Source organism: Musa acuminata, chromosome BXJ2-3 (assembly GCF_036884655.1).
Source record: "Musa acuminata AAA Group cultivar baxijiao chromosome BXJ2-3, Cavendish_Baxijiao_AAA, whole genome shotgun sequence".
Taxonomy (NCBI): Eukaryota; Viridiplantae; Streptophyta; class Magnoliopsida; order Zingiberales; family Musaceae; genus Musa; species Musa acuminata.
This window is the reverse complement of record NC_088340.1, coordinates 9,513,094-9,652,095: the sequence shown is the minus strand read 5'-3', so window position 1 is coordinate 9,652,095 and position 139,002 is coordinate 9,513,094. Positions and strand designations below refer to the sequence as shown.

The following is a 139,002-nucleotide window of genomic DNA, read 5'->3' as shown; positions in this document are numbered from 1 at the left end:
ATGTAGTGATATTTCTTTCCTTTGGTGGTTCCCATATGCATTATTAGCATTTTCTTTACTGAAGTGTACCTATTTCAAGACGATTTAACATTTTGGGAGACTGACCGATGATACTCAGAAGGATTTCCAGTCATCAATGTCTCTCAGAATATTGGATCGCATTATTATGCTGGGTGCAATCTAATTAATACCTTGCTTTACCAATTGAAACACTTAACTGGAATACTGAGCAAAGGTACTATAGACCAGAAATCCAGAATTATTCATCGACAATTCAGCCCGTGCTATTTGTCATTATAGAATGATGAACAACCGCAGCTGCAACCGTGCACTGTTCTGTAGTTTTGATTCTCATTCATCCTAATAGAATTTTGTGATTTGTACAAAGTAAACTGACATGAAGCTCGTTACCTTGTAGGTTTCACATGGTTGCATACCTTCATCAAATATGGTGGCTTGAGGTACGTGGGGAAGTAGAATTCTGCTTTCCAGAAGGTATATACAGCCTATTTTTTCGACTTCATTTAGGTAGAGCCATTAGACGACTTGGCCGCCGCGTCTGTAGCCCCGAGCACATACATGGATGGGACAAGAAGCCAGTAAGATTTCAACTATCAACGTCGGATGGTCAACTTGCTCAATCCAAGTGTTATCTAGACGAACCAGGAAGTTGGCTCCATTACCACGTAGGAGATTTTGCTATCAGGAGCTCCAGTGCACCAATCAAAATTAAGTTCTCAATGATACAGATCGACTGCACACACACAAAAGGTGGCCTCTGCGTTGACTCTGTTTCCATTTGGCCCAAAGGCTTTAGGCCAGCAATTGCATCCTATCATCTCTTTTAGCTTATAATGATGAGCGAGTTATAAGTAGTATTTTGCTGTCACAGCCTTGTGGATGTACATATTATTTATTCCTCATGTAATGCCAAGGGTGAGGTTTTTTTTTCTTTTCCCCCTTCTAATGTATTTCTTCTTCCTTTTTTGTCTATAAAATGAACATAGAAAAAATAAAACATCCATTGGGAATGTATTTTGGTGTAATAGAGATCATTGCTTCTCGTTTTCTCTATCTCAGCTAATAACACAAGCCACAAATAGAACACATGTGAATTTTATTGTATTTTAATTCCAATCAAATTAATGACTAACAAAAAAGTATTCAAATCATCCCAATTTAAATATTAATATTTTAATATCAATTTAAGCGAGTCCTATCACTCGTGGGACCCGTTGTCCACCAACCTGGATGCAGAACCGGCAAACCATTTAAGAGCCGTCGATTCCATTTGGGAGCCATTTATTACCACTCATTTTAAACGTACCGCTATGACGATATACTCGAGGCAACATTATCGAGCGGTTGATATCGGACCCTCACGTGTCTCGTGGCACCCCCCCGCCCACCCCTCCCCCACGAGTTCTGAGAGCGCCTCAAATGGCGTCCTGTCTCTGGTCACATACCCACAGGAGTACCCAATTGCAGGCCCGGTGTACGTCGTGCAGAGACTTGTCAGAGTTAACTTTCGACGACTCGCCATTGGTGGGTAGGTTCGCAGGGATTGTTACGTCGAGTCGACGCAAGGATGTGTCAGAGCGTCGGAGCCCCCGTCCGTAAAACCAGTCGATCTCGAGCTTTTACTCACCCCTCTTGCCTCCGACCCCCACGCGAACCCATTAAAACCAGCCACTAACGGACTGCGAGGAGGGGAACTTACGAGGAGCGAACTCCGATACAACCCATGTGGGCCCCGCCCAGTTGAATCGAATCAGGCTAATCTCTGATCGTTCCCATCGGTGCAAGTTAATATAAATAGGATTTGATATCTCCGTCGTGCGGTCAAGAGGCGAAACCCTTCTTCTCCTCCTTTCTTGCGCTCGATCGCTCGCTCCCATGGCGATGGAGATGGCGTCGATGGCGGCGGCGATCGGGGTCTCCGTCCCCGTCCTCCGCTTCCTCTTCTGCTTCGTGGCCACGATTCCCGTGAGCCTCGCGTGGCGGCTGGTCCCCGGGACGCTACCGCGACACCTCTACGCCGCCCTCTCGGGGGCGGTCCTCTCCTACCTCTCTTTCGGCGCCTCCTCCAACCTCCACTTCCTGATCCCCATGTCCGTGAGCTATGCCTCCATGCTCTTCATCCGCCGCTACGCCGGCGCTATTACCTTCTTCGCTGGCTTCGGTTATCTCATCGGATGGTACGATCCTGCTCCGATTGATGCTCAATTCGAGCTTAATTTTGTTATATCACATTGGATCTGGTGGTTTATTTAGGTTCTTGTAGAAATCCTAATGGCTGGGAAGATTAGGGTGTTTTGATTTCGCGAGAGATAATTCCTTTATTTGGTCTCGGTTGTGGTGTGAAAAAATTCGTGATGTGCAGTAGTATCTTTCTACTTTTGGTGTGAGCAAACCAAGTGCCATGCTGGGTCTAACAAAGACGCTCATTTCTTCCAAATTCAGTTCTTGCTTTATTTAATGCTGAGTATCAGCATTATAGCGTTTAAAGACGGGAATAGGATAATAAATTTGAGCCTATAATTTCCATCCAATGTTATTTCAGAGCTAATATGACAACCAAGATAATTAACGCTGTCCATATTCAAGTTATGAAGAGGTATAGATTTGGAGATTGCTTGTATAACAAAATTAGGTTCATGCAAAATATAGGTTGAACAATAACTTACCATCCAAATCATCCAAAGCAAGACTGCCAAAGAACAAATGGGGCCAAGAAGTAGTCAACGAGGGTGGATGGTCATTAAAAGAGTATCAAAAGAATTATTTGCTGATGCTGAAAGAATTTATGGGATGGTTGGCAGTAAATTAGCTTAAGAACTTAGTCAAAGAAGGGTTGTTAATTATGCCATTGAAGTCGTGTTCAGAATTAGATGCACTATTTCGGAATTTTGACTCATCAGCACTTAAATTTTGACTTGATTCAGTCAAGAGAATTTTGAGTGGAGGTTTTGTAAAGACAACAGAAACTAGAAAATTTATTTTTATTTCAATAAAAAGTGGAAAACACTGTAACAGAATTCTATTCTGCTTTTGGTAGACTATCATACTATATTTGAATGTCTTTATAATCACTTGTGAGTCAAAGCAATAGTTATGGTGACACTCATTTCTCGCACTAGAACTTAACATACTTGTCAAAACCTCTTGTTCTTACAGTTCTATGGATTTTAATGTGATTTGTGTTGTATAACAATTATTAGAAAATAATCGAGTTAGGGTTGTAACTATAAGTGCTACAGATGGGCCGATGAGAGGAAAGGAAGTGATAACATGGGAGCTCCTCTAAGCGTTCCACTCGGTGGAGCTACTCTTGGATGAATTTTCAACGTTATTGGGGAGCCTGTTTATAATTTAGGTCCTAAGGAACCTTCATAGACCTGCAACTGCAACTGCCTTCGAGATTCTTCTTCGACTTTGAAGAACCTTCTTAATAATTAAATCTCTTTCTCTGTTCCCTGCATGATTAGTGTGTATGTCCTACTAGCATTATGAATACATTGATCCGAAGCAAGAATTTCTGCATTACCACTCTATTTGTAGGATCAGGCATGTCTTGTAGCTACATCATGCTGGCGTATGTGCGCTTGTTTGCTTTGATGATTCATGATAACACTCTTTTGATTTAGTTCTTACTATTAGCTTTTGAAGTTGCTAACCATGTTCTCTTCTTGGCAACCTTTTCTAATTTCCTTATTTCTATGTAGCCATGTATATTATATGAGTGGGGATGCATGGAAGGAAGGAGGGATTGATGCAACAGGTAATGAGGTTTGGCTTGTGTTAATCAAGCATTTCATTAATAATATTTAGTTTTATATGTTTTCTTTTCTTGCCTCTTAATTATAAGCTTTGACCCAAAGAGATGCATTGTGTAAATCTATTTTCAGGTCAATATTAGTGGACTTCATTTGATTTCCTAATTTGTGCTTAAGGGAAATCTGCTGAATAGAACTCATCTCATCTTCTTGTTCACATGAAGTAGGAGATTGTGCAGACAAAATGCAAATAATTTGCTTGGGCGTATTTCTTAGACCTGAAAGGAACAGCTTATCTTGAGTCTCTAACTTTTGACTTTTGGGGAAGTAACTAATTTTTCAGATGTTTACTGTTAAAATTAGCATGAAACATGCATCATAATTAACAAATATGAACCCTAAACAACTGGCATACATCAATATCAGTTAGTGATCAAAGATTCTTGTACTAATTGTTAATTTTCCTAAATTAGTTTTATGGTTTATGATGATGGGTTCATAGATTAGTTTTAGAAAAATATGAGGCAAAGTGAACTGATTCCTCTGAAACTTTTCATCAATTAGATTTGGTCCTTTCTGTCACACTAAACAAGCTTGTTGCAAATACTTTTTTGAACCGACCATCTTTTTTATCTCAGATTTTTTTTATAAAATAAAGGAAAAATGTGAAACATGAATTTTCTGAATATTTCCCCAATCTTACACCTTGTTTCTTGCATGTTGATGAAGAGAGCATACGGATACATCTTAGCATATCTAGCTATTGTCAAGAAACAATCTGAAAGCAGATGTATCAAAATATCTGTTTTTATGTTTTAGGAAAGGAAAAATGTTTAGCTATGATAAACGTTCAACAAATCTGAACTCAAAGGTAGAGCTCGATCTTTCTGAAACCTTATGTCCCCTTGAAAATGCTCAACGGTGGAGCAAAGAGCTTTTTGATTCATAACGTATGCTTTTGAGAAATCTTGGGCCAAAACAGAAAGCTTACAGCATATACAAATGGTAGGGGGCATTGTTACTCTTCTATGGGTCTTGTTGATATGGCACTTGCCACGTGGCATTCCCTTTCACGTGCAGCAACAAACTAAGATTTGTAGTATCCATGCATTAAGTGACTCATCCTGTGTTTTTTAGTTTTTGCTGAATACTGTTACGACCTCAGGAAGATATTAAGTTAATCTAAGAGAAACTTGACCGAGCCTCACCTAACATTAAGGAATTAGTTATGTAATCATGAGTATCCTAGAGAAAGCTTTTGTTAACAGTCATGGCCTTTTCAGCCAAGTCATGATGCTTGGACATGGAAGTTCCACAGGAACCCACATATATCTTTCCTTGGCAGCACAAGAGTTGCACTATTGTCACATTGATAGTATCTAGTAGCCATGAGATATAGTTCACCTCCTGAATTTGATTTGTGTTTCTGCTTTACTGATAAGCAAGGGCAAAGCTTATTTTTCCATATTAACACTGCTTGGGCTTCTAGTAACATGAACCTATGTCAAAGATCAGAGATATGAACTCCTGGTGATTGCATCTGCTAGAACAAGATATCATTTCTTTGCAGAACATGCACTACGCCGCACTGCATTAGGATGACTCTTTATTAGTTTAATTACTACCATCTGGGAATTCTGGTTTAGAAGTATCCAACTGTGAAGTTCTACATTTTGTACTCATCGAGTCAGCAACCTTTGGAAGTTCAACTCTTAAATGCCTACTCATAAGGACTTTTTTGGTAGCAGACAATCGAACATTAGTGTATGTTTTGGAGACATGGAAGTAGCATCATTCAATATGTGTAACTTGCTTTAATGGTGACTAAGATAATTTCCTTCTCCCATTGTAGGAGCTTTAATGGTGCTGACTCTCAAGGTTATATCATGTGCAATAAATTACAGTGATGGGTTACTGAAGGAAGAAAGCTTACGTGAGGCTCAGAAAAAGAATCGATTAGTTCGTTGCCCCTCTTTAGTTGAATATATTGGTTACTGCCTCTGCTGTGGAAGTCACTTTGCGGGTCCTGTATATGAGATGAAGGATTATCTTGAATGGACAGAACACAATGGAGTATGTGCAGCATATGTCATTTTCCTTTGCATTTGTAAAGCAGATTAACTGTTTGCCTTTCCTCCAGGTTATGTTCTCTGGCTAACAATTTTTTGACTTTGTTCAGATTTGGGCTTCTTCCACTAACAGTCCATTACCATCACCTCTTGGTGCAACATTGCGAGCTCTACTTCAAGCTGCTATATGTATGGGCTTGTACTTGCAATTAGTACCACATTTCCCACTTTATCGGTTCAACGAACCCATATACTATGAATGGGGTTTCTGGCACAGGCTGTTCTACCAGTACATGTCTGGATTTACAGCCCGTTGGAAGTACTACTTTATCTGGTCAATCTCAGAAGCTTCGATTATCATATCTGGGTTTGGTTTCAGTGGCTGGTCAGATTCCTCTCCTCCCAAGCCACAATGGGACCGTGCAAAAAATGTTGATATTCTTGGTGTGGAGTTTGCAACTAGTGCAGTTCAGTTGCCTCTTGTATGGAACATCCAAGTCAGCACTTGGTTACGCCACTGTGAGTTTCCTAACTTAGGTTTTAGAGGGATTTGGTTTTTGCATTATGTCTTCAATTGTTAGATTCAGAAGCAGAAAGGTTAGCATGTGCTTCTCTATAGGCATATATCTTGTTGGCCAATTTCTTTATTAGAGTGGTTGCTTATGTGGATTGTGCAGCACTTTGCTGCTCCTGCCTGAGAGCCTCTTGGATATAGGTTGACATGAAATTTGCATATGGACCACTTTAGCCCGTTGGTGTTTATTAATGTGTGCACATATATATTTGCTTTCTTGTGCACATGCTTTGCTAGAAGTGGATGTTACAACACAACCTAGTTGTGATAGGGAAGCTTTGACATTAGTCCTTATGACCTTCATTCATCACATGTTGAACTTGTTCACCGTTCGAATTGTATTACCCGTACCAAGTAGTATGTACCAGTCCACCAGTTGACTGGTACGCGAACCGCCTGCTACCAGGCGGTATCAATTGGCGGACAGAACGAGGAGTACGACGGTGAGGAAGACGAGGCTGCGGTGCTCTTTAGACGGAGAAGGCATGACGGAGAAGAGAGTTGGATGTGGTGGGACATGAAGAAGCACTCTATCGGGCAAAACGTGGTAGGGGGTGGGTCCTCGCTTCGTTGGGTGAAATGCAGTGGGGGCGGAGGGATTGTGACCGCTGTGGTCGGGGAGGTTGCGATCAACAGCGAAGGAAGGGATCCTAGCCCGGGTAGGACTGTTGCTTCCTCTTCTCGCTCTCGCCGTCATCTTGGTCTTCTTCCTCACAGTCGTTGAGGGCGACAGCGGCGGGGGAGCGTGAGATGAGCTCGCCTTGGGCTGGATCCCCACCGGATCCGGCTGTCATGAAAGCATTGCGGAGTGCCTCGCGGGGGATGAGTTCGAGCTGGGGATGTGGACGACGAGTTGCATTCTCGCTCGTTCCACCATCACCCCGTTTCCATCTCTTGAGATGGAAAGGGGATATTTTTATAAACAAATGTATATAAACATATATATGTTTATATATATATATATATATATGTTTATATATATGTTTATATATATAAACATATGTTTATATTTTTATAAACATATTTTTATATACATATGTATATAAAAATACATATACTTAGCGGTATGCTAGGATATATCACTTGGTATGCTGTATCGTACCATACCAAGTAAAGCTCGGTACATTGGTACGGTACAAAATTAAAAATCTTAGTTTGAACTAGGGTTCTCGATTTTGATGTGTACCGCTCGGTACAGGCGATACGTACCGGTCCGAGAGGATACCAGTACATGGACCATCCTCTACCGGATAGTACCAGTGTTTTGATCGGTACCAAGATGTACCGCCTCGGATTTCAACCGTTACCAAGGCACACCGATCAGTACGCCCTGGTGTGGTAGGTGAAGGTATTTTAACCTAGCGTACCGATGGTATATACCAGTACGTACCGTATCGAGCAGAGTTCAGTACGCCGATACGGACTGGTATTCAAATCCCTAGTTTGAACAACAATTAATGAAGTAGATGAGCTCCTAAGGACGCATAGAAGTGTAGAACAATTCGAATGCAACTATCAACTTTGAGAAGAATGGTAAAAGGAGCTCAATTATTTGGCTGAGGTTATGCTTGTTTTTTCACTTTAATTAGGTGGTCATGGTGATTACTAGTTTACTAGTAATCTATGATATGCCAATTCTTTTACTATTACATGATGCTAAAGTTTCTAAACTTTAGCTAAATGCTACTTGGTTTTGCCATGCTTCTTCTATTTCAGTAGTATGTACCGATCAATCTGCTGTGAAATGTTTTGTTAAGTAGAGCAAGTAATCTGAGAGGCCATGTTGTTTCAGATGTATACGAGAGACTCATTCAGAAAGGGAAGAAACCTGGATTCTTTCAGTTGCTGGCTACACAGACAATTAGCGCCGTTTGGCATGTGAGTTATGCATGAGCTTTTGCTGGTAAAATTATGAATGCAATAATGAGGTGTTATATACTGGGAAAAGTAAACTTCATTTTTCCAGTTTTGGACTGTTAATATATATTTGATTTTTATGCAAGTTTGCGTGCAAGTATTAGCTTAATAAGGATTAATATAGTTCTCTATGGTTCACATGGTATTTCTTTCTGGGGCTAATATCTAATCTTTGAGATGATTTCGAGTATCTTTCAACTTATCTTGAACTTTACTCCCACAATGTTGTCTCAATATAATCTAAAAATTCCATGGAAGTCCAGGAAGATGGAGATTTGTGTTTCTGCATTATAGATCCATGAAGGTTTTGCTTTAGATATCATTGAAAAGCTCGTTTTGGATGTCATAATAAACGTTTTCATTACTAGATACACTTTTAAGATAACTAGGAAAACAGATGATCTAGATTAACTTCTATTCGTAAGGGACTACCTGCAGCAGAAAATGTTTATTGCTTACAGAATTTCTCAGTAACATTAATTTCTCTCCATGTCTAAACAGGGATTGTATCCTGGATATATTATATTCTTTGTTCAATCAGCATTGATGATTGCAGGTTCACGAGGTAAGTTTCAACCAAAATTTTGTCTAGGCTAAGCTGTGTCTTGCATTGCATTTATTCATGAATTTATGAAACTGCTTGAACTCTCTTTTCCGTTTGTTTATGTCCTTCCTTTCCATTGAACAGTAATCTACAGATGGCAGCAAGCTGTTAACGTGAAGAATTTTTTGTTCAGAAAGATGCTGACGTTTACAAACTTCGCCTACACTCTGCTTGTCCTCAACTACTCCTGCATTGGCTTCATGGTTAGATATTGAAGGAGACTTTTCCTATTTTGTGCATATAGATATGCTTTGGGTTTGCAAACAGCACTCTACATATTGTTGGAGGCTCATCTTTTTTTTTATTTGGGCAGTTCTTAGTGTCCTTTTCCATCTGTTACTTATAATGGTTACTTGGGCCATTTTTCCACATTTTTTGACAGAAAGTAGTTTGTGAAGTAGGCTTTACATTTGCTCGTTTAGTATGGTGCAGGTGTAAAATTGCATCAGGAAACATGATATCAGACTCCTAAATGAAAAAATAGTTGTGTGAAATAGGGTTTTTTTTCATCTGCAGAAGAGGCATTTATTTAATTATTTCCTTTTTTTGAAGGTCCTGAGCATGAAAGAGACCCTTGCAGCTTACCAGAGTGTATACTTTGTTGGCACTGTTGTTCCAGTCATAGTTATCCTGCTCGGTTACATCATTAAACCGGCTAGGCCTGTGAGGTCTAAAACTCAGAAAACCCACTAAGAGAAAACTTGTCCATTTTATTGTGATGGGAGAAGAGGTGAATGAATATTCAAGCTTCTGGTTCCTGGGGGTTTTTTCCTGTATTTGAAGCCAGTAAAAGCCATTTGTTTGTTCCTAGCTTTCTTTATTTCTAGTTTCTGGGTGTTATGTAAACTATACACTCTTGGCTTGGGTCCTATTATTTGATTTGCTAATTTGTATTGATGGTATGTTCAACATTTTTATGCAAAGCGATCCGGAGTAAAGACATCATTTTAGAGCTGAAATGCTATCCCCTGTGGTTGATTGAGCAGAAAAGCGCATTTGTCTGTTTCTCTTCTGTAATTTAGGTTTAGCAGTCAACCCATTGCATTTCATGTTTGATCCTGTGGTATTATAGATGAAAAGATCAAAGCTTCTGGATATTATTTCTTTAGATATATCAGAGTAGATAAAAGCGACCGGAGTTTTGAGTTATGAAAATGATCTCTCTATATTTAATATAGAGATAAGATTCCATATCATTGACCTTCCTAAACTTTGCATTTGGAGAATAGACCGAAAGAACTCACAGCTAGTGTTTTCTGCCATTTTTTCTGCATCGTATCTTACATCATCTAATTAGAAGATAGCTACTGGATATACATGTGTAGAGAAACTTGGGTAGATGGAGTAAGTTCTTTATGCAGACGCCAATGCTTGTTTACTAATCATCAGCCATGTCAATTGTTGCTTGTCATTTACATGCATGACCCTTTGTTGTCTATATGTTCTTCCATGTAATACGACTCAATAATCTTTTTGTTGCTAAAAGATTCTCCTTGTTGGTTTCTGCTACTTTAAACAATTCCCAATTCATTTCATGGTCAGTGTTATTAAAGGATTTCGAGTGTTTTGGTAAAGAGTTCAACCAGATGAGCATTTTGAAGACCCTGTATGTGGTCTGATAGTCGGATTTATGGCTAATCATTGATGTAGGCGAAGTTGACCTTCTGATGGTATTTATCTACTGGCCAATTTGCCAACCCTTCTTACATTTTGTCCCCGTAAAGTGAGAGGAACTCAAAAGTCAACATTGACTAGGAGTTCACTTTGGATGTGAGAAGAAGATGAAACCATTGTTTACCATTTATTTCATTAGGTGGACTTTAGAGGGGCAGCTCTTTTGAAGGGGTCTCGTCAAGGAAAAAGCCAACCTACATACATGGTTCCCAGTCAATCTTGTTCTTGGTCTATTCCATTCCAATGAAGTGCCTCTGTTGACAGTGTGGTGTGTGCTTTTATTATTTACTTCATTATAATAGACCAAGAAAAAAGATGGCTGAAGTCCCCAGACCACCTACCATGAAGTACCTCTGCTGACAGTGGGGTGGGTGCGTTACTATATTTGTCCGTGGTAGGTCTGACTCCATCAAAGTAGTAGGAACTTGTCTGCGCCATATAATTGGATGTAAGATTCTCTGCCACTGGAATGATGATGATCACACTTGGCTTTCTGATTGGACAATGACTTTTGCCTATCAAAAACCTAAAGCTTTCGCATCCAGATTTTGCATATCTTAAAGCAACCATTAACTTGCACTGGCTTAGCCATATTATTTGTTTTATCTTCTTCGCCATCGTCCCCCTGTCAATCTATACTACTACTTGTATCCTTCTCATGCTTTGCTACCACCACGCTGTCAATTAGGAATACTTAAGCCTTCTAAACTCATACCCACCCCCATGTGCTTGCTTAATGTTGTCGATAAGCGGTCTTTTCTAATGGTGACTTAACCACGGTTGATGTCAACGCTTGACTCGTCGTTTGTTGAGTTCCTGATGGAAGTCTTCGTATGCCACAAGTCATCAAGTCGATGCCAGCAAACATTACACCTCACTGTGTTTCAGTTGGTGGGTTGACATCAATGAGACAGCATCGGGATCCGGAGATATATATATATATATGCAGGACCTCTCACCAACTTAGCTGACATTTCAAATGATCCAACTTTAGCCACCACAGTGTCATCTGCTCTCGATGAGCCAGCCTTGGGTGCATGATTCCGTGAGGCTCTTGAATAAAATATTGATCATAACCTAAAAAAAAAGAATCAGTGAGTCTGATCCATTCCTTCGTTGGTTGGGTCTCTTCTTTTTTTTATCTCTTTCCTTGGAACATGAGAAGAAGTTTTTAGCTTCTAATTAACTGCAAAATGTCTTCCCATTGATTTTAGCTGCCAAAATCGCCCGAGTTAATAGTAGCAGCTGAGTACCTGTTTTAGAGGACCTGAGATTTGGTTCCCAAACGATGCCAGGACTTGGTGGCACGCAGGAAGTGATGGCCGAGGATTGAGATATATGAACTAATTTATGTACGAAGAAGATATGCTCGTCTCTTGCTATCATTCATTCATTTTGTCTGTGTATGTACAGACCATAAACAAACACCATTGAGGTTTGATTCATACGAAGACATAAAACGATTAATTAAGCATCATTGTAGCATGGTCATGTGGTTGAGTCCTATGACAGATTTAAGAATGCTTCCTTCATAAATCAAGCATGATTTACGAAGAAATCTTGCTACTGTAGCCTGCAAAATAGGATCAAAACAGTCTTATGTGATGAGATGTCTTGTGTGATGTATTTGCTCTGAGTGTTACCCCAATGGTTAGCCCGATCTTATGACGAAACCTTCCTTTGTTAGAGTGGTTTTGAAACCCCAAATTTCTTCAAAATTTCTTTCAAGTATAAATCGAATGTTAAATTATTTTTAAAAGATTGGTCAATGATTTTTTTTTTTTTGCTTCGTTGAGTGATTTCAAGTGTGAAATACTTTTTTTTGAAATATCGTCATCATCGTAAGATCCTACGATCAATACCCATTTTTATCATTTATTTTTTTAATAAAAATATAAAATATACATGTCATGACTAAAACTAAAACAAGAATTATATTTTTAGAGGCTATCTTTTTTAGAAAATAAAAATTACAAATAGGAGTTACCATCAATCTTTTAAAGTTGTAAAAACATGATCAATACCATAAAGACATGTTAATGAACTATGAAATTTCTTGAGGTCAAATAATCCCTAGCTATACCGTACATACAGCATCATCATCATCATCATCATCATCATATATATATATATATTATTGATATGGGAGAATCACAACTTACCCGTGAGCCACGCCACACAACCTTTTTATTCTTGTCATTGGATCGCTCAAGTACCAAGATTCCTTCCCGGTATCCGCCCGTGAAGCCAACATTACTTTGCTCTTCTCAACTCATGTACTAAAGCAAGCTTAAAAGAATCACATTTAACCCTGTTTTGTCATGGAATTATTATCCTACGTTACCGATGGGCCAAGTTTCCATGTTTCCTCAAAGGAATCAGCAACGTTGGCGCGAATCTCATCGCGGATCGCTACTCATCCGACGGATACCACCCCTTCTTAATAATACGTACACTCGTCGATGACTCGGGTGGACCCACGGGAGATAAATTACGGCACTCCTTTTACGTACTAACGATGCGTCGACCCCTCACACCACGCCCGGCGGGCCCCGCGGAGTGGTGTGACACGACGCCGTAGGGTGCGCCGTCGCTTTCCCGGGACCGCGTGGCGGCCGTCGGGTTCGCGGGCTGTCGGTGGCCGCGGGCCCCGTCCCGACCCTACCTCCCGACGTCACCCTAAATTTTCACCGAGCATTTTCACCGACACGCGGGTCCCACGCCGGGTGAGAGGGCGGCCGGCCGCGCGGGCCCCGTCGCTTTCTGTTTGTGGGAGGGTTGGCGACGTGGAACAGTAGTGGTTACGCAGCGGTCGGGCTGGCGGCCGCAGCGGCTTGACTTGTGGGGGAAGCCTACAGCTGCCGCAGCAGCATTTCTTTTTTATTCTTATTCTTATTGCCTTGCTTACTTTTTCCCTTTGCCACCACCACCACCAGCCTCTCTCTCTCTCGATCACTGTGATGCTTTTGGTAAATGTTGTGGGGGAAGGAAGGAAGGTGAGAAGCTAAAAGAGGAGCCGCTTATTGTTTACTTACTTCTTGACTTCTTTACTATGTATGTGGGTATATATAGATTCGGTTTTGTCTCGGTTGTTCCCTTCCTTCCTCAACTATCCCCTCTCCTTACCCAAGCAAGCAAGAAACCTTTCGTCTCTTCCTCTAGAGTTAAGCTCACGCTTAATTGACTTCGACGGGGCATGTTCTCGATTGACTTCTTCCCTTTGCGGGTCTTGGAAGAAATCTAGCTTGGGGGGTGAAATCCAGTGGCGTGGCTTTGCTTGCTTCTCTTGTAGATCCTCTGGATTCCGAAGATCTAAGGAGGAAAATGCGGTCGAAGACAGGCGGCAGGACGGTGGCGTTCAGCCCCATAAAGGAGTCGCCGGCGGCTGAAGAGAAGGCAGCGGGGTGGGAGGTCAGGCCGTGCGGGATGCTCGTCCAGAAGCGCGGCGCCGACGCCGACGCCACGGCCGCTCCCGTGCCCACCATCCGCGTCAAGGTCAAGCACGGCTCCGTGTACCACGAGATCTACGTCAGCTCGCAGGCCACCTTCGGTAAGAACTCCGACTGATCCTTGGGCGTCGTTTTCATTTGTTCCACACCAAGATGGTCGGCGAATTGATCGAGTGGTTGTGCGGCGGCGGTGGCTCATAGGGGAGCTGAAGAAGGCGTTGTCTGCCAAGACGGGGCTGCACCCCTTGGACATGAAGCTGCTGTACAAGGACAAGGAGAGGGAGTCGACGGCGTTCCTCGACACCGCCGGCGTGAAGGACAAGTCCAAGGTGGTGTTGGAGGAAGACCCCACGGCGCAGGCGAAACGCCTGCTCGAGATGCGCAAGACCGACAAGATGGAGAAGGCCACCAAGTCCATCGCCGCCATCAGCCTCGAGGTCGATCGCCTCGCCTCCAAGGTAATCTCCCACCCACCACCACAATTGGCCAGCCTTCCCTTGTCCTGATCTCAAGAGCAATCTCTACATGATCGCTGCTCCGCGCGGGCATTGGCTGGATCAGGTGTCGGCGCTGGAGGCCATCGTGAACAGAGGTGGGAGGGTGGTGGAGCATGATGTGACCAATCTCATCGAGTCTTTGATGAACGAGCTGATCAAGTTGGACGCCGTCGTTGCCGACGGGGATGTGAAGCTGCAGAGGAGAATGCAGGTCAAATCCATCGTTCTCTTTGTTTGTTTGCTCATTTTTGATTGGTTGCTGATTGATCCTGTGCTGAGAACAGATCAAGAGAGTGCAGAAGTATGTCGAAACCTTGGACGCGGTCAAGATCAAGAACGCGATGCCAAGAGCGAAGGTCCAACCTAGCAAAGAGCAGCCGCAGCAACATCCGACTCAGCCTCAGAATCAACAGCGACATCCAATTCAGCAGCAAAAGAGGGATTCGCAGCCAACACGGAGGCCCTATCAACAACAGAACCTTGAGCAGCCACAGGTGGTGGTGACGACGAAGTGGGAAACATTCGATTCCCTCCTGTTCGTGCCATCCACCTCCACGTCCACCGCGGCCGCCTCGTCCGCTCCACATGCAAGGTTCGACTGGGAGCCATTTTGAGTGTTCGACGAATTGCCTTGCGGCCAGGAGTATGTGTGATAGTGTCCAGTTGCCGTTTCCAGCTCTGATGAGATCCCTCCTGAAGGCCACTTTTCTCGTGCTCTATTACTATTCTTTTTGTGTGTATATCCAGCCACTGTCTATCTACTCTTGCAAGGGGGTCTATCTAATTCAGCTCCATGAGAAATAAATGGGACTCATCACGAGCCCAGTTCCAAAGAAACAAGATTGAGATGGTAAATGATGTCAAGTGCGATCGAGATCTCTTTCTTCAACCATCAGTGTGTGTGTGCGCCTTTTTAGGGGGATGAGTTTGGCAACAAAGACCAATCATGGACAGTGGGACTTGGCGAGGTTGAGGACCAATTCTGCTTCGATGTTAGTGGATCTCAGTGGGAGCTTACGATTCTTTTTGTTTCTTGTGCCTCCAAAAACAAGTCGAGGCCAGTGAGACAGTGCGATCAAACACAGTTGCTGCTAACTTTGATGAACCACACGCAGGCTTCGCTGTGTTCGTGGTGGCTGCCGTGTGCTGGGCTCCGATGGGGGCCTCGCCGTGCCCACATTCGTTGAGACTTGTCGGCGTGTAGTAGCTTGTGACATAATGCGTGAGTGGTTCGACCACCAATCTCCACGGCTGGATTGATTGCGAAGGACATGTGTTGGGTCATACCGAGGGTGCCGTGCGGAGCGAGAGCAGGTAATATGTCGTCGAATGCTTCAAATTAGACCATCGCCGGAAGGAATTTGGTATGCTTGAAATGCTGCTGTCTTGAATCGGACGACAGAATTAATGGTCTGCAGAATTCTATTTGTTGTGGTGGTATTGTTGTCCGGTTGTCCTTTTAGGTTCATTCACTCCGAGGTGGATTGTGCTTAAGAAGATAGGTCAAATACCTACCTACCTGTATTTATGGCCTACCTAATACCCTTCTTCAGGTCATGGAAATGGTGGTCGGCAGCGTCAGCTGGTGGTGAGGTGAATGAATGTATTACGATGACACTATCGGTTGACCTAATTCTACCACCTAATTAAGTCACCTAAATAAACTGGGGTGGGAGACCTCATCTTTAGTTGGAGAGCAGCAACATCTGAAGCAAATCAGCAGGACCATTAATTGATGTGGTATTTTGAATTCTTGTGCCAATTGAATGGTAGATTTTGTAAAAACTATAAATAAAATTTTTAAATATTTTAAAGTTAACTAAATATATAATTTTTTTTTTACGATCTATGGTGGTAAAAATTTCTATATAATCTACTCATGATAATTAGAGCTTATGATTTTGTTATTGTTATAATGATATTATATGTCTCTCTAGTATTTATTTACCTATCACCTCTAGTCATATATAGACGATTATTGAATTTGTATCGATCCGATTTAAGAGACGAAATAAATTTAAACATTCAAAACATAAATCAGATTTATATATTGAAAACAAAAAAAAATTGATCCACTAGAGCTAATATAATTTTAGGAGTATTTTATATATTTTTTTTATTATTAGACTTTTATCTAATGATATCTCCTAATTAATTTTTATCTTAAGATAACGAAAATATCTTTTTTTTAAGGTAAAATGTAAATTTGATCTTAAATCGCCATACGGGGATTTGAACTCCATCTGTCTTTTCCACGACACTGCCAATGCTTCAGCACGCGCATATGCACGCAGTAGACGACGACGACGACGACGACGACGACGACGACACATCATCTCTCGGCCAACCAAAGCTTAGGAGTTCGTTTGCTAGCGATCGTCCTCTTTTTCAGGTGTGCGATGCACCAACAGCTGCTGCTACAGCGCCCCGTCGGCAGAAACCTCGCCTACCGTCTACACATCTCCAGATGCCGACACATCCACCGATCGCACCGTACCACCCCCGTCAGATGGGGGGGGGGAGGGGTAACGAGGCGGATTAAACCTCCCCGTTTCTTCCTTACCCCGTCGAGGTCCGGAGGTCCCAACCCATACGAGGTGACATCCCCCTGTTCCTCTTGCTCTCTCTCGCCGTCCACCTCAAAGGCAGACGTCTGCCATCGATGATTCCGGTCGGGTTAGTCTGCCGCCGGACCAACTCATTCCGGTTCGCTCCCGTGATGGCAGCGCTCTAAAGTCGACATCACCCTCGATTTAGCGGAGCAGTTTGGGAACCTTTCCGGCTTTATCGGGGCATTATCGTCATTCTATATTCGAATCGTCGCTTTCCCTGATGTCGACGTCGTCCAGGCCCACCAGGTCGAAAAGACCACATTGCCCCTCTCACTTACCTCAAAAGCAAGAACGACGCCACGCCGGCGCACGTGCGTTGGAGACAACTGCTGCGGCGAGGAATTACCGATTTCGGTGTAACTGTCGACGGCAGTGAGTGGACCGACTCGGCCCGGCCGGAAACCCGGTCCTGTGATTCATTCCTTCTCCACTTGTAGTGGTAGTAGGAGCTGCCTCTGTTGCTACCTCCTGTTGTTAGCTGATCCCCATCACCAAATCCCACTTTCTCCCCTGTTTTTAACGATAGCCGATGTCTTCGTCTTCCTTCCTCCATTTGGGAACAAAAGAAGAGGCATAGTTTCTCTCTCTCTCTCTCTCTCTGCTCTTCGCTTGGATCAGTGGGATCGGCAGCGTTTCCGAGCCATGGTGGAAGAGGCCGAGCTAGTCGCTGACTCCGGTGACAGTGGTACCGACGGATCCGCGGAGCACTGGCTCTCCCGCACCCTCCTGATCGTCCCCATCGCCATTGAGAAGGCCAGGTCCGCCAAGGGCTTCGCTGGGCGGTGGAAATCTATCGCCGACAAGCTCCAGAGCCTGCCCCCCTGCCTCTCCGACCTCTCCAGCCACCCCTGCTTCGCCCGCCACGCCCTCTGCCGCGAGCTGCTCCAGTCCATCGTCACCACTCTCTCCGAAGCCGTCGAATTGGCCGACCGATGCGGCTGCGATGGGGACGGGCGCTCCCTCGGCAAGCTCCGGATGCAGAGCGACCTCGATGCCCTGTCAGGCAAGCTCGACCTCAATCTCCGTGACTGCGGGCTTCTGGTCAAGACTGGCGTCCTAGGTGAGGCGGCGCTCCCTCCGGCCGGCGCCGCACGGCCCGGCGAGGCGGAGCTCGCCAGCTCGAATCTCGGCGAGCTGCTCGCCCGCCTTCAGTTCGGCCACTCCGAGGCGAAGCTGCGGGCCTTGGATGGGTTGTTGGAGGCCATGAGGGAGGACGAGAAGAGCGTGGTGGCGGCCTTGGGCCGAAGCAATGTCTCCGCCCTGATACTACTATTGACGACCACCTCGCCCATGGTCAGGGAGAAGGCCGCAACTGCGGTGTGCTTGCTCACTGAGTCGGGAAATTGCGAGAGTTTGCTGGTCTCCGAGGGAGTGCTGCCGTCGCTGATCCGGCTTCTGGAATCTGGGAGCTTGGTAGCCCGAGAAAAAGCGGTGATCTCGCTTCAGAGGCTGTCCATGTCCGCCAACACCGCCCGTTTGATCGCTCGCCATGGGGGAATTCGCCCTCTAATCGAAGTCTGTCTGATTGGGGACTCCATTTCTCAGTCAGCCGCTGCCGGTGCGCTGAACAACCTCTCTGCAGTGCCCGAATCCAGGCAGAGTCTCGTGGATGAGGGAGTCGTTCGTGTCATGATCAATCTGCTTGATCGTGGAATCGTGTTGGGATCGAAGGAGTATGCTGCTGAGTGTTTGCAGCACTTGACTTCCAGCAACGAGAGCCTAAGGGCATTGGTTGTGTCGGAGGGAGGAATTCGGAGCCTTCTGGCATACCTTGATGGACCATTACAACAGGAATCTGCAGTTTGTGCATTGAAAAATCTGGTAGGATCTGTTTCTATGGATAGTCTCCTCTCGCTTGGTCTGCTTCCTCGCCTGGTGCATGTGTTGAAAGATGGATCTTTGGGCGCGCAGCAGGCTGCTGCAGCTGCCATTTGTAAGATTTCCAGCTCGGCGGAGTCCAAGAGAATTGTTGGAGAGTTTGGTTGCATACCCTTGCTGGTAAGGATGCTCGAGGCCAAGAGTAGCAGTGGAAGGGAGGCTGCTGCACAGGCGATTGCTAGCTTGATGACCCATCCACATAACGGTAGCGAAGTTAAGAAGGATGGGAAGAGCGTGCCAAATCTGGTTCAGTTGCTCGATCCCAGCCCTCAGAATACAGCGAAGAAGTATGCTGTGTCTTGCCTTCTAATTCTGTCGTCGAGCAAAAAATGCAAGAAAATGATGATTTCATATGGTGCAATTGGTTATCTCAAGAAGCTGTCAGATATGAATGTTCCCGGTTCGAAGAAGTTGCTCGAGCGATTGGAACAACGGAGGTTGCGGAACTTGTTCAGCAGGAAATAGATTGAAGTTCTCCCTGCTTTTGAACTTACGAGCTCCATGTCTCGCTGACTCCTTGAAACATAAACCAGTGAGAAAGGAGGATGTATACTCTAATCTAACTCTGGCCTTTTCAGAACTATATAAACTGCAATCCAGACTCAGCTATTTCTTGTAAATGTTCAAGAAGCTCATATTTCTCTTCGGTTTCTAATTATCCTGCATTGTTGTTGTGTGAGTTGAAATTGTTCTCCTAATCTGTTTACCTGGTTTGGCTGCTCCAATAGAACATATATCCTTCTCTGTTTTCTCTGGCTAATTGACAGGTTTGTAATCAAACTGACCACCGGATCTGCATGTTATATGTGAACTCTACTCCTTCAAATTTATTTTTCTGAAGTGATAAATTGAGGTAAGAAAGGACTTCTAGTTCATCCAGTACATGTTTGTTCCTTTTTGTTGTGAAGGATTTAACTTTTAGGCTATCCATGTCGCGGCGATGGGCTGCTATTGTAGGGAAACAGAAGATATAATTTGGTAAAGGTAACAAGTCTCCGTGTTGCCTGCCAGTACCTCAATGATTATGTATATTGAGGGAATCTTGGCTTGCCCACTCATTTACATCAGGTACATCTTCTATCATTTTCAACGGGTTAAAATAGTCAGTATTCTCTAATGTCTTCTAAAGATTAATCATATCCATGGGGGTAACAATGATAGTCCTGTCATGCATTTATTCATTCATATGCTAGTTCATTGTGCAGCATGTTCCTGAAACTGGTCCCTCTTGGCTTATGTGAATCTCAATAGGTCTTCTCCTTGTGCAGCACAGTAACTCTTGCTCTTTCATTTCTGGAAATTTATATATGTGATCTTCTGATTTATTTTTGACATAGGTATGCTTCGCTCTTCAAGTTTCATTCATCTTTTGGCAGAGAGTAGCGTAAAACTAACTAGTGTCAGAATTAGGCAAATTTCAATTGTTATCTGATCTTAAAAAACACACTACAATGTCTCTTTACCATAACTTTTTTGTGTCATTTGGGATGCCTGACTTTTTTTTGTTGAGACAAAATTTAATAGGATGGCTGGCTGCAATAATTTGCCGGCCTAAAGAAATTTGCGACAACAAAACCCAAGTATCATCATAATTGTTGAAGATATATTTTTTGAGCCAGGCAGACTATTTCATTTTGACCCACTTCATTTAGTACTAGTGAATTGATGGAAATAAGGTCTTGACCTACTACCTACTTGTAATCAACCACCATCTTTATGGTTTCTTTTATTGTGTATGCCAAGTGGATCTTCATCTCTTTGTCATGACACCGGTGCTTAGTTGAGCTGTTGAATTGATCTCATTTAACTAAGTAGGAACCAGAATACACTCAAGAACTTACTGATGAACTTGTTTGGTTTTGCAGCATGTGCCTTGAGGCTGACTAATCAATGAACTTCACATGATCCTTCATTTGTAAGTTGAAGGCCAGTATCCTTCCACTTCCCTTCTCTGCTAGTTGATGAGCACTTGTATTAGTTTGCATGTGCTATCATTCTTAAATGTTTTTGACCCCCCATCTTGTCCCAATGGCTTATGACAACATTAGTGAGGACAAACAAAGGACCATCCCACCATCTCCCTTGGCTTTTGCAGAATCTACAATGCTGCCCAGCTACACAGTATTTTATTTTGTAGTAGGTGTTCTTCATGTTCATCCTTATGAGGAGGTTTACTTGTCTTGTCCTATATATATATATATATATATATATATATATATATATATATATATATATATATATTGCACCCGTAAGTAATATATGTGTTATAACTGAGGGCTTGTGAGAGAGAAGTTGGACACTGATGGTTCTTACCATTAGAATGAGGAATTTGGAAGAATGAAATGGACTGGTACTGGTGCTTATTTATGTGTAGACAGATTGCTTGCAAGGATAGAATATCCATCTTTTTCAGCTATAAAGGCAATCAAACATGGGCTTTGACAAGCTTTGCGTATTTCCGACATTACAAAGGTCCATATGGATGATGAAATCATTGTTGATATTCTCCTAAAAACCAAGGAGCCTCCATTGGATGTTATTAATAATATAACTAGATGTATTTTTGATCTGCTTACCACATTTTCTGATTTTTTTTTTATTTCTCATACTTTTGGCGAGAAAAATCGTTGCTGGTTGACAAGGTATACTTATTCAACCAGATCTATTTTTCCGTGGATGGATCTGCTGTCGTCTTTTTGGAGTGTTGATGCTATAAGCACTTATTGTATTAGGACCTTAATTTAATAAATTACCTTTATTTTGGAAAAAAAAAAAGAGAGAGAGAAAGAAATTGGGCGAACCTTGTTTGCTTCATGGATTCGAGGCTACGTCAAAAACAGTTCATGTTTGTAGAGCCAAGCGAGCAGAGCATCTAGCTTTTCCTTTTCCTTTCTTTAGGCGACTTGCTCCATCAAAGGACGTCTTTAAGCTGGAACGCTTTTGCAGATGTCCATGGTGGATGTAGATGGCTTGGTTTAGGACTGTTGATCCTGTTCTGCTACTACTCTCTCCTTCATGTTGAAGCCATTGATCTGGCCGAACATATTCTGTTCAGCGAATTCCTCGTGTCGAAGGAATCCAAACTCGAACAGCTCGGGACATGTGATGCTTGCTTGGATTGGTGGGACGTACATGGCCACCCACATGCGATTTGTACCATCAACCTTCCCCCTGCAGTCTTTGAATGTTAAAATGAGTTCGAGGCGTCGAGGGAAACAATTGTTTTTAGAGAAATCATCGATAAAGAATTAACAAAAGCGGAGAAAATTAGGAGATGATTGGGTTGGAGAAACGAAATATTACGATCCACACCTAAAATTAACATCACACTGTTATGTAATTCAACTACTTACTTGGAGGAATGCAAATTTGAACTTCTTGATGACGATCTATAGTTTACTATCTCGAATTCACCAAAAAATCGATGAACATGTAAATTAAACAAAGTAGAGACAGCTAAAAAGTTATGTTTAGTCTAAGAGATATCACAAATGCTGCATTAAAAAAACTAATCGACATGATGGGCACCTCAGAGTCTGATCTCAAAAAGAACACAAGTCAACCTCCGACCACTGATACTATCATTGCATACCAATAGTATCTCTAGAGCGGACATTGCAGTAGTCCAATAGTACTTGGCACACACTATTTTTCTAAATGTGATATTACAGCAATTGTTCAATAAGCACAAATTGTGCGGCAAACTTGCTCAGAACAAAGAATAGTCCTCATTGTTCTTCCTGCCTTGGAGATTGACTGCATAACAGATGAACAACTAATTAGCACAACATAACAGATGAGGGTCCAAGCAATACATGATGGCAATCTCAGAATGATACAAACCTGGGGTACCTCTCATACCCTGGACTTCCATCTCTTCCGTAATTAGGACTACCCCTTTGCTCGGGTTTGTTATATGGACTCGGACCACGCCCATAATCAGGACTGTCCCTCTCCCTGCCTCTGCCATATGGGCTTGGAGAACGCCGTGTGTCACGGCCTCTCCTTTCCAGGGATCTCTCCCTGCCTCTCCTGTCAGGGCTGTACCCATTTCTTTTGTCATCATCGTCACGAAGTGCATACTCCACCGAAATGACCCGATCCATTAATTTGCTACAAACTCAAGAGAAAGACAAGATGAATACAGAGCAAGGCACATTTTGAGTTATCCGTTTCGTTGTGTTGCATGAAAATAACCACATGAATACAGAGCAAGGTTACGTTGCTGTAACCTAAACATGAAGACAAGTGACACAAGTTTCCCGGTATCCTTATTGTCAGAGAAATCTGTTTGAAAAAATATACATATGCAAATTTTACATATTGTATGCCAATCTAAAGAACTCCAACCTAGACTTTCTTGTAAAGCACCTCATAAGCTATGCGCTAAAACTATTGACAGATAATTGACAGAGATCATCATCTCTTAAGAAAAAAACTAAAAAATTTGCAAGGACCACAAGCCTCTCTCAACTACTCAGTGCCCTTAGCAAATGTAAACATTTATTTAATGTATGGCCTGAAAACTAACTACTGGAAAATGTCAATACCAAAAAATTCCAGAACTCTTGATAACTATTCCCATGCGACTAATAGTGCAAGCGTTGAAAGAAAGAAAAAATAAAAAGCAAGAACTCAGTGCAGAACACTCCTACCAATGTGGGTGTGGAAAGATTACTGTAGGCGACCTTACGTATGTATATATATATATATAGAGAGAGAGAGAGAGAGGATATTTCTGTGACTTCAACCCAAAACACCTAAATCGCATAGGAGAAACATTCTGTTTCAACCTTATCATTGAAAGAAACAATAAAGAAGTTATTTCATACTTCAACTTAGAAATACCAGAGCAGGTGATCTGGGGCCAGCAAAAAATACGCTACAAAATTTCATCAACATCGTTGCTTCATTGGCAATGATGTGAAAACTAATCAAGATATAGTGAAGGATAATCAAAACCATCAAATGCCACAAGAGATACTCGTGTGGATCATTGAATCTCTGGTCTTATGAAAAGAAAACTGCTGGACAAACAACAAAGTCATGTCCATCATGATAAAGTTGATTCGCAGAAACAGCCAACCTTATTGCAGGAAATGACTTTGTATATTGCTGACAATTCATGCTACACCAAAAAGCTGAACTTGGAAAAGAAAGAAAGCACCTCATATTTGTTGCCTCCAATGCTTTAGTGGCATCCTCCTGCAACTCAAAGTGAATAAATGCAAAGTTTCTTCTGATCCTAACATTTGAGATTTTTCCATACGGTTCAAAGTGCCTCTCCAAGTCTCTCATTCTGGTATTGATTGGATCAAAGTTTATGACAAACAAAGTCTTTGTGGGCCTCATGTTAGAAGGAGACCTTCTTGAACTGGCAGATCTACCACCACGCTCTTGCTGTCATTAAGCTTAAAATAATATTAAACTAAAATAATAAGCCATAAGTAAAAAACTTATGAAGTTATGTACCTTTGTCCACTCAACACGAAGCCGTCGCCCCTGTCTGCCAAACTCAGTTCTGTCAAGGGCCCGAATTGCATCCTCTGCATCTCTTTCATCATCCATGTAAATGAAAGCAAATCCTGCACATAATTAATTGTAAAACGAACAATAGTAAGCTTGCATAAAGAACTGTCTAAAAAATAAAGCTTAGTTTCACAAGCTCCTTGACGACAGCTACGAGTCTGGTTGGTCCAGTTAAACTCCACAAGCTACTCGGAAATAAGTAGAACATCCCGTTTCTGTCAAAGCTACAAATTTATTGACAGATGCAAAAAATCAAGAACAGACCTCATGTGCAGAAGTAGGGACTAATCGATGTCATGGTAGAATAAGGCAAAAGTGGGTCTCTTGTGATTGGCCAATGAGTGCCACCTTCGCCATCTATTCTCCAGCCTGGCAGTGAGAACGGCATGGAGAACATGAGCAGATTGGGAGGATGGGCAAGGTTCATGGAAAGTGAAAGGCAATGGTCTCGTGGGGAAATGTCAGGTGGACAGTGCCACAGAGTATGGTGGATCATATCAGCTCCTGGAGCTACACAAAGAGATGAGGCACGGACTCAGGCAGGAGAGGTGATGGCACCCCATCAGCAAGGAAGAAAATGGGTGCTCCAGAATATTCCTGCGCCAAAGAAATTGTTGAGTATGGGGGCTTACCTTAAGAGTAAAATATTCTCATTTGCTAAACTTATCCTGATTTCCAATTCTTCATAGAACTCAACCAAAGAACATCCATGGTGATGTTGTACCGTCTGGAAACTTTTGCACAACACATGAATAAATGAGCTGATGCAGTTTAAACATGTCACCTTGAAAACGAGAGGACTCTTCCGCTTGAGAAGTGGCATCGACAAAGGAATGAGCCACATATGCTCACATTTTTATAACTCTGACATAATTTGGTGCACTTAACTCATCATCTATCGTAAGGCATTTATGTAGCCACCAAACTAATAATGATATTAAATTATCGCATGAACATTAGCACAAGTGAACGATAGGTTGATATTAGAACTCATCCGCTACCTTGAATTAGTTTGTGGGGATGTGACATCACTTGTATAAGTAATTTTATATAAAGAACTTGATGTTCCAGTGCTTAGAAAAGGGGACAAACACCAAGCGACAAATAACAAAGAATGAAACAAGTTATTGTCCTTTACTATCTGGGTCCAAACAGCATCAAGAGAACCAGCAAGTAGGCAGCTGCATGTCAATATAAAAGCAATACTGAAAGATGATACCATAGGAGAACAAACTTGCTTATGCAACTACATATCAATGTAAACCCCAAGGTGTTTATGCACAACTTCATGAAAAACTGTTTCCAACTTCCAAAGTCAAATCATCCAATTAAAACAAGGACCTATACCACTAGCAAGGTATAGAGAATTACTCGACAATGGGGGTAGCAGCACCACTTAGCGATAGATGGACTTGCCTGATTTCATATCTACCCTGTCAACCTTCCCATATCTGCTGAAAAGCCGTTCCAATTCAGATTGGCGAGCATCATATTCGAAGTTCCCACAGAAAATGGGCCTCATTTTGTATGAACAAGTAAAAGCTAAATCCACACGTATCTGCAAGCAAGACATCATTAAATCATTTGGAACAGACTTCCGAAAGATAACAGGCCTGAGACGACAGAATAATGTTGAAATGTAGGAGAACTAACAATAGCTAACAAGTGAGGAGTCCCCACAGTTGCACTATCACACAATACCACAGCGAAAACACTCAACAAAAATTAAAAACGAATAATACAATATGCACTACTGCTTGCACAATTGGATAAAAGACAAGCAGTGTTCGCAGTTCATGCAGTTGACACAAGTAGAGCTAAAGGAAAAAACAAGAGATGTTTCCTGTGAGGACATGCAAATAACTGGACTAACAGACAACTTATTGTCATAATTTCACTAGAAAAAGGGGACATGTCAAGACTTGAGAATGAATTAGATGCATCAAATCAAGTCTCCTCAAATGCTTTGGAAGAAAACACTGTTATATAAGTTATAATTTACACTAATGTCACACAAAAGAGAAAGTCGAAGTTGTGCATCTAATACATCATTCCTTATAGTAATGCTTCAATAATTATTCCCCGGTCACTAATACACGATCCATCGAATACTAAGTCCCAGAACCACTAACTCAGACAAATATAAACCACGAGGACAAATTGAACCTTGCCTTAGCACATGACCCAAACTTTAAGTACGGAAAAGCTAATTTGCTTGGAAAGGTAATCTGCCGAAGTCGACTATGTATTTATAACGCTAACCAAGGGAAGGCACATCTTACTGAACCCAAAAGGAAAAACCATTTCCAAGTACGCATTTGATGTTACAGGCACTATCTGCGGTACCATCAATCCGTTGTCAATCGATGCTTTAAGCGGAAGCAGAGAAAAAGGTTATGAAAAGGGAAGAAAACATAATAACCAGTTCGAATCCGTTGTTTCTACTGTTCTTCATAACAGATCTGGCCCAGATCTGCCCTCCTATATCATAATTCCTACCACAAGAACACGATGATATGAAGAAACCAGATCTGGAATTGAAAAAAATTGATACGAGTTCAGATCACGGGGCAATTTCTTCGTCCATCATATAAAAACGATAAACAGAATGACAAAAATGAAGAGCGTCGTAGAATTTGGCATCGCGAATTGGAGATCTGGAAAGAGATTGGATCGGATCAATAACCTTCTCGCTTTGTTGATCCGAGGGAGAAACCCTAAATCTCGCTGCGCCGGCGGAAGAAAAGAAACGGGCCTTTGTTCTCCCTATAGGCCAGTGGGATGCGCATTTATATGGTCTTTGCGGGCATTAGAGACACAGGAGACGGACGACCGCAGAAGATATTTACGTATGCCAATTGCTAACTCCCACGTAGATAGACCACAATGACACCGCGGGGATCTGGAACCGGTCATTGATGCCGCACTGATAGACCGACGGCGTTATAATACCACATATTTAATGATTCGTAATATTATTTATGCATAGGGGCATAATACACGTACAAATAATAATAGGACATATTTAATTATTTGTAATACTATTTATGCATAGGGGCATAATATACGTACAAATCCAATAATAAAGTAAACCTCAATTTCTCGCTTAGAAATTAGAATATTGCTGTTTACATTCGAAAGCTAATTACGTAGATAATGATGAAAGGAATTAACTGGCATGACATTGATATAGGACAAACGTTCGTGTTAGAACAGCTCCATCCAGTTTAATCCTTCTTCTCGTTCTAAACTCTGTGGTGACTCGATATCTGTGGCTTTTATTTCTTGATTTGTTTTAATAATTTTCATTGGAATTTCTCTTTCTTTGGCATGAAGCTGAGGTTTACTGGTACTCGTGATAGGCATTATTCGGAGAGTATGGATGATGATGATGATGATGATGAAGAAGAAGAAGAAGACGTGTTTTTCTGCACGAAGGACGAAGTAATTACATGCTCAGATAAATCCCGTTGTCTTTGTCTCAGCACTTCTCTTCCTTTGGAAGGATGCCAGCCTCTCCGCTCACAGCATTAGAGACTCGTACAATTTAATTGGCCATCGCCAAAAGGCTCAGATGCACTGAACGTGGGGGGAACGATGATGGAAGAAGACACCTTGACCCTTTTGCTGCCTCTCATCTCTCTTTCCTTCTCTCTCACAACCTCGTCGTGATCAAATCTCCACAGAGTTATCTCCTCCATCGGATCAGTCGTTCCTTTCCTTGAGTTGGTCGCAAGCTGCCTGGTGCCGGTGAACTGGTCGGAGCCCGATGTGAATGGCTCTTCGCTCGGTTGCGAAGGTACGATGAAGCTCGGTTGCACCACCGCTTTCTCGATGCTCCTCGCGTCGACAAGGCTCCCATGGAAGCTGTCACTGTTGCGATGGAAGACGCTTGCGAAGGTGGAGTGGTCGCTCACCCTCGTCTTGGACGACCTGCCGTCAGCCGTCCTCGCCATGATACCTTGGAGGCTCTTGCTCAACCTCTCTCTCGATGAAGCCAACGCACCGCCTCCTCCGCGGGCGGCATCAGAACTCACCAGGAAGCCGCGATCGCCGGAGGAAGAATCGCCCGGCGGGGAGTTGGGGTTCATGGTGAAGTTTGTACGTGCATTCTCTCCACGCAGAGCACGCGCAGCTTCGTCGTAAGCTCGGGCGGCCTCCTCGGGGGTGTCGAAGGTACCGAGCCACAGTCGCACGTGCTGGGACGAGTCCTTGATCTCAGCAACCCATCTTCCCGACGGCCGCTGTCGAACTCCGACGAAGCGGCGGGCGGCGGCGCTCGACTTGGTTTGCTGGTTTCGGCTGTCGTTCAAGATGCCATGTCCTGACATTCTTGTGAGTTCAGTCGAAAACTTGAGAGGTTGGATAATGGCCTCGGGACTTCCATCATCAGCTCTATATAGCAACGAGAACGCAAGTAAGGAATTAGGGAAGATGCAACTTGGTCCTTTTCCCTCTCGATCCCTTTTGTCTGGTGCTTAGTTCGTCGTGTTGCGGGGAAGCTATATATTTGCACCTCGATCGTCATGTTGCCATGGATGTAGACAATCTAGTTTATCACGTATTTACGATGGTTGTCACAATACCATTTATTCCGGTAATTTAATGTGTGTCCACTTAAAAAGTGGATTTTAGGACTATTTTCTTAGAAAAAAGAAAAGACTCCATTTTGAGTTTGAGATTTTCTTTTTCAATACAGTATCCCTTAATTTTAATATACGTAAATTGACTCTCAAAAAGTTGATTGTATTATTTTCATCCATTATAATATTTTAATCTATTATAGTATTTGATTATCACAATAATAATATTATAAAATTTAATTAAAAATATTTTAAATGATATAAATTGACTCATAACATTAACTAAGTGATATAAATTAAATTTTATAATTAGATAGGATTTTAGTTTAGAGTCATAATCATAATGGATGTCTTTATCATAGTTGAAGTCAAAATTTTGAGTTTATCGCTTTGTAAATATTTATAAAGAATTCATTTAATACTTTTATTAAGAGGAGAGATTTTAGTTTATCTCTTAGCTTATGTTCTAATTCAAGTATTCAAGCTTACTAAGAGCTTTTTAACTTTGAAAGTTTTTTTTGCTGTTCTCTTCCGATACTCACTTTAATGATTTCTTGATGTCCATCACCTTCGAAGCTCTTTGATTCTTAACAAATCAAACCAATGTCAGACTTAAAATTTTGATACTATAATGATGTTTGAGCATTGACAAAAAAAAAAACACACAATATGATGTCACTTATGGTTTATCTTAATAATTTTATAGTATTTTTAATATTTTAAAAAACATCATAACACTATTGGAAAACAATATAAGTCAGTCAAATAGAATTAAAACACACCAATAACCATTTACCATACTATGATTAAAATAAATATTTATAATAGTTCAAGAATAATATCACACCTAAATAAAAATAAAAATTAGTTTGTTACAGTGCTTTTGGCAACAACAATAAAAACACTGTAACATATACTTGACCTTACTAATGATTCAAATGGACTCTTGACCTTAATCATGTCAATTACAAGTCTAACAATATGATATCATAATAATTTTTTATCAATGACAACTAAAAACACAAAATATAATATTATTTATAATGTAACTCAATAAAAATATTATAAATGTTATTAAAAAATATAGTAATTGAGTCAAGTTCAAATAATATAACGGTTAAACTGATGAAAAAATTGATGAAAATTTTATTGAATCTCGGATTTTGATGATGAAATGAATTGATAGTGTTTATGATTTGATTTGCATTTTGAGTGACATATAAAGCTTTGATCAGGGAGAGATAATTAAAGCAGGAAGAATCATGTTGGGCAGAGAGAAACATGTTAGAAGATTGACCGTCGAGTCGGAGGATCGGTCGACGTGTCGACAGAAGGCTTCAAGCCATGGATTCGGGCATCGAGCTAAGAAGAGTAGAAATTGTGCCAACGAAATCGGAGTTGCAGAGGTCAACTGGTCGATTGGACAATAGGTCACAAGAGAGGATGATGCGTCAAAGAATCTGACAAAGCGTCGATGAACCAATGACATGCCGGACAATATTTGATTTAAGCTTTATAATAATTGTCTAGATCAAAATAGGTTTTAAGTGTGCATGATTAACTATGATAGCTATCAAGGCATAAAGCAAAATGAAGTCCTGGAGTCAAGAACGAGATTTCGTTGGGAGTTCGAGAGCTCGTCGGAAGTTCTATCGGAATTGACCGAGAAGTTCAGGAGCTTGCCAAAGAAGCTTGTCGGAACTCGCCAAGAAGATCGTTATGAAGTCCAAGAGCTTCCCGAGAGTCCATCGGAACATTGCTGAGAGATCGTCGGAAGTTCGCTAGGAGATTGTCGAAAGCTCGCCGGAAGAAACCTAGACTTACGGACTTATTTAGCTTAGTGTATACCTTAAATTTCGTAGTTAGCACACAATAGAGTTGGAATTAAGCCAACTTAATTATAGGCCAATTGGGCCTAAGTTTGGGTTATGTTGGGCCAAGTGAAAGGCCCAAATAGTAACCCAATAGGTGGAACCATCGTGGCACAGTCTCCGAGACTATGTCAGGCGGTGGTACCACCCAGTGGCAATGTGTTAGGCGATGGTACCACCCAACACAAGCGGTGGTATCGCCAGGACCCGAGAAACCCGGGATGACATACTTTTAGGCTCCAAGTTTGAATCCACTTGAAGCCTATAAATACCTCTCTCATCCCTGGTTAACACACATAAGCACAGAGAATTTAAAAGTAACAAAATGCTATAGTAATCACTTAGAGAGATCCCCTCCTCTAATTCTAAGTTTAGAATTCTGTTTACTGTTTAGAAAGGAATAAGTGCTTGTAAAAGGTTGTCTCCTAAACATATGAAAATGAGAAGAGATGTGTAAAAAGGTAGTTAGTCTTCATCTATTGAAGGAAGACCATTAGTGGATACCGGTGGCCTCGACGAAAGAGGAATCAGGAGTGGATGTAGGTCATGACGATCGAACCACTATAAATCGATTTATATTTCTATTTTACTATTTATCTTTATTGCAATCTACTTTACATTACAAACTAATTTCTTACTCTCGCTCTCATACATTTTCAAATTAACATCTTCCGAGATCGATTTTAATTGAACGAAAATTTTTTGAAATCGATGTTTTTACCACTACGCTAATTAACCCCTCTCCCCCCTCTTAGTGCCAACTTGTTCCTAACAAAATTTTGAAAATAATAAAAAATTTTGAAAAAAATAAAAAAAAAATTCTACCGAAATAGTTTACTCCCAACTTCCATGGATCGCATATATTGGAAGATAACGATACAGCGCGACATTAAAAGAGTATGAACGACCGAGGCATAAGAAACAAAAAGAAACAGTAAGTAGGAGATCAAGCGAGTGGAACAAAGTTGATAGATCAATGACTAACCTAATAATACAAAAGACATAGGACAAAGACTATACAAAATGGCAAATCACACCTCTATCATGCTCCTATAATTTAGGAAGTTATTATAATCATACACACTGTTGCTACCCTTGGGACAAGGAAACCTCATCTTTAATGGGAACACACAATGCAAATAGAAATGAGGAGCAATGGTTATCCCTTAGTCTCATGTAAATGGTTGATATGCAGAGGAAAAAAGGACAGATATATTGTCACAAATACGTTTATATTAATCTTTGCATGCAAGTGAATTTATGTCGCTTGTGGTTGTATCACCCACCACAGTAGTCGAACATGGTGTGTAAGCCAAGCAGAGGTTATCTTCAACCTAGGAAAAGGAGCAAGCTGCAAGCGGCCAGGGCCACGGCGGCCCTCGGCTTGTCGACTTGTGAGCAAAGAAGAGTACTCGAGATGGACTCCTCCTGCGTTAATTCTTTGTTATGTTTCTTACGTACTTAGGCTGTTGGATGGTACTAATGGATGAACTCATTTATCTTGATATCAAAATGGACGAAAGGTATCAGTTGTAACATATACCACCCTCTAATATCTTAATTGCTCAAGATGTTGTTGTATAGCAGACTTAACAATGAGACGAGAGTGACTTTGATGCAAACGGATGGCTTGGAGGTACTTGAGTTATAGATGCAACATTGGAATCAAAATATTCTGCCATTTGATGTCACTACCAACCTATTTAGCTGACTCTTGGCTTTCAAACAAGCATGAAACGTAACTTCTGTGGGTCCAAGTATATATAATTAGTGAAGCTTCGTTTAGTACTGCTCCCTTGGCAAATGTGGAATTTGGAGCATGCAGTTGATCTGTCGCATGCATTCTCAGTCTGCTAATCCATCTGACAAGCTCTAGAAAGGATGAAGTTTTAGCCGCTTTAAAGCAAAATATGGCCGACCCATTGAGTGAACAGGAAATGCAACAACAATCGATGAAAAGAATTCAGATGGAATAGCAAAAGGTCCCTCGAGAAAGAAGCAAATAGCCGTGGCATAAGCATAGGTCCAAAGGAACTCGGGCTATGGATATCATGGGCGATCGAGCGGCTAAATTTTATTCATTTTTCTTCAAATTTTATGTGCAGAATCACTGTAGTAAGCTCTATAATCTTAATCATATCGATATGTAGTTTATCCTCTCTAATACTTTCTTACTATACCCACTTTGTGATACATAAAATTTTCTTTTGATGTGATGTATCCATGTGATGATGATATACTGTTCTTGAGCCAAGATATGTGGTATTGATAGTATTATGATCCTCTATTATATTATTTTAGAGAAGACTTGTTGTGAATTTATTATTATTATTAGTGATAGTGAAAGTTTGAAGTAGACTACGATCTCGTGATTTTTTTCGCATTAGATTTTTCACGTTAAAATTTGGTCTCACTTTGTGATTGATTCATTATTCTGATGTTTATGTTGTTATGGTTAATATGTAATTTTGATATTAAATTGGTATTTTGATGAGGAATCCATTTTGATATACAAAGAAGGAAAAAGAATTATTTCGCTATAATAGGTTTTTCCTAACAAGTGGTATCAAAGCAACATGTTGTTTGATGGTAGCTTTTCTTGTGTGATTGAAATGAAACAGTCAGATGGTATGATTAAATTGAACTCATCAAATTATTCCACTTGGAGGCGTATGATGGAAGATTTGCTCTATTGCAAAGATTTGTATAAGCTCATCAATGTTAAAGATAAACCTTCTACTATGGATGATGAGGAATGAGAGATTCAACATAGAAAACCTATTGCTTATATTAGAAGATGAATGACTATAAATTTGCATGAGTATATTTCTGATGAAACTAGAGCTGATGGCAAAGGTTAGAAAACCTCTTTACGAAAAAGATAATGAGAAATAGAATTTCTCTCCTCATAAGACTTATAAATTTGAAGTATAGAGATGGTGGAAATATTATTGAGCACATAAGCCTATTTCAGAGTCTTGCAAACAAGCTGGTTGCTATGAAAATGAATATAGATGATGAGATGCAAGGATTATTACTTCTCAGCTCTTTACTAGAAAGTTGGGAAACAAATGTGGTGACAATTTGTAACTCCACGCTAGAGGCGACTCTAACTATAGATATGGTTAAAGACATTTTGCTAAATAAAGATACAAGAAGGAAAGAACAAGAAGAATCTTCTTCTGGTGCATTTGTTACTGAAAAACAAGAAAGACGTGGAAGAAGTCATAGTAGAAATCCACATGTTTATAGAGGAAGATCAAGTCTAAAAGAGATATCAAATATTTTCACTGTAATAGGCCAGGTCACATAAAAAAATAGTGTAGGTTTTGAAAGCGAGAATAGAATAAAAGGATGAAAAATGAGAAAGAAACTAATACAGTTGCTACTGAAAGTGATATCATTATTGTTTGTGATGACGGTTGTGTCAGTCTTGCAACCCAGGACAGTAACTGAGTAATTGACTCTGGTGCTTCATTTCATGTTACTTCTCATGGTGATTTCTTCAAATCTTACATTGTTGGTGGTAATGCTAGAATAAGAAACAATGGTACATCTAAAATTATGGATATTGGAGATATTTGCTTTGAGACCAGTATTTGGAGCAAATTGATGCTCAAATATGTCAGACATATTTCAAATATTCATCTTAACTTGATATCTACAAGTAGACTTGATGATGAGAGATTTACGCACTATTTTGATAAAAGCAAATGGAAACTCACTAAAGGTTCTCTAATTGTGGCGAGAGGAAAGAAGTTTAACTCTTTTTATGTCATGGAAGCTAAGCTACACAAAAGAGAGATTAATATAATTCAAAAGAGTGAAAGTATAGATCTTTGGCACAAGAGGCTTGGTCATATCAACGAGAAGGGACTTTAAACTTTTGCTAGAAAACAGTTCTTACTAGAGTTGTAAGATACTTCTCTTAAATCTTGTGATCATTGCTATTGCTTAGTTAGAAAAACACATAGAGTTGTCTTTCATACATATCCATCATCTAGAAGATCAGATGTTATTGATTTGATTCATAATGATGTATATACTATGCAAACTAGAACTCTTGGATGTGCTCTTTATTTTGTTGCTTTCATTGATGACCATTCTAGAAAAGTGTGGACTTTTGCTTTGAAATCTAAAGACTATGTACTCGATGTTTTCAAAAAATTTCATGTCAATGTTGAAAGAGAAACTGGCAGAAAGCTAAAGTGTGTTCGAGCAGATAATGGTGACGAGTATAAGGGTCCTTTTGAGAATTATTGCAGGATCCATGACATCAGGCTTGAGAAAATAGTTCTTAAAACTCCTCAACAGAACGGTGTGGCAGAAAGGATGAACAAAACTATTGAAGAAAGGATTATGTGTATATTTTCCCATGCCAAAGTTATCTAAGTCATTTTGGGGGAGGCTATGAGAACTATAATTGACCTGATAAATCTTTCTCCATTAGTTCCTCTGAAAGGTGATATTCCAAAGAGAATATAGAAATGAAAAGATATATCTTATAATCACTTTGAGAGTCTTTTAGTGTAAAGCATTTGTTCATATTCCCAAAGATGAGATGTCCAAACTTGATAATAAGACAAAAGCATATATCTTCTTGGGATATGGTCATGAAGAGTTTGAGTATAGATAATGAGATCCAATAAACAAGAAGATTATTAGAAGCAGAGATTTTGTGTTTCTTGAAGACCAGTTGTTTGATGATGGTGATAATGTTGAGAAGCTAAAAACCTTTGTTTATATTCCTTGGAGTTTGAGTCTAGTTCTTTCACCTATAGTTCATGATAATCATAGGGGAGATGAACAAAAGATTGTGGTGAGAATGCTAGTGATGATACTCCTACAGTTGATGATGTTGAATCAACTGAATAAGCACCTCCACCACTAATTGAGATTCTATTGAGACAACTATCTACCAGATATCCTCCATATGAGTATGTTATGCTTACTAACGGGGAGAGAGCTGAAAACTTACTAAGAAACTATTCTACATGAGAATAAGAATGAGTGGGTTAAAGCCATGTAATAAGAAATGAGATCCTTGCTTGAGAACCACACATATGACTTGGTAAAATTACCTAAAGAAAAGAAAGCTCTCAAGAATAAACGAGTTTACAAATTCAAGACTGAAAATAATAGCTCATAACAAAGATACAATACACGACTAGTTGTGAAAGAATTCAGTCAAAAGAAAGGTATTGACTTAGTCAAAAGAAAGGTATTGACTTTGAAGAGATATTTTCTCATATGGTGAAAATGACTTCTATCCAAGTTGTTCTTGGTTTGGTTGCCCGCTTGAATTTAGAAGTTGAACAACTTGATATGAAAATAATATTTTTTCATGGTGACTTAGAAGAAAAAATTTACATGGAACAACTAGAAGGTTTCAAAATCAAGGAAAAAGAAAATCTAGTTTACAAGATTAAGAAAATCTTACATGAACTCAAACAAGCACCTAGATAGTGGTATAAGAAGTTTGATTCCTTTATGATGAGCCAAGGATACAATAGAATCACATCTGATCATTGTGTGTTTATGAAAAAATTTCTAGATGATGATTTCATTATTCTCCTACTATATGTTGATGACATGCTGATTGTTGGCCATAATGCTGGTAAAATTAAAAAAACTTAAAAAAGAGTTAAAGTCTTTTGTTATGAAAGACTTGGGATCGATAAAATAAATACTTAGCATGAAGATTCTTCGTGATAGGAAGAAAATAAAGATTTGGCTATCTCAGGAGACTTACATTGAAAATGTTCTTGAAAAACACGAGTAAAACCAAAGCAGTTTATTCTCCACTTGTAGGTCATTTCAAGTTTAGTTCGAAATAATATCCTACAAATGAGAAAGAAAAGAAGAAATGTCCAGAGTGTCTTACTCATCTGCAGTAAGCAGTTTGATGTATGCTACGATTTGTACTATATCAGATATAGCTCATTCAGTTGGAGTTGTTAATCGATTTCTCTCTAATCCTAGTAAGGAACATTAGACAGCAGTGAAATGAATATTAAAATATCTAAGAGGTACTTCCAGGTTGTATTTATGTTTTGACAATGATTAACCTGTGCTAGAAGGGTACACAGATACAAACATGGCAGGTGATACTAATTCCAAGAAGCCCACTTCAGGATTCTTGATGACATTTGCAGGGGGTGCATACCAATAAGAATGGATCAAATATATTGACAAAATCTTTGCCTAAGGAAAAGCTTAAAGCATGTAAGCAAAGAGTGGGCTTAGTATATCCCACCATATGAGTTGGAGGGGGAGAATTATTGGGTCCAACCCATATGTGGGCTTGATCCGACAATTAGATCTTTGAGCCCAAATCAATAATTAAAAATAAAATTAAAAAAAAGAAAAAAAAATATAGATATACTCGATTGAGGACAGCGAAGGTTGTTTGGTGTGCGATGAAACAAATAGAGAAAGAGGAGAGAGAAAATTAGGATTTTGAGATTTTTTGACGTTCAACGGTCAAACGTTATTAGTTTTGACCCAAATTATATATGAAGAATCCTTACAACAAACTCTACAATTTTAACGATGAGATCCATTCATGCGATGATGATATGCTATTCTTAAGTCAAGATATATGGCCTTGATGTTATTATGATCTTCTTGTTTTTTTTATAGAAGACTTATTGTGAACATGTTATCATTATTAGTGATAGTGGAAGTTTGAAGTGGACTACGGTCCTATGATTTTTCACGCATTGGATTTTTTACGTTAAAATTTAGTCTCACTTTGTGATTGATTCATTGTTCTATTGTTTATATTGTTCTGGTTAATATGTGCTTTTGATATCAAGTTAGTATTTTGATGAGAAACCCATTTTGATACATAAAAAGGAAAAAATATTATTTCGTTATAATATATTTTTCCTAATATATATATATATATATATATATATATATATATATATATATATATATATATATATATATATATATATATATATATATATATATATTGTATTGATACAAAACGAGGTGTACATACGCATGCTGTGATTCCAGACTTGATATTTTTTTATCTTACTTCAAAGTATGTAGTCGGAAAAAAACAAGTGTGATGAACATCGATAGGGAGTGCCTTAAGATTCTTTAGTAGCAAAAAGGATTCTTTCGATGGTTACTTCTGATAAGAATTATTTACTTAAGTTTGTCGATGTTGATTTGTTGGCTAAAAATTATAAGCAAATCTCTATGCTTCCATGGGGTTAAGGTTTTTCTCAATTTAAGACTTATCTTGGTCCAATCAACATTGACGATTTAAAATGATACCGAAGGTAATGCAAAATGGATTTCGAAAGAAAGCCGATGATAGAAAAGGAATAAACTCACGATAAAATTTTAATAAGATCAAAAAAAGATCGAAAAAAGTTTACCACCAAGTTTAAAATCATAAAGAGATACAGAAAGATCATCACGGATAATAAACAAGAATACAAAACTAAAAACAAAAGACTCACTACTCAAGAATACATCTAAGGTATATAAAATTTAAGAAAATACTCCAAAAGAGCTTATGTCAATATCATCAGTTTCTAAAATTATGTCTAACGCCAAACTAAGTATTAGTGTATGAAACAACCCTTCAGAAAATTTTGAAATTAAATGTTTTACGACAAGTAACTAATTTCTTTAATACATATTTTAGTCATGAAAAAAAGTATCTTAAAACAACCGTAACTTTATCCAAAGAGATCCATATGAACAGATTATAACAGCAAGATCCATATGTACAGATTATAGCAAATTAAACAGATAACTTATCTACAGTAAAAAATTCTTAACGGTTGCTTCTCATGAGAATTATTGCACTGGAGTTTGTTAACGTTGATTTGCTGGCTAAAAATTATAAGCAAAGTCCCTCCCCTTTTGTGGAGTTGACGTTTCCCTCGACTTAAAACTTACCTTGGTCCAATCTCGAGGATTCAACAACGAGGAAAGGTGCTCCTCTCTGGCATTCCGCCATAATTTGTACCAAGGTTTCTTGGCAAATCACACATTACACATTTGAGCTCTTCTTTCCCCTTACTGGTGCTCCTTTCAATTAGGTTAATCTTCAAATAATCTGCCTACAAATAATCTTCAAACTGAAGGTGTAATCTCTCAGTAGTTTTAAAAGATCAAGGCTACCAAGAAGCTCACCTATCAAGTTGGTGCTACGAGAAAATGAAATTGACGAAGATAATAGAGAATGCCATATGCCAAAAACAAGAAAAATGTCCCATAGTTTTAAGCTAAGGAAAGTGATGTTGGAACCGTCTAACGCTTTCAATTTATTACTAACATGCTTCGGTGCACGATCAGTGCTCCTTCGCCCTTTCGCCGTCGATGTGTCGGCGGTTCGTCGTAACAGAGCCACGCCAATCGACAATGCCAATGCAGCGGCGGCGGCAACCCTCACCAACGGGTGCAGCCCAACCCTTTCTTCCCCGACCTCCTCCTTCGTCTCCATCGACCTCGTCGTTGTTTCATGGATTCTTCCCTTAACGTTTCTCCTTCCCCATTTCTCAGATTCCCTCGCTTGCAGGAGGGGAGGCGCTGCCCTGGGGTGGCAGGTCGCCAGCCGCATCAACGTGGGCGGCCGGCGACCGGCGACGGGCACGACTTCTTGTCATCCGCTTGTGTGGCCGCCCCCCCCATATCTCACCCTTGTCCCGCCCCTTTTTTCAAAAGGGGTGCTTTTTTATCTTTGTTGATCATGGCCTTCCCGCCCGCAACCAGCCACACCTTTGCCGCCCCCATCCCCTCCCCTAGTTGCATGCAATTTCATGCATCGGCTGACAGGCAACATCGATGGCCCTTCCACGCCCGCACCGGTCTTGTCGACGGCCCCCGATGAGTGTGTGAGGGCGAACTGTCACGGACAAACTTCTAAACAGGTTGTTTGATGTAATGCTTATATATGTCCGTGTCTTTTGGTATGTTCATGCTTTGTACAGCATGTAGAGGGACGATCGAAGGCTTAATAGTCCCATTTCAGTTTGGTTGGCGGCCGCTTTAGGCTTGTAAATAAAGGTTGTGTCATGTGGACACGTATAAGAGATTTTCGGTCTGTAATGGACCATTTTACCCCTTTGTTGTGCAACTGTTCAGAGCTTGTAAAGTCTGTTTGTAATTTGCATTGTCTATGAAGTGTTTTTCAGAGATGTTTGCTTGTGGATCCCGATTGAGGCGTTCTCTCTAACCTGTTCTCTCTTTTGTTGGTCCTAAGGGACATGAGAGGCTTCGGGGAGGCTGACCTTTATGGACGGACACGCGAGAGTGCCGCACGACTTAGGCAAAACCAGCTAAGTCCGTGACAGATGGTATCAGAGCGGGACAAGCACTCGTAGAAACATTTAGCATGCAAATGTGGGGGACCTAGCGGGGCTGCGTTGAGGGCAGTCAGTACACGCGCGATCGTTTGGGGAAACGGGCATGGAGATGTAGGGAAAAGGAGTCGCTCGGAGGAGCGGGCATCTGACATTGGCATTCAGATGAATGGCCAACCCTTCGCGTAAGAGGCACCACGAGAACAGGCAAGCTTGGAAGAATGCGGAGCGCACAAAGGTTGGGATGGTTGAGTTTGAGCTACGGCTCAACGTTAACAACTATACTTGATGGTGCTCAAGACAAGAGAGGCGCTTGGTAAAGGATGAGACCATGTAAGGTGGAATGAGTTGCTCAGTGACTGAAAGAGTTGTGCAAAGCTCACAGAGGTGAGAGGAATTGCTAACTCGAAGAATTCGGTACTCATGCATGGGCTTGTATGCGGACGATGGAATGTTCGCGGCCATCCCAAGGCAACCGAAACTCGGCGCCATGGAGCATTGAAACTTTATGTTCGGCATGTGAAGGATACGTCCGTAGGAGGCTGAAGTGTGCAACGAGTTCAGCATGTTGCTAGGCCTTGAGTGGTGCAGCGGGGGCTGTATTGACGTGGAGTCGCAATCTAACAAGTGTGTTTGTAGGAGGCAGAACAATGCACAGTTTGTTCAGCAAATCGGAGTTGTCCAAGGGGATGGTGGTTTCCGAAACGGAGAGAGATGTTGCTCCAATGGGACGATTATCTAGGAGGGATAAGTCCCAACTCTCCAGAGGGAGAGTCATGTGGGACGGACTGCATATGTTAAGGAGGAGTACCTCAACAAACAACAACTCCACGAAGCTCAATGGACCGAGCAAGCGACGAGGAGTCGTCGCATGATCTCGCTCGAGAGAATGCATTGGTGGATGCATTGCGAGATCAAGTGGGGGAGCGACCCAAAGCAACTCAAGTGAAGGCACACTTGGAGTCGATATGGAGATCGGACTCAAGGGAGGGCTGACCCGTGGAATGGTGGGCGTGAGGGCCACCATCAACTCAATGCAAAAACGAGGAGCGGAGCAACTTGGGTGTAACTTGGCGAAGTACCCAAGCCGCATGAAGGAAGCCAGCATAGAAGTTGGAACATAGAGCGGAGGCACAATGCTTTCCTTAGACAGAGGTCAAGGACATGAACTCTTGCAAAGGCGAGAGTAGAATCATGTTGTTCCATGGGTCCTTCATTCTGACATAGTGGACTCATCTTGCATGGTGCCAAAGACGAAAGGAGCTTCTGGGCACATGCACCTTATCTCGGAGAAGCATTTGATGGAGGAACTAAGGCGACTCAATTTGCGGAGGCGAAATTGGGTTCAGAAGGCCTTAGTACAGGGCAAGAGGACTCAGAGGTGGGTACTCTTGAAGAATATGTCACTGTGTTGCCATTCAAGTTGTCATGAAGGAAGCGGTGCGCAACGGAGATTGTGTTGGTAGGGGCAGAGACCTAGGATCCAAACAATGGTGCACAAATTACAGTGAAGTCGGTGGACTTCGGGAGCTACTAGGCGACGAACTGTCCTAGAGCGGTGCTTCATTTAGGTGTGATCCAAGAGTGGGTGGATGAAGGTCGATTGCCAAAGGAGCAAACAAAATCGAAGGTGGAAGAGACCCTGCGATGTATTGGCAGAGGCCACACATGAAGGGTTCACAATTCGAGTTCATCCCACAAGGATCAGAATGCAATAGAGATGTCACCAGGAGGCAACATGGTGCAGCGGATCGTGGTGGAACAGTTCGTGACAATGCGATACACACAATCTAGTCCCGTGAGGGACTAGATCATACGGAGGTATGATCGGGAGCTACTGGAAACTCCACTTCGATAAACAACATGACGGTAAGAAGGGCTATGGATTCAAGGAGTGAAGGCCATGGTACCGCAGAGGCGGGTCTTCCGTGCGTGCATCGAATTTTGCATCGGATGAAAGTCTTGGTCATCAGCATATAGGACCTGTGTTCCACCAAGGGAAAAGTTCGAATGCAAGTACCAGTGAGTCCCATTGAAGGGACTTGATCATACAGAGGTATGATTGAAGCAACTGGAGAGTTGGACTGTTCCAGAGCGCATATTCGCTTAAGGGAGCCCGACAAGTCAGAGGACAAGGTCGAGTAAGCGAACGTTGCTATCAAGAAAGCTAAGGAGAACAGAATCGGTGCAAACCCTACAACGTGATGGCAGAGGCCATACATGGGAGTTGCAGTTTGTCTTTCCATCGACCAAACGTACTGCTTGGAGAACACAGAGGTGTTGAAGCAGGGGGTCGAAAGGGGCGAGGAAGCGACGACGAGTCCAGAGGGACTTAGCTACCCAAAATCAAGCATCAGTTAGAATGGAGGTGGACTCAGAGGAGTGCCACGGAGACATATCTACTGATTGTGAAGAAAAGGGATGCAGATGCGAGGCGACGGATAGTAGGGTCATGGGCATGGCAGCGCCATGGTACCGCACAGGTGGGACTTCCATGAAAGTCATTGATCCCTTGCTCTCATGGAGGGAGAGCGCTTGGTCGTGAAAGGGGCCGAGGAGGTGGAGCATGCAGAGGCAATCTCCAAGTACCGAGACAAGGCTGAAGGGCAGAGGCCAAGGAACTTCGTAAAGCCGGTGTCAATGAGTTTCTCCTCAAGATAGCCGAAAGTGAAGGACTTTGGGTCAGGCAAGAGTGCACGACCAAGGAACGAAGCAGGTAGTACACGGTGCTATACCTTCGCTACTCAGGGGAGTAGGCTGCAGGGTTGATGGAGAAGACGGTACAATCCCAGAGGCGACCAAATCTATTAGAGAATTACTCCAAGTTGGGGTGAAAACTTCGTATATTCCAGAAGTTCGATGGCATTGAGAAGGTGAATCACAATAGCTAACTCAACGCAAGGAGTGCAAACACTTCAAGTGCTTCAGAAGTGTGAGCAAAAAGCAGGCGAATGCCAGTAACCAGCTCGATGCATGGAGTACAACCTTGAAGAGACGGGCGAAGTCAAGTAACCTTTGCCTTCTCAATTCTTGAGAGAATGGGCGAAACCGAGTACACCAATTCTCTTATCTATCTAGTAGAGGAGCTCTGCACAAGTTCAAGGACCCTTCGAAAATAATGGAAAACAATAGTTATCAAATCCTCACCAACGGTGATCAGTGTTACTGAGAGTAGATTGTCCGCTTCATTTCCCAACAAAATGTCAATCGAAAGCGGAAGTGATGTGAACCTACTTGGATGTGACAACTAAGTGAAAGAAGAGTCAATGAGCAAATTTTGTGGAGGAAGGACCCAAAACTTCAGAAGTTTACGAGACGATGCTCGTTAAAAGCTCCAACAAGCATCCACCCAATTCAAACAGCATGAGGCATTTGAGAGACTGACGTAGTAAGGATGGTCTTTTCCTTCATTTGGAGGATCCGCAGGAATCAATAAGGATCAACACAACTCAGCCAACCCCACACCAGAGTCAGAGTCATTGGTGAGTTGAAGTAGCATGGCGGACCAAACGATCGACTACTCAAAAACAGCAGCAGAGAGCAGCTAGGAGGCAAGAGGCGCATTATAGCTGGAGCAGAAGATTGAAGACTCAGCAAAGGCGAGGAGTTGCAGTGTCGACAAAGGCTTCAACAAGGACGTCGAAGGAATAAATGGGGGAGAATGTCACGGACTAACTTCTAAACAGGATGTTTGATGTAATACTTATGTATATTCGTGTCTTTTGGTATGTTCATGCTTTGTACAGTATGTAGAGGGACGACCGAAGGCTTAATAATCCTATTTCAGTTAGGTTGGTGGCCGCTTTAGGCTTGTAAATAAAGGTTATGTCATATGGACACGTGTGAGAGATTTTCAGTCTATAATGAATCATTTTACCCCTTTGTTGTGCAACTGTTCAGAGCTTGTAAAGTCTGTTTGTAATTTGCATTGTCTATGAAGTGTTTTTCAGAGATATTTGCTTATGGATCTCGATTGAGGTGTTCTCTCTAACTCATTCTCTCTTTTGTTGATCCTAAGGGACATGAGAGGCTTCAGGGAGAGTGACCTTTGTAGACGGACACGCAAGGGTGTCGTACTACTTAGGCAAAACCAGCTAAGTCCGTGACAGAACGGGCCAAGCAACAAGTATAGGTGGAAGCACGATTAGGATTACAAACTGTGACGGATATTCTTTAAAGTTATATGGGTAAAATAATTTTTTTTACTCAATTAGGGGTGCTCTATAAATAAATAAAAACCTGAAATTAAGTCGCTGCCATATGAGAACGTCACAACCCGTTTGCCGCTCTGCACGTGAAAGCCAAAGCCAAGTCGAAAGAAACGTGAAACCAATATTTTGATAACAACGCAGTTGAGTGAAGGAAAGGAAACAGCAAAATCACCCGGAGTGCTATGTTTGTTATGAATCACAGACGCGAATGTGGCATAAAGACACGCTGTGTACATATTAACAACGAAGTAGATGATGGTTGGACTTTTGCATCATACCAAGATGGTGAGAAGCCCGAACAGTTTAACGAGAGTAAGAATGAGCATACATGAGAGGAAATAACGACGATGGCCACGAGGACTAAAAGAAATGCAAAAGGATACATGCATACCTTTTCAAACTCCCGACTAAAAGAAGACCCTCCTCCGAATATAGACAATATATATATTCGAACTCATTTGCTGCAGCAACGTTTGTAGCATAAATCAAAGTCCCATGAGATAGCATGTTTGTGATACTTTCCCATCAACAACACCTGCATAGGCAATACAGTGAGTGACCGACAAAGAGCTGCAAATCAACAAGCTGAAGTGATATAACACTCGAGAAACAATCAAGTAAATTTATCATTCCACTGTTGGGAGTATTTACACACCGTAAAAAAAAAAAGAAAACAAAAAAAAGAACCCATGCACTTGATCAAAATGTTCTCTACAAATTTGTCACTGAGGAACTATTCCATTCAAATTAAACACATCACCACCATCAAGAAAAATACCTAATAAGTTTGTACGATATAAACTCTTTAACACACTACCCAGTACTAGCCTCAATGGTCAGCTATAGTTTTTGAGACTTCTCAGAATTAACAAATGCTAGTCAAACACATACACTTAAAAAAGGTTTAGTTGGCATCATCTGAACCAAATCCTATGAATAATTTTACAACTGTGAAAAGTTTGAATACTTCAAAAGAACTCTGAAAAGGGAAAACTTACTATTCTTTGAAGAAAATCATTTTGCATTTTTTTTTTTGCTTCAAAAATCATCTCAAAAGCTACCATCAAAGTAAATAATCAGCTAGATTACTACCATCAAAGTTCATGGTCTCCATCAGACAGCCAGATGACTGTATGTCATCATTAAAACTAAGGCTACAACAAATAAAATCTTTAGACCTATAAAACTAATGCAGATATGGATTCGATTGAGACTTAAAAGTGTGTTCTGCATAGAAAGGTTTCAAAAACTTGTGTGATTAATGGTGAACATGTTCTCTGGTGATTTAACTCAAAAGTAACCTGTCGGATCAACACATTAAGGAAATAATTTATTCCGAGACAAATATATTGCATGCCCAAGAAATCAATATCTAAAAGGGTGTACTTCGTTTTATTATAAAAGTGGACAAAAAACCATTTAAAAGGGATTATTGCGTTGAACCTTCCTAGGTCTTGTAGGAGCTTTGTGAACTGTGTTCACCCTTTTCTACTTAAATACACTCAGTTAAGGTTGTAAATACAAGGAATTAAAGAACTAGACAAGGTCCAGTTACTACTACCAAAGCAACACTGTTAGCTTCTTGTCCTTTTGAATATTGTATATTAATTATTATGATGTACTTTTAAAAGATTGTCCTACAATTCAAGCCATGTAACCTTGCACTACATCTGTATAAAGAAGTCAATTGATTATAATTGGTTTGTATGATGTTTACATTGATTATGCAATGGATGAGCAGTTTTGGTAATCGAAACCAAGCTTAAGCAATCCATAATTATTCGGTGAAAAATAGGATGAGAGACACCATGCAACAAGAAAAATTTATACCTGAAATTATCAGCAAAAGAAGAAATATTATAAAAGTGAAATTTCTCTAGTAAAATTTCTGGCACTTGCTGATGCCAAACATCTCTCGGAGAAGAACCATAGAAACAATATATGCAGCAGTAAATAGAAAGAGAACATGCAACAGTAAAAAGAAAGAAAAAATGGCATCCGATTGGGGATCAGGCAGAAAAGTTGTTCTTGATGAAACCACAATCGCCTCAACAAGAACAAAAGAACATTTGTGCCTGAAAATTATTACATGATTCACTACAAAAAACATAAGATTGAACAAAAATAAAGCAAAATCTTGAAGAATGAAGAGCAGAAACATTCAAATTGCACTTCTGTCAGCAGGACCGAGGTGCAAAATGGCATCAGGAAGGAAAGGAAGCAAACCAGGTATTCGCTTGCAAGGTTTGGCTTGCAAAAGTCACAAACATGAGCCATGTGAGTTCCCCCGTATAGACTCTCTAAAGAAATTGGAGAATTTGGTCCAATCAACATTGCAATAGCAGCATCACCCCCAGTTGGCCGAGCTGGCCCTTCAGCATAAACCTAGGGGAAAATTAGGTCTTGGTTAGACCAAACATCTTCATCAAAGAGAACATTCCTTTTTACAGTTGAACAACTAATTCATAAGTAAAATTTGTATCTGCAAAATCCTCCATAAACAACGAACAATAATCAGAACAGAAACCATTGATTGAACAAGGATTTTAAACCAATTCTCAATTTACCTCATTTGAGTCACCATCTATAAGAAAGTTGACAAACTTCAGCTATGCGTTACAACCGTTTGGTACATGGTGCTTTTTTTTTTGTTTGGGCAAAGAAAACAATGGTTTACATCAGAATGCACAGAATTGCAAGGCCAATGGCAAATTTCGTAACAAGAGTACCGATGCAATACTTTATAATATCATATTTTGTTGCCTCCAACTGTGCCCTCAATTCGCTACACATTTTCTCGATATCGACCCGAAACATTTCATTCTCGTTGTAACAGTGCAAAATGATGCTCCTGCAACCAATATGAAATAAGTTTCAAGAAGATAAATAAAATACTCTTATATGCAAACAGAATTTGAAAAGGGTGCCCGATAAAAATTGCCGACTAACCAGTTGATTGGCCTCACAAAGCATTGTTGTGGGACAGTTTAAAGAAACAGAAAAATTGGTTGTTAATAAACATATCATAAGAAAGACAGCAACTTAAAACCAAACTAGCTTCATACTAACTATGATAACATGTATACAACTAAAAGGCTACAGAAGACCTTTAACGAATGATTTTGGTCCAATAGATTGACACCCAAGCTTGTCATAAGAAATAGTAAAAAAACTTTTTTTTTTTTTTTTTTGCTAGTTCTAGATCAGGAATGATAATTATTTAACAATTTCTAATGTACAAGTACCTTTACATAATCTGCTGATTTCACCCCATGAACTTCAAAAAGGGTAGAGCTAAAATATTTTATTTATTTATTTATTTTTATGGGAAATGGGGGTACTATGCTAAGCCAAACACATATAACAGTTTCCCATTGCCTATTTATGATTTTGAATGGAATAAATCTATGATTTCTTACTTACACTTTGGTGCACAGAGAATTTCACACAACAATATAAATTTTCATAAGTGCTTCGATCTAAAAGCAATTGTAATATGCACCAAAAGACTACAAACACATAACATTAGCAATTATTCTTATACTACTGAAATCATTAGGAGCAATTAAGGAGACTTTTGATAGGTCCTAGTTTGACCAGTGACATTGCTTTCAGCAGACAACAATGGGGAAAATATTAATACAGTTGACCCCCAATCATAAAGATATTGTTCTGTTGCTTTTGTTGCTGTTGTAGCACTTTTCTTCCACATATATAATTAAGATTACTGAAATGGGGAAACAGTGAAAACACCTATCAAGTAGTTTTCTTTAATTCAAAATAGTTGCTAGAGAGATAAGTGAGAGGGATGAACCGTGAACCAGAAAGAAAGACCGTCTCTCAGTAGTTTTAAAAGGTCAAAGCTACTAAGAAGTGCACCTACCAAGCAGGTGCTATGAGAAAATGTGAAATTTTTTAATTGACTAAGATAATAGAGAATGCCATATGCCAAAAAGAAGAAAGATGACTGCAAATGGTCAAATTTCTAAGCCAAGTAAAATGATGTTGGAAGAATCTAACCCTTATAATTTATTACAAACATGATTCGGTGCATGATCCCTGTTGCTTCCCCCTTTCCTCGTTGATGTCGACAATTTGTCATAACAGAGCCACGCCAACCGACATCGCCAGCACAACAGTGGCGTTCGGACATCACCTCTTGACTTGTCCCACCCTCACCAATGGGTGCAGCTCAACCCTTTCTTCCCCGTCCTCCCCCTCCTTCATCTATAGATTCTTTGTTATTGCTTCCACCTTTCATTTCCCCTCTCCCATTTCTCCGATTCAGATGTCTACCGAGGCCAACGCTTGCAGGAGGAGAGGCGTTGCCCTGAGGTGGCACTGCAAGTCGCCAGCCACATCAGTAGGGGCGGTCGGTGACAGGCACAATTTCTTGTCATCCACTTGTGTGGCCGCCCTTCTGTCATGGGCTTAGCTAGAATTGCCTAAGTCGTGATGCACCCTTGCGGTCAAGACGCGAACTTAACTTGGATTGTCTAAGTCGCGAAGCGGCCTTGCGTTATGCGTCCACAAGAGTCAGCCAAGTTGCAACCTCACTCAGGTCCCGAAGGACCAGTAAAAGAGAAAGTTGATTAGTTCAAAGAACGAGCAACGAACAAGTCCCAAAGTCTCACGAAAGGGGAAGCTTTACAAGCAATTCAGTGAACACCTTGCATGCATAATAGAAAAGAGGGAGAGGAGGAAAACAAGGACTATAGAAGGTTGAACGAACAGCTGCAAGTCTACAAACAGCTGCTCACCGGGTGCCGAGCGCGACAACAAGTTCCCGTCAAGGTAACGTGCGAACTTGCGAAAGATTGTTCAACGCCCGACACTATACCGAAGCCCCATCCCCCATGGTGTCACCCAGGTGGTTCCAGGGTGCTAAGATGGCTGACATTTCGCGTGCAGCAGCGGGCTGCAGAAAATAGCCAGTGGCATACGAAAACGGAACTGTTTTGGGCTGTTTTGCTCGGTGCGCGGTCGTACTGTAGCGCTTCAACTTGTTCGAACTTACATTTTTACAAGCAAAATGACATAAAACCAAGCCAAAACATGCTGCCACGCAGCTGTACATGTAAACACAAACGATGAACGGTTCGTTGAACAGAGTTGTTGCGGGTGCTCGATGACCGTTCGTGACATTCTCCCCCACTCAAACTGTCGACGCCCTCGTCGATGCTTGTTGGTAGTTGATGATTGCTTCTTTATGTCGTAGGGCATCTTCGGGCTCCCAGCTAGCTTCAGTTTGGGGAAGCTTTTGCCACTTCACCAAGTACTCGGTCTGCTCAGATCCAATGGGTAGCTTTATTTTGCGGTCCGCTAAAATGGTTTCAACTCGCTTCTCGTAGGAGGCTCTGGTAGGGGGTAGCCAAGTTGGAACACTTCGGGAAGCAACTTGCAGATCCGAGTGGTAGGCTTTCAAGTTGCTGGAATGAAGAACATTATAAATTTTGAACCACGCCGGCAGCTGCAACTTGTCAGAGACATTACCCACCCTGCTGATAATTGGGAAGGACCCTTTATACTTGCGCACCAATCCTTTGTGTACTTTGTTCCTAAAGAATTGGAGTGATGTTGGCTGGAGCTTGACCAACACCAAATCATCGACCTTGAACTTTTGCGGTCGCATTCTCAAGTCTGCCCACTTTTTTCATTCTTTTTGTCGCCTTCTCCAAGTAAGCCCGCGCAATATCTGCATTTCAGTGCCACTCCTTTGCGAAGTGGTAGGCTGACGGACTACTCCTAGTATACCCGATTACCATGGTGTGAGGAGTTGACGGTTGTTGCCCTGTAATGATCTTGAAGGGGCTCTTGTTGGACGCAGAGCTTCGCTGCAAGTTGTAGGAGAATTGGGCAATGTCCAACAACTTCACCCAATCTCGTTGGTTGGCACTCACGTAGTGCCGAAGATATTGCTCTAAGAGCGAGTTTATCCTTTCTGTCTGGCCATCCGTCTATGGGTGGAGGGTTGTGGAGAAGTATAACTTCGACCCCAACAATTTAAATAGCTCAGTCCAGAATCGTCCCAGGAACCGAGCGTCTCGATCACTGATAATATTGTGCAGGACTCCCCAATACTTCACCACATCTTTCATCATCCGCTTGGTCGCCTCCTCTGTTGAACAGTGTAGGGGAGCAGCAATGAAAGTTGCATACTTTGAAAATCGATCGACCACCACGAGTATCGATCTGAGTCTCCCTACTGCTGGCAAGCTTGATATGAAATCTAAGGAAATGCTCTCTCACGGCCTTCTGGTACGGGCAACGGCTCCAAAAGTCCCACCGGCTTCCGCTACTCCACCTTGTCTTGTTGGCAAGTGAGGCACGTTCGAACATATTCCTCCACATCAGTCTCCATCTTCGGCCAATAGAAGACCCTCTCCACGAGAGCCAAGGTTCCGTGAATGCCTGGGTGTCCCGCCCAAAGGGAATCGTGACACTCTCTTAAGAGTTCACGCCTTAGATTGTCCACTCAAGAAACATAAACCATATTCTCTTTGGTGTAAACGAGTCCCTCCTGGACCCAAAACCGTCGTGTATTGCCTTCTTTAATGAGCTGCATCAGGGTTATTGCCTGGAGATCACTGTATAGACCATCCCTGATCCTAGAAAGGAAGTTGGAGTATAACTGACTTACTTGGCCTTTGCCCTCTAATTGTACGGCATTCACACGCTCCACTTTCCGACTCAATGCATCGGCCACGACATTTGCCTTTCCGGGTTTGTACTCCATTATCATATCAAACTCAACTAGGAAGTCCTACCATCGTGCTTGCTTTGGGGAGAGTTTCCTTTGAGTTTGGAAATAGCTCAAAGCGATGTTATCTATCCTTAGCACAAATCGCGATCCAAGAAGGTAGTGTTGCCAAACTCGTAGATAGTGGATCACCGCTGTCATCTCCTTCTCGTGCACCGGATACCGTCGCTCGGTCTCATTGAGTTTGCGACTCTCGTAGGCCATTGGATGACCCTCCTGCATGAGTACTCCCCCAAGAGCGAAGTCGGAAACATTTGTATGGACTTCGAAGGGCTCCCCATAGTCCGGCAATTTGAGCACTGGTTCTTCCAACACAGCAGCCTTCAGATCTTGGAATGCAATTTCACATTTATCAGACCACCTACAAGGCTGCTCCTTCAGCAATTCTGTTAGTGGAGTTGTACGCTTCGAATACCCCGCTCTGAAGCATCGATAGTAGTTGACAAAACCAAGGAAGGATCTCAACTCTGGCACCTTCTTTGGGGTTCGCCATTCCGCAACCGCTTGCACCTTCGATTTGTCCATCTGAATGGAGCCATCACCAATTCAATACCCCAAGAATGAGATCTTCGTTTGAGCAAAATAGCATTTCTCCCTTTTCACGAACAAAGTGTTCTCCCTAAGAACCTTGAAAATTGTCCGAAGGTGCTTGACATGCTCCTCGAGCTTTTGACTGTAGACGACGATATCGTCCAAGTAGACGACCACGAACTTATCCAAATACTCTTTGAATAGCTGGTTCATGAGAGTGCAGAACGTGGCCGGAGCGTTGGTTAAGCCGAAAGGCATCACTAAGAACTTAAACGCTCCATACCTGGGCACATAGGTAGTCTTCGCTTCGTCGCCTTCAGCAATGCGCACCTGCCAATACCCCGACCGAAGGTCGAGTTTTGAGAAATACTTGGCTTTGCCCAATTGGTCGACCAGTCCGTGATGAACAGGATGGGATACTTGTTCTTCACCGTCACTTTATTGAGGGCTCGGCCTATCTTGTTTCTTCTGGAAGAGAACTGGAGCTCTAAATAGTACTTTAGAACTGCGGATGAGACCACCGCTTCACAGTTCACCTAACTGCTTTCTGAGCTCTGCCAACTCTGGAGGGGGCATGCGGTATGGTGGTCTCGCTAGAGGCTTCACTCCTGACTCCAGCTCGATGTGGTGATCCACGCCTCTGCGTGGCGGTAGAGTCTTCGGTAACTCGGGTGGCATAATATCCATGAACTCCTTCGGGACGTTCGCCACCATAGTAGGTTCATGAATGGCCTTCCCGTCGAGTGGCTCTAGCTTCATAGCAGCCACGAATGTTAGTTCGCCTTTTCGTACCCCTTTCTTCAGTTGTAATGCCGATATATGTTGAGGTTCCCTGGTTCCTTTCCGAGAGACGGGAACCACATAGGGGTCGTCCCCTCCCATCATACATAGGGAGTTTAGGAACGGCATTGGCACCAACTTCGCCGCGTGCATGAATTCCATTTCAAGAATCACTTAGAAGTCATCCAATGGCACCGCTATCATATTTGTGCTCCCGCTCCATGTTCCGATCTTGATGGGAACTACCTTTACCAACCCGGAGATTCCCTTGGCCTCCGAGTTCACCGCCTTCATTCGACTTGGGCTCTTCTCAAAGATTAGCCCAAGTCGCTTTGCTTCTCGATCGGTGATAAAGTTGTGGGTAGTGCCCGTGTCCACCACTGCACGGGTCGTTTGGCCATTGAGCTTTATGTCTACGTACATCAGCTCGCAACTTCCTGCTTTTTGTAGCCTTGTCTTCGTGTTCTCCCCCCCTTGACCCCGCATGGCGTTCAACAAACGCATTGCTCCCATCTGGGGTCCTTGCGACTCCTCACCGTCGCTGCTGGATTCATAACTACTCGAACTAAGAGCGACAGCTTTGTCCTTGTCCAATCGGGGGGGATGGATGGAAACTGTTAAAGCATTGAGTGCCTGTTTTTGTGGGCACTCTCTCACTATGTACGGCCCTCCGCACAAGAAGCATCCGCCAGGTTTCAGGGCTTGGCCCTTTGTGGGAACTCTTCTTCCTTTGTTCGCCCTCGAGCTCCTTCCCTCGAGAATATTTTGGAGGTCTTCAAAGGAAACAAAGTCGGTGAGCCTTTCTGCGACAGTAATTGCCCTAATCACATCGACAACATTCCTTCGATGTAGTTCTTGTTAAGCCCATGGCTTCAAACCATCGAGGAAGTTGAACAGCTTATCCTTCTCGGACATGTTCTGTATGTCCAACATTAGCGTAGAAAATTGCTTCACGTAGTCTCGAATGGAAGTATTTTGGCGGAGTTGTCTCAACTTCCTTCTTGGGACGAACTCTGTGTTCTCCGGTAGGAACTGAGTTCTCAACTCCCGCTTCAAGTTCTCCCATGTGTCAACTCGACACCAACCTTTTCGGATCTCCTCCCAACAGGTTGGCCACCAAAGTTTTGCATCTCCGTTCAGATACATGGTTGCTATAGAAACTTTGGTTTCTTCAGAATCAGACCTCATAGCTCGAAAGTATTGTTTCATGTCGAACAGGAAATTCTCGAGCTCTTTGGCATCTCGGGTATCTCTATAACAATGCGGCTCGGGTGCTCTCAAGTTTTGTGCCGGTGCAACGCGGGTGTTGCTTCCTCCCGCATTTAGTGCCCTCGTGAGCATGGTCACCTTGGAAGTGAGTTCTGCCACGACTTCCTGCAGGTGTAGTACGGAGTCTTTGGTGTCATTTGACAATCGGTCGATTAGGGCCTCCACCTTATCGATCTGGAACTCCGCTTCTTCTTGCGAGCTCTCTACCCCAACAAGCCTTCATTGGCCATGGTAGAGTTCCTCCAAGCTAGCTTCAAGAACATCCAAGCGGGTTTCCGCCATTGTGAGTCTCTCATTATGGCTCCTCCTCCCGGTTGGTGCTCCAGATTGCGCCTCCTCCGCTCGCGGAGAGTAGCCAACTTCTCGCTCATCATGTTCGCTGTCGCGCTCCTCCTGAGCGACTCCAACAGCATGAGAGTGAGTATGCACTTGCAGCCCACCTGGGACTGCTTGGGGCAAGGGTCCGGCTTGCCCCGTCTTGCTTGATTCGCCACGATTCTTTGTCATGACGAAATTACGAAGTTCCTTCGCTGCTCGCTCGAATTGCTTGCCCGCTCTAATACCACAATGTCACGGGCTTAGCTAGAATTACCTAAGCCATGATGCACCCTTGCGGCCAAGACGCGAACTTAGCTTGGATTGCCAAGTCGTGAAGCGCCCTTGCGATATGCGTCCGAAAGAGTCAGTCAAGTTGCAACCTCACTCAGGTCCCGAAGGACCTGTAAAAGAGAAAGTTGATTAGTTTAAAGAACGAGCAACAGACAAGTCCCGAAGTCTCGCGATAGAGGAAGCTTTATAAGCAATTCAGCGAGCACCTTGCGTGCATAAGAGAAAAGAGGGAGAGGAGGAAAACAAGGACTTTAGAAGGTTGAACGAACAACTACAAGTCCACTAACAACTGCTCACCGGGTGCCGGGCACGACAACAAGTTCCCGTCAAGGTAACGTGCGAACTTGAGAAAGATTGTTCAACGCCCGACACTATACCGAAGTCACATCCCCCATGGTGCCACCCGGGTGGTTCCAAGGTGCTAAGATGGCTGACGTTTCGCGTGCAGCAACGGGCTGCAGAGAGCAACTCGTGGCACGAGAAAATGAAGCTGTTTTGGGCTATTTTGCTTGGTTCGATGAGTGGTCGCACTATAACGCTACAACTTATTCGAACTTACATTTTTACAAATAAAATGACATAAAACCAAGCCAAAACATGCTGCCACACAGCTGTACATGTAAACATAAACGACGAATGGTTCGTTGAAGAAAGTTGTTACAGGTGCGTGACGACCGTTCGTGACACTTAGTCCAATTTCTCACTTCTGTGGCACCTCTCTTCATAGCTCTCAAGACCAACGCAACTAAGGTGTACCTCGTCAACACCTCGCAGCTCTGTCAAGAACATCAAGACAACAATGTCAGCACACTCGAACCAAAGACAGCTGAATAAACATCTACGTCCGTCAAAACCCAAACCTTCTGCATCTTCGGCTTCGAGGCTAGGACTGGGCAACATTCTCCAAACTATCGTGATGACTGACGTGATAGCCTCCCCTTGGAGGGCACCTGTTGCGCCTCCAACCTCCTCACCTACATAAACACAAACACCTATAGCGCAACTCGAAACCCTTATCGTCAATGTTTCTCGTAAGCCAGCCAACATCAAATAACAAGTGCGGCGTACGAAGGCCAAAGTATCGATGACGTACGCCCTGTTCCCATTGGTCCTGACGAGCGGCGAGAAGAGGTGCGGCAGCGACAAGAAATTGGACGAATGATGCAGCTGGCGACCTGCAATTCCACCCAGGGCAGCGAAAAAAATTCCTACGTCGATGGAGATGGAGGAGGTGAAGTAACTAAGTAGAAAAAAATTCTAGGTCGACGGAGATAGAGATAGAGGAAAGGAAGAAAAGTTTGGACCGCTGCCAAAATCTCAGGGTCTAGCGACGATAGGTGAGGGGTGGGAGAAATCAGAGGGCGATGTCCGAACCAACGCCGCTGCTGCGTCGGCGATTTCGGTTGGAGCTGTGGCAGCGCGGCTCTGTTACGACGAAGATCGCGAGTGAGGGAAGGGGGCCGCCGCCATCAACGAGGAAGGGGGAAGTAACACCGATGGCGCGCCTCCTATAACAATTTTGATATTGATGTCCATGTAGGAGACCGAAGCAAGTTTGATTTTGCCCATCGCAAGTTTAAAACTTTTCATATCAATTTTTTTTAAATATATTTTATCTTTATCGATGATCGTCCCACGCCTGGTAAATGTACACATGACAATCTTACTCGTTATGGTCGATCATAGCTCTCATCGACCACCCCTCTCCACGCTCTTATCGACCACCCCTCTCTACTCGAATAGACGCATGTGTCTTCCCCTCTCTACTCGAATAGACGCATGTGTCTTCGTGCACAAGCTGCCCCCTTTTGTTCCCTTGGGATTGGTAAGCAATGTCAATCATCATCCCCCCTTGATCATTTGCTCCTTCGTATATAGATCGGTCTTGTTATTTGTTGTCCTCCTCTTCTTTAACCACCTATGCCATCGCAAGTTGGATGACAAATAATGTCAGCCACCCCCTCTTCTCTTATAGTTACCCTATATCTCTATATACGTGTTGGTAATACCAACAATGGTATCGTTATCTAACAATAAAGTATCATCAACCTTCCAACATTCTATGAGCGGATCAATCAATGAACTCATTCTCCAATGATTACTTGTATTGTAGCTCTAGTATCCTCACACAAGCAGCCATGAGACCAATCATCTTCATCATATGGATGAATATATAGCACGTCAGTCTATCCGATTATATCGATGTTCCTCTCGAGTAACTTATAACCAGAATTATTTAGGGTCTGCGTTTAAAAGTGAATCAGTCTCATTATCGTAATCTCATCACGATATGATTCTCATTGCACAGATCCATTGATATATATATATATATATATATATATATATATATATATATATATATATATATATATATATATATATATATATATATATATAAAGTGAGAAAATATCATAATAATAATAAGCAAAAATACTATGTGTTATATCACATGTATCATCAATCACGTGATTGGCTTACAGGGCACCTATTGCTAACATATGTCCCTATCGAGTAACTTATGACCGGGATTACTCAGGGTTTGTATCTAAAGGTAAATCAGTCTCATTATTGTGATCACATCACGATCTAATTCTTATTACATATATCTATGGATATCATAATATATGTAATAGATAATATAAAGTGACAAAAATACCAAATAAATAATAAGCAAGAAGAGTATGTATCATATTACATTACTCATGTAATTACCTTATAGAACTCTCATGACTAATAGCTACCATGACCGAGGCACTGTACATTACATCATCTAGATGGGAAGGAATCACTTGCTACCTGCTCGAATCTACATCGTCTCTTGCGTTAGCAGCTATTGTGCCCTATTATCATCATATACTTATGGCTTCACTGCTTGGAAAGGCTACACATAACTTTTGAGATATGTCAATTAAATTGACATCAACCTCAAATTAAATACCTACAACTTTCACATCCACATGCACATTTTAGATATGGAATCTAACCCGTATTCATTTCATATCCAATCCGATCGGTGAAAAATAGATGACAATGTGAGTACTGTGATTACCCCATACGTAAACAACTGTAAATTACTCGATTTCGTATTGACATATGAAAATTATTGGTCCTATCAACGTCACATTATGAAATTATTTTTTCATTGGATTATAATATCTTTCTGTCGGTGCATCAAGAATTAAATAAATAAATATTTTTAATATATAAATGATAAAATATTTATTATAATTTATTTATTCATTAAATATTAATCAAAAGTTTAGATTTTTTTATAGGAATTCACTTAAGAAATAGTTACTTTAACTATATATATATGTATATATATATATATATGTATATATATGTATATAAATATATATATGTATATATATGTATGTATATATGAATATATATACATACATATATATGTTGGGAAATCATTGGGGGGCGACATCATATGCGCAGCGGAAGAACAAGAAAACAAAATCCCCGATTCCCAAAAAGATGTTCGTCGTCGTGCGAAGATTGATGCGCAAAAATCCGCAAAACACAAAACTGCGTATAGAGATTGTGTTACCTAGGAAGATCGTATATCCTTGTTTCCTTGCAGATCCTTAGGAGAGGGTGAAGGAGGTCAAGCGTCCTCCTCTCTAGCGGTGATCCACACAGCAGGGTTGCGACGACACTCCTCAAAACTCCAGGCCTACTCTAAGGTGGAGAGGGAGAGGAGAATAGGAAAGGCAAGCAAAGACTCTAGCCTATGAGGCTGTGAATCCCTCCTATTTATAGAGATCCGGTGTCAAACCCTAATGGGTCCTTCCCTAGTGGGTATTGGATCTGCATCCAATAAGACAAGGGCTCCGTCGGATATCTCATATCCGAACCTCTACTCATCGCAATGCCTACCATATGTGTGTGACCCTCTAGGCCCAATATCGAGCTGGTCGTGAGTCATACCTGTCAGAACTCCTTCTGACTAAGTGAATTATTATCTATGTAATAATTCACTTGACTCATCGACTACGGACGTACTAGGCCACTACGCCGTAGTCCCCAACGATACAGGGGAATCCAATCCATTGGACCTGTCTGTCCTCAATTACCATGTACCTATAGTCCCTCATCCATCTAATATCCCAGAGACCGTATATCGAGCATGGTGTTGTCAGACCCATATGGTTTCTACTCGAGTCTCGCTCTAATCGGATTCTCCCGGAGAACTCTTTCTCTCTCAACCCGAATGACCCTAGCCAGGGATTTGTCTGAGCAAGAACACATAGGATATTCCTCTCATGACGCCGAGAGTGGATGATCCTCTATTGACACTCAATAGCCCTCGTAAGGTCGACTACCACTCCCAATGACCAGCTGTACTAGATCTGGGGACAGCCAAACCTATAAGTCTGATATCAAAGAGTGGAGCACTCATACAGGACATCCTTGGTGTCTCAAGTCTAAGGACCAGATACACCACTAGGACTACGGAATCGCTGTCTGACAATAAGGCATCATCAACCATCCAGCATTCCGTAAGCGGATCAATCAGTGAACTCATTCTCCAATGAGCACCTGTACTGTATCCCTAGTGTCCCTACACGAGCAGCTATGAGACCAGCTGCATCCATCATATGGACGGGTATACAGCACACCAGTCTATCCGGTTATCACGATGTCCCTCTCGAGTAACCTATGACCGGGATTATTTAGGATATGTGTTTAAAGGTGAATCGATCTCATTATCGTGATCTCATCACGATCCGATTCCCATTGCACAAATCCAAGGACATCACAATATATATATATATATGCATTTATGCAATAGTTATAAAGTGATATACGCCAAAATATAATAAGCAAAAAGATTATGTATCAAGTCACACGTGCCATCACTCACGTGATTGGCTTGCTGGGCACCTATGACTAGCAATCTCCCACTTGACCTAAAGCCAATCACCTATGTGTCTGATCCCCATCAGACTCCTGTGACGCTCATAGACAATCTGAGACAACGGCTTTGTCAGTGGATCTGCAATGTTATCTTCGGATGGAACTCTTTCCACTACTACATCTCCTCGGGTTACGATCTCTCTTATAAGCTGGAACCTCCTCAGAACACTTCTGATGAGACCCGGGTTCCCTTATTTGAGTAATCACCCCATAGTTGTCGCAATATAAGGAAGTCGACTTGTCGCTATCTGTATCGACTCCCAAATCTGTGATGAACTTCTTTACCCAGACTCCCTCTTTTGCTGCATCTAATGCAGCAATGTACTCCGCCTCTGTGGTCGAGTCAGCAGTTGTATCTTGCTTTGGAACTCTTCCAGCACACTGCTCCTCCATTCAAGGTGTACACATACCCTGAATTTGACTTGCTATCATCGATATCAGACTGAAAACTTGAGTCAGTGAAGCCTTCAACCTTAAGGCTATTACCTCCATATACTAGTAAAAGATCCTTAGTCCTTCTCAAGTACTTAAGGATACACTTTACTGCTTTCTAGTGCTCCAAGCCTGGATCCGCCTGATACCTGCTCGTGACACTCAGAGCATGCGCTATATCAGGCCTAGTACATAGCATGGCATACATGATAGACCCTATTGCTGAGGCATAAGGTATCATATCCATGTTCGCCATTTCTTCTGGAGTCTTTGGGGACATACTCATAGAAAGCGATATCCCATGTCTCATCGGTATGAGACATCTCTTGGAATTTTTCCATGCCAAACCTTTTGACAATAGTTTCTATATACCTGGACTAGGACAAGCCAAGCATCCTCTTGGATCTATCTCTATAGATTCTAATCCCCAAGATATAGGATGCTTCCCCTAAGTCCTTTATGGAGAAGTGTCTAGATAACCAAGTCTTTACTGTGGATAGCATTCCTACGTCATTCCCAATGATGAGGATGTCATCCACATATGGTGATAGCGCTCCCACTTACCTTCCTGTACACACAAGGCTCATCTTCGTTCTTAACGAAGTCATAAGATCTGATTGACTCATCAAATCTTATGTTCCAACTTCGGGAAGCTTGCTTTAGTCCATAAATGGATTTAAGCAACCTACACACTTTATCTGGGCAGTTCTTGGACACGAATCCCTCAGGTTGCATCATATACACCTCCTCCTCGAGGTTCCCGTTGAGGAATGCGGTTTTCACATCCATCTACTAGATCTCATAATCATAGTGTACTGCAATAGCCAATAGAATTCTGATGGATTTTAGCATTGCTACAGGTGAGAAGGTTTCGTCGTAGTCAACACCTTGCCTTTGACGATACCCTTTAGCCACTAGCCTTGCTTTATAGGTCTCTACCTTTCCATCTACTCCGATCTTTTTCTTAAAGATCTATTTGCAACCGATGGGCACAATACCTTCGGGCGCATCAACTAGGTTCCAAACCTTATTGGAGTACATATAATCCATCTCAGAATTCATGGCTTCTTGCCACTTCCCGGAGTCTATACTCATAATAGCCTCCTCGTAGGTCTGAGGATCAATATCCTCAGCATCCTCTCCTCTAATATGTCCCACATATCTCTCAGGAGGATGAGATACTCTATCAGACCTGCGTAAAGTTGAAACTTGTGTATTAGGTACCTGAACAGACTCGGGCTGTAGAGTGGTGCTTGAGCTTGGTTCTCTAACTTCGCTCAACTCTATCATTCTCCCACTGTCTCTGCCAAGAATGTGTTCCTTCTCAAGGAACACTGCTCTCTTAGCTACAAAGACCTTTTGGTCCTCGAGATGATAGAAATAATACCCACAAGTTTCCTTGGGGTATCCCACAAATATGCATCGCTCTGTCCTTGATTCTAACTTATCGGGGTTGTGTCTTTTAACGTGGGCTGGGCAGCCCCAAATCTTAACAACCTTAAGATCAGGCTTCTTCCCTTTCTATATCTCATATGGTGTAGACACTACCGACTTAGTTGGAACTCTGTTCAGAAGGTAAGCTGCGGTTTCTAGGGCATATCCCCAGAATGAGATGGGTAGGTCAGCGAAACTCATCATGGACCGTACCATATCTAATAAAGTATGATTTCTCCTTTCAGAGACACCATTGAGCTGAGGTGTGTAAGGAGGTGTCCATTGGGATAATATCTCATGGTCCTTGAGGAACTGAGTAAACTCTGTACTTAAGTACTCACCTCCTCGATCTGATCGAAGAGTTTTGATACTCTTTCCAGTCTGGTTCTCCACCTCATTCTTATACTCTCTGAATTTCTCAAAGGCCTCGGACTTGTACTTCATTAAGTACACATATCCATACCTTGAGAAATCATCAGTAAATGTAATGAAGTAGGAGTAACCTCCAATGACATGAGTTGACATGGGTCCACATACATCACTATGTATGAGTTCCAACAACTCAGTGGCTCTCTCTCCAGTTCTACTAAATGGAGATTTGGTCAGTTTTCCACGAATGCAAGGCTCACAAGTTGCATATGACACATAGTCGAATGGATCTAGATATCCATCATTTAGCAACTTTTGAATCCTTCTTTCATGGATGTGACCTAGCCTACAATGCCACAGGTATGCACTGTTCAACTCATCTCGTTTCCTTTTGGACACATTTACATTCATGATATGTGGAGTGGTGTCTAACATAAATAAACCATTATGCAATGTTCCTTTCGTGATGATCTTATCATCTAATAATATCGAACAACCATTGTTCTCAAAAACAAATTTATATCCACTAACTGTTAAACATGAAATGGAGATAATGTTTTTGATAATAGAAGGAACAAAATAACATGCATCTAATGCAATAAAAGCTCCACTAGGCAGATGTAGGGCGACCTCGCCAACAGCTAATACAGCAACTTTTGCTCCATTACCCATCTTGAGGTCCATCTCTCCTCTCTCTAGTCTCCTAGGCCTTGCCAGAACCTGCAACGAATTGCATATATGATAAGAACTACCGGTATCCAATACCCATGTGTTATCATAAGAGTCTGACAAATGGAGACTGATCATAAATGTACCTGAAGCTTCATCAAGCTTTTGTTTCACCCTTTCTGCAAGGTACTCTTTGCAGTTTCTCTTCCAATGCCCATCTTTACCACAGTGGAAGCACTGGCCTTTGTCCTTTGCTGGGTCTTTCTTAGCAACCTTTGCTTTACCTTGTTTGCCCTTGTCATTTCCCTTCTTAAGGGACCTTTCTGCTTTCCTTTTCTTTCTGGTCTCACCAGTGTAGAGAACTGGCTTCTCTTTCTTAATAGTACTCTCTGCCTCCCTCAACATATTGAGGAGCTCTGGGAGAGTCACCTCAAGCTTGTTCATATTAAAATTCATTATGAACTGTGAAAAGGAATCTGGTAGGGATTGAAGCACAATGTCCACACGTAAGTTATCCTCTAGGACCATTCCTAGACCTGTGAGTTTCTCTATCCACTCAATCATCTTTAGGACATGGTTCTGAACCGGTGTCCCCTCAGTCATCCTAGCGCGAAAAAGGCTCTTGGATATCTCATATCGTTGAGTCCTTCCCTGTTCCTCAAACAATTTGCGGACATGTAAGAGAATGGATCTGGCATCCATCTTTTCATGTTGTCTCTGTAACTCTGGAGTCATAGAGCCCAACATATAGCACTGAGCAAGAGTGGAGTCATCAATGTACTTCACGTAGCGAGCGATCTCATCCTCGCTTGCCCCTTCTTTCGGGCGTAGGCATCACTGTATCAAGGACGTACACGATTTTCTCCGCTGTGAGAACAATTCTCAAGTTACGGAGCCAATCCGTATAATTTGGACTAGTGAGGCGGTTGACATCAAGTATGCCACGTAAGGGATTTGAAAGCGACATTTTCTGAAAATAAAGATGTAGCAAAAATGAATAACATGCAGATTTTGTAAGAAATAAACTATCAAGATATGGACTTCTATCTTAATATACTCCCACTATTTTACTAACGAGTCACGCGACACCCTCAGCATGTGAAACGGAAGTCTCCGGCAGACTTCTAGTGGGGATCAGGATCCAATCAGCGTCTTAGTGTAACCTCGAGGGACTCGACCAATCACACTAAGCCTAAAAGGTAGGCAACTCTTGCCGATCACAACTCCTTGTGATTCCCGTCCTGTTCGGCTTCCGAATCACCATGGCCTCGAGGGATTCGACCAACCATGATGCTCGGTTAAGTCAACACCTTCGTTACAAGATGAGTCTGATTTGATGATATACCCTCGAGGGACTCGACCAAGCATACCATGCCCTCAGGTCACCGGTGACATCTCTATGTCGTAAGCAAGATAGCGAATTGCGATATAGGTGAGTCTCGAGGGACTCGACCAACTCAACCTACACCGGGAATCGGTTCCTACTCATAACGATGGAAGGCCACGTGGGTCAATCTAATTGCCTCACGTTTACCGACTTAATATTATCGAGAGATGTTTCTATGATTTGGTCTCCTAATATGACATGTCACACATATACATATTTAATATATATCTACATCGCATGCAAATATATATACATATCTAGTATGTGTATAAGCAATCACACCAGATGATCATGGACCACAACCTAATATGATTAGGCCCGAGCCAGTAGGCCTAATCACTCACATCAAGATCTATGTGTGCAACGGTGCATCTCCATGCCCTGTGATCGTCCATCTCGTTCTCATCGGTTCCGTCGACATCTTGATGCATCTCCATGCATCACGATCGTCCGTCTCGTGGGTCCCGCTATCGCATCCACGCTCCCGCTACGCCTCCTCATATGATTACAACTTAATCATAGGCACGCAGGCCCGACAATAAACGAGAAATATAATGGAGGTTCGCATACCTCAATAATAATAATCACAAGTACACACATCACACGGTCCATGATCATCCGTCCACACATCATACATCACATGTATAAATAATCATCATCATGTAGGACTACTAGATAATAATAAAAATAATAATCAACTAAACCTTTTAATTAATTAATATTTTTCTGAAATCAGGGACATGTAGGGAATTTCTCAATTCCTAAGGGTATTTTTCGTAATTTGGACAAAAGATAAAAACTGGAATTTCTCAATTTTCGAGGGGCAAAACTATCTTTTTCCCAGAAAACCCTAATGCCCTTTCCCCCTTTCGCTGCTGCCGCCGCCGCCACCCTGCCGGCGGCGGGGCGAGGGCACTGCCCTCGCCTGCAGGCGGCACGCCCGCTGGCGGCGATGCCGCTGCGGGTGGGCGCCCCCTTCGGGCGTCGCTGCCTCCGCAGGCGGTGCTGTCCCGCCGGGCGGCCGCCCCTGTGGGGGGGGTTTCGCCCTCGGGAGCAGCGGCGGCAGGCGCCACTGCCCTGCGGCGACAGGCGCCGCTGCCCTGCGGCGCCTCTGCCCGTGGCCTGCCAGCCCCGCCAGCAGCAAGCCTGCTGCAAGCAGACCGTCGGTCGGCTGCTGCAGGCACAGCGCTTGCGCATGCGCCGGCGCTATGCTGCCTGGCTGCGGCTGCGGCTGCCGCTGCAGGTGGCTGCAAGCATGCAGATCGAGGGCAGCAACTGTTGCTGCCCTTCCTCTTTTGCGTCAACGATTTTGACGTCAAAATTCTTCCTAAACATAATACACGCAGTTCAAAACCAATCATTCGCACGAACAACCTGGCTTTGATACCACTGTTGGGAAATCATTGGGGGGCGACATCATATGCGCAGCGGAAGAACAAGAAAACAAAATCCCCGATTCCCAAAAAGATGTTCGTCGTCGTGCGAAGATTGGTGCGCAAAAATTCGCAAAACACAAAACTGCGTATAGAGATTGTGTTACCTAGGGAGATCGTATATCCCTGTTTCCTTGCAGATCCTTAGGAGAGGGTTCCTTGCAGATCCTTAGGAGAGGGTGAAGGAGGTCAAGCGTCCTCCTCTCTAGCGGTGATCCACACAGCAGGGTTGCGACGACGCTCCTCAAAACTCCAGGCCTACTCTAAGGTGGAGAGGGAGAGGAGAATAGGAAAGGCAAGCAAAGACTCTAGCCTATGAGGCTGTGAATCCCTCCTATTTATAGAGATCCCGTGTCAAACCCTAATGGGTCCTTCCCTAGTGGGTATTGGATCTGCATCCAATAAGACAAGGGCTCCGTCGTATATCTCATATCCGAACCTCTACTCATCGCAATGCCTACCATATGTGTGTGACCCTCTAGGCCCAATATCGAGCTGGCCGTGAGTCATACCTGTCAGAACTCCTTCTGACTGAGTGAATTATTATCTCTGTAATAATTCACTTGACTCATCGACTACGGACGTACTAAGCCACTACGCCGTAGTCCCCAGACGATACAGGGGAATCCAATCCATTGGACCTGTCTGTCCTCAATTACCATGTACCTATAGTCCCTCATCCATCTAATATCCCAGAGACCGTATATCGAGCATGGTGCTGTCAGACCCATACGGTTTCTACTCGAGTCTCGCTCTAATCGGATTCTCCCGGAGAACTCTTTCTCTCTCTAACGGTGATCCACACAGCATGATTGCAATGACGCTCCTCAAATCTTCAGGCCTGCTATCTGAGGAGAAGGGGAGAGGAGAATAGAATGTGGTAACTTAGAAGCCCCAGCCTATGGGCCTTTAGTTCCCTCCTATTTATAGAGGCCCCCAATTAACTATAATGAATCATGCCCTATTGGGTATTGGATCTTCATCTAATTACCCAAGCCTCTTAGATTAATGGGTCTCTACCCAATAATCTCTTATTAACTATTATTGGATCTCATCCATAAGATCAAGGGCTTATTGGATATCTAATAAGATAGGGGCTCTAACGGATATTTCATAGAACCTCTACTTGTCGCTACACCTACCATATATGTGTGACCCTCTAGGCTTAATATTGACCTAATCGTGAGTCATACTTGTCAGAACTCCTTCTGACTTGTTAAATTATTATCTCCATAATAATTCACTCAACTCATCGATGCAGACGTACTAGGCCACTACGCCGTAGTCCCTAAACGATACAAGAGAATCCAATCCTTTGGACCTATCTGTCCTCATTTATCATATACATATAGTCTCTCAACCATCTAATATCCCAAAGATCATATACCATACATATTGCTATCAGACCCATATGGTTTCTCCTCGAGTCTAGCTCTAATCAGATTCTCCCGGAGAACTCTTTTTCTCTCAATCTGAATGACCTTGGCTAAGGATTTGTTTGAGCAAGAATACACGGGATATTCCTTTCAAGATACTGAGAGCGGATGATACTCTATCGACACTCAATAGCTCTCGTAAGATTAGCTGCCACTCCCAATTACTGGTTGTACTAGATTTGAAACTTTCAAACATATAAGTCTAATATCAAAGAGTGGAGTATTCATACAGGACATCCTTAGTGTCTTAAGTCTAAGGACCATATATACTACTGTGATTACAGAATCGTTGTTTGACAATAAAACATCATCAATCATCCAGTATTCCATGAGCGGATCAATCAGTAAACTTATTCTCTAATGAGCAGTGCATCCTTAGTGTCTCCATACGAGCAACTATGAGACTAGCCGTCTCCATCATATGGATGAGTATACAATACACTAGTCTGTCCGGTTATCTCAATGTCCCTCTCGAGTAACATATGGCTATGATTATTTATAGTCTATATTTAAAGGCGAATCGGTCTCATTATCATGATCTCATCACTATCCGATTTACATTGCACAAATCCATGGATATCACAATATATATATATGCATATATACAGCAAGCAATATAAAGTGAGAGAATATCATAATAATATAATAAATAAAAAGAGTGCATGTCATCACTCACATGATTGGCTTGTACGACACTTATGACTAACAAAAATAATTTATTAAAATATATCAATTAATCTTTCAAATATTATTAATATCAAATAATATTAATTAGTATTCAATTGACTTAATCAAATTGAACTCAATTTAACTATAACCTATTTGAACTTATCTCAAATCCTTAGTTTAACTTATATCATATTGAGTTTAATTTAGGTTAAACGAATTTAAATAAGTCAAACCTATTTGAAATCATATTGAATCGAATTTAAATATGATTTGATTCAATTAATTTTTGGATCAAAATAAAATAAAAATAATAATAATGAGTTATACTATATGATACTGGGCTAAATTGAGCCAACCCAGTTATATGAATGCACATGACTACATATATCATATTAGGTTGGATCAACTCATAGCCATGGATTGATCATATGTATCACACTCATGTTGGGTTAAGTTAATCTATCATATGGGCTGAGGCTTGACCTGTGGGTTGGGTCTAGCTTATTGGCTGAGCTTGACATGTTAGTTAGACCTAGTCTATAGCTTGCGATCTATAGACTAACCTTATTGTCGATTTCAATTTAAATTCTAATCAATTCTTTCAAATTTGAAATATGACATAATGAAATTATAATAAAAATATTTAACCATTAGCATTGAGTCATTAAAATATAATAAATAAAAAAGTATATAAAATTATGAGAAAATAACATTCCTAATCAAATATTATATAAATATAATAAAAATCAAATATCATCATGTCATATTCTTATTTTTTTAATTACCAATGTATCCTTTAAAACCATAGTATGTCTTTTCTATCTATTGTTATTCCATTACAGTTTTTTTACCATCCCATAAGATTAAAAATTTACGAGTTAATCTCAATCCAAGCATAAATTCTTTTATATATCCTCTGAAATAAACTATGAGAATAATTTCTCATCTTTATTGCCACATCTTTCAAAAGCTGTTGGGAGAAATATATGAGCACTCTTTTCCACTGTGACCAAGATATCGAGATATATGAACTATAAATAAAAAAAATAAAATTTAATTTTCAAGGTTCGGTCCTCCACATGCAACTCTTTTCCATATTTAAGTTTCTTATACAAACAGGACCAAAGACTCTCAATAGTGACTATATAAACAATTATTGTTAAATTAAAAAAAAAAACTTTAAAATTTATTTCATGATTTGGGATCAGATATGACTTTAACGGTTATATTCGAAAATAAACAAGCAAACATAACTTGATGCTGATTTTTATTTTATTTTTATTAAAATGGAATGAGGCGTAGTGTTGCGCCCTCCATTTCATCTTCTCCTTCATTGAATCGATCAGTGTCACATTTTCTATCTATTTGAAGTCATAAAAAAACGTAGGGCGCAACCTCCTTAGTTGGAGTTAGAGTGAGTTGGACTTAACCCAAAATTCGATCGGGTTATAGAAACCCCATATTTGATAATACAAAGTGTATGTATTACTCGATAATCTTCTTGATTAAATAATGAACAAAAACCAAAAAAATAAAATAAAATTAACTTGGTTTGTACACAAACCGAACCACGGGAGATTCGCCTGGATGTGGGGGCCCGACTCGTGCGTTAACTAAGGGCGGTGGTCCCCGGTCACTGTGTTGGCTCCAGCTGGCTTATTTCCGAGCGCCACGGCGACCTCCCCTCTTTGCCCTTTCTATATTTTCTTACTATATTTGTTTTTTTTAATTGTTTTCCTTCAAAGAAAAACTAAGGCGCCTAATCTTTACTACTTTATTCTCCTTACGGCCAACCGGCACCAAGTCCACCATACCCACCAATGGGCTTCCGAAACGTCGGCTTTGAACTCGAAACTTTTGGACGTGGACGCGTCGATCACTGTGCTTTTTCCCATCAGTTGTCTTCCGCAGCCAGGGAAGACCGACACACCGGTCATAAACCCAGGGACCCACTGGAAAATCCCATACTAAGCACCAAAGGATGAGCGTAAAACTGAGTTCCCTCAATTAGCCCAAGCAGCGAAGGAGGAGCCTACCCAAGCCGCACAGCATTGGATGAAACGACGGAGAAACGAACGAGGGCTTCGGGCCACCTACCCCTCGGACCCACAGCACATCCGACGAGAATACGCCAACTCGTCCCCAACCGTCCGATCCCCACCATCAAGCGAAATCAAAGGCGGAGTCGCCAAGCATCCGACGGCCCAACATAGGGAAGTTTCGGGGGCGGTGGGTTTACCTCTTCTGGCAGCCGTCCGATCCTCCGTATTGGGGCCCTGCACGATACCTAAAAATGAAGAGGAGGATGGGCTTCTCTCACAGGGGTTTGTTCCCTCTTTCCTACTCCCCCACACACCACCCCCCCCCCAGCCCCACTGGAGAGACTTGGATAGGAGGGAAAGAAGAAAGAGACAAAGGCGAAGGCTTTGGTTGCGGACATGGAGTCATCGCCCAAGGAGGACGACGCCGGGTCGGGGAGAGCCAGCGGGGGAGGTGGAGTTGGTGGCGGCGGAAGCGTAGCGGTGCCGGTCCACCACCGGTTGATCGCCCCAAAGCCGGAGCCCATGGAGTTTCTGGGCATGGGCGCGCTACCGATACTGCGGCGACCCGCCGCGAGGACCAAGGACCGGCACACTAAGGTGGAGGGGCGGGGGCGGCGCATCCGGATGCCTGCGGCTTGCGCCGCGCGGATCTTCCAACTCACCCGTGAGCTCGGGCATAAATCGGACGGAGAGACCATCCGCTGGCTCCTCCAACACGCGGAGCCGGCCATCATCGCGGCCACGGGGACCGGCACCGTCCCGGCCATCGCCACCGTGGTTGACGGCGCGATCAAGATCCCCACCGAGGCACCCTCTTCCTCATCTGCCGGGCTAACGTCCACCTCCGGCGAGGACGAGTCCGCCACAAAGAGACGGAAGAAGCTCCAGCCAACGCGGGCGGCGGGGAGCGGCTCCGCTTCCGCCGGCAGCGCCGTAGCGGCTTTCTACCCGGTTCAAGATCCTTTACTCCAAGGTGGAGGCTCCATCTCCATATCGACGGGACTGGCGCCTATCGCTCCGACAGGGGTGGTGCCGATGTGGGCAGTGGGAGGCGGCGCCTCCTCCGACGGAGCGAGGGTGCTACCGCCAGGGGCGCTGTGGATGCTGCCGCAGCCTACCGCGATGGTCGAGCCGTCGGGCCAGGCGCAGATATGGACGTTCCCGGCCGCGTCACAGATCATCAACCTCGGCGGACCTCATCCCATAGCGGCCACCGCCGTGTACCCGGGCGCGGCGCCGGGTCCCAACGTCGCAACCGCCGCTGGCGGAGGCGAGCCAAGAACAAACGAACAAGCGGTTACTTCCACAGACGGAAAGAAGCAAGAGCTACAGCTGATGGGGGGTGCGAGGGGCCGCCGCCGAGATGCACTGCTGGAGACGGAGGAGGAATCCGACTCGGATGCCGAGGAAGAACCGCCATCGGAGTCGGATGCCGAGGATTAGGTTTCGTTTTAGGCTCTTCCTTTTTCTAACTTCATTTTCTTCTACTGAGCTTTTCTTAACCTGTCGTGCTGTGTAGTTCATCAGGAAAGGCGATGAAAGACTGCTATGTTTTTTGTCCTCTTACTTTCTGGGTAACAGGGAAGTGCGCACGTGGGCACGTGACGGATATTGTATTTTAATTTTATTGTAGCTATTTAAAAGCCCCTTTTTCTCCTGTAACGAAGTTTTGGGTGGTGCGGGAGGCGGTCAAAGCGGCTCCGTGGACCGCGAGGGTAGGCCGGGCGTGGGGTCGTATCGTGGGCCCCAAGATGACGACGGAAGGCGGCATGTGCTTTTGTAGGTGGGGAGCCTGGCCGGGGTCCGTACGACGCGTGTCCGAGGGTGAGCAGTTATCGGTGATGGGGTTTCCTGTCTCGGCGGAGGCAGGGAAGTAGTCCGTTCCCCGGTCAGCACCGAAGTGGACCAGACGTGTTCTACGCCTTTCAAAGGTTGCGGTCATTGACTCGAGATGGGACTGACGACCGAAGCGATATTGACCTCACGTGTTTCGTCGATGGAATCTGTATCGTGCTCTAATAACAATTGGGGATCACGATGACACTGGCGTGTTGCTGTAGAGGATCATCTAGTGTGGCGGGGGGGATGCCACAATCAGGACGATCCGACGGCAGTGTTTAGGTAACTTATGATGGAAGAAGAGATGGTTATGGGACCTTTTTCATGGTCTGTACATCCAACCCCAATCGTGGTGTATCCTTTCTTCCATGGTACAGGTTTTGAATGAGTTGTATTCCTTTGGTTCAGACCCATGGAAGACCTAAAACGACTGCAGTTGGACTTGCTAGATTAGGTCATTTTGGGAGTTCCTGTGTTCTTTTTGTTAGGGATGTTCCATTTAAAGCGGAGTGTTGCCGGTCCAAATGAAGAGGTATGTGTATGAGTTCTTCAGGGTGTCCGTTTACGAGTGTTGGAACACATGAGATATTGGATTAGTATTAGAATTGCTCGAAGTGATTTACTCGAGTCCTGTTTGGTTTTTGGTCCCATAACTCGATGTGCCAATATTATGTGGTGAAATTATTTGATCCATTTTTTGAGTGTTAAAGTTGAGCGTTTTAATAAACAAATATTCTTTTAGATTTCATCATGTTGACATGACATACAATTGGACAATTGGACATAGGGTGATGAGGGCTACTTGTCCATTTCAATGCACAATGTACGTTGCTGAAGACAAATGCATCGTATATAGAAAATATCTTTGTTTGCTATGGTGCATTAAGCATTTCAAATATTGTTTATCATATGTGAATGCATAATAAGCAAGTGGACACCTCAGCTATATCAAACATTTGCGATGCTTTTCCTAACCTAAGCAAACGTTCTTGCGTGCCAAAGGATTCTTTGGCATCGAGAGTTGCATCAAATGATTCGGATAGTTCTTTTTATCATCGATGAATACATCGAGCATGAGAGACCGCTTTAGTTATGTTAAGTGCCAAGGAGACACTTTAACCATGTCAGCCGAGTTGAGTGTTTATGATATATTTTTTTGTCTTGGATGAATACTTCATATTCAATGAATATTTTTGACCTTCACAGCGCATTTACTATGTTTGATATATATATATATATATATATATATATATATATATATATATATATATATGTTGGTTCAACGTATATGCAAAAGTAGATGATTTGGTTGTGTCAGACGTTTTAATTTTTCTCCTTATATAGTACTTTAATTTTTTTTTTTAAATCTAAAAAGATGTATCATGCTTTAGGAGACACCTTATATATTTTTTGTCTTATGAGGATGAATTGCACGCGAGGACATGCTTTCTATGATTAGGATGCACTGTACACGTTGGTGTCTTTTTTGTCTTTACGCATCATAATACATGAGGAGATGTTATTTTGGTTTGTTGGAGTGTATCAAACCCTCGTATGTATGTATTGTGTAAATGTATAATGTATAAAGAGATGTTTTGCTCGATTAGAAATGCATAAGGTGCTTCAAGATGGTTCAATCGATTTTTATGTTATTTTTTGTTAATGATTCTAAAAATGATTCAATAATTGTGATGTCATAATTTTTTTACTCTTGGATAAGCATAGTCGGAGCCAAGTCTTATTGGGATTGGTGTGATCATGCTCATATCGTATTTGGAGCCCGCTAATGACTGTAATTGAAGCCCGTATTTGGGTTTGAGGTTGGTGTGGTCAGGCTCGTATCTTATTGGGGTTGGTCACACGTGGGCTTAATCTGGGTTTTGAATGGGTATAATTGAAGCCTAAGTCAGACTCGTTCAAATCGAATTGATTGTGGAGCAATCTTGAGGATGATCGGAAGACATACACCCAATCGTCTTCTAGACGGATACCAAGACTTACTTAGAGCTCCGTTCGACGGTGCAATGCTCCCTCATCAGAAAATAAGAAATATTGCCTGATAAATGGGGAAGATTTAGCAAACAAGCCAAAGAAATGTTCAAATTGCTCCCTCGTCAGCAGAACTAGCGGCACACATTCGCCTAATTATCTTCGCCGAACCCCAACCCACCCCAATCCCAACATCCTCATAAAGAGGCCTTCCTCCGCTCGCTCCATCCATGGATGCAATACCGCTCCTCCTCTCTCCTCCCCCCCTCGGCCGTTAACCCATTACGTCGCCCGCCCCGCCCCGCCCCGCAGGCACCCGTCGGCTAGAGGAAGAAACACCAGGAGGAGGAGTAGGGTTCGCCTGACGCTATGCGCGTCATAGTCCCGCTCCAGGCTGTGGTGCAGGGGAGAGGTGGCCTCGTCCTCGGCTCCCTCATCCCCTGCGCCCTCTTCTACTTCCTCCAGCTCTACATCCGCCGCGACCGCCGCTCCTCCTCCGCCTCCAACCTGCCCGAGCTCGCTCCCATGCCTCGTTCGCTCTCTAGGAGCCTCCTCTCGCCCCGCGGCTCATCCGGGCCCGCGCGTCTGTCATCGCGCGGTGCTTCCGTCGCCCGGGATGATGACAACCCCTACTACGTCGGCCTTAAGAGGTGCGCCGAGGATCCTTACCATCACTCGTCCAATCCCCGTGGCTTCATGCAGCTCGGGTTGGCCGAGAATTGGGTGGGTGTTCTTCCTTCCCTCAGTTTTTTACTATTTGGATGGCCGATATAAAAGGATTTGGCCTACCGTTTGGTGCTCGTCTTCGGTACAGTTGTCGTTGGATATGATCCGAGATTGGTTGGTCGGTAATGTAAAGGAGCCATTGCTGTTAGATGAGGAAGGAGAGTTGAGTATCCACGGATTGGCGACGTATCAGCCTTATGATGGATTGATGGATTTGAAGATGGTGAGTAAAAGTTCTCTGCTTTCGTTTTCTAAGTCGATTAATTTCATTAATCTTGTTAATATTGGTGCACATTCTTCAAGTCTGTGTTTCTAATAGATTTGGCGAAATTTTCAATACGGTTTATGATGTAAAAGCTAATGGGAAACTGAGCATGGAAACATAATAGACGACCACCGATCTCCCTTTTGCTGCCCATCAATTTGGTCCTCATCAAATATTCCTCTTTTTGTTCTTTAGTAAAACTAGATGCAAAGTTAAGATAATTTGTATGCATTTCTTTCTTTGTAGTAGTATAATGAATACACATATTCTGATAAAAAGTTGATGGCATAACAAATGTTGTGAATTAATTTCAGAAATCTGATTCGTACGACAACATGTTGCCTTATGAAGCAAAACGTATCTCATCAGCCATATCCTTCCACGAATTGAAAGCTTCTTAAATCCAATTGTAGGAGCAAACCGAATGATTAGGCAATATCTGTGCATGTCTTTCTTTGTAGAAGTATAATGAATACACTTCTTCTGGTGAAAAGATGATGGCATGGCATAACAAATGTTGTGAATTAATTTCAGAAATCTGATTCGTACGAGAACATGTTGTCTTATAAAGCAAAACATATCTCATCAGCCATATCCTTCCACGAATTGAAAGCTTCTTAAATCCAATTGTAGGAGCAAACCAAATGATTATGCAATGTCGGTGCATGTCTTTCTTTGCAGTAGTATAATGAATACACATCTGGTAAAAAGATGATGGCATAACAAATGTTGTGAATTAATTTCAGAAATCTGATTCGTATGAGAACATGTTGTCTTATAAAGCAAAACATATCTCATCAGCCATATCCTTCCACGAATTGAAAGCTTCTTAAAGCCAATCGTAGGAGCAAACTGAATTATTAAGCAATATCCATGTAGATGATTTTTTTTATGTTAACAGACAGATGTTGCAGAGACCGCTTTAACACACTTCACACAGTTGTGTCAACCTTAGAAAGCTGCATCTAGAATTTTATATTTATAGATGTTAACAAATATAGGTGTATTAGACACCTGCACGATCTGCATTTGCAATCTGTTATTTTATTTTCGAGAATTGTGAATGTTTTTGAGTTAGTCTTGTTGTGAATGCTATAACTTTAAGATTTGGATGGCAGATTTTACTTTCTGAAATAACTTTCTACCCATGAAGAATATCTACAACATAGGCCAAAAAAATATTCAAGCCATGCGTACATTTCGTTGCCCATTATGTGATTTTTTATATTTTTGTATGACTGCCTTTATACATATCACAGCTGATTTCTTGCTTGTGAAATTTGCTTGAGTTATTATCTTAGGTAAGCGATCATACATGTCAAATTCGTAAATCACTACCCAAGAGTTTTCTATATCTATTCCAGTTTGCAAGTGGATCATTGTCTTATGTCCAATTTTATATCTGGCCATGATATTTTATTATTATTATTATTTTTCATGTTAATATTATTATTTTGTTAATCTGATTTTTCTTTTTAAAATCTGGCATATAAATCTAACATCATCTTGAGATTGTTCATTGTTTTTCAACAGGCTGTTGCTGAATTTATGGGTCAAGTCATGCAGGGATCAGTTTCATTCCATCCATCACAAATTGTGTTAACTGCAGGTGCTACTCCTGCAGTTGAGACACTAAGTTTCTGTCTGGCTGACCCTGGAAATGCATTTCTTGTTCCATCACCTTATTACCCTGGGTAATTATTATTTTATCCTCTAAGAAAATTTTCATTATTACAAGTAAACACGAAACTAAGAAGCATCCAATGCAGGTGGGATAGGGATATCAAGTGGCGAACTGGGATAGAACTTATTCCTGTTCCTTGCAGAAGCACCGATAACTTCAGCATAAGTATCGCTGCTCTTGAACTAGCATACAACCAAGCAAAGAAGCGAGGTGTGAAAGTTTGTGCTGTTCTTGTCTCTAACCCCTCCAACCCAGTTGGTAATCTAATAGATCGGGAAACACTATATGATCTTCTGGACTTTGTCATGGAGAAAAACATACATCTGATTTCAGATGAAGTCTTTGCTGGATCAACATATGGGAATGATAGATTTGTAAGTGTGGCTGAAGTTCTAGATTCAGAAAACTTTGATAGGAGAAGAGTTCATATAATATATGGACTGTCAAAAGATCTTTGTGTTCCAGGCTTTAGGATCGGGGTCATCTACTCTTACAATGAAAATGTCCTGGCTGCTGCGTCAAAGCTGGCCAGGTTCTCATCCATTTCGACTCCTACCCAATGTTTACTTATTTCAATTCTCTCGAATACAAAATTCATTACAGAATATCTCAAGGTAAACAAGGAGCAGTTATGTGACATGCATGCCTTATTTGTTGATGGACTGAAACGGTTGGGTATCAAGTGTGCTAGTAGCAGTGGTGGGTTCTATTGTTGGGCAGACATGAGTATGTTTATTCAATCATATAATGAGAAAGGGGAGCTTAAGCTGTGGGATAAGCTGTTGAATGAAGCTAAGATTAATGTGACACCTGGGTCATCATGCCACTGTATTGAACCTGGATGGTTTAGATGTTGCTTCACAACATTGACAAAGCAGGATATTCCTATAGTTATGGAAAGGATCCACAGAATTACTGAGAGCAACTAAGTTGTTGAATTTTCAGAATTTCCATCTTCAGCTTGCATTTTTTGATAACTTATGCATGTGGCTCTCTGTTTGAAGAAGTGCATTCCAAAAGTCGGATGGCAAGAACTAATTCCCATTGGCATTCAATAGTAAATATATATATTTTCAGTTTAAGATTCGACCACCATAGATCTTTGAGTTCCCACTGTTACTGAAAGCTGGGACTATATCACAACAAACTTTGAGAGCTGGATAGAAAGGTTAGTGTTGAAATTTTAAGACAGTTATGAACCCTTTGGTTGAGAGGCTCGAGTAAGCTCCTTGATATCATATGATGTGGCTTCTAACCTTTGGGTTGCTTGATGGTGCACTTCTTGCTCTGGTTTGTTAAAGGACAATATAGAGCCTCCATATTCCTGTTGCTCCCTGTTAAAATTAATTTGGGATGCTAGTTGTCTAGCGGCAGAGGTATATTCAGATTTCTCTCTCTCTCTCTCTCTCTTTTCTTTTTTTTTGGTACTAGTGGGGGATGTCCACTGAAATGCAATTTTTTTTTGGTCTTGTTATAACATTTGTTGTAATCTTCTCCACTACTTTAAGTCTCAGCTAAACAGGACCTATGCCCGTGTATCAAGTTGTAACAGCTCTTAAAGCAAAATATTGCTTATTCTAAGCTTTTGATTTGTTTTACTATTTGTGGCATGTCAAGCAATTGGTTGAAGTTGTCGGTCTCCTAGTAAACCTTGTTCTTCCCATAGCAAGTCACTCTGCTGCCTTAATGTGTTGCTGTAATCAAATCCCCCATGATCATTGGATTTTTTTTTCTTGCTAATAAAATTCATAAAATAAATATTCAATATTTCAAGTTGGATGATGTTATTTTTATTAATAAATTTAAAAAATAAAGATTAAATAAATATTTTTTTTTAAAAAAAACTTATTATCTTGTGTAGAGGGCTCATCTCTTATTATTTAAGAGGTGGGATTCTTATTCTTTGTTTTTCGTTAGCCGTGAGGAAGGAGAGGTAGGTTCTCTTATTTTTTTAAAAATAAATATTTTTTTTAAAATAGGATTAAGATATGTTATTATTATTCATGTAGTTTTATAATTTTTTTTATCTTGTATGTATGATGTTAGTTGTAATACTTGATTTCTATTATATTTATATAATAATTGATTAAAAATATTATATTTTCTCTTATTTATTTTTTTAATCTATTGCTATTTATTGTGTAGTAATGATTCAATGTTAATGATTAAGTGTTTGATTTCATGATTGATCATCTAAATGTTTGTTTCTTTTGACCATTTAAATTTTGTAAAATAGAGATAATATTTTCTGTCTTCTTAATAACATATTGAGATGATTCCAATTTGTATAAAACTTGTTTCATTTGAAAGTAAACTCATATTTTTTTAAATAATATTTTTTTATAAATTGAAGCATGATCTAAATAACTTCTGCAATATGTCTTATAGATTCTATCCAAAAAATATATTTTTAAATTTATCTATTCTTATTTTTATCTCTTTAAATTTGGTTACAGCTAAAATTTTTTACTCAATTGAACTTTATGTGATTATTTTAAACTCTTATATCTTTTGTTATTGGTTCTTATCATATCTTTGAATGGTGCTCAAACCCATTTTACAGAAATTTATATCATTGATTTCTTCGAGTACTTTGTGAAGTTTTACTCTTACAAATAGTATCAACCTCATTTAACCTATCTATTTTGTTTTGACAAAACTTAATTCTTTAGAAACTAGACTCTTATATATATATATATATATATATAAGAAAACAAAAACAGAACTCCACAGCCCACCCCGTTCTCTAGAAGCATCCGCCGCAGCCCAACTCCGCAACAGAAAGTGCAAGCAGCAGCAGCGGCTTCTCATCTCCTCTACTCTCGCCCCATCCGCAGACAACCAGGGCCGATGGTAGCGAGCCTTCTCTCTCTCTCTCTCTCTCTCTCTCTCTCCCTCCTTGCGTGTTTTCAAGTCTTGCAATGATGTTGATCCCCTAATTCCTTTCTTGTTTTTGTTGTTGTCTTGTCGGCCGTGCTCATGCAGTCGGTCACCCTGCACACGAATCTCGGCGACATCAAGTGCGAGGTCTTCTGCGACGAAGTCCCCAAGACCGCGGAGGTTCGCGCGCGCGCGCGCTCTCTCTCTCTCTCTCTAATCTCATGTCTTCATCGTTCCTTCCTTCTTCCCTTTTGGCGTGTTTTTTTGCTTCGTGTAGGGTTAGAAGCGTCTTCAGCATCTGAAGGGAATCGCGTGGCTTACAGAGATTTGCTAGAAGATATTGTTTAGGTTTAGTATTATGAATCATGGAAGCCGCCTTCTTAGGGCTTAATCGGCCGTCTGAAGGGTCCCCGGTTTTGTAACGATAGAATTGGTTCGTAATGGCAAGCAAATTGACCCGTCCTTTTTTTGTTGGATGGATCAGTTTGTCCAGAAATGTCAATTCTTCTTGCTGATAGTAGAATTTGTAGGACTTAAAGCCCAAGTTGTGTGCGCCATTAGGTTAACTACACACTGTCAGTTAGGAATTATTTCCATAGGGTTTATGTTAGGTTGCTTGTCAAAAAACTTTGGAGGTGCGCAAACATTCATGATATGGTTGCAAAATTATGATTTCAACTATGACATTGCTATTGTTGAGAAGCATTTAGCTTTATTACCTCTTAATCATGTTCACAATTTTATTGATGGTGGTTATATGTATATATGTATATGTATTTGTATGTATGTATGTATGTATGTTAATCTGCACATAGATGATTAAGGCATGTCAACATGATATATATATGTATATGTATGTATATATATATGTATATGTATGTATATATACATGTTAATCTGCACATAGTTAAGGCATGTCAACATGATATATATATATATCATGTATGTATGTACATACACACACAGTTCTGAAAAGAAATGAAAACATGCTTATCTTTCCCTAGACACCAGATAAAATTCATTAACCGCTAGGAAAGGACTGTTACTTGATCTTTACGTAGTTGTTCACAGAAAGCATGTGAAAGCATTTTGCTTCACATGACAGTACATGCTTATGGGAAGCCAATCTTATGTAGATTGTCCTCATAGTGCTTGGTTAGACTTATATTTCCTTGATTTATATTGCTCACCTGTGGAGATATACTTGCTACAGAGGCATATTTCATGGTTCTTATTAGCTATGTTGTTCGCTGAGGCAGATATCATGTTAATCTTCATGCTGTGTTTTTTTCTCATCTTGGCCTTCTTCCTCCTTTTATGTTTTTCTCTCATGCATCTAAACATTAAACTAAATTGGATTCCACATATATGGCCACTTGCATCTAGTTGATCCACTTAGCTTGTTTAAATTTAATGGGGTTGGCCAAAGATACACTATGATAGACTAAATAAACTATGTGGCAATATTGTACAAATCAGATGTATATCTCTGGTTCTAGGTTGTGACAATAAATGACCTAATGTTGCTGGGTGAAGCTGATCAACTTTATCTCAAAGAGATAGTGACCACAGGACAAAAACTCTATAGTGTGAAGTGTGGAAGACAAGGGATGATAGAATGAAAGAGGAACTAGAGTGCTATCGAATAATGCAACACACAATTATGAAAAGATGTGTTCCTTTCTTCTTTAAATGGTGAATTTTGAATTACTTAAGATCTTGTATGATATCTGGCTTTTGGACCTGATTTCTAAAATACTTTTTGTTAGGATCAAGAGCATTAAGAGGGGGGGGGGGGTGTGAATTAGTGCAGCGGATAAAAACGTCAACTTCGTCAAATCTCTCGTACGATAAAAACAGTTTCCGACGTAAAATCGATTTTGGAAACTTAGCTTGAAAGCATACATAAATGTATTGAAGGCAGTAAGCTATTGAAGGGGTTTGCAGTAAGGTAATAGCAGGAAACAAAATGCAAACCAGAGAAGACGGGAGTTTATAGTGGTTCGGTCAATCGTGACCTACATCCACTCCTCTGATTCCTCTTCCGTCGAGGCCATCGGTATCCACTAACGATCTTCCTTTACTAGGCGAAGATCAACCTCCTTCTTACACCCCTCTTCTCCTTTTACTGGGTTTAGAAGACAACCCTTACAAGTACTTACTCTTCTCTCTTAAACAAAATTCTAACATTTAAGCTAGAGGAGGGAAATTCTAGAGATTGCAGCAACGTTTTCTCTCTTTTAATCTCTTTGTGCTTGTGTGTTTTACCCAGGGATGAGAGGGGTATTTATAGGCTCCAAACTGGTTTGAATTTGGAGCTAAAAAATGTCATCTCCCGGATTTCCGGGGTCTTGGCGGTACCACCTCCTGACTGGGGCGGTACAACCACCTGACAACTCGGAGATTGAGCCTCTGGGCGGTGCCACCGCCTGACAGGGGCGGTTGCACCGCCCAGTCTCGCTCGGAGACTGAGCCCAGGCGGTGCCACCGCCTGGCAAGAATTCTGGTCCGAATGGGTTGATCCATTCGGCCCAATTTGGATCAACCCATTCGGACCAGAATTAAGTTAATGGGATCACCTCACATTCCTAACTTAATCTACATGCTAACTACGACATTTCTTAAGACTTTTACTGCAACTTGCTTCGGTGCGTTAATCGCTTCTTTCGGCGAGCTTACGGCGAACTTCCGTCGACCATCCGATGAACCCTCAGTGATGCTCCTACGGACTTCCGGTAAACTCCTGGACTTATGACGATCCACTTGGCGAGTTCCGACGAGCTTCTTTGGCAAGCTCTTAGACTTCTCGGATTTGTTCCCACAGAACCTCCGACGACCGTCCGGACTTCCGTCGAACTCTTGAACTCCCAACGTGATCATAGTCTTGACTCCGGCGCAACTCCTGCTGCATGTCTTAATTCCATCGTAATTAATCCCGCACATGTAAAATAAAACTTCGATCGAGACAATTAATCCAAAGCAATTAACCAAGTTGTCAGGCATGTCATTGGTCCCTCGACGCTTCGTCCGATTCTTTGGCGCATCGTCCTCTCTTGCCCAATCGGCCAGTTGACTCCGCAACTCCGATATCCTTGGCACAATACCCGCTCTTCTTGGCCCGATGCCCGAGTCCACGACCTGAAGCCTTCTGTCGATACGTCGACCGATCCACCGGCCCGATGTCCAATCTTCTGACATGTTCCTCCGGCACAACATGATTTTCCTGTTTTAATTGTCTCATCCTGATCGAAGCATCCTGCGTCATTCAAAACGTCGATTAAATTATAAACATATATCAAGTGGTTTCATCATCAAAATACGAGATTCAACACTTTTGACATGATGACTATATGAACACAGTTTGTCTAGAATAATAGATGATTCAGCCTGGTTTTTATACTGTACACAATTAAGTAAAGCACATTAAACAGTGGATCTTCAGGGTTAGCGATGCATCTTTTTAGTACAAGGACTTGGTGATCAAACTGTTAGACGTGATGTTGCTTTAGCTATGAATAGTGCAGGCATGCTAATCTGTAGAACAGCCACTTTATGTTGAAACAAATTTTAGATGAGAATGTTTTATTGTGATATCATATGCCAGCTCCTGAAGTTTTTTTCTGGCTTCCATATCTACTCCTCTGTCCATGAAAGATCATATATGGAAGATAGCTCTCGTAAATTTTAGCCTATAGAATATTGGAAGAAACTTATTCTTCATCAACCATGATGCAGAACTTTTTAGCACTTTGTGCCAGTGGTTATTATGATGGAACCATATTTCATAGAAATATCAAGGGTTTCATGATCCAAGGTGGAGATCCTACAGGCACCGGTAAGGGAGGAACCAGCATATGGGGCAAGAAGTTCAATGATGAAATCCGGGAGTCACTCAAGGTATTTGTACTAAATTTGTTGCCATCTCTTGTCCCCGGGTATATATATGGTGTTATAGTCAGGTGGAAAAATGAATGGACATTCCTTACTGCAGACATATCATCCTACGAAAAATTCATTTTAATTGTAAAAAAGGCATTTTTGTTCATGACTATATTTCATCTTTTTTATTGAAATACTCTCCAGTAAAGTGGTCTCCTCAAGACGTTTTATGACTTATTTGCATTTCAACAAAGGTTCTGTTAGTTATTGAAATTATATGATTAATAAGCTCTGATGCAGTTTTCTTTAATTTTTTATAGCATAATGCGAGGGGCATGCTCTCAATGGCCAATAGTGGCCCAAACACAAACGGAAGCCAGTTCTTCTTAACTTATGCCAAGCAACCTCATCTAAATGGACTCTACACAATTTTTGGAAAAGTCATTCATGGGTTTGAAGTTCTGGACCTTATGGAAAAGGTGAATACTTTTGAGAGACCACAAACATAGTGTTGATCTTTTAAACAGGCGATGTCTGCATTTTCTTTTTTGTTTGTTGGGCTTCTATTAAACGGAGCTGACTCATTCTGCTGTTGCTTTCCAGACACAAACAGGACCAGGTGATCGACCACTAGCTGAGATCAGGCTTAATCGTGTGACCATCCATGCAAATCCTCTTGCCGGTTAAATTTCTCTTGGTGAGTGGTCAAATACCTACGATCTTAATTATCCATGAGCTTCAAATGAAAACTTGAACCGACTATACTATTTATTCTTTCAAGGAATTCAAGAATACACTATACATAATATTGGCTGCATCTGCACGGCAATCTTCCCAAGTGCAGGTCCTGAAGATGCTATCCAAGTTCTCGTCTCACAAGATGCAACACTAAAGATGCTATCCAAGTTCTCGTCTCACAAGATGCAACACAGAAACATGGCAATTTAATGTACACACTTTCTACAGAAAACTTTCTTCTGATTGAAGTCATCAACTCGATATGCTCTTCTTGAATGGGCATTCTCCTACTAATTATTGTAAGAGTTTATCCAAAATTGTTTCTTGAGAGCACATCTTTTGGAGTTGTAGTAGTTTGTGATAGGTTTCTTCTTTTCGATACCTTTGCACTAGACGTGTTCATTCATTTCATGCCATGTTTCAGAATTTGGTGACAGCTTTTTAGATTCTAATGGTGTGGTTAGAATGGGTCAATCTGAATGAAATATTAGATTAATCTGCTGCTTTGCCGGACGTGCACCTTCACATCTTTTGCAGCATAAATGTATACGATTTTGTCTGCCAACAAGGAAAACAAAATCATATTTTCTAGCGGAAGAAAAACCTTATCGCCATGAAACATGACTGCCAAGAAATCAACAGAGCAACGGTCATTTAGAGAATACAGGCACTCATCAGAATGTGAATTCGCAAATAAAATCAAACAAGCTTTCCCAGTAGCAGACAGGCAAAGCTTGTGGGGAATGAAATGCATATAAACTGGTCCCAAAACAGAGTAAACATTTTACTAACAGAACATCATATTATCTAGTAATTAATGCATCCTAGAACACAGATTAGACATTTTAATTACAAAAGCAATAATGCCCAACAAAATAAATTCATGACGAATAAGAAATACAGTTTGGACCGAGTATGAAAGCAACTGAAGCCATCCACTACTACACTTGACGATGCCTTGCATGCATTTAAAAAAAATAATGACATTCCATGTAACACATTAGACTGAAATGATCAAACTCAGATTCTCAGTTCTTCGATTCTACCTCTGATGCAGTATTGTTCTGCTGCTGCTGTTGCTGCTGTGGTTGCTGAAATTGATAGAGAGGAACATGTGTTGACTGTTGATTCTGCTGCTGTGATTGCAACTGATGTAGTTGAAACATCTGAGAACTTGTAGCCAGTTGTTGATTTATGGTCTTTGATAGCTGAGCCTCAGTGATCTCACCAGTAGCAAGTTTCAATCGCTGAACCTCTGCTGTCAGTGCTTCATTGATGGCTGCATGAATCAAAAGAAAGCAGGGATTGGGGTGCCTATGTGAGAGAGAGAAAGAGAGGCACTACAAGCAAATCCACCAATTGAGGAACTGCTTTATGAGATGAATGAAGCAACAGAACGGCAGAACCTTCATCAGCCAGCACACTATCGACAAGACCCTCTCTAGACCTTAAATAGTTTTCATCCATGAAGTTAATTTCTAAATTAAGAAAACAACCGTGAAAGATATGTATAACATGCATCCACTAGAAGTGTCATTGTCATCTCAAAGCAGGTTGAGGTACCACATCTGGCATGGATGAACATGGTACAGAGGCACAATAAAAACTAGGTAAGATCACAATTCAAGAGTTAACATGCAGCAGAGATCTAAAGAACTTTTTCTTTCTTTTCTCAGGACATATAACATGGTAGTTTCTCACATATAATAGAACAATAAATAGGTGCTGAGCGCTAGCCAGAGAACCAAGTAGCCTTTGCAATAAAATGAGAGACATCAGACAAGGTTGAAAGGCCAATTGATTAAAGGAGGTTCCAGAGTCGAAGAATAAAAGACAAGCTTGCATATCTCTATTAAGCTTGCTCTATTCAATTGTGTAAAAGCATCATGAACTGAAAGGTCTTAGACATATGACCTGAAACATTTAAGCTCAATTTTGAGTAGTGGTCCATATAAACGTATACTAATCCAGTCCCTAACCATCATCCAAATTTGAGAATATCAAAGCATAAAAAAAAATTTGTTGTCACAAAATCTTTATACTAGTTGAGGACCAAAACATAGCACATATAGCCCAAAATGTTACTTGATGAGAGGAAACTCTCAGATACACTAAGCAAGTGGACCACTAATCTAGAAAATGTCACATATCAGTACAGTTCATACTGGACCACTAATCTAGAAATCCATGGTCCTAATCCATCCACTAGGCAATGAAAGCAGCAGCATCATGCCATCACGTGCCCATCACCCAATGGCAGCCATTTGCTACTTAGAACCACTAAATCAGATATCCATGGTCCTAACCCTCTCTGAGTTTGTCTCAGCATGGTTTCAATCATGTGGTCTTGCCCGCAATGTACCCAAGAGGTGGGGATGGGTAAAGGCACACTTTCTATTCAATATTAGTACTCAAGTCCAATATAGAGTTTGTAGTAACACTAATTAAATCTTCATGCCTTGATAGTGTCAAAAACAAGTCTTGGATCCAAAATACCATGCAGGTGATGTATGATTAAGAAGGCACGAAAAGCCACCAGGTTGTTGCCATCTCAAGATTGCATGGTATATCCAGCATGTCCCACACACCAGAAACGGTGAATGCTCCAATACCATATTTCAAAAGCCAATAGCCTACCATCCCAATATCCCCAAGACACACAAGTGAAAATGTTTAGTACCAATTTATAAGTAGTTGGTGCATTTAAACTTAATACGAATCCAGTTTATAACCACTTTCACAGTGGAACTATTGAGGAATGACAACACACACACACACACACACATATATACATACATACATATATATGCATATACATACATATACATATACATATATGTATGTATATATATGTGTGTATATATATATATATGTGTATATATATATACACATATATATATATATACATATATATATATATATGTAGATATACACATTTATATATATATACATATGTATACATATATATATACATCTATATATATGTCATTCAAACCTACTACTTTAGAGCTTAAAGTTTTATGCTAATAAACTAAAATTAATAACAGTTAAAAATGGAAGATGTGTCAGCATTACATTAACATTTTTGTATTAAGTTGCCTAAATCATGCGGTCACCAATATGCCCATCAAATAATATCACGCCTAGTAAGCCTGCAACACACATGGTCAACATTCTTTCATGTTTAAGAGCAACACAAGCAAATTCTAAATAGAACAAAATGGGATGTTATTTCAGGATAATTTAATTCGAAGTAAACTTCATATATCCTTGACTATATCAACAGGTAGATATGCAAAAAGGTTGTAGGGTACAAAATATACCAATCACTTGCATCAAGTTGCAATTATCCCCAATTAATTTAAATGCTCAACAAGTGTCAGAAAATATTGAGGTGGATATTCAAATATATCTCCTTCAGTACAATCACCAACATCCAGATGGCTGCAAGAATAGAAACTAGAGTAGAGCCCAAGGAGGAGCTCAGTTAAAGCTAAAAACAAGAAACATATATGCAATAGGCAAAATTTAAAGGATCTACATCGGCACATAACATGCTCTATACCGAATCTGGAATTAGGTTAGTGGTCCACCATCGACATTGTCGAATTGTTAATTATGGTCAAATTTAGAACATTTAGATTAAGTAACTATTTATTTCCCAATCTTATTATCCCATATAATAAGCATGCACTTTGATGGTTGCACCTATTTGTTTCCCATTACGACCTGTACGTTTGAGATACATATGCAGAAAGCAATTTCTTTTAGTGTAACTTTACCAAAGGATGACCAAATCTGCATAATACACTGTGCAACATTAACTTGAAAGATTTTAATGAGTTGCATCCATGATAGGCCAGCTTTAACTAAATTTGCTACTTCAAGAAAAAAACTAATGCCAAAAAAGAAGTTAACCATGACATTTACCATCTCTTAGTTGTGCCTGCTGCTCCATGGCTTGAAGACGGATCCTTAGTTCATTGTTCTGACATGTCAGTCCAGCTGAATCTCTCTGTGCAAAAAGAAACAATAGAACAGTCAGTTAATCACACTAATTGAAGCAATTACAGGGTGGTTTGAAGAATAGATGCAGGTAACCCACTTGCAGCAAGGTCAATTGTGCTGATAATGTAGTTGCTTCTGTCTGCAGAGTTTGCACCTTGTGTTCCAATTCTGAAATATACCTCATCTTTCGCTCCTTAGATCGCGCAGCAGATTGCCGGTTAGCCAAAATCCTTGACATCCACACCAATTTATACGTTAGCAAACACAGTTTTGCGGCATCAAATTCTTGGTAGCCACTTAACACCTTGAGAAGGAAAGGAAAAAAAAGGCAAAAAGACACCACATTTATGTAAATGATAAAGCACCTCTTGACTCTTTTCGGATCTGTTATTGCCATCTCCGCAAGCTTTTCATTCGCCATGATCTTCTTGATCTCAGCACTGCTGAACTCACCATTTCCGAACTCCAAGCTCAACGTATTGACAGTACGATCCATCGAACCACTACGCATAAGATGGGGCATCTGAATTCCCGGTGAAGGCAGCAGCTTTGGCGATTCATCCCCAAAATTAAGCTTCCCCATGAAACTATCCATCGAAAGACTCCGACAGTGTCGCATAGATATCGGGGTCAGATCTCCCGCCGCGCTCCTCTTGTTCCCTTCCTTCTTCACCCCACCGCCACTGCTCTCGTTAACACTGCTCTCCGCCTCGTTCTCGCTGGTTTCGGTAGCGCTCATTCTTGCCCCGCTCAACCTGCTGCTGTCAAAATCCTCGTGCCGCTCTTCCATTCCAGAAGAATTCAGAGCGTCCAAGCTGTCCAGGTTCATGTAAGCGTTGAACAGATCATCTGCGGCGTCTCCTGCGTCCTCCTTCCGGTCGCCGGTGCCCTCCGCGCTGCTCTCCGTCTCCTTCTCCCACTCGGCCTCCTGCTTCACTTGCTGCTGAGAGAGCATGGCAGAGGCAGTCCCGGCCGTCATTGCCGGCGCCGCCACGGGACTCGATGAAGAAGAAGAAGGAGAAAAAGACTGGAGGAATCCGATCGGGACATCGCTCTGCGAGCGGCGGTGGGCCTTCCGCGGCGGCAGGCCGGCCGAGGCGGGTCGCGCCCTGTCGGCCAAGGAAGCATCCGAAGTGGCGCCGGCGAACGCGGGTGGGCTGAGCGGAGGGGGCAAGGAGTCGAGGGAGAAGAAGGCGGGGGGCTGGGAGAGGGAGCGGGAGTGGAAAGCGGCGGAGGCAGAGGAGATGGGAGAGGGCGGCCGGACGGCTGCTGCAGCGGAGGACGGCGAGGGCGGCGGAGGAATAGGTGGGATGCCTGGCCGCCGGGCGGCCTCGGGGCCGAAGCTGTTGGGCGCGAAGTGTCGGAAGAAGGAAGCGCTATTCGGCGACTTCGGAGGGGCGGCAGCGGAGCAGGAAGAGGTGCTTGCGGCCGAGGGCTTGAGGCGCTGCATCAGGTCGTTGCGGGTCGCCGCCTCCGCCTCCCCCATCTTCCTCTCTCTTCTTCCGATGTCGTACTGATTGCAGGCACAAGGGAACGGAAATGGAGCTCGAACGAGTTGTTCGGCGTCGACGCAGCGCTCGCTTTGGCTTCGGTTGTCTTCTTCGGGAAGGCGAGGGCAAGACGGAGTGATCCACTCGCATCCCCTCTTCCGTGTGGAGTAGAACAGCAGCTTTTAGGAATCCGCGTGAATTTAAGAGGGGTTGCATTTCATTCCGCGTACATTTCCAAAAGGGTTTCTTGTGGGCATTTGGCCTTTCATACTCTACAAAACTGGTACTTGTCGTCCACCTGCCTTGTGATTGGCCAAACCTAGGGGCCCATGATGGGCCCGATTTCCGCCGTGGCTAAACCGGTCCGATTTCATCCGGCTCAACTTCAATGAACCGAAGTCGATGCTTGATGGGCCCAATTGGACACTGTTTTGCTCTACGCCCTTGATAAGTGATCCAACCGGTGGACCGATTAAACCGGGTCCAGAATAGACCGCGACGTAGCGAGGGAGCATTTTGGTACTTGAGCAGGTCTGCTTTTCTTCAGATACCGTGGACGGCTGATGTTGCCCGACGTGACCCGCACTCGAGCCGGGCCGCGAGTCGCGCAGTGACGATCGGACGGTGGAGGCGATTGACTGCAGCGATCGGACCGCATCGCTCTCGCCGTGATTCCCGCCATGCATTTCGAAGATGGTATCGAGGGAATAAATTAACGCAGTAAATGCGTGAAACACCGCAATAGCAGCTCTTAATTGGATTGGCAGTCAAAACCACAACGGTAATTATTGCGTTGAAACTTCCAAGAGTGGAGTCAAATCTCACCCCCAAATATAATTAATTGCCTCTGCTGCCCGTGAGTGGCAGCCGGTGAGGAAGGGCGAGGTGGAGTTTGGGGTTTAATTATGTGACAAGTACGAACACATCATATAAATGCGTGGATTATGTAGAATAATGGTGAGTGGGTTAGAAAAGGGGGATTGGGTTGGGAGGGCGTCGGCGCCTGGATGTACGGGTAGCAATCAATCATATGACTTGATGGATGTGATGGATGGACTTGACGTTTGGGTAGGGATGGGAGCATGCAACGTGGAGGAGGGGAGGCCGAAAGAGATGGTTTGGGAAGGGAGATTTATGGCGTCTCGATGGGTCCTTTTCGCGTTCAATTTGGGCGGATGGGGGGAATCGGGAATCGGCACCGATTTAAACATGCTGACGTGTTGGCGGTCCAATTCGAAGCAATGATGACATGTTGGGTTAGGCCGACTCGTTCCTTGTAGCTCGGTAGCTACACTCGCCGACAATTCCATCTCAAGCATAATGGATGTGCTATTTATACATACATACATACATACATGTCGTACCCGTCAATCATCGTTGCAACCCCACGTTACAAAGATAATAATAACAATAATAATGATATTAATAATTGCTTTTTGTGATGGTTCTCCCATCCACGTGCAGAGACGGAGGATGACCGGTTCACTCTTTCAAATGAGAAAGTGGAGTGCGATTGAATTACAAATCCCTTTCTCACTGAGCAATCGAGAAGAATCAGTCAGCCAGCAAAACAATCCACTGAAGCTTCTTCCCCTGTACAAATTTGATGGACTATCCAATCTTTAAGAAAAAGAGAGAGAGAGAGAGAGAGAGAGAGATGGTTCTGTAAGCAAACGCATGTGCAAAGTTCTGGATGGTTCTCATGGTCAAAGCATATGTTCCGTGATGCCTCTTCGTGCTGCACACACATGGAAATCAGGTATCGTGCAAGCCATCCGGGAGAATCTCATAAAATAGCCAAAAGAAACGCCTACGGGAATTTCCTACCCATATGCGTTGATATTATAGAAAAGGACTGATCGAATCCATGCATCACAATCTCTCCGGCTTTTAATTCGTAATGTTACATCACAATTCACCGCTCGACCAAACGGTAGTAGGATTTCTCATTTCGGCGCCTAACAACTCTAACGTGTCACGCACATCTGCCAGTCCATCGGGAGATTGGCTCCCTGACACAAACACCGCAAGCATGTCCCTCGTTTGAATCCAGCTACAACCAGGAGACTTCTTCACCCCTCGCTCGATCATAGCCCGCCTCACCTTCTCTGCTTCTTTCCATTGCCCATCGACACAGTACAAGTTGGACAGCATCACGTAGCCTGCCTCCTTCTGAGGCGCTAGATCGATCAAATCCTTCCCCACATTCCTCCCGACGCTAACATCTCCTCTAGTTGCGCATGCACTAAGTAGAGCCTCGGATGAGCTCGCGATCCCGACGTCAACAGCCTTCGAGCAGCTCTCGAGCAGCGCAGTAGCCTCTTTCAGCCATCCAGCTCTCCCGACCATGTCGACGACGCAGGTCACGTGTTCTGCATCTGGTCGCAGTCCGTGGACCGACTCCATCATCTCGAAGACGGCTCTTCCCTGCTCGACGAGGCCCGAGTGGCTGCATGCCATCAGCAAACCCATGAAGGTAACCTTGTCAGGTCTAACATAATGTGCCGACATTTTGTCGAACACTTGGAAAGCCCCCGAAGGCCACCCATGCAATGCATAACCCAACAACATAGCGTTCCAGGATACCAAATCCTTCTCGCGGATGCCGTCGAACACTTTGCTCGAGCTATCGATGTCGCCGCATTTGGCGTACATGTTCACCAGGCCATTGGCCACATAAAGGTACTCATCAAAGCCGCTTCGGATAGCACAGCAATGGACCATCCTTCCATTCCCCAGAACTGCCATGACAGCACAAGCGTGCAGCGCAGCTCCGTAAGTGAAATCGTCGGGCCCAAGTGAGTTCCTCGCCATGTCCACGAAGAAGGCAAGAGCCTCCTCACCGTATCCCCTCCTCGCGAACCCTGCGATCATTGTCGTCCACGAGACAATGTTGGTCTCGGGTGCCCTTCGGAACAACGAAAGAGCCCCTTGCACGTCGCCAATCTTGATGCTAGCGTCGATCATTGCATTCCACGAGATCACAGTTGGAGAAACCATGCATTCGAAGATCTTCAATGCATCCTCGTGAAAGCCGAAATTTGCATACAAGCTCAGCATCGAATTATTGACTTCGGTCGCATCGTTCCATCCTCGTCGGACTGTGACAGCATGAACCATACAGCCAAACCGCGGACTCGCCATCTCAGAGCATGCGTTGATGAGGCTCGCGAATGTCGTCGCGTCGCCCTCGGATCCACGCATCTGCATCTCCCTAAAGAGCTGGAGACACGACTCGCTTTCGCGCAGCTGAGCATATCTCACCATCAGCACATTCCACGCGACGGTCGTCTTAAGCGGCATGGCGACGAACAACTCGTGCGCATCTTTTCCTTGCCCGGAGTTGACGTAGGCGTGAAGGAACGAGCACCAGGAGACCTCGTTCCGCTCCTCCATTCCCTCGAAGACCCGCGCAGCGTCCGCCGGGCGCGAGCACTTGCCGTACATGTCGATGAGTGAATTGGAGACGGGCAGGGAGGAGAGAAGGCCGACGCGGAACAGGAGGGCATGGAGCTTCCTGCCGCAGCGAAGATCGCGGAGCTCGGCAGCGGCGGCGACGACCGCGGTGAAGGAGAAGGGGTCGGGTGGCGGACCACAGGATCGCATGTGGGAGAAGAGGGTAAGCGTCTGAAGGGGGCGGCTCGAGTGGAAGTAGGCGGTGAGCATCGCGTTCCACGCGACCGTGTCCCTCTCGAGCATATCGTCGAACAGCTTGCGAGCGGCCGAGATCCGCCCGGATCGCGCGAGACGGACCAGCCATGACGTGGTGGAGATGAGATACCGCCGCTCCGTCGAGACATTCCGGCCCATTCAAGACTTGGTCAGGCATGTCTAAGTCGACTACCGAGCGATACCAGCGAGCGCTTCTGGCCGTCAACGATGGCCTTCGCGATTATATAGCGCACAAACACCATTTCGCATGTACACAACATGAGCGGTCGTTTCATATTTAACGATGTAGAAGGTGTTCACGGGCCTAAGGGCCTAATCTTGTAGCCCATTTCGAATCTATAGGCTGGTCTTTGGCACGGCGCACCAGTAATCTATCAAGATTTAAGATTATTTGATAAATTACTCATTATTAACTTTTTTGTCGAATGATATCATTTTTATTTCATGAATATAAATATAAAATTTAATTTAAAAAAAATTAAATTGATTTAGTGATTTTATAATTATTTTATTTTATTTAGTCAAATTTGACTTAGTTAGAATAAGTTACACATGATAACAAAATATATTCAATTTTTATATTTTAATAATTAAATATTATAAAATTATTTTAAAAATAAAAAATATATATTATTAATCATTTTATAAACATAGCAAGACAGATAAGTGAAAGTTTAAGTTAGTTTGGTTGAAGTTGCCACATTTACACTCAGAATTGAATTAAATCATAAAATCTATCCAAAATATTTTCTACTTCCATAATTAAATATCATAAAATCTTAAAAATATAAAAGTTAATATTAATCATTTTATAATTATGACTATGTAATTTTGTGAAAGTTTGAGTTTGTTTAGTTGAAGGGGACTCAGTTACACTCAAACTTACATTAAATTATATTTAAAATTAAATTAAATTATACTGAATTTATTTTTAAATTAGTAATGTTTTTTTAGATAATTTTAGGATATTTATTAACAAATATTTCAAAATTTATTGGAATATGATTCTAACCATAATTGTCTTAAATTTTTTTTATGATGAATTCAAGATATTTTTTTAAAACAAATATTTAAATGTATTTTTTGAAGAATATAAATTAAGATAAGGACGTTGTTAAAAGAAATAATGAGCAATGATGCATGTATAATCAATCATACATAATCTTTGTGATCATAAAAATTACCAAATATATTATTTAAAGATTACCAAATATATTGTTAAAAATATATATAAAAAAAGGTCAGTCTTCCAATGTGAGACAGGAAATGACCAAAGATACACACCGCCCAAAGAAACAAATCGCTCGTTCTGGAAACTCACAGCGAATGCTATCCCGATCGCTCTCAAAGGATACCTGGACGGTTGGGATGCAGGAGAAAAGGAACCGATCCGTGTGCGTCCTCTCTGCACCAATTGCAGCCTTCGATCGCCTCCTCCCCTGCCCTTTTGCCCGACTATAAGATGCCACTTCCGAACCCCCTCACTCTTCGCCGGATTAGATTAGAACCCAGGTGTGTGAAAGGTGGTGCGGCGTAAGCGTCGGTAGCCATGTCCGCTGAGGAAGGAGCTGAGGTCGTCGTAGCTGCAGCAGCAGCCCCCGCCGTCGAGGAGGAGCCGGTGGCGGAGGCCCCCGTCGACTCCAAGCCCGTCGAGGAGAAGACAGGAAAGGAGAAGAAGGTGAGGGCCCCGAAAGCCCCCAAGGAGAAGAAGCCTAAGGGTTCAAAGCCTTCCACACCGTCTCACCCGCCTTATTTCGAGGTTAAAACCCTCACTTTTCTGCCTTTAATCTATTTAGCGTTTCCTGTGTACGAAATTAGATTCTGATTATATTCTGCTGGTAATTAGATGATCAAGGAGGCCATATTAGCGCTGAACGAGAAGACTGGATCGAGTGCTTACGCTATTGCCAAATTCATGGAGGAGAAGCACAAGGGAGTGCTGACGCCGAACTACAAGAAGGTCTTGGCCGTCCAATTAAGGAATTTTACAGCAAAGGGGAAGCTTGTAAAGGTGAAGGCTTCCTTCAAGCTAGCGGAAGTCGGAAAGAAGGATGAGAAGAAGAAACAGAAGAAGGACGAGAGGAAGCCTGTGAAGGAGACGAAGAAGCCGAACGAAGCTGCAAGGAGGACAAGGGCTTCTGCTGATGCTACAAATAAAGCCACGAAACCTTCTTCCAAGGGGAAGAGAACCGGGGTCAAGAAGGCGAAGATGGCCGCTGCTCCGAAACCGAAGCAGCCCAAGTCCATCAGATCCCCGGCTTCCAAGAAAGCGAGGAAGACCACGGCTTGATGATCCTGTAGATAGATAGTTGATAGGGCTCGGTTGCTGTTACCTTTGTTCATAGTTTGGGTCGCCGCTTAGTCGACAGAGTTGATGATGGTGTGTCAACTTCACCCTCTTGTAATGCAATCTTCGTTTCGTCTTGTATGGTTAATCATGCTGCAATGTTATGGCAAGTTGAGTTGATGCTAAACTCTGTAGCTATACTTGTTTCGGTTGTATGAATGAGAGGTACTACTGTCTTGAAGAATTTGATATATTATCGTGGAAGACGATGATATCATCCTTAGATGGCTGATCGGTGGTGATGGTTTCCTGTGGGTTGGATTGGTGGGCCATGATGTGACGGGTGGAGCCCATGGCCTTGCCTTCCTCAAATCACTTGTCTCAAAACCAATTGGGCTTTGTTGCCGCCTCGACTGCGCCGTAATCTGATCTTTGCATCCGCATCGATGCTCGTCACCACAGCCCCCACGCGATCCTTCCCTCTCTCCCTCCCTCACTACCGCCGTCCCCGCGACGCCGTTCTCGCCTTCGCTGCCAAGCTCCCCGAGCGGCGCGCCGTCAGGTCGCAGGTCGGCGTAGGGGCATCGGAGGCGGCTGCTGCCTCGGCGAGGCTCGCCGCTCTTCGATCGGGCCACGTTCCAGAGGACCGAGATCCTCCTCCCGCTCCGAACATCGCGGACGAGGGAACCTACGGTGGGGCTACCGGGGCGCTGAGGGGGTCGGACGTGCTGCAGGCGCTCCAAAAAGCCGTCGCGAAGAGAGAGGCGCGGAAGCTGGGTGATAAGAAGAAAAGGAGGAAGAGGGCGGCGACCGACGGCGGAGGAGAAGCCTTCGGCTTCGACCACGGCCAACAAGTCCGGCCGGTAGAGATTAGGAGCGACTGGGGCCAACGAATCGATGAGTTGGAGAGGCGAGTCCAAGAGCTGCGATCGCAGTACCACTAAGCCGTGCTGTGTATCGCTTTCTCTTCCTCTTATGCGGTTTGGATGTTTACATTTCCATTACTTCAAGTTTGCAAAGTGGAAACAAATCTTCTACGTTTTATTCAGTCTCATATGCTAAAATAGATGCAAGAATGGTTTGAACGGATTGGGAGGAAGATCTTCCCACTAATTTCAATCTTAAATGCTACCTGAGTAGGTTTATGGTGAATGTTAATTTCATTATATTATTATTTTCTCTTTACCATTTGCAATCGAATTAGGCTGACTTGAATCCTGTGAACAGCAATCTCAGTGTCATCTGGCTTGAATCCTTTGGAAACCCAATGTCTAAGATAGGCTGAACATGATACAGAAATAAACAATTTACAAGTTTCTCTGCAGAGGTGACATACAATCTTGCAATCCCCTTTCTAATGTTTCATAATTGTTGCTTGTTACTGTGTGTCATGCCAATTAAGTCCTGACCATTTTCACTTTGTGGCTGCAATAGCTCTCCCTATCCGGGATATTCCATAAGTGATTGGTTAGGAACATGCCCATGTTGTCCCTTCCCTGGCCTCACATCAAATACCGGCAGTAATCTCACATCGTAGCAGCTAGACTTTGGTCCATGTCCCAAACTCATCCTACTTTTCTATGGTGGAAATTCCTTCACAAATCTGTACCTCATGGCTTTTTTGTTTCATGGAACATCTGGAGAAACACTTGCAGTTGAGCCTCTGTACTCATCTGCATCAGATTTGCAAGGATCCACCTAGGTGCATACTCACAGAGAGTCTCACAAGATAATAGGCTATGGAACTGTTGTGTATGCCCACTGCCAAGCTTCCTGTCACAAAATGGCGTGGCGGACGCAGTTATTCTATTCGTTGTGCAGGGATAGCCGAGCCAGCAGGTGTTCCGGCACCAATGGGACAGAAGACACAGTATAAAGATGGGCTCTTTGAGAAATTATTCATGTCTCTCTTTGCTCGGAAGATGGAGAAGTTCGCCACCAGTGAAGTGTCGAAGAAAAAAAATGCTCTCTGGGATATGGACTACGAAAGATTTGTGGATGTTTCAAAGAGGGTGATGATAGGAAGATCCAGAAAACAGCAGCAGGAGGTGGTGAGGGAGGTTCTCCTATCCATGTTGCCCCCTGGTGCTCCAGCTCAGGTGCCAAAGATGATTTTGATTGACAAAAGGCTAGAGTTTAGTTGTTCCACTGGCACCCCGCCTTCTTTGCATAGATTGCTAATTAAGTTTAGGATAGGAAATGTTATTCTAGTAGTTTTAGCAGAAAATATGGATAGTTGCTTTCTCCTAAGCTCGCTTTTAATACATGAACTATTTTCAGAGAGAGTGTGCTAGAGAATTAGCACTGGTTCTGTTGGAATGGTGAACAGTACTTATTGGTTTATTTGACTGATTGCAGTTCAGAAAATTGTTTCCTCCTACAAGATGGGCAGCTGAATTTAATGCTGCCTTGACAGTGCCATTCTTTCACTGGTTAGTTGGACCATCTGAGGTACTTATGATTTCTTGTTAAAAATTTAGATATGGAATATGTTATGTTTCTTGCGAACATTTTCTTGGAGGTTCAATAGTCAATATAATTGCTTCTTGTTTTTGAAAATTTTTTCGATATAAGTGAGATCCTTAACAACCACCATGTGAAATCAGCATTAATAGTTTGTTCGAATTCATGCATCTGGGACTGAATATGCTACTAGAATTATGACTACTGCTCTGGGTAACATAATAACTTTGTTACATCTGCTTCTACAGTGGTCTGAAAACCCTCACTTATGACAAGCTATCTTGATTACCATTTTCCAAGTGTATGAAGTTGAATGTATGATGGTATTAGAAATATTTACATGAGCAGAGTTAAATTCTTATTGCAGTTGTGCATATGTGCTAGTAGTTTTACTGAGCACTCAGTATTTTCCTCAGGTTATTGAAGTGGAAGTCAACGGTGTGAAACAAAGAAGCGGAGTACAAATAAAGAAGTGCAGGTGTGCTTCTCTCAGCTGAAACATAATTTCTCTATTGGATTTTATTAGTGTTTGTTCATTCCAATCTTTAGAGACCATATGATAGAAATAGCTATGAGAACTCAGAACATGCGATCTACTCATACCGATAAGTTAAAGAAGACATTTTTTAGTTGTCATTATGCTTCTGTGTAGGTACTTGGAGAACAGTGGATGCGTTGGGATGTGTGTGAACATGTGCAAGTTGCCAACTCAAGATTTTTTTACAAACGAATTTGGGCTTCCCTTAACTATGAATCCAAGTATGCAAAGCTTCTCCACATATTTTGTTAGTTGCATACAGCCTGTCTTTCCATTTGCTAGTTTCTGTTCTCGATGATCTTCATGAAACAGCCTATATCATTATATACAGAAATCTTTAATCATATATGAACTACAGTTTAACATTTCACTTGATTAAGGTACTTATTATTTGTTAAAGTTCCTGTTGCCACAGTTTCTTAAGCTCTATCCTCGCTTAGTTGTTCGTTGAAATGGTTGAACGTAATAAGTGTCTACGAACTCTGAGTGACATTGTTATTGTCTTGGTGAATCGATTGGCAGCATCATGACGAATGGGCCTCTTCTTGTCTTCATTATGCCCTATCAGTAATTTATTTTTTGATTGCTGATGGTCATTTTTGCAATTTTTGGTAATTAGCAGCGGTTAACTTAGGTGACAATGTTCTACTTGTGACGTTTCTGCAGATTTCGAGGATATGAGCTGTGAAATGGTGTATGGTCAGGTTCCTCCTCTCTTTGAAGAAGATGCTGTTTCAAAGCAGCCTTGCTACGCTGATATGTGTACGTCAAATACATCATCAAACCAAATGAAAACACTTGAATTCAGCATTCTGAACATGAGGCATTTTTGCAGGTTCTGTGGCCAACACCAACTCTCCAGTCTGTCCTAAACTACAATGAAGAACATAGAAGCCTAAATAGGTCAGCTTTTCGTTATCAACCTTTCAAGTTCATTCAGTTTGTTCTGCATATGTTTTAATCTTCAAATATCTGTTTTCATACCTTGCGGTCGGATGTTCTTCCGAAGATGACGAGATGGAAAAGCAAGCGAAACTTACTATTCAGAAGATATGGAAATCTGTTTCACAAAAACACATTTTCCAAGTTAGGCCATGTTATCAAAGATGACGAGATGAGATAGCATATTACTTTGTGTATATGTTCTTATTAGGATCTTCCTAATTGATACAAAATATGTACAAGAATTCTGGCCATAGAGACCAGTCACAAGTCCATAACAATGTTCGTGTAACCCAATTTGTAGTGCTACCGTGCCACAAAGAACAATTTGGAAGTGACTTGCTTTTGAGTTGTATGAAAACATGTCTTTAGACATCTTAAATAAAACAAACATTTCGTTTGAGAGATTGTATCGATCGATATTATAAGTTTAAGTATTTTGAATCATACGCATTTTGAATAAGATATGTCAAAGTCGTAATTTAGTCATCTGGACTCTTAATGGGATTGAATATACGTCAATCTTAACTCCTTTTACTTGGAATCATTTATAGCCCTACATGTGGGTGGTGATTGATGTCAACGTTCTCACTGCAATCGATGAGCCGAAGCTTAAATCAAAAGGTAAGTCAACATGTCAACCAAAGATAATATTATCATTATTTATGGTATTCGATTCTACCGATCAAGTAAAACTCAATCAAATAGTCAAAAAAAATCCAAACAATTCCGTGGATTCCTCCTCGGGAGTACAAAACGAGGGTCGGTCAAAGCCCACGAAGCAACCACTCGGCCTTCCACCGACACAGCGCCCGTTTGGTAATTTGGATTGATTGCTCGCAGCGTTCCCCGACGGATTCGATTCGTTAACGTTGCAACCGCACCTACCTTGATAAAGCCAAGCATCGCCGTCGAATAACGCCTTCCCAACGTGTGAAAGTCGTTCTTCGGATCTCTCTCCTCTCCGCTCCGCTCCTTTCCCTTCTTCCTCTTCGCCTATACCGAGACCTCCATCGGCGACCAGGGGGCGAGGAGAAGAAATTGAGATCTAGGAATCGAGAGAGGAGGTGAGAATGGCGATGGAGGCGAAAGCATTGGTGTTGGCGATGATGATCATGTTGTCGTGGATTTGGGCGGTGAGGGCTGAGATCCGGGAGATGGAGGTGTGGTCGGACGCGCGGTCCATCATCCCTTTCGACGAGTTCGGGTTTACCCGGTGGGGCGGCCTGGAGCTCAATGTCACCGGCATCGCCTTCTCTTCCGCATTGGAATCGACGGCGGCGGCCGCGGGCGACATGGACTTGTCGCAGCTTGGATTCTTCCTCTGCACCCGGGACGCCTGGCTGCACGTCCTCCGCCAGTTGCAGGACCTCGACATCACCTGCGCCCTCCAGTCCGACCTCGTCCGCGTCGTCTATTCCTTCGATCGCCTCCTCCCCCCGCCCAACCCGTCCGGCGTTGCCGTCGCCCGCGCCTCCACATTCCGCCTCGCCCTTAACCTCACCGACAGCCCCGGCCAGTTCACCCTTGTCTTCGCCAACTGCCTCCCCCAGCTCCGCGTCTCCATGTCCGTCCGCTCCGCCATGTTCAACCGCCCCGACCCCTTCGATCCCTCCCGTCGCGCCTATCTCTCCGCCGGCGCCGCCGCCCTGCCCCTCGTCTACTCCCTCCTTTTCTTCGCCTACGCTGCCCTGGCCACCATCTGGGCCGCCGTCCTCCTCCGCAGGCGCCGCGCCACCTTCGGCATTCACTACTTCATGCTCGCTGTCGTCGTCCTCAAGGCCTTCAACCTCCTCTGCGAGGCCGAGGACAAGTCCTACATAGAGCGCACCGGCTCTGCTCACGGCTGGGACGTCCTCTTCTACATCTTCAGCTTTCTCAAGGGGATCTCCCTCTTCACCCTCATCGTCCTCATCGGCACCGGCTGGTCCTTCCTCAAGCCCTACCTCCAGGACCGCGAGAAAAAGGTGCTCATGGCCGTCATCCCCCTCCAGGTCGTCGCCAACATAGCCCAGGTCGCCATCGACGAATCGGGACCCTACGCCCGCGACTGGATCACCTGGAAGCAGGTCTTCCTACTCGTCGACGTTATCTGCTGCTGCGCCGTCCTCTTCCCCATCGTCTGGTCCATCAAGAACCTACGAGAGGCCGCCAGGACTGACGGCAAGGCGGCCGTCAACCTCATGAAGCTCACCCTGTTCCGCCAGTACTACGTCGTCGTCATCTGCTACATCTACTTCACCAGAGTGGTGGTCTACGCCCTCGTCACCATAACCTCCTACCGGTACCTGTGGACCAGCGTGCTGGCTGGGGAGCTTGCCACCCTCGCTTTCTATATCTTCACCGGCTTCAGGTTCAGGCCCGAGGCGCACAACCCTTACCTTGCGATTGACGACGACGACGAGGAGGAGGCTGCCGCCGAGGCGCTCAGGCTGGATGACGAGTTCGAATTGTGACGCAGAAATTGCAGGGGTAATCATCCAATGCACTTCCTTGATGGGTTGTACCGTGTGCAGAACTGCTGGGGAAGCTCGAAGATTGAGGTTGGATCTACTCTTTGTCTTGTACTCGTTTTCCTTTTCCTTTGCTATCTTACAGTAATTGGATTTGCTAATTCGGTGTCACAAAAAATCTGGTCTTCTTATTTAGTATCAGCATCGTCACAATAGCATGCAGCTACCCAATTATCCATGCTAGTAATGTTAATGTGTTCCAATAACTATCATGTTTCTCTGCCAGTAGAAATTTGTTTGTTTTCTTTTCTTGACACTCTCGAGGTGTTGGTGGCTGGATAACTTGGTCTTTCCTTGCTAGTAGAATGGCTTAGATGTTCTAATCTGACTACAGAAAGGAGAATCTGAGTGCTCTCTTATGGTGTTAATATTATGTATTATATACTGAGTTGTGGAAGCATCTCATCTAAAATATTTAATTGTTGAACTTCATGTGAAGGTACCAATTCCATGACATGAGCTTCTCTTTTTGTGATTATAACTGCCTCCTGAATTGGCATACAATTGTGCATCTTGTTAGATTGCCATCATCGTCCCTTTTCTTTTCTTATCTACACTAGAGGCCTCAAGAAATATAGAGAAAATGTATATGAACGAGATATTCAATAACAAGGAGAAGGAAAAGGATTGAATAGAGAAACTCTTGAGGAGCATTTGTTGATCTCAGATGTATCATATCAATGGAAGGGGTGACTCATTATTTCGATGAATCATTTCTTCGAACAGACGAAGATTTTGTAAACACTTCCTCAAAATCTCAGTTATCAGAGTTCATTGTGGAAGAATCTTTTGAAGAATTGGCCATGATATATTTGATCCATGCATAATATCATGAAAAATAGATACAAATTTGTGATTGCATCGACAATGAGCCTAAAAAAGTATCTAAAAGGATGAAATTTAGATATTTGCACCCTCTTAAAGCAAGGAATCGTGGCGGAACAAATTTCATTTTGAGAGATTTGAAAAAGCATCATCTCGTTGAAAGGTTTTATACATCTGTCATTTCTCAACGTATTTCTTTAGAGATAGACTCCATTTTTTTCCTCTTTTTGGATGGTGAATAATTTGCAGAACATAGAGCGTGAATCAAACCCATGTTTGAATTGAAACTGAGATACTGATGCAAGTTCTTTCCTTTTGAATTAGATAGATTCATACCTGAAAGAGGCTGACAGTAATCTTAACTGAGTAGAATAATATGTGGTGGAATTATGATTTCTTATGCTATAGAACTTTCCTCATGTTTCAAGGTATTAATTGTCTATGCTTAGGTTGTGTTGCTATTGTAGTAGAATTACTATATAATGGCAATATAGCATCTTAGGTTGTGATGAAGGGTGCATCTATCGAATAATTCTCTTTTTTTTTTCTCAATCAAGTTCTGTCTTCTATTTCTTTCAACAACACCACCTCTTGTTTAGATTCAAGCAATGACATGGCCTTTGGGTATCCTCGTATTATGTTTCACAAAATTCTCCAAGGTTTCACAGAAACCATGGTTCAATCAACCATCCTTGAGATCCAAGGAGGCTGAATGGAATCGGAGGTTTGCCTACCTTCTTATCTCTTCGTAAAGGGCCATGCAGGAAGCAAGCAAACATGCACAGAGGAGACCTGCCTACTTGTATTCGGTTCTCAGTCTTAAGGAAATAATGAACTGTTCCTTTGGAAGAATCCGTTCTTGTGGAAATACGATTACCATTGTTGTGAACTGATGAAAGGAAATCTGCCTACAAGTATGAGGTTCTCAGTCTTAAGGAAACAATGAACTGTTCCTTTGGAAGAATCCTTTCTTGTGGAAATATGATTAATTGTTGTGAACTAATGAAAGGAAATCTGCCTACTTGTATGAAGTTCTCAGTCTGAGGAAATAATAAACTTTCCTTTGGAGGATTCTTTTCTTGTGGAAATATGATAACCATTGTGGTGAACCGACGAAAGGAAATCTGCCTACTTGTATGAGGTTCTCAATCTGAGGAAACAGAGGACTGTTCCTTTGGAAGATTCTTTTCTTGTGGAAGTATGATAACCATTGTGGTGAACTAATGAAAGGAAATCTGCCTACTCGTATGAGGTTCTCAATCTGAGGAAATAATGGACTGTTCCTTTGGAAGAATTCTTTCTTGTGGATTGTCATGAACTAATGAAAGGAAATCTGGAGCGTAGTATCAACAATATTGGGTCCATAATGGTTTATGATTGCTTTACCTAGGTGATAAGATTTACTTCAGGTTCATACTCATTCATCTTACATAATAACAATTGTCCTAAGTTTAAATGACCTGGATTGCTTTCGGAACAGGATGAGTTGTAAGTAATAATGCAGAAAAGAATCCTCCAAAGAATGATTGGGAACACTCAAGTCACCTGAAGAGACAGCTTCAGTTGCAGGTTATGTATTTTAAATAATGAATGTGGACTTCGTCAATAGATATGAACTCTGTCGAGGGATAGAGACATTGATCTCGATGAATAGACAGTGTCTTGAAGCCGCCCTGTAACACCTCCATGGCAGAGCTATTGAGCTGGAGCGAGTCGAATCGGACCGAGATCAAAAGGCTCAATGGAGCTCGGTTGGGTAGGCCGAGGGAAAGCCTCGAAAGCTACTGACGCTCGGCCTGGACAAGTTATGAACGAGGCCCGTTCGATGGGCTGCTGAGTCAACTCACCGGCAGTCATAACGCCCCAACGAGTCAGCCGCGTTCGTTGACTCAATGGCGGCATCACCAATGGCACCTTCACGGCACGATGAAGAAAGTGCGCCGGTGATAATTATATATGAGATATTATGCGCTAACTTTAGACATGTAAAAGTATATTTATTCTCAAGGCAGACGCGGAGGTCACCCGAGAACTCGATTGTTATATCTTATTAGCTTCTTTAACATGCACATCAATAACAGCACGGTCTTTAAAGCGGGACTAAGTATAACATGCATGGATGCATGCACGGAAGGGAGCACGAGAACGTGCGTCCAAACGCTGACCTAACCGACAAAACCGAGTCGCTCGGGTTGGATGAGCCCAAAGCTTGTCCGGCGCCACATGGGAGCGCGTCTCAAGTCCGAGCCGGATAACGCCGAGACGACACTTTGTCCTATTATGTCCCCTCCCCGCGCTAAACCCACGAGGCAATGACGCACCAGATGACTAGATCCGGGGTCCCACCCTTCCCCCGCCCCCCCGCGGGTACTTTTGGCATACGTCGCGGTGAGGTGATCACAGCCACCAAATAATAATTTGTGTACTTGTAATCACTTCGATACTCCGCGGGTATCTCAGTCAGGTGATACTGATTAGAGAGAGAGAGAGAGAGAGATGACGTTGGCGAAGTCCCGAGTCATTCGGGGATGTTGACGCCGCACCTCCATCATGTATGTGGGTGTGGGTGTGTGTGTTAACTAATCAATGTAATATATGTGTATGTGCGTGCGTGTGATGGGGAACAATGGGGGGAGGAGTAAAGGAGATCTGTGTTGGTTATAAATTGTTTTGTGTCGGTCCCATCGGTTTGTATTAGGTAGGTGATTTGGAAGGGTGGTGGGCCCCTTGACAGCGCCCTCTCTCCCAACCCATCGCCTCTTCTCTCGCTCGTTGTTTTGCCCTTGTCGTCGTCGTCGTCGATCTTGTTGAGGATGTACCGTTGCTGTTGGTGGTGCAGCGATAGTCTTTTACGCAGTGGTTACGGAGGTGACAGAGGAGGAGGAAGGGGAGGAGGAGGAGGAGGAGGAGGAGTCAATCAAAGTGATACTAGTGATGGCGGTAGTTGTCTCGCCTGTGCCTTTTCCTAAAGATTTTTAAGGTCAGGTGTCATGGTTTTTGGATGTTGCCTTCTCCCCCGTTGCCCCCATCTCTCTCTCTCTCTCTCTATCCACCCAACTCGGCCAACTATTCTCGCTTTAGGGACCACCGGGTTGATCCTTCTCCACATTTCTCTCACGGGGTGGGTGGCTCTTCTCTATTCCAGTGGAACTACCCCACTAGAAGTAAGAAGGGGAAGGCCACTGAATGATACCACCTTCCTTTTCATTCGCCTCACTCGCGCAGTGCTAAATAAATAAGCTCGCTCCCCCGCTGCTTTCCCCCCCTCGCCCGCCCCTCCCTCCCACGCTCACTTGTTTGCTCTTTACTTTCCCTTCTCTCCTCTTCATCCGTTCCCTCTTCCTGCTACTTCCTGCTTGGTTTCACCTCGCCCATCGGCCGTGCTCAGCCATGAGCATCTCTGTGAATGGCCAGTCCTGCGTCCCCCCGGGCTTCCGCTTTCACCCCACCGAGGAGGAGCTGCTCAACTACTACCTGCGGAAGAAGGTCACCTCCGAGAAGATCGACCTGGACGTTATCCGCGACGTCGATCTCAACAAGCTCGAGCCCTGGGACATCCAAGGTGACATTTCGATCTCTTCTCCTTCGATTGATCGAGCGTCTCGTGTCATGGACTTACTTCCTGTTTCCATACCCTAATGCGCGTTGCAGAGAAGTGCAGGATCGGTTCGACTCCGCAGAACGACTGGTACTTCTTCAGCCACAAGGACAAGAAGTACCCGACGGGGACTCGAACCAACCGAGCCACGGCCGCTGGGTTCTGGAAAGCCACCGGCCGTGACAAGGTCATCTACTCCAGCGTCAAGCGTATCGGGATGAGGAAGACGCTCGTGTTCTACAAAGGTCGCGCCCCTCACGGCCAGAAGTCGGATTGGATCATGCACGAGTACCGGCTCGATGACCACTCCGACCTCCTCTCTCAATCCAACGTACGTACGTGTACACGCATGCACCGATAGTATTTGTCGGCAGATCTCTGCACTGCCTTTTTGTCGACACCGTATGCATATGCCAAACTAGTGGAATCCGTTAAAGATATGCTCTCTCGTACGTTATCTGTGATTTAGACCTCGAGCGCCATGGGAGAAGCGACAAACCAGGAAGACGGGTGGGTGGTCTGCCGGGTGTTCAAGAAGAAGAACCACCACAAGAGCATCGGCAGCCCGAACAACTCCTGCTCCGTCACCAGCGACGCCAAGACCCAGCTGCTGCACCACCCGGGCAGCGGCGACGACGCATTGGACCAAATCCTCCAGTACATGGGCAGATCGTGCAAGCGGGAAAGCCATGGGACGAGCATCAACGACGTGAACCCGAACAACGCCAACCGGCATCTCAGGCCGATCGAGACCGTCTTCGCTTGCGGCCTGCAGGAGATGTTCATGAAGCTGCCGGGTCTCCAGAGCCCGACCGTCCCGTCGCTCCCCGATACCTTCCCTCTCGACCACTCTTGCGACAACCAAACAAGCTACGGCTCGTCGGCGGTGCTGCACGCGGGCGCGAGCTCGGGCAATGGCTACTGTGCGGATCCAGCCGTCGGGGACTGGGCTGCATTCGACCGCCTACTCGCCTCCCAACTCAACGGCCCATTCGAGGAGCCGAAGCCGCTGCCCTGCTGCGACGACCCCTGCTTCACCTTCCACTCGTCAGCCGGTTACCACCATGGCGGCGGCGGCGGCGGCAGTGGCGACGGCGATCTCTGGAGCATGACGCGGACGACTTCGTCCCAGTCGGACCGCATCAGCCACGTGTCTATGTAAGAGAACGGCGGCATTGACTCCGCCGCTGACACAAACTAGCGAGCGACAGGGCATGCGGACGGACACTACACTGTCGCTCCCAGCACTCAGTATACATTAAATAAGGAGAGGAAACGTCCTATTGTATAATTTGGGATGCGGTGGTACGTAAGTGGCGATGTTGCCGTTAGGATAGAGAAGAGCAGAAGGTTTGGAGTGCGTAGTATGGGCGTGGGTGTGGTGTACGTGCTCCTCCTGAGTTAACCTTTTCAAAGAGAAGAACGCATGATGAGTCTGGATTCTAACCATCTCCTTGGTTGGTTGGATCGGTCGAGAGATATCGGTGGGCATCTTGTTTGTCGTGACAGCGAGAAAAAGGTGTGGAGGGAAAGGTGAGGGAGGGTTTGGTCCCTCCAACCCTTTCCTCTCCGGCGAATGGGAAGAAAAGGAGAGGTTGGCGTATGTTGGGTAGTCATGCACATGGGGCGAGCATAGCCTCCGTACCGTGGCTCCTTTCTTGTTTCCCGCAATAATTTCCAGAGAGCGAGAGCCAGAGAGAGAGAGAGCCAGAGAGAGAGAGAGAGAGAGAGAAAAGGAATCAGTGATGAGCTTTTGGAGTAGCTCGAAGAGCTACGGGGGAATAGCCAGCAGCCATGACAGAAACAGCTCGCCTATGTCTTCATGTGAGAGGAAGAGTGCAGAAACGAAAGCATCATGGGATCTAATGAGGAGGGAGAGGGCCCGATGAGAGGACTGGCTGATTCCAAGCCTTCACCATGCATGCAAACGAGTGGACCTGCGTGTGTTGTGTGCATCAGAGACACTCACGTACACCGAGTGCAGCACTCATCAACCACGGTAGATAGATTAGATGCAGCGCTATCGTTAGGCCGAAGTAGGAAGCGATAAGGTAGGGGAGAGAAAAAGAGAAGGAGAAACACTCACACAGCTTGTTCTTTATATTTAACGATCGGTTCATCTCTTGCCGCTGTTCTTTATATTTCTAACGATCCTAAGAGCTTCCATCGAACCCAACCCAAATAAAAGATTATGGAAGGTTAGATCTCGATGTGCATCAGATCTACTGTTAGATGCCAATCACCACACTGTACATACATGCTTGCTAGGGTTCCGATGAATGATAATACTCGAGTCAGTTTGGAGCATAGCACCGGAAAGGAAACGCTGCACCTGTTACATCATCTTCCACATACAAGGACATGTCCACAGGGCTGTAAACGTGGCACCAATAGGCTTTGGAGGGTAAAGAAGACAAAAGAGAAATAATACATGCACATGAGAGAGGAAATTAGGGTTACTAAACCCCCGACATAGCTACGTAAAAAAGGACTGGATAAATCCCTAGCCGTACGTGATGTAAGTTTGCATCGAGGCAGACCGAGTCACGTCGGATTCGAATTATATAGAAAAATAAACACTAATTCTTTGTTTGAATTCACGATCAAACAAAAGAGTTTGCCACGTCAGCCAAATATTACAATAATTTGTTTCTCGACTGTTCCACTTAACGTATGCATCGTCAACAACAACAACAACTACACCCAATGAGATCGGAGTTTAGAATACCTAATATCAATCTTCTCATAACCACCTTAACGGTATTTTAATTCCTTTTATCAATCGTTTAGCTCTAGTTTGACTCCTCGAATGAGGTCGACCTGCTTCTACGTGTTGCTGAGCGATCGACTTTGGAGACAACAAACGCAAATACGGAGAGTAGTGGAGTCGATAATGACTTTTCGATGCTCAAATTAATAATAATAATAATAATAATAAACTTATGTATGAGAGATACTTGAGAAAAATATTTTAAATTAAAATTTGACATTGATATTTTGACGTGTCGCTACGTGATTGGCATAGAATCGAAAGCGCATGGTGTGGGTGGTGGTCCTCGTGAGCCGGCCTCGACCGTGCCCGTTGCACAGGAGGTTCGATGACCACCACCACCACCTGCAGCATGGGACACCTGCGAAGCAAGCTGCTCCGTCCTCCCCAAAAGGCAAGCCCTCCTCCTTGGGCACCGGCCGTCGTCCCCCACCTAGCCGTTACACGTATCAAGGCAGAGAGAGCTTCCTTGTCCTCAACAAAGACACCTCCTCCTCCTCATCCTTCAACTCATCCATCCATCCCAGTATCCGCATTGAGGTCGGACGTCACAGCCACTCATCCTCCCCGACCCTCCGCTTTGTGGCGATGTCCCGCTACCTACCAACTGCAACCGTTCCAGCGATACGTCTCCGTTACAGGTATTCCTTCTCATGGGTTGGGGCCATCGTGCTCATCCCGCACGTGTCAGGTGAAGCAAGGGGCGAAAGGATTTGTCGTCGCGGCAGCTATGGAGTCGGTACATGAGATGGTGCGTGCATCGTGTATCTCCCTCCCTCCCTCCCTCCCTCCCTCCTGTTCACTGTGCAGGCCGTCGAGTGATGCTTCTCTTTCAGCTAACGTGTTTCACGCACCCTCCTGTGCAGTGCAGTGCCGTGTGGTGCAGTGCAGTGCAGTGCCCCCCTTTCCTTTTTGACTATTTGGCCCGGCGGTGGGAATCGGATCTCGAGGGATCCGCTGTTCCTCAGACGCCACTCCCCTTCCCTTCTTCCATCATTCGTCTGCTTTTCTTTGTCCTTTTCTGTATCAATTGTGTTCACCCAATCTCTCTCATCGCCGCTCCTCTCGTGATGTGGATTCTTCGTGACACTTTCAGATGCTGTCATTTAAGTTAACTCGGCTACCTAATTTGAACAGTAGGAGGTCTCACCGAAACGGGTTAGATGAGATGCACATTTGGGTTAGTAGAAGCTTGAAATTTTATGCCAACTTTTGCAAGCAATCAGTGTGGTGATTGATATCAGCTATATCTGTTAAGGAAGTTTCTCCCACCAACTAAATGAAATGAAGGAAACATCAAACACACGTGTCAGAAGTTTCTTCCACCAACTTAATTATTATAAATGCAGGAGGAGCTTGAAGCACAATAAAAGTGGAGGAGAGTTATCATGATGGTTCGTTAGTCTCGCTCGACATGAAGTTTCCGCCATTGCCTTTTTTGACATCCACGGTAAAGATCAGGTGAGCTGATGAGGAGGAAGAAGGGAGAAGGAGTAGCAGGAGGAAGGACCCGCCCCTCCTCTCCCTAAAGCATCAGCCGATTCCATTCATTTCATGTCGATTGAATGCGGTGGGGCCATGAAAAGAATATTTCCGTTGGCCTGTTCTTGTCTTCCACCCTCCCTCCCTCCCCCCCCCCCCCCTCTTCATTGCATCAATTCCTACTATGAGATCCGTGGATTCATGGAGAAATGCTTTCCAGTAGCCACAAGCTTTGAGTTCGGCATGCCATGTAGAGAGTGATGTCTCAGACAAATCTAGCATTTGATCCACTTGTCCTTGCAACAAATATCAAATGAGGCTTTATAAGTGTGTGGGTGAGTGCCCGCGCATCTTTAGTGTGCAGAAAGAAAGGCATGCAGGTTAGATGTAGCATCACTGGTGTCAAATATGTCATGGCAGTATGGTTTTGATTTCCATTACATGTCAATATCTGCTCTGCGATGCAAGTAAAGCTTGCATTATGAGAAGACACTTGCTCAACTTTATGTTCTACAGCATATGGCCGGATGCTACAATGCTTGCAGACCAACAAAATGCTCGACAGAGTACGACAGCTCAATTTGGAGTGATGGATCGATAGTAGAAATTTTGATTGTGACTCCAGCAGTATCTGCTTGATGGATGATACAACAAACAAAAAAACTCCAAATTTCTAATTCTAATTGTAGAACACCGAAATTTATATCATTAGAACAACACACGCCTTCCATGGTTTCTCAAAACACAAACAAAGGTCGTGTTCTGCTTTAGCTGGCAGCTCCGGGGTTGCTCATGGGCAATCGGGAAACCAAGGTTTCGACAGGGATCTTAATGACATCCCACCTGATGCTGATATCAGATAGATACCGACTGATACTGTACATGGCACCCGCCACCACCAGGCCACCGCCGCCTGTGGCCAAGAACCCAAGAGGTGATGATGCAACCAGAGTCATTGCAGCTGCAAGGGATGATATTTGCCCACTTCGTGTGGCGGCACCGGAAGATGCATCCACCAGCAGCCCGGTTTTGCAATACATGGCAAAGTCCTCACAGTTGTTGTTGAACAAGCTATACGTGCCGAATCCATTGTTACCGAGGAGATATCGTGCTCGATGGAGGACGACTTCGGGGGGATCTGAAACTGCAAGCGTGCAGGTTCCCCCACGAGCTTGAGTGATGAAGAAAGCTGGAGTTACGGAGTAACGAAAGAGGCAGAGATTAAATCCAGCAAGAAAGCAGTCAAGGCATGATTTGGTTACTCCATTTTGTCTGCTCTGATCAACACCACACCTTTCACAAACAGGTGTGGAATTCCTCCATGGAGAGGAGGAGATGGAGAAAATTCGGTTTACAAAAGTTCCTGTTCCAATTTCCTGTCCTGCTGCCCCTGTGTAGTGAATCACCATGCCATCCCCCACATATATCCCTAGAAAATAAAAAAGACCAGTGATCATATGTTATTATCATAGTTGTAACAAGACATGAGAATATATGACTAGTACAGAAAGTAACATACAATATTCACAGAAATTGGGCATGTCAGATTATTTAGTTACAGAAAGCACTAAGCCTTCTTGGAAAAAGAGAGTCATATAAATAAAGGTTGAAAAAACAACCTGATGTGAAGCATCTAATTAATAGGACGATCGCTATGCAAACTCTCTCACAGACCATCTATCACTCCACTTCCTCTATTTCCCCTGTTCAACAGTACTCTTGTAGTTGTTTGGTAGTTAAACTTACAATAAATGGTCTCTGACATCAACAAAAGTGTTTTGCCTTCCTCTTAACCAGAGAAAATACATCAGAGGCATCATCACTCATGTTTATTATTGAACAATGTGTTCGATATTTATGTGCTCTCTAGGGGAGGATGTTTTCGAGGGCTTTGGAAAGGCTTTCAATGTAAATGTACGGCAGAGAAATATGAGTAGAGACTGCAAATAGTAAAAGGAACTTGACTGGAAGCAAATGCAAGGCATCACACAGGAATGAGTACATGAAAATAGAAATTTCTTGAGAGTACTAAACCAGAATCCAAGAACTAACCATTTAGCTTGAACATTATGCAACTCAAGTTCAACATTCCTGCTGCCAAATCACCTTAACATTAGGTTTAAAAAAATCATGAATTTTAGAATGACTTGTGGTGCGTAATGGTACAAAGAGGGACTAGCATGGTTAGTAATTTTTCACTACTGATGGATAGACTCTAGTTGGGCGATCAGTACATCTAAAACTAGATAAGCAAGACTATCATATGTAGGATAAATTTTTTTCTTTTGGAAACCAGTATGGTAAAAATTCCAAGGATGCTTCCATGAATTTTAAACAGGCAAAGTTCATGCTTGATGTCGCTGGTAGAAATACAGTATAACAGTATAACAGAGAGCAGGTCAATAAAATGATCTATCGGCATTAGCAATTGACCTTTTAATGATTTTGAGGCTTTGAAATCTAAACAAATTGCAAACATTTGAAGAGCTTAAATAGAAGGCTCCCAAGATGGGATAATGGTAAAGGAGATGCAATCCAAGAGTGCAAGGTGAGGCGATTGACAAAGTTCTAGAACCTGGCATGCCCACTCACACTATACCAAGAAAGACCGAGGATGAAGAAAGAAGAGGAGCAGACCATGATGGGCGTAGATGCAGGCGGATCTCCATGAATAGATGTGATCGCCGGGAACCAGCTGCTCCCTCTCGATCCTGTTGGAGAAAACCCCTGTGCTGGGGCCTCCTCTATCTCCCCTTGAGGCGAGGCTAGGTTCCATATGTCACGGCCCGATATGCTTTTAACTCTGTACATGCATAACTCACCACTTCAAAATCCACAATTATAGAAGTAAATATTTTCTTAAATATAATATTTTTTTGTAGTTACAATAATAAATTTATCAATTGAGAAACCTATAACTTTTTGGGAATGCTACATAAAAATCAAAAAGTCTACTCGACTCAAGTCTCAAGTCTAATACAAGTCAATAGATTGCTCTTAAAATAAATATAAAATAAAAATATATCAGCAATCCACACTGAGTAGGAAACTCCAAAGACTTCAATAATCACAAAACATTTTCAATCATTATATACTAACACTTTCATATGAAATGAAAGTAAATCATTTCTTCAAAAAGTCCATATATCGAATAATAACTTATAAATCATTATTAATAACAATAATTCTTATGCAATAAACAAAATCATACATCAATCTCATACAAATATATTTCAATTGTCAAATGACATCCACATATAACATATGCATACATCGGACAACCGACGGTGCACTCCACCAAGATGTATCACTGCATGGATAGTTTTCATATACTCCTAGAAATGGTTGGAGAGAACTCATATTGCAATACCAATAACAAATGAAGTGATGTCCCTAACCTAACTCCAAGTAATACATGTTCTTTCCCACAACGGATGGAGGATCATCTAGCCATCATCTCTAACGACCCACTAATGCTGAAAGAGATTACCATACCAATACTGACATGCTTGCTCTTAGTAAGAAAACAAAGTCCTCATCATTAGTTATCATAACCGTTCATTTTTATTCATTTCGTTCATGCATGCAATCAAATAAACAATATAAAATATCATGATAGACTATGCTCAGTCTATTAAAGGCTTCACACTAGGATGGACTTGTAGTTCTTTTCGTACAGTACTCCTAACATTGATAACTCACCATAGCCATTTTTACCTCATGATAGCAATCAGACATAAAGTATGTATCATATCAATAATGTTAGTGTCAAATAACATTTAAACTTAAAAACCATTGATTATTTTCAAATTTCTTTTATATAACTTTAATTAAGGCTTCTAAATTTGTTAAATCATAAAATCATGAGATGTCAATCACTCTACAATCCATAATTGGCCTAAATTATAAAATAATTGATTTAAACTGACTAAGTTTTTAGCTAAGACCCAACTGAACCAGAATCAAATTAATGCAACATTGGTCTACAATCACCCTAAACCAACAAAGTTAGACTTCAGTGCACACAATTTGGGCTAAGCCGACTTGAAAAGGACAAGATAGGTTCAGAATCACCCTGAATTGGTCAATCTGGCTTGGTTAGGTCAAGATACAAGGATCAGACCAAGGCCACAAGCTGCCCTACACATGGGGCATAAGCGTTGTGGCCCCTATGGGCCGCTAGCATGGCCCAGTATGGGCTGAAAACATGAGCTGCACGTGCCACGAACTGAAGCGGACAGCAATAGGCTGGGTGCAAAGCTGGGCTGCACTTGGGCCGTGCCAACACATACCAAGTCAAAACAACCGAGCCACGTGAGGCCTCACTGAGCAAGGCCACTACAAAACGAGGCGAAGGCTTGGGTCCAAGCCATGCAAACCTAGGGTCATGCCAATCACAAGCCAACCCCCACACTACAAGCCATTAGCCTGCTGTCTCAGCGCCCTGGTTTAGATCAGATGGGGCCTGAGTTTACTCGGGATAGGTTGACCATGGGCTGCATGGACGGGCTCGGGTTGGGTTAATCTGGCCCAACCATGGACTTCTCAATCTCAATTAGGAATTCATTATCTTCTCTTTGTCAAACATAAATTAAACTGTCAATTAATTGATAAATGAAATAAGAAAATCTAATTTAAACATCAAATATAATGAAGTTAACAACAACAAGCAAATTAATTTAATCAAATAAATTAACATGCCACAATGATTAACTTAATTTAAAGAATCATGCAATACTTTCATGAAATTCATTAATTTTTATTTATTAACCATGATTCAATATTTAAACTAATTAAAACAAAAACATAAAAAATGCAAGATTAATTCAATATCTGAGAATTATTGATCATAGTTCACAATTTTATAATAATAAAGTTAACAAATTTCATGCATCCGTATTTTTTAAAAATATTAACAAAACAATTCAAGAAAAGGTAGAGAATAAAACTTACTTCAATATAGAGTTCCCGCAACTTTTTACAGTATTGATGAATATTAGAGAGACTTGACCAATATTATATTCGAGGGGTTCTCTTAAAAAAGAAAGACAATTTATCTCAAATTTATTAATTAATTAGATTTCTAACTAATACATTATATATTAATTAATTGCATTCCTAGCCAGCACGTTATATTTCAGAAGAGGGAGGGTTTCCCTCAAAGAAAGAAAGATATTTTGTTTCGAACAAATTAATTAAATTACTAACTTAGCTTAGATAACTAAGGAAGCAGATTTCAATTATTAACCAAGGAAACAAATCAAAGTGAATAAGGTAAATCCCTGATTAAAAATTCCCAATTCAGGAAATGGGAGAAAATATCCATTGATTACAACAAAAGAGCAAGTGCGAAGAGATAAGAAAGGGACAACAACACGCATTTTTTCTTAGCTTAAATGTGAAGGAAGCCATCTCTCCCTCTTTCCTAGCCTCCCTCTTATTTGATTTGCTTCATAGGATATTGCCAGTCGTGGCTGATGCAATCCCACCACACACGATGGAGATCTCACCGTTCCCTATGAAACCGCAATATAATTGGAACTTGATAATGTGATTTTTCTATATGTTTTGAGACATATGACCCTTTAACTTATATTTTATTAAGTTTTGGCTTAATATCTTTATTTGTTCTAAAGATCTCATTGCAGAGATGATCTCATTATTGCCAATAATTTTTTTATTATTCTTAATGACTTTGATAATGAGACTTCAGGTGAGATGTCAAAACTACGTGAAAGTCAACTAGTTAAATAGCTCACAGTCTGACAATCACAGCCACAAATTAGACTTGAATAACTCATTTTATTGTAATGAAAACAACGAAAGTAGTGATGTTCAACAATAATGTTATTGTTGTTTTGGTAGACTTGAATAACTCATCTACCCCTCCACTTCCCATGTTCAACAGTAATGTTATTGTTGTTTAGTAGTTCAACTCAAGACAAATGATTCATGACAATCAAAATTTCTTGGACTTCCTTCTTAACCAGCAAAAATACAACAGAGGTATCATCATCCATGTTTATTCTTAAACAATGTGTTCCATTTGAGTGTGCTCTCTACAGGAGGACGTGTTGGAGGACTTCTTTAACAAAGAAAAAGACTTGGAAAGTTTTGCAATGCAAATGTAAGAATTAAAACAACATTACATACTGCGGATAATAATAGGAAGACTAGAAGCAAATGCAAGACATCACACAGAGAAGGAATGAGTACATCAACTTGAATGGGAAGTCCCCAAAATAGAAATATCTTGAGAGTACGAAACCAAAATCCAACATGCAACTCAAGTTCAATATCCCCAGTGACAAAATTGGGTGAGCAAATCACCTTAACATCAGATTTAAGAAATCATGGATACAAAAACGACTTGTGGTGCATAATGGAGCAAATAGCACTAGTGTGGTCACTAATTCCTCACTCCTGGTCGATCGACTCTAGTTGGACAATCAGTACATTTAAAACCACTAATTACAAGAATTCCAAGTATCCTTCCACGATTGATGTGTCTCGTAGAAAAGACAGTACAGTAAACAGATAGCAAATCTACAAAACGATCCACATGCGAAGACGTGTTGCATCGGTGATTGACCTATAACGACGTTAGGGCCTTGAAAGCTGAACGAATTGCACACAATTAAGGAGCGATTGATAGAATGGCTACCAAAATTAGGATATTGCTAAAAAAAAGCGCGATTCAAGAGGGCTAGGCTATGAGATCAGCGAAACTCTCGAACCGAGAATGAGGAAAAAAGGAGGAACGGACCGTGATTCAGGTAGATGTAGCCGCATCTCCAAGAACATATATGATCGACGGGAACAGGCCGCTCCCTCTCGATCCTGTTGGAGAAACCCCCATGACGGCTGCTTCCCTTTCTCCCCCTGCGGTGAGGCTAAGGTTACGGAAGAACGGGTGGGGGAGAGAGGAGGAGAGGGAGGGCAAGAGGGTGCTTTCCTTTGCTTCGCGTAAACGCGAAGGAAGCTATCTCTCGTCTTCCCTCGCCTCCATCGGGTCGCTTTGCCTCGCACGGTATCCGCCATGGAGATGTCGCGATTCCAAATGGAACCATCGGAGTATTCCTGACCGGCCACGGATATCGATAACATGAAGTCATCAGAGACATGGACGGTGAGTGATGTGACACGTGGGGATCAATCAGAGCGCCTCGATGGTTTCGAGATTTATATTTTTTTTCTGAAAATGTATACATATCTATAAAAATAAAATAGCATTTAAAATCATAAAACTATACATTATTATATTAATTCACAATATTAAGATCAAGATATGTGTCTCAATTACGCCTATTATTTAGGGAGTTGTGGGCTGATTCACGATAAAAAGGAATAAGAAATATAAATTCTTGATATTATTTGGAAGTAAATTTCTCAGGTTTATCTAATATTTGTTGCCCTTTAATTTTAATTTTATCCATGGGATTTTTATTTTTTTGATTGTTCACGCCATTAATCGTGCCATTTATTGAGACCGCTCATTTATCATATTTTTAGCCTCTCATTTAAATTCAATATCTTTCACAATCAAAGTGATTTCAGTGATACGGGTTGGAAATGTCGAATGATTGGAGCTCAATAAATGACATTATTTTTCGTACCATGTAACTGTCTTTGGATTACCAAATAATGAGCAAATGCATCATTATCTTTAGGCCATTTCCTTAATGCGTTGTTATGGCCACTGCACTAATCTCAGCATCATAATTCGCAATAAGTAACAGTCTTTATCTATTACTATTATTATTCTTATTATTACCGTTAGAGAATCGTTAGTTGTCGCTTCTATATGCTTCATTGCAAAAGAGTGAAGCGATAATTAACGCAATACATATTTTATTATATATATATATATATATATATTCAAATACCGATGTCGAAGGATCTGACGTGCATCGTTTGACCTTTTAAGGTGTGAAGTGGCACGTTTCGTGCGTTTGACCCACGAGGGTTACTTGTTGGCCATGGCTTTGACTTTTGTATTAGGTGCATCGGCTGGCCGGCCTCCTTTTCCTCGGCTCTGATCTCTCTGTCATCTCCCACATGAAGTAATCCCATCAGACATTTCTTGATGATCGTGATGGATTGTGATGCGTCCTCACACCGTTACTGATATGAATCGGTTCCTGAATGTTAAGTGTACAACAGTTACGTAGATGTGGGGAGTGAAGATGGTAAGCAAATCGAATTGAGACGTCTGCTTTAGCAGGAAAAAGAAAAAGAAATCGTCGCTTAAAGGAAAGGATAAAAAGATTTATGTCGGGTGGAATACTTTATCAACCTATGCACACCTTCGGCGCCGCCCACATCACCTTTGATCGGACGGCTGCGGTATTAGGATGGGGAGAATGGACGGTTGATCGATGTGGAGTTTCTTGGATGCGAAGGATGGCTCTTTTCTTTAAACCGATGGTTGACCGAGATTAGTACAGGAGATGATCGAATCACGCCCGTCCATCTGAAGGTTAAGAACCGTACACCGTACGATTCTGCGGCTTCGTCGAGACATTGCCACGCGAAGAACGAGGCCGAGGCAGGAGAATAGTAAAAGGGGGGAGGAATGGGTGGCGATAAGAGAGAGGGAAAGGTCACAGGAGATCCGCGGAGGCTGTGACGGACGAGCCGCCGGACCAGAATACCATCTAACTCTTCGTCCACTCGCGCTGATTATAATAAAGGCGAGTTAATAGGGACGAGGTGGAAACAAAGAAAGGGTGAAAGGCTGAGAACGAGAGAGAGAGAGAGAGAGAGAGCGAGCGAGAGAAGGAAATCTTCCACCTTTTCCCCGTATTATTCTCGATCGCCTTCCCTCTCGCTTCATTTGAAACTGCCCTTCTATTCTTGATCCACTGTTCCTCTCCATATATCTCCTGCTCGTGTTTGTATAGATTCACGCCATCCTATATTTCAGGGTGAGATGCATGGTTTGGTCCACTGATCGATCCGTATTCGGTAGGGGAAGGGGAATGGCGTTAACAGCAGAGGCGACGGCGGCGGCAAAAGCGGGGTATGTGACGAGAAGAGGGGAGAAGGGCAGCGGGGCGGCGCCGTTGTTCCGAGCGGACTACATGTTTTGGTGGGAGCAGCAGGGGGAGTTCATGGAGCGCCGGCAGCTCTTCCTTCGGAGCTACCACTTCTCCCGTAGGCAGGGCCCTCGTGAGCGGGTGCGCCGCACCCTGCTCCGCGTCCGCCGCCTCGTCTGGGCCCGCCTCCGCGCCGCCCGCCGTCTGCCTCGCCTCCTCTGGGCCAAGCTCCGCGCCGTCTTGTCCGGCGGCGGCGTCGGCCGCAGGAGGCGGCGCTCCCACCGCCTCGGCTCCGTCCAGTTCCAGCGGCTGCCACACCGACGCAGCGCCAGCAACAGCAGTAGCGGCTCCTCCGCCGAGTGGTCCAGCTGGTGATCCATTCGACGCAGCGCCAGCAACAGCAGTAGCGGCTCCTCTGCCGAGTGGTCCAGCTGGTGACCGCATGGTTCACACACGGAGAAAGCAGTAACGTCAGCAATCAGGAAGCGGAAGCAGAGGCTGCCGCTGCTTTGTTGTCATCTACTGTTCTTTGACTTCACCTACTATGTATGCTTTACCTGCTTTCCATATCGTCTCATGCGAACAAACATTACAGTCATGTCCTTCTCTGCACCGGAGTGCGAAATATTGCCCGGCTGCTAACGTCGTTGGTACCGAGGAGCTTCCACCACCAGCTTCTTCTTCCTATCGCATCAAAAGTCGCGCCAACCCAACAAATGGAAGCATCTTGAATCGTTTCAAAGGATGTAAATCTAATCCAACGATTTCCTCTTGGTCTTCGGTCACATGACTGAGTTATTTATTCGCGCTATTTACTTGACCAACCCGATAATCCTCCACCAAATTCTACCTCGAGCTCAAGCATGAGAAAACAGGATGTGGACCCCTGAGCTCAGGCGTGGTTTATTGCTCTTTAGTGCCGTTGGTTGGCGAGTGTGTTTGGTTTCGAGCGTCCGTACAGACGTCGTACCTTCTGCTTTCTTTTTCGTGTTAGATGCTGTCGATTGGGTTCGATGAATTGGGCCTTGAACTTGGGCTCGATCAAACCTCCGAAGGCACCTTACCTGGCGACTGTGGACCCTAAGCGTATCATGACTCATTAAACAAATCCAGCATTAGAATCTTGTATTAACTAAATACAAAGTACAAACAATGTGTGACGTGCACATTCGTGCAATATAAAATTCAAATTAATAGGAAGTGGAATAAGAACAAAAGAATTCGAATGGATGAAACAAGAAGACGATCTCTCTTCGATATAGACCACTGATTGCCACTTGGCAGTGCAGGTCTCGGTTTCTTCTCGGTCTCGCTGCCACCGTTGAGGTTGGAGATGCGGTGGGACTGATTCGAGATGATCTGCCCCAGAGAAGGGCTCTCGGAGAAGATGACTTCGTAGCCATCTCTTAGCCCCTCCATTTCCTGCACGCCCAACAACAGGTTCCAGAAGATCCCGCCTCGGCAGGCGCCTCCGCCGCGGGCCGACGCGTAGATCGCGTCGTACACGGTGGTGTACAAGGCGGCCTTAACGTCCCCCGTGCGGTTCGACAGCCTCGAGGATTTGCCGAACTCCGATATCAGCAGCGGCTTTCGCAGAACCGCGTCGGCGTCCTCGACGTGCGACTGAATCCAAGACTGGAGGAAAGCCAACTGCGTCTGCTCGGTTGATCCCGGCATCCTGCAGCAGTCCACAAACCTTCATGCGTGCAGCAAAGCCAACTACGTCGACAGATCGGTGAGAGAAGACTGTGGCTTACCACATATCAGGGTAGGCGTGGATGGTGGCAAAGTCAACTCCTTGGACTTGATTATTGCTTATGAAGTCGGTACCCATTTCGTAACCAAGGTTGATCTTTTTCCTCTCGGGAATCGTCTCCCCGTAGAACCCTTCGAGCCCGACTTCCAGCAAATGGTTGCTGTCGATGGACTTCACATGAGCAGCCATCTCCTCGATCCAAGCCTGTACATATTAATCAAGCCAGACTATTTTGGAGAACATAAGACAAAGGACAGATTAGATTCATGGTTTTATTTACCTGCAATGTCCGGCCAGAGGGATCGGTTTCGCAGCGCGGCTCGTTGACGAGTTCCCATGCAAAAATGGCGGCCTCGTCCTTATAGGCTACTCCGGTTATGGTGTTAACTCTGGTTAGTATTGCCTGATCCATTCAAGTAACTAAGGCCGAGGCCTCCATGGAGAGAGAAGAGAAGAATGTAGAGAGAAGGCAAAAGGGTTACCCTGACATGGTTCTTGTAGTAACTCTTGACGACTTCGTCTCTGTAGAAGTCATCGTCAGAGCTGAGGTGACGCCCCTCGTCTCTCGCCCACTGGATATACTGCGTTCTACCCCCGAAGCTCTCAAAGTTGTTGACCAAACTCAGTACCAGATAGATCCCATACTTCTTGGCCTCCGAAATCACGAAATCCAAACCCTGCAACGATGTGAGCGATCCATGTAGATCACATTGTTATAGAACAGGATGCACATATACACACACAGGTTGCTTCTTCCGGATCTTCACAGGTAGGAGTGCCTGATGCATCCATCCCTTCAAGCGTGCATAGGATACCTGGAACATGTCCTCGTCGTAGACGCCGGGAGAACGCTGCAGGGGTTTGTATCCACCGTCCCGGAAAGCCCAAGTCCTGGCCAGTGTGAGCCCATGGGTAGAAGCCTCCTGGAACGCAGAAGAAACCATGCTCCGTCCCTCCTCCGGGAACGACGCCACGTACATCAACCAGTAAGCATTGAATCCGTTCAAGCTGAACGGGCGGCGGTTCACGAGGAAATGAGTCATGTTGGTTCGCACGAAACCCGTGTCACCGTGAGCTCTGCTATCTCGAGAAGCCAAAAGTGTCCACAGAAGCAAGCCGTAGACGAGGACTTCCGTGTGCATCTGGGAGACCTACGATTTCTGTTGAAGGACCGTGAGTTGCTGTGAGTTCTTATTTGTGTGTGGCGTGTATTTGGACTTTCTGAAGGACCCGAGAAATCCTTCTGCTCAAGAAACGAATCCAAGAGCTAAAAGCTATCCTATTATGATCTCAGTTTCTATTACAAACAACAAAGACTATAAATCTGACAGACAGACAGACAGACACAGAAAGAGAGAGAGAGAGAGAGAGAGAGAAAGAGAGAGAGCGAGAGATGCTGCAATCACGGGGAAACTAGATCTAGCTTTAGTGTGTGTTGCGTCATTGAAATCAATGGCGCACCATTCTGATTTATAGAAGGACCCGATGAGCTGCAGTTAATGGCGGGGAGGGCAGGGAAAGTGGAGATGGAACGGTAGGTGACAAAAGGCGAACAAGAAGAAAGAAGTGCTGGTACGGCTCGCCCAACTTAATTGGATGCTTCACAACTAAGACAGGTGTTAAGAAGGCAACGGGGGCTTTGCTTCGTCCGCTGGCTTGCAGCTCTGCGTTTCCAGGAATCGTCAGCGGCGCGTCGCACCACAATTTCATGGTCGGTCCCGGTGACATATGACTAACTGACTCGGCCATCACGCGGAGTACATGAAGCCGCGGAGAAGCCATGCATGCAGTGCCACGCCACAAGTAGCTGCATGCCCTTCTTGATACGCCTTGCCACGTGGACCTAAGGGGCTGGTCCACGCAGCTGGTGAGGACGTGATCCCACATGAATTATAATATCATATGGGGGCGTCGGTATCAGTTGCCGTCGCCGTCGGCGTCGCTTTCTCTTTCCCGACCTTCTCTTCTCTGCCACCCACTCAAAAAAAGAAACAAGACTGTTAGCTTCGCCACGGCATCATTTACTTAGCCGTTCTTCTTTCTCCTCCGTCACTTTTATCCACTCGGTTTCATTCCCGGCAAGTCCGCCGGAGTTTCCAGTCGTTTCTCAGGCCGACAACCTAAATTCACACCATCTTGTATGCTTTCCTTAGATTTAGGTCTGTTTACTTACCTTATAAGTGATAGGATTGATAACTACTTTTAAAATATTTAAATTAATTGATAAAAAAATTAATTAAATTAAAACTTCTTAGTGAATTAAGATTTATTTCTATAAATATATATATTTCTTCTCAAGATATTAATGAGAAAAAAAATCAATGTATTTTCGTTGCTTCTAAGGATAATCTTTGATATTTCCAAAGAAAATTTTAAAAAAATAATTAAATTTATATGAGAGATGAATAAGAAAAGTTTTGATTTCATATATTAAATAATTTATTTTTTTATTATTAATCTATAATTTTTTTTCTAATGATTCTCTCCCTCGCTAACAATTCTTTCTAGAATTGATTTAGAACTTTTCTTTAGATAAGATTGGGATTAAAATTCAGAATCTTCATTTTGAGCTGTTGCCGTGTACACAACTCCTAATTGGAGGCCTATTTAAAGCACCTATTAATACTATAAGCCTTTTATAGAAAAGTAATAGAATTCTCTGTTTTCTCTCTCTTCTTTCTTACGAAATTGGTCATTACTGCACATAATGGAAGTGGAAGTTGCCGCAGCTCTACGCTAAGAGAACGCAATTCCGAATCAGACTTGTTGCGTGCACGACATCGAATTGAGTTTGACTGCTGACAATTACGATGAGTTCGGGTTTCACTTACCAAAACCTGATCGGGGGTGGAGACAAAAGGAATAGTACACGGATTGCCACGCCTCCGTCGACGTCGACCGTGGCAACATCTCTGGCCGGCACCTCGGCGAATGACTCCCCGCTATCGCCTCCTGCGTCGACGGCGATCCAGGAGCCAGCACACTGAAGGTACGAGGGCGCCGAGGATCGTGCACATTAGTTCCGCTGGATCTCCCGACGACGGCCACGTCAGTAGGTCACGCGATTTAGGGTTCGGAGGGGGAAGGGGGGGGGGGGCAAAGAGCCACCAAGAAGATGAACCCTATACATCCGCCTGCCTGCCTCGCGGGGGCCGCGGGACGAGAGCGCCAGATGTTCGTCTGGAGCAGACAATTGGATCTGCGTCTTGAAAACATGGAATGGTCCGGAGGCAACACCGATTGCGATACTCCTCCCTCGACTTGGCCGCCTTCATCCGGCCCTTTGCCTTGGAAATCTACTTCTCCTTTTGGCCCTTTCCACTCGAAATCTCCGTCACATTTGGGCCCTTCCTTCCCCTTGCTATACACCTCCCTCGACTGCACCGACCTCATGAGCGAGCTTATTAAGGTAAGCACATGGCACGAGTACATGAAGGCCGGATGAGAGAGAGAGAGAGTTCATGGGCCGCACATTAATGGCGGACCGTGGTTCGTCGGAAAAGTGAATTTAATCTTGCTTTCGTGTGAGGAGGGTAACCTCGGGCCAACATAGGTTTAATTTTCAGACTTTCTTATAAAGTATTTGCATCTTATTAATATTCTTGTTCAAATGGCTCTCATGTTAAAGTAAACTGACGGAAGTGGTTGAAATAAAATTTTATTTAATTAGATAAAATATATTATAAATTTAATTAAAATTTGATTATGATGATCAAAAAAGAAATTTATTTATGATAGGATTTCTGAAAAGATAAGTGACTCTCATATTTTTTATGCCTATATCATTTGTTATCGTTTATAAATAGATAACATCTCCTAAGAACTATAATGATATGAGATCTATTTATTATCAATCGTCTTGTCTCTATTTCATCGTTTATAGTTTTCGAATCCGATGATAGTGTACTTTTGAATCAAATAAAAATTTTCTGAATAGTATCGAAAGATATGCTATTTTGATTCTGTTAGTAAATTTTATCTCATAGTAGCATGATTATAGTTTTTATGCTTATAATTATTTTTAAAGTTTATTTCAAAATCAAATATCATATATCATAAAAGCATTAAATATGTTTTGTATTAGATCTATTCTTCCCATTTGTCTATGAAGGGTGATCAACTCTATTTATTTTATCCTAATATGCTTTGTGTTAGATCTATTATGTGTTTTTCCCATTTGTGGTGATCAAATCTATTTATTTTATCGTGCTCGCCTTGGTCATCTACTTGCTAGTGATAAAGGTTTTCCACTCACATGAGAGGAATTGCGGATATAAGCATATTGCTCGATTTTGATCAACTGGTTGTAGTGAATAGCTTGTTGTACATAATAGAGGGTGACAACCTACTATGATCGGTAATGAATGTCAGTATATCATTATTAGTTTTGTTCACTTGTGAGTCAAGGGGTCGTAGTAGGATAGGATTATTGCGACAAAGTGTGGTGATAGGAAGGAATAAAAGCGATCATCAATAACGGGCTACGTTGATGTGGGTCGAAGCTGGGTTGACACAATTACTATTGGTCACATGGCTTGTGAAGGTGGGCACTGGGCGAAAGGCGATGATGTATGATGGTTGCCAATCTTGCCACAAGCAGTAATACCATTGTCATTGATCAACAGTCGCACGTTAGATGCGTGGCAATTCACAGAGGCTGCGATGACATTGTTGGCCATGGTCGGCATCGATGGGTCATCAATTGGCCATAGAGGTAGTTCAAGGCAATTGTGCATAGACAGCGGACGACTGCGCGCAACAAAGGCAATGCAAGTGGTGGCAACATGTTGTCAATCGGCCGTGTGAGAACAGTTACATACACCTCGATGACCGTAGGGGTCGTCGGTTGGTCACGTTCCTCAACAACCATAGGAGGCACATAGGTGACGGACAACCACACACTACAACAGTCGCATGCGACATGTAGGCTATGATTGAGAAAAAGAAGAAAACAAATTAAGGTTTTTCAATTATTCAAATATTGTTATCCTCTTGAACCCATTTACTTCTGGTCAATATCCCTTTATAGTTCTAACTTTCAAAAATTAGATATTTACTATATATCCCAACAAAATTATAGCTTTCTTTTTCAAAAATTAGATATTTTTTACTTATGTCATGAACTATAGAATAAATTAATTTGATCAACCTTAATCAAATATTTTTATTGAACTTATTTATGATTGTATTTTGACTACTCAACTACATTTAGATTCAATCAATTTTATTTTGACTGAATTTGGAAACAGTTAAATCTTGATTAATTTTTTATTTTACTTAGTTTTAATTTTGACTAACCTAATCGGGTTGATGTTTAATCCAATTTTGAGCCTAACTAGATAGAGTTTACTAGTTTAATTTAGAGTTCCATACAAAATTTTAAAAAATTATAATTTATAATTTTCTCATATGAAATATTATATTTTTTTTATTATTTATGATATTTAACTTTTAATTATTATTTTGGATATTTATTTAGTTATTCACATGTATATGTTTAAAATTATGAAATAATTTTTTTGCTTAAAGATATTATTTATGTTTTATCATGATTATATTCATCGCATAAGTTTTTTTATGTTGATTAATATTTAATATTTATTATAATTATTTAGTTATTTTTATATAAATCAAATTAAAAATATTTAGTAAATATTATTTGTAATTTATATCTCTAAGTTTTATTTAACTTGTATCTACCAAAATAGTGTAAGATGATAGGCTTATGTGATATGAATTATAATAAATATTTTATTTTAAATTATACTTTAAATTATTATATTAGTCTTACAGTCATCCTACACTAATAATTTATGAAATTATATTAAAGAATTGACCCTAAATTATATTAATAAAAAATAATATTTATAATGACACACATAATTATGGGATTTAGATAAACCAAAGTGAGAATTTATTTCAAATAATTATATAATATGATATGATGATACTATTTTGATTATCATGGTAATTTTAAATTGTATATCCAAAGATATATTATTCCACAAGGATAGTATTACTTATCCATAAATATTTTTTTGCGAACACTATATATATCAATATTTTACCTAGATGCGAAATAAGAATAATATCAATATTTCATCATATTTTTAAAATTTTAAAAATATTAAATTTATTTTATATTTTATTATGATACTTCCTTGCATGCATTCTCATTCTTCTCGTATCCTTATACTGTGGTTCAAATTATTTTGAATTGTTAGAACTTGTATAGTTCACACTATGTGTGTGAAACACATTCTAAAATCAATAAAGATTTTTTAAATGATATCAAAAGGTGCATATTTTTTATCTTGATCTATTTTTATTTGATTTTAATTTTTTTTATATAATTCTAAAATTATTATATTTTTATATTCACGATTGGTATTAGAACCTAATACTTTGAAGTCAAATACCTTATATCATAAAAAGGTGATATTAGATATATTTTTAAATTAATTTTTATGCTTATTAGATCTATTTTATATTAGATTTACTTATAAGCACACTTTGCTTTGGAAAATGTTATATTTAATCTTGTTTATACGATGCTTGAATGATTCATTTGTGTTTATCGATATATTTTTATATCTAGTTTGTCTTTTCATATGCTTACGGGTGATTCAAAATTCCTCGCTTTATGCAAGTAGAGCCGGTGATGAGATGCTACCCGTATTTGATTAGTGGGCTACCTATACTAGATGGGCAATTACTATGTGCAGCAACCTTGACAGTGTAAGTGCTACGATGACACTACTAATTGTGGTGGTTGCCACTGTGCGATGCGGATTCCTTGGATGATGTTGTTATTGCCTATGATAATAGGATTTGGCCACAAGCGATGCAGCTCAACAAAGGTAGTAGTGTTATTGGGCTTTGGCCTCAACCAACAACAATAAGGGTGATGAAGACGGTTGCTAGCAAGCATCGATGGCGGCAAGCAGCAATTTTTATTAATTATAAAATATTTTAAACTATAGTTTATATTATTTTATTAGTCTTATAGTCACGAAAGTGGCTTAGAATAATAATTTATAAAATTACATCAAAGAATTAGTTATAAATGATATTAAAAAAATCATAATAGTACTTTGAATAATTAGATAATATGTTAAAAGTGAATCTGCTTCGAATAATTATATAATATGTTAGGATAATATTATTTAGATATCCTTTTAGTTTAGTAGTGTATATCTAATGGTAATAATACTATTATATAAGAATCATATTAGTCGTCCCACCCAAAAGTTTAATTACTATTATTTCAATAGTTCATCATAAACCCAAAGCATTACTATTATTTGATATTTTATAATGATATTTCTTTCCATACATTGTCTTGCTTATGGTGTTTTTGCATTTTCTAATTTAAGTTATTCATAATGGTTGTAACATGTGCGGTTCATATCGGATATATTATATCGTGATCTAGGATTACTTGTTGAAAAGTTTGTAAACTTACCGATCAAAGCACTATGAAATAAATTAATAAAAAAATTCTTACAAAAGATCTAATAGACTCAGTCTAATATTTATGAGAATAATAATTATAAATAACATCGATATATCATTATTGCCTATAACACACAAGAATATTATACAAAAAATATATTTAAATCTATTAATAAACCATTGATTAACATATAAATGAAAGAACCGATTACGATTTAGTATTATGGCACTTGAGAGATTTATGATCATATTATTGATATGATTGATAAGACGGTAAAACTTAAAAAATTAGATATGAACGTGAATGAGTCTTTCCAAGATAGTTAATTCTTAATTTTCTTTCTCCTCAGTTTATAAGATTATGTTGCGACCCGAACTACCTCTGCGGTCGATCGACAACCTGTCGATGTCGACTGTGGCTAACGACATTGTCGTAGCCTTTGTGAATTGCAAAGCGTCTGCTGTGTAACAGTCGGTCAAAAGCAACGGCATTACTGGCTATGGCAAGGTTTGGCAACCATAGTAGGTCACTGCCTTTCACTCAGCACCCACATTCACTAGCCATGCGAATGAAAACAAGAAAGCCATCTAATGACGGAGGTTGCATGTCATCATGCAGGTACATAAACAAGAAAGCCACTAAGGGTCGATGAGTATTTTATGAGTTTTAATTATGATTATTTTGATGTGATGAAAACAATTGTTGTTTTTGAAATGTTTTGAGCAGATTATTTTGAACTCTGGTTTGATTTTGGTGACAGCACTGACTTTGTTTAGTTTAACAATTCATTATCATGTGATAGGATTCAGATCACATTAGGAATAGGTTGTGAACTTTGAAGAGATCATTGTGGGGGAAGGGTTGTCAAGAAGAAACAGACTCATCATCCAATAAGACTCTCTCTCTCTCTCTCTCTCTCTCTCTCTCTCTCTCTCTCTCTCTCTCTCAGCAAGAAAGAAAAGGAAAAGACTCTCCACACCAACTATCTATCCACTAATGGCTGGCTTGGGTGGTTTTGTAGCAATGAGATGAGAAAGACAAGACATTTGCAGCTACGATTCTTTCCTCGAAGCAATCAGACTAATTCTAGTAGCCGTATGCAAAGGGAAATCTGAAAGGACATCAAACCTGAAACAAAAGACTTGATTGTTTGGGTGATACAAAGTGCAACACACGCAATAATCAAACAGAGCCAACAAGTTTTGTATCATAAACATCTATTTACACGTAAAAATCTGTGAATCACACAACTGTGATCTATCAGAAGTCTTCCTTGTTCCATGTCAAAAGAATTGCCTCCATTCTCTGAATCAGAAGCTCCCCACCAAAGATTCTTGTTGCCGGTGGCCAAAGTTAGATGCGTTCAGGCTGTGCAGGAATTCTCTGGTGGAGATCCTTACCGTAAAGATCAGGAGGATGAAGCTGCTGTTCCTCGTACCAAGAATTCAAGCCATTGACTGAGACTTGGCTCTCTTCTTTGGTGACACCGAACAAGCTCTGGCCTTGGCTTTGATTGGTTGTCGTCGATGCGATGGTGCCGTTAAGGTACTCCGACCATTTGAGGTCCTCCGGCTCGGTATCGAATTGGATCTGACCCTTGTTCGGCAGCAGTTCCAGCCACTGGAAGATGCCGCTGTCGAAAAGGGTGCCGCTGCTTTGGAGCTCCAGCTCGTTGCTGCTGTCGGTGCTGTTGGCGCTGTTGTTGCTGTCTGGCGGGAGACTGATCATGGGCTTCAGCTCCGCTGACGACGAGAGCATCGATGTTGAGATCGATGGGACGACTGATGGGAGCATGTCGTGACACAATTCAGCGTCGGCGTTGAGCAGCCTGGTGTCGTGGGTGAACCAGAGCGGCGGAGTTGGCTGAATCGGTGGCCCGATTGGTCTCGTGCCATTGGCATCACAGCAGGCGACGTAATTGGATTGCTGAAGAGGAACGTATCGGGTTGAATTGGGGCTCTCGTGCCTGCTGCTGACGAGCTGATCCACGAAGAACTCTTTGGTGGGTATCGCTGGATCTTCGGACACTCCCGTCCCCATCAATGGCGGAGTTGGTTCAGCCTCCACCGAGGCGGGGGCCAGAAGCTGCGGGTTTCTGGATCCGGAGGTCTTCTCGCTGTTCGTGGTTTCTCGGTCTTCCCTTCCGTCGGTCTCGCCAAGTGGCTTGTGGGTGCTCGGGTCGATGCCTCTCTGCCTCAGCTTCTTCTTGATGCAGGAGTTCCAGTAGTTCTTGATCTCGTTGTCTGTTCTTCCCGGCAACTGGGCCGCGATCTGAGACCATCTGAAGGCCAGAAACAGTAGGTCAAAAACACGAGAGCCGCATTAAATCTCGAAGGATTAGCAGAACGGCCATGCGGAAGGAGGTCGGCACCTGTTGCCCAAGGCTGCGTGGAGGTCGACGATGAGGTCCTCCTCCTGCTGCGAAAACGTGCCCCTCTTCAGATCAGGCCTCAGATAATTTATCCACCTCAATCTGCAGCTCTTCCCGCACCTCTGAAGGCCTGAATCAAACACCCAAGTTGCGGCCCTTTTTATCTCGTGCACTCGCACATTCTTCTTCCAGTAGCTTTCATGTCAAGGCAGTAGACTCACCTGCTAGCTTGGGGACAGAGCTCCAGCACCCATGGCCGTACTTGGTGATGTGCCTCACGAGTTTCTCGTCCTCCTCCGGAGACCACAAGCCTTTCCTCAGCTTCTGCTTGTAGCAGCAAGCGTGCCTCCCCATCCAGAGTGAAGCCCCGGTGCAATGCCGCCGAGTCACAGAGCCGGAGAAGATACAGCGGGGAGGCAGAGCAAACGAAATTTGGTAGGGCAAGGGGGGAATGCACAGAGCCGGCTCGGTGCTGAGCTTAAAGGAGGAGGATGTGGTCGCTGTCGACTCTTTATATCTGATAATTCAAGGAGAAGACTTGGGGAAAGTTTTACTCCCACCGCAGGGAGGACAAACAGCAAAGGTACCATATGCTTCAGTGAAGATGAAGGCAATGCATCCGGTGGTTGGATGGGACTCGGAGGGATCCAAATCCAATTCCACCACCGCTTCCGTCCACTCTCCAACATTAAAGCAAAGCTCACCCACCCGGTTAGTACTAGACCACCTTTCTTCCTTCCGTAAAAGGACGCCACCGCAGAGGTCCCATGTAATCCTGTGTCAGACGGAAAGAAAGCACCCCTCCACAGTCTCCAGTAGCTTAACCGAGCGATGTCACTCGCTCGCTCCATTTCTACTGCGGGGACTCAACAACCAATCATTTTTTGTCACGTGTGGGACTATTGCAGTGGGGTCCGCCTCCATTAGGAAAGCTTCACGTCCTTGCTGTTTCCAGCCTAGTGCGAGGGGGCCACCGCACCACGACGATGACTAATCCTCCCTCCACATATAACTCGAAGAGATCCCCACCCTGTTGCATGTTCTCATTGCAAAGATCGGGGGGAAAGGGAGGGAGAGGAAAAGTCCATGAAATCCAGTGCACACCAACTTAGTCAAGCCAATTAATATCCAAGCGTTGCTTTAGTCTATTTGGTCTCATTAGCTGTCACGGGGTGTCCCCCCACCCCCCCATCAGCCGCCCTCGTCTCCCTCCCCGCGTAGGATAAGGAATCCTCCTCTCGTGTGTACGTATGCGCATACATGTCTTGGAGCGTCGCGGTGTACGATTTGTTTTGTTATGGATCCGATAAGACCGCGTGATCCAGTAGCTCAACGGATCGGGTAATCGGGCGGTGTCTCGCGAGGCTACGTGCGGCCATTCATTCACTCTCCGACCGCGTGATCCAGTAGCTCAACGGATCGGGTAAGCGGGCGGTGTCTCGCGAGGGTGCGGGCGGCCATTCATTCACTCTCCGACGACGACGACGCTACCGCCCCGTACCGGTCGGCGGGCCCCGCGACGCCGACGGGCGAGATGGGGGCGGGGGATAAATGCCCACGTGGGGTGCCCATCAGGAGGCCACCGGTGGTGGACCACAACTCCCATCACGACGCGTCGCACGACCTCCGCCACAAGAGCGGCCACAGGAGACATCCTTGAACTCGAAAGCAACGGGCTTCGCTGCTCGATCTCGGGCCGCCCGATGCGCCTCGTGATTCGCACCCAAGGAGAGTGCGATTTTTAAGGAAAAGCGGTGTCCTGGCCAAATATGATCGTATCGTACTTATTGACGCGTTCTAAACTGCTTATAAATACTACAGCTGTGACGAAAACAAAACCCAATTCCGAATCAATCACTGCTGTCGGTCCAATTAGATCGGTGGAGTGCTTAAGGTTGCGAGCGTCGTCGATGTGATGCCAAAGTTCCATTTCTGACGTCTAAAATATGCGGTCAAATGCCCCAATCATTCGAAAGAAATAATGCACTCGTAGTGTGTGAGAGACGGCCATTAAGTTTACCACTATACCACCACCGACAGAGAACTTTTCTTTTAAGGATTTCTATCGCTGTCAAATCTATTTTTTTAAGGGAAAAATAATTACTGTCATAAGCATCAACACAGCACTTGTATTAGTTAAAGTGTCAATTCTAAAAGGCCAATGATGGGTTTTATTTCCCTGTATATTATATATACAAATACACTGTTGGCTTGTCAAGTCAGTCCTGTGGTGGCGGCGAAGGCGTGCAGGGAATCGTTCTTTGTCATCCTCCCGCATACAAACACAAGGGAGTAAAGAAAAGCTCCGGCCTGCTGTGACTCGAGACGCTATCCAATTGCAACCGTGGGCACGGACGGAGAGGAGGACGACAGCAGCAGCTCACATCCTACGAAAGAATATGCGCCGCGACAAAGTCAACTGTAGCAGAAGCAATTATCGATGTCATCTCATGCAATGACCGATCATTGGAAGCCAACTCGATGCTCTCCCGTCGATGATTAATGTTTTCTGCACATTGGTGGGTCTCCATGTCTTTTGTTTCTTCTCGTCGCGTACGACACGCTGCAAGAAAAATGGACCGAGCATGAGATCATGACCAAAGAATTAGATCTCGTTACACGTATTTTGAGTTGAATTATACTCATTACCCGAGGAGATCAATCATATACTCATATACTATGGGTGTGAAGTCATCGTGGACTTGCACAGCCGGAAGAACAGTCGCCGGGTGAGGAGGGAATTCTGGAATTGTTGGTTTCGATTTTGGTTCAAGACCGACCCCAATTCGATTTCATTCCGGTTCTGAAAATTCAAGAACCGGAATCATCAATTTCGGAATCAAAACAGTGGATTCAGGATGAAGGGAATCATTGCCGTCATTAAATTTACTATCGTTACATTGACAGCAATAGCACGATGATAGTCTACATTCTTCACATGCCACGCTCTGCTTAGATGTCTTGAAACATGGAACTCGGCTGTGCTCCATAGCAATTACTATAGCACGAGGACTGAAAGCTAACGATTAACGCTCGAGTGCTTCCAGCAGCTCAGGGTTCATCCGCCGGTGGACTCTGTGGATGAACTCTTCGGCCTTCCTGTCGACGTCGAGCCCAGAAACCCAGCGTCCGTGGTCTTCGTCGGTGCGTCGAACCTTTCGCTGCCACGGTTCCATTTCCGCCTCGAACGAACCTGCTTTGGGTTGCCACGGCCGACGCCGATCGGGTTCATGGCCCTTCCGCCGCTGCCGTGACTCCGCTGCCTTCTCATGCCCCCTCGTCTGCTGCCTCCTCAGCCCAAAGAAAGCAAGCAGTCCACCGCCCATCTCTCCTCACCTCTCTCGGGCTCCTTGATTAGTGCAGCAAGGAGGAGTCTGGAATTTATAGCAGGAGAAAGCTGCTGCGACGGTGGGACGGTGGAACGACGATGCCTTACTGAATCAGGATCCATTAAAATTAATATGAACGGAGTGAGCAGAGGGCGGTGATGCTGGCTTATCATGGCAGAACCGCCTCGAGATGCCATGCCATGCCGTCTTGCTTTTAAGACCGTGGACGTCTTGGTCGGCGTCGTGCACAAGTAAATGGGAAGCTGCACACGCTGTGATCCCCCCCATTGTCATTTCATCAAACACACAAGGGATAATATCAAAAAAGATTATTTAACGACATGAAATATAAATAAATAATGCTTAAAATAACATCCGAACTTATAAAAAAAAATATAAAATCATATATATATTGATTTTTTAAAGTCTTGATTAAAGTTATTTTGGATCAATTTGAATTGGTATTTGACTGAAAATATATCAACTTATCAAATAATTCATTGTGCTTAGAATCTTGATTGAATTAGGCAAATTGATGGCCAATTAGAGACTGATTTTTTTTTATTGCTACACTCTTCCATCAAAATACAGAAAATTTGTTTGTTACACACCAACAAATTGTTAAGATCGGAGCGGAACTAAGAGGGGGGGTGAATTAGTGCAACGGTAAAGTGCGATAAACTTTTGACGATTTAAACACTTTCCAAAACTTCGTACGATAAAAGTAACGTTTTCGTTTGAAACCGTTTCGATTGCGTTTTAACTTGAGGGATAAGTAAGACGGAGACAAAGAAGTAGAGCATTAAAGTGCAAATGGTTTACAGTAATGTAAATGACAATAAGTAAATGCAAACCAGAGATCACGTCGATTTTACAGTGGTTCGGTCAAATGACCTACATCCACTTGCGAGGCCCCTCTTCGATGAGGCTTCCACCTTCCACTAGCAAATCTCTTGAAGGGGAAGGGTAAATACCCCTCTTACAGATTTTCAGCAAGAAAGAAGGAGGTGAACACTAGCAAATTGAAAACAAGACTAGCAAAGACTTTTCTAAGACCTTTCTCTCAATCAATTGCTTCTCAAAAAGTTATAATCTCAGCTGAGATTTGAGGGGTATTTATAGGCCTCAAGAGGATTCAAATTTGGGCTCCAAAATTTGAATTCTCTTTGGGTTCCCGATGCTGGCGGTGCCACCGCCTGTCAGTGTCAGACACTGACAGTGGACGAGCGGTGCCACCGCCCAGCTCTCGGGTGCTGGGTGGTGCCACCGCCTGGCTCTCGGGTGCTGGGCGGTGCCACCGCCAGACCCTTCGGTTCACTGGTTGGGCTTCAAATTTAGCCCAAACCAAGTCTAATTTTGGGTCCAGTTGGCCCCTAACCAGGATATAGGATTATCTCTTAATCCTAATCCTAATTACAAGTGAACTACATAACACAAAAACATCCTAAGCAAGTTTTCAACCGCGAACGTCGAGTCTTGTTCCGGCGAGCTTTCCGATGGACTCCCAGCAAGCTCTCGAACTTGTGGTGACTTTAACGAGTAGCCGAGCCTTCTCGGTGATCTCCGTGAACCTCCGACGATCTCTTCGGTGAACTTCCGAAAATTTCGACAGATTCCCGATTTATTCTCGGTTGGTTCCAATAGCATCTCCGACGATTCTTCGGACTCTTAAACGTCCATCGAACTTGACTATAGTATTCTTGCTTTGTGTTTTCTGGTTATCGTAGTTAATCCTGCACACTTAACTCAATAATATGGATTAGATCAATTAACCCATCAATTGATTTTATCATCAAAATCCGAGATTCAACAATCTCCCCCTTTTTGATGATGACAATCAATTGATAATAGAGTTAAACATAACTCCCCCTATCTATATGTCATATTATGAGAAGATAAAAATACTTGAATTCCATTCCATTGAATCCAAGCATAAACCGATAAGTTCTAACCGTAGAACTTATCGTTATTCTCATTAAGCATAAGTAAATGCGAAACTTCGATGAAAATCACTTTCAAGTCGAATGATAAGAGACAATTTTTACTATGACAGGAGATAAAGATTTTCAACATGAATTTCATGATATACATGTTAGACATGCTTTCAATATGATCAATCAATCTTACGATATTCTCAAAGATTTTGCAAGGCATATAAGACATTCACTTTTCTCCCCCTTTGTCGTCAATAAAAAGGGAATGAGACTTGAAGCACATAATTTGTGATTATAACATCAAGAATTCAGCATTGATCATAAAAATTTTATCATTCAAAATTAAGTATGCTAAAATATTTACGCAGAGTTCATCTTAAAGGAAAATTCAGCATTCATCCATTTTATCAAATCTCTTCTTTCTATAAATAACAAAAATTATAGATGTACAAGGAAGAGATAGTGATGAAAAAAAAAAAATTCAAGTAGTAACTCCAATAAGTCAAGATCATAATTCGAATACAAATCGATTCAAATTCAATTCGTCAACTTGAAACTCATAATCAAGCCATCAAAATCAATTTCGAGATTCACAACATATCATAAAATCATTAGAGAAAGAATACAACATTAAGATTAATTATTCAAATTTGCCAAAAATACTTATCCAGTATTCATCTTAAAAGGAAAAATCAGCATTCATCTAGAAGCATATATCCAGAATTTTAAAAATACATTTAAAAAGAAGGTTCAGTTTTCGTTCAAAAGATGACCAGCTTGGAACTTGAGATTAAGAGTAAACAGAACAGAATAAAAAGATACATCAATCCTTAGGAGGTAATCCATAGTGCTGATACATAACATCTATTTTTTGATTTAGTTGTCGTAGTTCCTTCAAAATTTCAATTTGCTGGAGTTGAATTTGTTCTTGCTGCGATTTGAGTTGGTCTTGTTGGAATTTGATCTGAGACAGTTCTGCCATAATGAGTCCTTCAGAGGATGAAACATGAGCTAAAGGTGCTGCACCAAAGCGACTAGGAGGAGGAAATTCATTTCCCCTAAAAATTAGTGTTTCTGGTTGTTCTACTGGTGGAGGAATAGGATCAGTCCTTCTAGGTTGCCTTACCCATATTCCATTATTAAATGTGCACCTAAGTCTCTTTAGTAGATTTTTATTGATGATGTTATATCTATCACTTTGAATTGTTTCTTCATCGGGTGAGATGCAAATGTCATAGGCACGAAGAAATCTAGTGATTAACCCCCCATATGGCAACATAATATCTTTAGCTGTAATATCCTGCATGTGTTACCGTATTGAGTATCCAAAACAGTTATGTTGACCGGTCATAATCCAATACATAGTGCTTATCTTTATTAGACTCATTTCATCAAGATGATATTGCTTAGGGAATAGTATGCTTGTCATGATATGATGAAGAATCTTAGAGTTAAAAGGTAGTAAGTGTTCGTAACTCTTTGGTATTATTCCAAGGTCCGAGTTTGCAAAACTGGTTTCGATAGCTTCGGTGTAAGTTGCTCCTATTATATTAACATCCCATTTTCCTCTAAAATAACAGCCCTTATCTTTTTTATTGATTCCAATTAGTTCACAAATAGAATTATCAGAAATCCTAATTTGTGTTCCTAAAATGTAAGTGCTTAGGCTATCGTTATCTACCCATAGGTTTGCATAAAAGAGCCTAACTAATCTAGGATAAATTGATTCATCTATTTGTAAGAGAGGTAGGGCCTCTAGATGAGCAAATCACCTAATGGGTTCTAAGTCTCCTAGTTCATCGAGATCAACGTGTTTACCCTTATGAATATATCTTGTTTCAAAATTTGGAAACCTAAGGGCTTCTTCTTTGGATTTAAAAAGATTGTGGTCATATGAATCTCCTTCAATCCTTTTCTCTTTTGATCTCTTAGAAGCCATTGTTTAGACAAGATGATAAAAGAAATATAAAAATATAATGAGTAGGTAAAACAAGAAGAAAGGGAAGGGAAGATTTTACCTTATGGAGTGTTTCTTGGATGATGGAGAGCTTGACCAACAAGAATCCCTCTCCATGGTTTGTAGAGGTTAGAATGAGGGATTGAGAGAGTTTGGGAGAGTTGGAGCAAGGCTTCCACGGGTTGGGGGCGGTGTCACCGCTGATCCTAACCATTTGGGATTTATAGGGTGTCTCGGGCAGTGCCACCGCCAAACCGAGCGGTGCCACCGCCTGGTGCCCGAGTGCTCAGGTGGTGCCACCGCTGGCGGTAAATTTTTTTTTTTTTTTTTTTTGAGATGTTTGACTCAAGATAGGTTAAGATAATGAGTTGTACTTCAGTATATCATCTTGAATCGAAGGAGAGTGATGAAGTCAAATCCATAGAAGAACGGAAAAGGATGAGACATTTTTCGAAAAATATATTCAAACAAGCTTATTTTCAGGGATAATTTAACATGCCTAGTTCCCTTCTAATAAATTCAAATTGGTCTTCATTTAAGGCTTTTGTAAAAATATCTGCCAATTGATGCTTTGTGTCAATAAATTCTAAAACAACATTATTGTTAAGGACATGATCACGTATGAAATGATGCCTAATATCGATATGCTTAGTTCTAGAGTGCTGAATTGGATTTTTGGTAAGACATATGACACTAGTATTATCACATTTTATGGGAACATTTTTGAAGTGAATTCCATAGTCTTCTAATGTATTTTTCATCCAAACAACTTGTGCACAGCATGCACTTACAGCAATGTATTTGGCTTCCGCCGTAGATAGTGCAACTGAATTTTGTTTCTTGGAAGTCCAAGAAACAAGTGCATGTCCTAAAAATTGGCATGTTCCGGATATAGTTTTTCTATCTATCCTGTATCCGCCAAAATCGGCATCTGCATAAGCTATTAAATCAAATTTTTCAGATTTTGGATACCACAATCCTAAATTTGGAGTTCCTTTAAGATACCTAAATATTCTTTTAACACTTTTAAGATGAGATAATTTAGGATTTGATTGAAATCTAGAGCAAATTCCTACACTAAACATAATATCCAGTCTAGTCGTGGTGAGGTAGAGTAGACTACCTATCATTCCCCTATATGTTTTTTTATCATAATTTTCACTATTTTCATCCATATCTAACTTAGTTGCAGTACTCATAGGGGTGTTTATTGCTTTTGAATTATCCATTTAAATTGTTTTAACAATTCA

The 139,002-nt window shown here is 42.5% G+C and overlaps 20 protein-coding genes and 1 long non-coding RNA gene across 25 annotated transcripts in view; 13 read left to right on the top strand and 8 right to left on the bottom strand.

The window, feature by feature from the left end:
• LOC103977988 (F-box protein PP2-A13) overlaps window positions 1–1,033 on the top strand; it is a 3,356-nt gene extending 2,323 nt beyond the window's left edge. The window contains exon 3 of the mRNA XM_018823470.2: window positions 419–1,033. Coding sequence (XP_018679015.2) covers window positions 419–848 — 430 coding nt within the window. The 3' untranslated portion in view covers window positions 849–1,033. The remainder of the gene's footprint in view (window positions 1–418) is intronic.
• Window positions 1,034–1,821: 788 nt separating this feature from the next.
• On the top strand, window positions 1,822–9,899 carry LOC103977987 (lysophospholipid acyltransferase 1). The gene is made up of 8 exons (XM_009393676.3): window positions 1,822–2,198; window positions 3,726–3,781; window positions 5,629–5,849; window positions 5,956–6,364; window positions 8,212–8,297; window positions 8,838–8,901; window positions 9,025–9,143; window positions 9,493–9,899. Exons 1-8 carry the CDS (start codon window positions 1,897–1,899, stop codon window positions 9,631–9,633), a joined length of 1,398 nt encoding a protein of 465 aa, XP_009391951.2. The 5' UTR covers window positions 1,822–1,896; the 3' UTR covers window positions 9,634–9,899.
• A 3,803-nt stretch (window positions 9,900–13,702) lies between these two features.
• LOC135607302 (BAG family molecular chaperone regulator 1-like) lies at window positions 13,703–15,397 on the top strand. The gene is made up of 4 exons (XM_065099026.1): window positions 13,703–14,164; window positions 14,265–14,521; window positions 14,625–14,771; window positions 14,845–15,397. Exons 1-4 carry the CDS (start codon window positions 13,939–13,941, stop codon window positions 15,172–15,174), a joined length of 960 nt encoding a protein of 319 aa, XP_064955098.1. The 5' UTR covers window positions 13,703–13,938; the 3' UTR covers window positions 15,175–15,397.
• A 1,573-nt stretch (window positions 15,398–16,970) lies between these two features.
• On the top strand, window positions 16,971–19,729 carry LOC135607301 (U-box domain-containing protein 15-like). The gene has a single exon (XM_065099025.1). The coding sequence runs from the start codon at window positions 17,815–17,817 to the stop codon at window positions 19,513–19,515; it is 1,701 nt and encodes a 566-aa protein (XP_064955097.1). The 5' UTR covers window positions 16,971–17,814; the 3' UTR covers window positions 19,516–19,729.
• A 2,863-nt stretch (window positions 19,730–22,592) lies between these two features.
• LOC135583216 (serine/arginine-rich splicing factor RS41-like) lies at window positions 22,593–27,403 on the bottom strand. 2 transcript variants are annotated; one of them, XM_065099028.1, is made up of 7 exons: window positions 27,266–27,354; window positions 27,002–27,110; window positions 25,996–26,137; window positions 24,523–24,635; window positions 24,218–24,450; window positions 22,894–23,163; window positions 22,593–22,806 (listed from the first exon to the last, which is right to left on the bottom strand). In XM_065099028.1, exons 2-7 carry the CDS (start codon window positions 27,032–27,034, stop codon window positions 22,779–22,781), a joined length of 819 nt encoding a protein of 272 aa, XP_064955100.1. In that variant the 5' UTR covers window positions 27,035–27,110; window positions 27,266–27,354; the 3' UTR covers window positions 22,593–22,778. The 2 variants fall into 2 exon arrangements, with proteins under 2 accessions (XP_064955100.1, XP_064955101.1); XM_065099029.1 differs by lacking the exon at window positions 27,002–27,110 and having other exon boundaries at window positions 27,266–27,403.
• A 706-nt stretch (window positions 27,404–28,109) lies between these two features.
• Window positions 28,110–28,910, bottom strand: LOC103977983 (ethylene-responsive transcription factor ERN1-like). The gene has a single exon (XM_009393670.3). It carries the CDS (start codon window positions 28,908–28,910, stop codon window positions 28,110–28,112), a length of 801 nt encoding a protein of 266 aa, XP_009391945.2.
• A 15,812-nt stretch (window positions 28,911–44,722) lies between these two features.
• On the bottom strand, window positions 44,723–56,107 carry LOC108952355 (uncharacterized). Of its 3 annotated transcripts, none has more exons than XR_010485137.1 (7): window positions 55,594–56,107; window positions 55,386–55,499; window positions 55,187–55,301; window positions 47,317–47,427; window positions 47,144–47,215; window positions 46,803–46,961; window positions 44,723–45,111 (listed from the first exon to the last, which is right to left on the bottom strand). It is a non-coding gene; the product is annotated as an uncharacterized LOC108952355 (long non-coding RNA). The 3 variants fall into 3 exon arrangements; XR_010485136.1 differs by having other exon boundaries at window positions 55,619–56,105; XR_010485135.1 differs by having other exon boundaries at window positions 55,386–56,106.
• A 13,478-nt stretch (window positions 56,108–69,585) lies between these two features.
• On the top strand, window positions 69,586–71,843 carry LOC103977982 (transcription factor PCF2). Its single transcript, XM_009393669.3, has one exon. It carries the CDS (start codon window positions 69,720–69,722, stop codon window positions 70,764–70,766), a length of 1,047 nt encoding a protein of 348 aa, XP_009391944.2. The 5' UTR covers window positions 69,586–69,719; the 3' UTR covers window positions 70,767–71,843.
• Window positions 71,844–73,300: 1,457 nt separating this feature from the next.
• Window positions 73,301–77,427, top strand: LOC135607299 (1-aminocyclopropane-1-carboxylate synthase 6-like). Its single transcript, XM_065099024.1, has 4 exons — window positions 73,301–73,874; window positions 73,966–74,100; window positions 75,676–75,836; window positions 75,912–77,427. Exons 1-4 carry the CDS (start codon window positions 73,521–73,523, stop codon window positions 76,753–76,755), a joined length of 1,494 nt encoding a protein of 497 aa, XP_064955096.1. The 5' UTR covers window positions 73,301–73,520; the 3' UTR covers window positions 76,756–77,427.
• A 1,130-nt stretch (window positions 77,428–78,557) lies between these two features.
• Window positions 78,558–83,775, top strand: LOC135583206 (peptidyl-prolyl cis-trans isomerase CYP18-1). Of its 2 annotated transcripts, none has more exons than XM_065099023.1 (6): window positions 78,558–78,679; window positions 78,812–78,886; window positions 82,442–82,603; window positions 82,906–83,064; window positions 83,189–83,282; window positions 83,430–83,775. In XM_065099023.1, the coding sequence occupies exons 1-5, from the start codon at window positions 78,677–78,679 to the stop codon at window positions 83,270–83,272; spliced, it is 483 nt and encodes a 160-aa protein (XP_064955095.1). In that variant the 5' UTR covers window positions 78,558–78,676; the 3' UTR covers window positions 83,273–83,282; window positions 83,430–83,775. The 2 variants fall into 2 exon arrangements, with proteins under 2 accessions (XP_064955095.1, XP_064955094.1); XM_065099022.1 differs by having other exon boundaries at window positions 83,367–83,775.
• Window positions 83,776–84,105: 330 nt separating this feature from the next.
• On the bottom strand, window positions 84,106–88,978 carry LOC135607297 (bZIP transcription factor 29-like). Its single transcript, XM_065099019.1, has 4 exons — window positions 87,697–88,978; window positions 87,429–87,561; window positions 87,254–87,338; window positions 84,106–84,602 (listed from the first exon to the last, which is right to left on the bottom strand). Exons 1-4 carry the CDS (start codon window positions 88,815–88,817, stop codon window positions 84,352–84,354), a joined length of 1,590 nt encoding a protein of 529 aa, XP_064955091.1. The 5' UTR covers window positions 88,818–88,978; the 3' UTR covers window positions 84,106–84,351.
• A 1,632-nt stretch (window positions 88,979–90,610) lies between these two features.
• LOC135607296 (pentatricopeptide repeat-containing protein At2g36980, mitochondrial-like) lies at window positions 90,611–92,779 on the bottom strand. Its single transcript, XM_065099018.1, has one exon. It carries the CDS (start codon window positions 92,629–92,631, stop codon window positions 90,730–90,732), a length of 1,902 nt encoding a protein of 633 aa, XP_064955090.1. The 5' UTR covers window positions 92,632–92,779; the 3' UTR covers window positions 90,611–90,729.
• Window positions 92,780–93,974: 1,195 nt separating this feature from the next.
• LOC135607298 (histone H1-like) lies at window positions 93,975–95,024 on the top strand. The gene is made up of 2 exons (XM_065099021.1): window positions 93,975–94,252; window positions 94,340–95,024. Exons 1-2 carry the CDS (start codon window positions 94,043–94,045, stop codon window positions 94,781–94,783), a joined length of 654 nt encoding a protein of 217 aa, XP_064955093.1. The 5' UTR covers window positions 93,975–94,042; the 3' UTR covers window positions 94,784–95,024.
• A 134-nt stretch (window positions 95,025–95,158) lies between these two features.
• On the top strand, window positions 95,159–95,932 carry LOC103977976 (uncharacterized). Its single transcript, XM_009393662.3, has one exon. The coding sequence runs from the start codon at window positions 95,227–95,229 to the stop codon at window positions 95,722–95,724; it is 498 nt and encodes a 165-aa protein (XP_009391937.2). The 5' UTR covers window positions 95,159–95,226; the 3' UTR covers window positions 95,725–95,932.
• A 146-nt stretch (window positions 95,933–96,078) lies between these two features.
• Window positions 96,079–99,126, top strand: LOC103977975 (beta-carotene isomerase D27, chloroplastic). The gene is made up of 7 exons (XM_009393661.3): window positions 96,079–96,879; window positions 97,139–97,231; window positions 97,660–97,721; window positions 97,896–98,002; window positions 98,448–98,543; window positions 98,617–98,684; window positions 98,791–99,126. The coding sequence occupies exons 1-6, from the start codon at window positions 96,520–96,522 to the stop codon at window positions 98,661–98,663; spliced, it is 765 nt and encodes a 254-aa protein (XP_009391936.2). The 5' UTR covers window positions 96,079–96,519; the 3' UTR covers window positions 98,664–98,684; window positions 98,791–99,126.
• Window positions 99,127–99,627: 501 nt separating this feature from the next.
• Window positions 99,628–101,490, top strand: LOC135607295 (protein CANDIDATE G-PROTEIN COUPLED RECEPTOR 7-like). The gene has a single exon (XM_065099017.1). The coding sequence runs from the start codon at window positions 99,797–99,799 to the stop codon at window positions 101,177–101,179; it is 1,383 nt and encodes a 460-aa protein (XP_064955089.1). The 5' UTR covers window positions 99,628–99,796; the 3' UTR covers window positions 101,180–101,490.
• Window positions 101,491–105,321: 3,831 nt separating this feature from the next.
• On the top strand, window positions 105,322–107,088 carry LOC135606458 (NAC domain-containing protein 43-like). The gene is made up of 3 exons (XM_065097488.1): window positions 105,322–105,623; window positions 105,713–105,990; window positions 106,129–107,088. The coding sequence occupies exons 1-3, from the start codon at window positions 105,452–105,454 to the stop codon at window positions 106,819–106,821; spliced, it is 1,143 nt and encodes a 380-aa protein (XP_064953560.1). The 5' UTR covers window positions 105,322–105,451; the 3' UTR covers window positions 106,822–107,088.
• A 3,394-nt stretch (window positions 107,089–110,482) lies between these two features.
• On the bottom strand, window positions 110,483–116,987 carry LOC135607294 (protein LEAD-SENSITIVE 1-like). Its single transcript, XM_065099016.1, has 3 exons — window positions 116,678–116,987; window positions 112,549–112,714; window positions 110,483–111,340 (listed from the first exon to the last, which is right to left on the bottom strand). Exons 2-3 carry the CDS (start codon window positions 112,685–112,687, stop codon window positions 110,679–110,681), a joined length of 801 nt encoding a protein of 266 aa, XP_064955088.1. The 5' UTR covers window positions 112,688–112,714; window positions 116,678–116,987; the 3' UTR covers window positions 110,483–110,678.
• Window positions 116,988–118,502: 1,515 nt separating this feature from the next.
• On the top strand, window positions 118,503–119,619 carry LOC103977971 (uncharacterized). The gene has a single exon (XM_009393657.3). The coding sequence runs from the start codon at window positions 118,848–118,850 to the stop codon at window positions 119,322–119,324; it is 477 nt and encodes a 158-aa protein (XP_009391932.2). The 5' UTR covers window positions 118,503–118,847; the 3' UTR covers window positions 119,325–119,619.
• A 429-nt stretch (window positions 119,620–120,048) lies between these two features.
• On the bottom strand, window positions 120,049–122,761 carry LOC135607293 (putative mannan endo-1,4-beta-mannosidase 9). The gene is made up of 5 exons (XM_065099015.1): window positions 121,521–122,761; window positions 121,188–121,382; window positions 120,986–121,108; window positions 120,707–120,909; window positions 120,049–120,627 (listed from the first exon to the last, which is right to left on the bottom strand). Exons 1-5 carry the CDS (start codon window positions 121,845–121,847, stop codon window positions 120,135–120,137), a joined length of 1,341 nt encoding a protein of 446 aa, XP_064955087.1. The 5' UTR covers window positions 121,848–122,761; the 3' UTR covers window positions 120,049–120,134.
• Window positions 122,762–129,340: 6,579 nt separating this feature from the next.
• On the bottom strand, window positions 129,341–131,050 carry LOC135607292 (transcription factor MYB61-like). Its single transcript, XM_065099013.1, has 3 exons — window positions 130,754–131,050; window positions 130,533–130,662; window positions 129,341–130,442 (listed from the first exon to the last, which is right to left on the bottom strand). Exons 1-3 carry the CDS (start codon window positions 130,884–130,886, stop codon window positions 129,515–129,517), a joined length of 1,191 nt encoding a protein of 396 aa, XP_064955085.1. The 5' UTR covers window positions 130,887–131,050; the 3' UTR covers window positions 129,341–129,514.
• Between the last annotated feature and the right edge of the window lie 7,952 nt (window positions 131,051–139,002).

Coding starts and splice junctions, on each gene's coding strand:
- LOC103977975 (XM_009393661.3), top strand. CDS start 96,520: ATGGAACTGTTGTGTATGCCCACTGCCAAGCTTCCTGTCACAAAATGG. Junction 97,232..97,659: donor GGTTAGTTGGACCATCTGAG/GTACTTATGATT, acceptor TATTTTCCTCAG/GTTATTGAAGTGGAAGTCAA. Junction 98,544..98,616: donor GCCTTGCTACGCTGATATGT/GTACGTCAAATA, acceptor GCATTTTTGCAG/GTTCTGTGGCCAACACCAAC.
- LOC135583206 (XM_065099023.1), top strand. Junction 78,887..82,441: donor AAGTCCCCAAGACCGCGGAG/GTTCGCGCGCGC, acceptor ACCATGATGCAG/AACTTTTTAGCACTTTGTGC. Junction 83,065..83,188: donor TTCTGGACCTTATGGAAAAG/GTGAATACTTTT, acceptor GTTGCTTTCCAG/ACACAAACAGGACCAGGTGA.
- LOC103977983 (XM_009393670.3), bottom strand. CDS start 28,910: ATGTCAGGACATGGCATCTTGAACGACAGCCGAAACCAGCAAACCAAG.
- LOC135583216 (XM_065099028.1), bottom strand. CDS start 27,034: ATGAAGAACAGTAGAAACAACGGATTCGAACTG. Junction 24,451..24,522: donor TTCGTGTTGAGTGGACAAAG/GTACATAACTTC, acceptor GCTTAATGACAG/CAAGAGCGTGGTGGTAGATC. Junction 22,807..22,893: donor GGGTATGAGAGGTACCCCAG/GTTTGTATCATT, acceptor TCTGTTATGCAG/TCAATCTCCAAGGCAGGAAG.
- LOC135607293 (XM_065099015.1), bottom strand. CDS start 121,847: ATGCACACGGAAGTCCTCGTCTACGGCTTGCTTCTGTGGACACTTTTG. Junction 121,383..121,520: donor ACGACGAGGACATGTTCCAG/GTATCCTATGCA, acceptor ACATCGTTGCAG/GGTTTGGATTTCGTGATTTC. Junction 120,910..120,985: donor CCTCTGGCCGGACATTGCAG/GTAAATAAAACC, acceptor TAATATGTACAG/GCTTGGATCGAGGAGATGGC.
- LOC135607296 (XM_065099018.1), bottom strand. CDS start 92,631: ATGGGCCGGAATGTCTCGACGGAGCGGCGGTATCTCATCTCCACCACG.
- LOC135606458 (XM_065097488.1), top strand. CDS start 105,452: ATGAGCATCTCTGTGAATGGCCAGTCCTGCGTCCCCCCGGGCTTCCGC. Junction 105,624..105,712: donor CGAGCCCTGGGACATCCAAG/GTGACATTTCGA, acceptor TGCGCGTTGCAG/AGAAGTGCAGGATCGGTTCG. Junction 105,991..106,128: donor ACCTCCTCTCTCAATCCAAC/GTACGTACGTGT, acceptor TCTGTGATTTAG/ACCTCGAGCGCCATGGGAGA.
- LOC135607292 (XM_065099013.1), bottom strand. CDS start 130,886: ATGGGGAGGCACGCTTGCTGCTACAAGCAGAAGCTGAGGAAAGGCTTG. Junction 130,663..130,753: donor CTCTGTCCCCAAGCTAGCAG/GTGAGTCTACTG, acceptor TGTTTGATTCAG/GCCTTCAGAGGTGCGGGAAG. Junction 130,443..130,532: donor CACGCAGCCTTGGGCAACAG/GTGCCGACCTCC, acceptor TCTGGCCTTCAG/ATGGTCTCAGATCGCGGCCC.
- LOC135607295 (XM_065099017.1), top strand. CDS start 99,797: ATGGCGATGGAGGCGAAAGCATTGGTGTTGGCGATGATGATCATGTTG.
- LOC103977987 (XM_009393676.3), top strand. CDS start 1,897: ATGGCGATGGAGATGGCGTCGATGGCGGCGGCGATCGGGGTCTCCGTC. Junction 2,199..3,725: donor TTCGGTTATCTCATCGGATG/GTACGATCCTGC, acceptor ATTTCTATGTAG/CCATGTATATTATATGAGTG. Junction 3,782..5,628: donor AGGAGGGATTGATGCAACAG/GTAATGAGGTTT, acceptor CTCCCATTGTAG/GAGCTTTAATGGTGCTGACT.
- LOC135607301 (XM_065099025.1), top strand. CDS start 17,815: ATGGTGGAAGAGGCCGAGCTAGTCGCTGACTCCGGTGACAGTGGTACC.
- LOC135607294 (XM_065099016.1), bottom strand. CDS start 112,687: ATGGAACCTAGCCTCGCCTCAAGGGGAGATAGAGGAGGCCCCAGCACA. Junction 111,341..112,548: donor CTGCATCTACGCCCATCATG/GTCTGCTCCTCT, acceptor TTTATTTTCTAG/GGATATATGTGGGGGATGGC.
- LOC135607298 (XM_065099021.1), top strand. CDS start 94,043: ATGTCCGCTGAGGAAGGAGCTGAGGTCGTCGTAGCTGCAGCAGCAGCC. Junction 94,253..94,339: donor CTCACCCGCCTTATTTCGAG/GTTAAAACCCTC, acceptor GCTGGTAATTAG/ATGATCAAGGAGGCCATATT.
- LOC135607299 (XM_065099024.1), top strand. CDS start 73,521: ATGCGCGTCATAGTCCCGCTCCAGGCTGTGGTGCAGGGGAGAGGTGGC. Junction 74,101..75,675: donor GATTGATGGATTTGAAGATG/GTGAGTAAAAGT, acceptor GTTTTTCAACAG/GCTGTTGCTGAATTTATGGG. Junction 75,837..75,911: donor CCATCACCTTATTACCCTGG/GTAATTATTATT, acceptor CATCCAATGCAG/GTGGGATAGGGATATCAAGT.
- LOC103977982 (XM_009393669.3), top strand. CDS start 69,720: ATGGAGTCATCGCCCAAGGAGGACGACGCCGGGTCGGGGAGAGCCAGC.
- LOC135607302 (XM_065099026.1), top strand. CDS start 13,939: ATGCGGTCGAAGACAGGCGGCAGGACGGTGGCGTTCAGCCCCATAAAG. Junction 14,522..14,624: donor TCGATCGCCTCGCCTCCAAG/GTAATCTCCCAC, acceptor TGGCTGGATCAG/GTGTCGGCGCTGGAGGCCAT. Junction 14,772..14,844: donor AGCTGCAGAGGAGAATGCAG/GTCAAATCCATC, acceptor TGCTGAGAACAG/ATCAAGAGAGTGCAGAAGTA.
- LOC103977976 (XM_009393662.3), top strand. CDS start 95,227: ATGCTCGTCACCACAGCCCCCACGCGATCCTTCCCTCTCTCCCTCCCT.
- LOC103977971 (XM_009393657.3), top strand. CDS start 118,848: ATGGTTTGGTCCACTGATCGATCCGTATTCGGTAGGGGAAGGGGAATG.
- LOC135607297 (XM_065099019.1), bottom strand. CDS start 88,817: ATGGGGGAGGCGGAGGCGGCGACCCGCAACGACCTGATGCAGCGCCTC. Junction 87,562..87,696: donor GATCCGAAAAGAGTCAAGAG/GTGCTTTATCAT, acceptor GTGGATGTCAAG/GATTTTGGCTAACCGGCAAT. Junction 87,339..87,428: donor CACAATTGACCTTGCTGCAA/GTGGGTTACCTG, acceptor CTTTTTGCACAG/AGAGATTCAGCTGGACTGAC.